This window comes from Epinephelus lanceolatus, chromosome 6 (assembly GCF_041903045.1).
Source record: "Epinephelus lanceolatus isolate andai-2023 chromosome 6, ASM4190304v1, whole genome shotgun sequence".
Taxonomy (NCBI): domain Eukaryota; kingdom Metazoa; phylum Chordata; class Actinopteri; order Perciformes; family Serranidae; genus Epinephelus; species Epinephelus lanceolatus.
Genome location: NC_135739.1, coordinates 17,435,685 through 17,537,819, shown reverse-complemented (window position 1 = coordinate 17,537,819; position 102,135 = coordinate 17,435,685). Strand labels below are relative to the sequence as shown.

At 41.7% G+C, this 102,135-nt stretch overlaps 3 protein-coding genes and 2 long non-coding RNA genes across 12 annotated transcripts; all 5 read left to right on the top strand.

The window, feature by feature from the left end:
• Window positions 1–1,032: 1,032 nt before the first annotated feature.
• ap3d1 (adaptor related protein complex 3 subunit delta 1) lies at window positions 1,033–31,284 on the top strand. 8 transcript variants are annotated; one of them, XM_078168735.1, is made up of 35 exons: window positions 1,033–1,356; window positions 4,320–4,415; window positions 5,286–5,366; window positions 5,716–5,796; window positions 5,918–6,025; window positions 6,194–6,323; window positions 7,231–7,370; window positions 8,650–8,723; window positions 8,848–8,897; window positions 9,071–9,120; window positions 9,501–9,549; window positions 11,764–11,909; window positions 13,237–13,385; window positions 13,490–13,720; window positions 14,252–14,483; window positions 14,643–14,788; window positions 15,818–15,959; window positions 16,210–16,281; window positions 16,457–16,532; window positions 16,732–16,931; window positions 18,817–18,890; window positions 19,258–19,281; window positions 20,666–20,834; window positions 21,078–21,221; window positions 21,653–21,706; window positions 23,955–24,068; window positions 24,281–24,436; window positions 24,847–24,894; window positions 25,517–25,537; window positions 25,890–26,079; window positions 26,297–26,385; window positions 27,454–27,539; window positions 27,935–28,056; window positions 28,262–28,341; window positions 28,470–31,284. In XM_078168735.1, the coding sequence occupies exons 1-35, from the start codon at window positions 1,261–1,263 to the stop codon at window positions 28,563–28,565; spliced, it is 3,816 nt and encodes a 1,271-aa protein (XP_078024861.1). In that variant the 5' UTR covers window positions 1,033–1,260; the 3' UTR covers window positions 28,566–31,284. The 8 variants fall into 8 exon arrangements, with proteins under 8 accessions (XP_078024861.1, XP_033477175.2, XP_078024863.1 ...); XM_033621284.2 differs by lacking the exon at window positions 19,258–19,281; XM_078168737.1 differs by lacking the exon at window positions 21,653–21,706.
• A 2,139-nt stretch (window positions 31,285–33,423) lies between these two features.
• On the top strand, window positions 33,424–50,839 carry LOC117254161 (ubiquitin-conjugating enzyme E2 R1). Its single transcript, XM_033622206.2, has 5 exons — window positions 33,424–33,868; window positions 43,321–43,407; window positions 45,613–45,710; window positions 47,642–47,776; window positions 47,911–50,839. Exons 1-5 carry the CDS (start codon window positions 33,686–33,688, stop codon window positions 48,131–48,133), a joined length of 726 nt encoding a protein of 241 aa, XP_033478097.2. The 5' UTR covers window positions 33,424–33,685; the 3' UTR covers window positions 48,134–50,839.
• A 2,129-nt stretch (window positions 50,840–52,968) lies between these two features.
• LOC144463741 (uncharacterized) lies at window positions 52,969–54,246 on the top strand. Its single transcript, XR_013491758.1, has 3 exons — window positions 52,969–53,009; window positions 53,175–53,235; window positions 53,353–54,246. It is a non-coding gene; the product is annotated as an uncharacterized LOC144463741 (long non-coding RNA).
• Window positions 54,247–61,750: 7,504 nt separating this feature from the next.
• LOC117254130 (C2 calcium-dependent domain-containing protein 4C) lies at window positions 61,751–76,560 on the top strand. The gene is made up of 2 exons (XM_033622158.2): window positions 61,751–67,692; window positions 68,687–76,560. The coding sequence occupies exon 2, from the start codon at window positions 68,744–68,746 to the stop codon at window positions 69,986–69,988; it is 1,245 nt and encodes a 414-aa protein (XP_033478049.1). The 5' UTR covers window positions 61,751–67,692; window positions 68,687–68,743; the 3' UTR covers window positions 69,989–76,560.
• Window positions 76,561–81,119: 4,559 nt separating this feature from the next.
• LOC144463740 (uncharacterized) lies at window positions 81,120–82,952 on the top strand. The gene is made up of 2 exons (XR_013491757.1): window positions 81,120–81,387; window positions 81,859–82,952. It is a non-coding gene; the product is annotated as an uncharacterized LOC144463740 (long non-coding RNA).
• The last annotated feature ends 19,183 nt before the right edge of the window (window positions 82,953–102,135 follow it).

Here is a 102,135-nt window from a genome sequence, read left to right as displayed (position 1 = left end):
TTTCTACCACATGAACTCTTACTTTCATACCATATGTATATTGAATGATTACATTTTTAGCACTTCTAACCGGAACTTAGGCGGAGGGTAGTTTGAGATGAAATTTCAATAATTCTCTTGGGAAAATGGAGCCATGCCCTTAATTTTTTCGCTTGGAATATTTTGTGCAACCCGTACATCTGTCGGCTTTTTAAAAAGCCTAAAAAAAACATCACAAAGGCCTCTTGTCTGTGTGTATGACGTTGTGGGAGTGGTAAAGTACTATTTGTGAGTCCTTTATGTTAAGTATTTTTTTTTTGTTTTTTATTATCTGGTCCTGATCCAGTTAATCCAGTCTGAAATGTAAAGCCATTAATTAAGTCACTTAAAACTGTTTTACAACTGAGGTCCACCTACTTTTTTATAGCCTTGTTTGCAAATATTTGCATTTACAGTTTTTGTCTAAAATAATAACTGCTGTGGAGTTAAACACCTTGCACTCTCGTCTCCTCCCCCTGTAGTGTCTGCTTTCAGTACCTTGCGTAATAAATGGAATAAATGTACAGATTGAAAACTGCCCTTAAAAGCTATTGAGATCTCATGTAGCTGCCGCCTATTTTGACATTTTCCTGTCACATGCATACAACAGGTGTTTTTAGTGCTATGTAAATTGGTAAAGCATTTCTATCACTTAGTTGAGACTTGAATAAAAATCTCAGCATGGCTTTGTTTCTATGTTATTTCTTGGTTTGTAAAAGTTGCTTTTAATTCATTTGATGTGTTTGATATCAACTTAAGTGTATGAAACAGCCCATTGCTCTTACATGGTCCACTTACTGTAGGCATGTTAAGGGGCTCAGTAGCATAAGTTAATATTATGTGGAATTATTGCAGAAATATTCATACTAATAGTGTCTTTTGTAATTTAATAGGTTATTTGTAAGTGTATTGTCATAAAACTGCTTCTCTAAATGGGTGGACTGGACCTTTAAATCCGCCGATTCCCATATGAGAGTCTCGCATAATACTCAAGTCAGCTGACTCAAGACGCCATTTTGTCAGCCATTTCCTACACTGATCCATTGCCAGCGTCTCTGCACAGCACAGGACGCCCCGTCTGGCCTCAGCTTCATCTGCCCGGGCTTGGTAAACAGCAGCGGACCCTGCACGCACGGTACCCGGGTGGATGAGAGACTGTCTAGAGGGTCGGTCGGCACCCACTAGACCCCTGGAAGCTGCTTGGCCCCCGCAGGATAAAAGCGGTACAAGTCACAGGCAGACATGGCTTTGAAGATTGTCAAAGGGAGCATCGATCGGATGTTCGATAAAAATCTTCAGGATTTAGTACGTGGCATTAGGAATCACAAGGAAGATGAGGTAAAACCCCTCCCGACGAGCAAACGCTGTCACCTGGAACATTTTCACCCTCTCATTCATTAATGTTTTCAACTCACTGCCGTAACCGTTATCGTTGACCAGCTAGAGCTAGCTAACGTTAATTGCTAACGCTAGGTAAATTAACGTTAGCGTCCGCTCAGTCATTTCAACCGCTAGCTAACAGTCACTTAACACAGCCGGGTTTAAACGGCTGTTGCTAATTTAACATATGCTAAATAACAGGTTAGTGAATGGTTGTTGGTGCTAACTTTTTTTTAGCAGCGTTACATGTTAGGTTTTAAGCAATAAGGCTACACGAAGAGTTGTTAGTGACAGCTAGCTAACCTAGCTAACTGTCAGTCAGAGGAAGCAGCTCCGTAGATTATCACAATTCACCGGGAGATTACTCTTCGGCATAACGTACATCAAACCATTGAGTGCGGCTAATGTGACCAGTCTAACCATTTGGCAACTGCTGCTAACTTTATTAGTCATTGGTCTTTAGTGACTGAATCATTTGGGGAGAAGTATCAAGAGGTCTTTAGTGTGTTAATTAAGTTTAGGACACCAGAGTCACTCGACTGTTGAATGGATTATGTGATGCTTTGATTATATGGAGTGTAGAAGAGGCCTAACTTGTTTGTCTTGTTTACATTGAGTTTAAAAATGCACATATGAGCATTTTGGCTCTTGATAGAGAATTAAATCTCATATAAACTCGTAGATTGTGTGGAATAAGAATGCCAGCAGCTCCTTTTGAGCACCCCAACAGTGATTGAAGGTGATGTCATCCCTGTCACATCTCCGTGGGTGATGACAGGCTCATCACAACCTGAGTGGGAGCAGGGTGGGATGGATGGGCCATTAGGGGGCACTGTTTGGGGCAGCCACGTTTCCATCTCTCACACCAGCCTGCTCCTCATACAAGCTCTGTGTGTTGCTGTGTATAACCTTGCTGTGAAAGTGCTATGTCAGGTAGTAGGAGGGGGTGGATGTAAGGCAGGATCCCTGCACAGAGCTGCGGTGCTGTGCACACCTGTCTCAAGCTGTAGGACAGGTGTGAAATGTAGAGGCAGCGTGTCTAACCTGAGGGCAGCTTTAGGATTTCATTGCTTTCTCAACGTGGCAGATTTGTCTTGCTTCCCATCTCAGTTAAAAATCCAATTTTCAACCATCAGACTGGCTTTACACACATTTTGCTTGCATATTATGTCACCTGTATTTATATCTCAATATTTTAAAAAAAAAGTCAAGCACTTAGATAAGCTCTATTGTGCCAGGCTATCAACGCCTGATCTCTTGATTCAGTGTATGGGCTGCCGAGGTGTTCACCGGTTGTAACCCAACCTGGGCAGCCTAGATAAGGTGGTGGTTGCCCAGTCAACAGTGGACAGTTTGCTGAAATATTAATACACTGAGTATGTGTGTGCACGCCTGAGTGTGTGTTGACTTTTTCCTGGCCAGCCCACAGTTTGTTTTTCACGTGTGCTGAGTCTTTGCACGGTTCATTCATTCACTCTCCCTCCCACGCCTTTGGAACAGTAAGCATATTGTATAAAAAGTATTGTGAGGATGTCCTAAGTGAGATTCTGTGAGATTACCACTAAGAATTTTAGGCCTGTGTGTAATTTGCGTCGGCTCTAGTTAGCTCCAGCTGTCATTTTTTCGCTTGGAAACCACAGGCCTCTCAGTTTACCTCCAGCTCAGTCTGCATTGTTGGCTGAAAGATAGTCTTTGTTGGCCCTTTGTCAACTATTTCAGTTATTTCTATGGGTTCTGAATTGGTCATTTAAGACGAGTGTGATGCAGAAGCACCGTGTGTGTCTGGTGATCTCGTTTTGAGTCCCTCCCTGCCTGCCCTCCAGCCCTGCTAGCCACAGTTTCTCCAGAAGCTGCAGCAGAGCTCAGTCCCCCCCCCCCCCCCCCCCCCCCCCCCCCGCCTGTCACTGTGCTGTCTCATGACTGCACACACATGACCAGCACGCACTTGCACTCTCCAGCGCTATATGTGTGTGTGTGTGTGTGTGTGTGTGTTTATTTTGTAAGGTTGCTTCTCTCAACAATGGTTGACTGATTGCTAGGGGTCTAACTGAGCTTGACCCCAGTGCTGAATGAAATGTACCTTCTGCTCTCTATTTTAGGAAACCTAGTGTATTACAGCAGGAGTCAGAAGAACAGCTATTTTTCATTCATTCATTCAGGCGTGAGGCTTTGGCAAACACTCATTTGTTAAAATGCTTTAGAGGATGGGAGAGCTGTTGAGTCGCCTGTTACCTTTACACTTGCATAAAATAACCTGTGTTTAGCAGCCGTGTAATTGGAGTTATACAATTAAATCTTTTGCTCATGGCTAAAATGTTTTGCTGTGTAAGCATGGGCAGTATGTTCCCAGACCTGAGCTCCTGTGTAGTGTGTTTGAGCATGTTTCTAGCTATCAGGCCATAAGCGATGAAAATATCACAGTGCCTTTTAATGTGTCAGGCTGGTAGAGAAGGAAATGATGTTGGTCTACAAGCCAAACCACATGCCATGTTTCAGCTAAGACCTGAAACTCAAAATTATGGTTGTGGAGCTGTGGGGCATACTCTGACACAATCCATGAATTTTTATAACTCAAGACTTGGCATAACTTTGAACGTAATGTCATTTCCTCATGACATGAGTTTGACTTTACAACATAAAGCCCAGAGTCAAAGAATTTTGGCTGATGCCAGAAGCATATTATTAAACTTTATAAAGTCAAGGATAAAGTTCAGGACTTGCCTGACTTGATTTGACTTAGGACTCGCAAAACAATCATCCAGCTCCACCTCTGCTGGCTGGTGTCTCGGATAGCAGCAACACACAGACCAGGGTTTTTTCAGCTTGTTCCTGGTGCTTGGTAGCAGCCTCCCAATCCGGATATCACTCCACCTAATCTGATCTGGTGTCTGTTGTTTGTCCTCTCCTTTGTCTGCCTTCAGGCCAAGTACATCTCCACATGCATCGACGAGATCAAACAGGAGCTCAAGCAGGACAACATCGCCGTCAAAGCTAATGCCGTGTGCAAGCTCACCTACGTAAGATCTCTCAGCACCCTTTTCAGAATCATTAACTCTGTTAGTCTTTCACTTCTAGGTGATACACAGGCACTGATACACATAATGAATGGCACCATCGTTGCTCTCTACCCTTTGTATCTTTGGAAAGATGCACACAGACCATGTGGCTGCTTAGGGCACAGCTCATTAAATACAATACAGTGTCTCCCTATTCTTATAGCACTATCAGGGAAATCAATTCAATATTTAACATCCAAAATAACACAGAAGATTTGATCATAAGCAATTTATAAGTATCTGTTTTGTAATATGACTCTAAAGCAGGTAAAAAATACACTGAATTTGGTCCAGTTTCATATTCTGCAAGTGTGACCTGTTGTGTTGATGTGCGCACAACGGAAAATTCTGTCTGTTTATGATAACTGCACCAAGCAAACCCCACATGGCCTTGGTTCTTTGTATATTATCTTTTCTATTGAAACAGCATCGTGTTGAATCAAAGCCGATTGTTGTGGCTCAAGGCTTCATCAGTGGCAAATAGGAGTGACCAATTAGAAACCACGTAATACATTTTTATAAAAGTGCTGCAAGACTGCATGTACAAATTTTGTTTTGTAGCTGAAGATCAGTGATTACGCAGCCTAATAGCCAGCAACTGGCACTTATTAAGAACGGTGCACAAATTCTGTTAAAATGAAAGCACCGGTTCTATTTATAGCCGAGGCCCACATTTAGGTTTAGATGGCTTTTTGCAATTGGCGTCTGTGCCCACTTTGAGAGCTTTCAGCCCAAATCATTTAGCCTCTCTGTGCACCACAGAGACAGCTTAGAGCCCCACTCCTCCGTTTTATCACCCACAGGCCTCTCTGTCTCTTTTCTGTGTTACAGCTTCAGATGCTGGGCTATGATGTCAGCTGGGCTGCTTTCAACATCGTTGAAGTCATGAGCTCCTCCAAGTTCACATACAAGGTACGACTGGTATATAATCGGACGTGTTGGAAATGCAGAACCAAGTCACTTTCTGGATTAATGGTCATGACGTTGATATCACTGTGGTGTACGCCCAGGTGTGGATTTGTCAGGAAATTATTCTTGAGTCACAAACTGTCCTTTGCTGTTGCATTCAAGTTAATTTCTCCACATAGATACTCACCCAAAAATAGTACAAGGAATAGTCACACAATGTACGGTGCAGGTAAATCTCCATGGAACTGCTGCAGGTTGATGAGTGTTTGTAATAATAGCATTGCACTGGAATATACAGTGTGTAGTTACACAATTAAAATGCAGCACAGGATGTAATTCTTTCTTCCCACAGAGGATTGGCTACCTGGCGGCCTCACAGTGCTTTCACGAGAGCACCGATGTCATCATGCTGACAACCAATCAGATCCGAAAGGTCAGTGTTGTTCTTCTTCTGCGCGCTCCGTGAATATCTTTTGACTGAAATTTCTCCCTCGGCCAACCTTTCTCTGTCTTGTGGATTATTCATTTCTATTTTTCCTTCTTTTCTCTCCCAGGATCTCAGCAGTCCCAACCAGTATGACACAGGTGTTGCCCTCACTGGCCTCTCTTGTTTTGTGACCCCTGACCTGGCTCGGGACTTAGCCAATGACATCATGACACTGGTGAGTCATGGAGAGTATGTCAAGGGGTTTTTATCTTGTGGCTCCAGTTTATTTTCCTCCACCTGTGTCTTTATTTACCTCAGAACTTAAAAAGAGGTAAAAAGAGTTGTTCTTGTTCTCTAGTTTAATCACAGCTGCCTATCCTGTCTTTATTTCCCCCCTCCCCAGATGTCCCACACTAAACCCTACATCCGAAAGAAGGCAGTGTTGATCATGTACAAGGTGTTTCTGAAGTACCCAGAGTCCCTGCGACCCGCTTTCCCCAGGCTCAAGGAGAAACTGGAGGACCCAGACCCAGGTATCAGGAGAGACACCGCATTCAGACTGTTACGCAGGAAGCTTGTGCTTTGTCACCTGAACCCTATGAAATATTCAGCAGCTTAGAATATGAGATTAAGGAAGGCTCATTTTGCGATACTGCCAGCCTGTCTGGGAATATTCTCCCAGGACTATTTCTGTTGCACAGACAAAAACATCTCACGGGGCATTTATCTGACTTTATGGCATGGGACAGGGTCTGCGTCTGTCAGACTTATTTACTGTGCATTAGTGAGACATTATTTACTGGGCGGGAGATTCTGAAAGTGCTGTGTTGCAAAGATTAGTTTCAACTGTTGTCAAAAGGATATTTAAATGCAATGTGAGGTGAAAAGAAATTTGCATTCTCTTTTACTCCTTAAAATGTTCACTGCTGATGACGGCACAACAAATGGCTGCGCAAATAGCAGATACACGGTCTATCTCTCCCTTCTTCTTCTGCTAAGTGTGTGATACACTCCACTAGTGGTTTTCTGACAGTGCTTGCATTTAGCTTGTTTTTGTGCCCACATGACCAGCATGGCATCTTTATATATGCCAGCTATTTCTCATCTGCATTCCTCCAGGATTTGAATCGTTTGTCTCTGCAATTGGAAGCGCAGGGTTGATTAGGGGACACCGGGGACGACTGTAACAACTTTAGTTTTGATGTCATCCTCAAAAATCTCTTTAACTCTTTGGATACATTTTTATTTAGGTAACTTGTATCTGTGTGCTTCTTGTAAATAGCCATCAGTTGTTTTTACAAGCAATGTTGGAGTCACAATATTGATTGAAACACTCCTGCACTTCAGCACAGCTGCTGGAAAAAACATTTGTGGAAACACTGCTATGGCCTTCAGTTCTTATTACTTTTTGTTTTCTGATCATCTTTGTTCCTTTTTTAGGTGTCCAGTCTGCAGCAGTAAATGTTATCTGTGAGCTGGCTCGAAGAAATCCGAAGAACTACCTGTCTCTGGCCCCGCTCTTCTTCAAACTCATGACCTCGTCGACCAATAACTGGGTTCTCATTAAGATCATCAAGTTGGTGAGTCAACGGGATACAGACAACTTGCCTTTGAGAGTTGGTGTAAGAAAAAAAGAAAATACTTGTGGTTGTATGTTACTGTCCTGCTCTTAATACTATGGGAAACAGCAAATTACTATAACCTGTGCACCACAAAGCCACGGTTTTGTTTGACTCTCACAGTATTGCACCAATCACACAGGGATAAATCCATCATAAAAGAGGAATTGATACTAGTTGCTCCACTAGCATTTGCCTCCATTGGCAAATATAGTGAAGTCACATGACAGGTTGCATTGCTTAGCAAGTTGTATTCATGTGAACAGAATCACCACTCATTTTATTTTCACCTCTCTTCTCTAAGATTAGTTACAAGTCTGATACAAGTAAATAAGAGCACCTTTTCACAGCATTAGACCTTGAATTCTTTAGTGTTTATGAAATTATTGTTTTTGAAGGTTTTGATATCACCCTACAGCTTCTCACTAGTGATATTGTAGTAGTGCTGTTCAAGTCCGAGTATTAAGATTTTGTACACTACATATGTTGTAGCATCAAAATGCTGTTTTCCCAAGCCCTTCTGAAAATGTTTTCCCACGTGACCTAAGGTTTCTGCATGATGACATTGCTACATATAAACCCCCAAACCTGCCTAATGTTGTCCCCTCATGACCGAGCCCAGCCTTCTTTGAGAACTGTGTAATATCGACCTTCCATATTAGCTGTATTCCTCAAACCCCCTGACCAGCATGGAAGCTAAGCAATATACTGCTGTGGACACCATGTTTGTTCAGATCCGAAAGAAGTCTGGTGGCTTTGGAGAGGCAGGTATCTGACAATTAACAGCAAGGTAAAGCAGTGAAAATATTATAAATATAGAGTACACTTAAACTGATATTGATTTTTTTTTTTTTTTTTTAAAGTGGGCCTTCTTTCAGGTGGCCAAAATTTGTTTTACTGCCGCCCCCGTCCACAGCAGTATATTGCTTAACTTTTATGGCGGTCTCCCTGCCTGCTTTCCAAACTGGGGGCGTGCCGACCGCCATCGACTGTAGGGAATACACTGACTATGGATAAGTACCTTATACAACCCCACTTCAAAAAATCCAAACTATCCCTTTCAGTTTTTATCATTATAATTATTATCAGCACTACAACCTGAGTCACTGCTTATAGCTCACAGCTGAGTGGGCGTTTCCATTTGAAACTCAACTCAACTCAAATGGACTCAACCTTCAACGAAAGCGGTAATTCTGATGCAAGACATAATCTGCTGTGGCACTCTTTGTGTTTGCTTTAGTTCGGTGCGCTCACACCGCTGGAGCCACGGTTGGGGAAGAAGCTGATCGAACCTCTGACCAATTTAATTCACAGGTGAGATGAAGTCCCTCAACAATAACCTACTTTTACAGATGGTTAACGCAGTTTGATCTGAGAGGTATATCAATAATAATCTGCTCTCTGTCTCTGTTTCTCTACCTGTCCTCCTCTCTCGCAGTACCTCTGCCATGTCTCTGCTGTATGAATGTGTCAACACTGTGATTGCAGGTCAGTTCTGGTATTCAGTGTGTGCGGTGTAGTGTCTAATTGAGTTTAATGTGTGTTTTCGTTCTATTTTAGTTTCTTTTTATAGGAGCTAAATCCACATCCTAAAGCCTTTTTTTATTCCTCTCACAAAAGTTCACATTCAGCTCTAATTGCTTTTTTGTCCCACATTGCAGTGTTGATTTCCTTGTCCTCTGGGATGCCTAACCACAGTGCTAGTATCCAGGTAAGCCTCTAAGGTCCATTCTTCCATCTGCACTTTCATTCGGTTAAATATCAATCATAACCCTTTCCACCCCAGTTGAACCACAATGCATGCTTCTGCCTGGTCACAAATCTGTCTGTTTAAACATGTAAGGTAGAGACACGGTAATGATAAGACTCATAAAGCTTTTTTTCTTGCTCTCAGTTGTTGTGACTCTCAGTAAGGCATGAACAAATCATTTTGCATCACCCAATATAAGCTCAATTTTTCCCCAGTTTTGTTTGTTTCATTCCTGTTTTGTTTAGTGTGCCCGTATGACAAGACTGAAACTGGTGTGGAAAGGTTTCGTGATGTTAATGGCTCCTTTTCTCTTGCTCTCTCTGTCTCTTTCTCTCTTTCAGCTCTGTGTGCAGAAACTGCGAATCCTGATAGAAGACTCGGACCAGAACTGTGAGCCCTCTGTCAATGCCTGCAGTGTGTCATTTTCTCATTGTCTGCGTGTTTCTGACTATGGAACAGTCCACCCTCTTAGACGACAACAACGTAGTCCCCCTGACTCTGGATAACTCGAACATCATCACAGCCCCTTTCTCAATTAGGGGGGCCTGTTGAGAATACCATTTCACTTAAGTCACCGCCGCTTCAACACACAAACCCTGTGTTTGACTCAAAAAGTAAACAATTTGTTGCCAGTTTGCGATTCTCAAACATTGGGCGTGGCTCTATAAATACACTCCCTTGCACGCGGGAGCTGCGAATACGTCATCCAGCCATTCGAGTTATCTGGACACCCATACATAGATAGTTTTGTGTGTGGAGTAGACTTAGACCTCTGATGTTAATAGAGCAGACTGTGAACCTGTGGTTTTAGGTTTTGTTTATCCTTTCACCGCACCTCTTGTTAGAAAGATAAAGTAACAGCTATGAGGCTGTTACGCTTCCCCCACAAAATAGCCATTTATATATCAGTTACTCAACATGTGTTGACTTGAATATGTGAAGAAAAGTTTGTTTTTCCTATATTGCTCCTCTGTAAACGAAGAATCCAAAAAAGGCGAACATTCTTGATGAATTGAAGTAAATGGGGACCAAACTCTCACAGAAGCCGTGCAGTATAATCCAAGTCTCATTTAATCTGTTGTATGCTTAGTACTTCCCCAACACATGTATTCTTCGCTAAAACATTACGACTTATGATAAAACATGTCAGTACAAACAGTCTTATGCTTAGCCAAGGGGCGTGCCTGTGCACACCCATGTGTTTGGAATCACAACACTGCAGAGCTCATATGCACGCCCGTGCTCAGGTACGCTCGGGGCTACTGCTCATTGGCGTTAGTGTTTTATATTGTAACGCTTTAGAGTTTATGAACTGATATTTTGATATTGTTTTGTTGTTAAACACTGTCCCCGTTTTACTTAATTTTTTGGATTCTTCGTTCACTGTGAAGGCATGCGAGAATTTTTTTTTTTCATGAATTCAATGTTACATGGGGTAAGACGTTGATATACAGCTGGTCATTTTGCAGATGAAGTGTTCTTGAAGAAAGAGGCCAATTTGGAAGTCCATTACTGTTTAAGCAAGCAAAATATATAATGCATATTAGTTTTATTGTCAGATTGAAAATCAGTTGATAAACCTGCGGTATCATTCTTAATAAGTTAGATGTACTGCAGTCTACTAAAAGGTAAAGATCTGTAGTCTCTAAGTCTCTATAGGTTAAGTGTGTGTTAATGCAAACACCAGATGCAGTGCATTTATTCCACTTTTGCTATGAATAACCACAGGAACAGATCAACTGAAGGCAGCAGTTTAGTAAACAAATTTTTTTGCTTTAACATCTCACATTGTAAATATTGTTTGCAACTTTCTCACTGAGAGAAAGTTCTACTGAACTGCTGCTGTCACTTTCCCATTGCTGAGGAACATTCAGTGTCATTGTCTCCTGCATCTGCACTGAGGCCACGTCTCCGGTCATTTCTGCTGTGTATTCACCGCAGTGACCAGGCTCACCTAAAGCCCCAAGGTCACTACCGCACGCACACACTTATCGATCCAAGAACCTGAGAGGCATTTGTCTCTGCCAAATCAAATGATCGACAGAAAGCCGTGATTCAGCAGATTTCTGAATCGTTAATAATCAGTTTGGTGAGTACGAAAAGCTGCCGGGGGATACGACGGAGGATAAAGCAAAACAAAACTACTGTGTCCAGTATGTGTGTTGTGTCGTGTGTTTGTGTGTCCTTTCCATTGGTCTGTATGTCTTGTGTTCCTTTCCTTTATATTTAGTTTGTATCACTTCATATGTGTTTTATAGATTATTTTAGGGAAGATGAAATTTGTCAGATTTTATTTACATGAAAATATTTTCTAGCTGCAGCCAGCTAGGCCTTATAGCATGACTAGAGACTGACTAGTTTTTGCACAACCAGGTTTTATACTTGTTGTGTAACTGCATCACAGTCAAGGAAGGATAGTCAGGTGTGTAGATGATAGGAACTTGAATGAGAAAATACTATAACAACATACGTCATTGTTATTGTAGAGAATAACATCAGCTGATAAAAGTAAATACACAATTGCTTGCCAGGGTGCAGAGAGCTAAGGGTGCAGGACAGGTACATCTGTTTTTAAACCCACTGAGGTCATGTTTGTTTTTGTAGTGAAGTACCTGGGCCTGCTGGCCATGTCAAAGATCCTGAAGACCCACCCCAAGTCAGTGCAGTCTCATAAGGACCTCATCCTCCAGTGTCTGGACGACAAGGACGAGTCCATCCGCCTGAGAGCTCTGGACCTGCTCTATGGCATGGTATGAGGCAATGGCATTTGTTTTACACATCAATTTATTTATTGTATTTTTTTGTGTTAATATCTTTGAGTCTGCTGGTGGTGTAACTACATACCAGCGGTAGGGATGCCACAGAGAAGAATTTTTTTCCACCAATGCATTAACGTGTGAAACTGAAGAGATAGATGATGCTCAGAATACACCAGTCAGCCAGAATCTCAAAAACACTGTCAGGTGACGTGAACAACATAGATCATTTCATTAGATTGAAATGTTCTGCTGGGAAACTTTTGGTCCGGGCATTCATGTGGATGCCACTTGAAGTCCACCACCCACCCAAACACTATTGCAGACCAAGTACAACCCCTGATGGCAACAGCTCCATGCCACACTGCGTAAACTGTACAGGAGCTCAAGGTGTCAACCTGCCCTCCAGATTCCCCAGATCCCAATCTGATCTAGTATCTGTAGGATGTGTTAGTACCACACCACACAACCAGGACACCCCTCAGAGTTCCTGTGTCCATGCCTCGACATGTCAGAGCCAAGTTCGATCCAAGGAGGCCCCGTGGATCAGAGGTACCTCTGGGATACCGACTCTTGCCACAAATGCTCGATCAGATTGGGGTCTGGTTTGTCCTGTGTGCTTTGTCCTGCTCAGGGGCCAATGCCATCAGGTAGTGCTGCTGCCATGAGGTGGGGTATTTGGTCTGCAATAGTGTGGGTGGGTGGTACATGTCAAGAAGCATCCACATGAATTCCAGGACAGGAAGTTTCCCAGCAGAACATTGCATTTTAACAAGATGATTAATGTTATTCACTTGATCTGTCAGTGGTTGTAATGTTTTGGCTGAACACTATGTAGAGCATTTACTTTGATCTTCAACGGTAGATCTTAAGATCTTGCACCTTGGAACAAAACTAAACAGTAACAGTCAGTGTGGCTGTAGCAGCACCTGCTTTTCCTTTAAATAAACTTGCTAAAGGTTTTTTTTTTTTGTTTGTTTGTTTTTTCGCTCAGCTCGGCGACAGCTCTCTTCTCCTCTTAATCCTTCTTTTCACTCACAGGGTGTGCTCTGTCCCTGAGGATGACTGCTTCTTTCTCTGTCATCCTCTAAGTCTCCTCAATGTTCGTGTCGTTGTCACCCTGGTAGCACAGGGCCATAAATGTTGCCTTGTGCATAAGGTTATATATAGGGTGATATATAGTCACTGTACAAGATCTTCAACTGTGCCCCCTGACTTTAAAGCTGTGTTGAGGACATTCTGTCTCTCTCTGCCTCAGTTGAAGAAACAACCTTTTAAAGGTGTACATTCATGTGTATAAATTTGATGGCTGCTTTCCCAGGTTTCCAAAAAGAACTTGATGGAGATTGTAAAGAAACTGATGCTGCATGTGGACAAAGCAGAAGGAACCACCTACAGAGATGAACTCCTCACCAAGATCATCGACATCTGCAGCCAGAGCAACTACCAGTACATTACCAACTTTGAATGGTCAGTTATTTACTTACTTATCTCACTCTGTCTTTTGTTAACTTTGTTTGATGTTATTTCCACTCTGTGACATGATTTTTCACTTCCTCAAATCTACCTGACAGGTACATCAGCATCCTGGTGGAGCTGACCCGGCTAGAGGGCACACGGCACGGCCACCTCATTGCCTCTCAGATGCTGGATGTGGCTATCCGGGTCAAAGCCATCCGGGCCTTTGCTGTTGCCCAGATGGCCACTCTGCTGGACAACGCCCACCTGTTGACAGGCAACGTGCAGCGAAAGGGCATCTGCGAAGTGTTGTATGCCGCAGCCTGGATCTGTGGTGAATTCTCAGAGTACGTTGATTCAGCTCATTCTTAAACCCACTGGTGTAAGATGACATCAGTGTTATTTTTGTTAACGAAAACTATGACTAAACATGTTCGTCAACAGCCCTTTTTTTCTCATGACTACCGTGCCTAATGTATTATAATGATAGGGAAGAATGCCATGACCCAGTTGCCCGTAACAGAAAATTCGGGGGGAGATGACTGACAGCTCGGTTCAGATAGTGTGCTTCCCACCTCTGTTTCCTTCCTCCTTTATCATCCAAGTACAAGCGAGCCTTACCTGACTGACAGTTGACACAATCTTTCATTTTTGTTACACACACTGCAGGGCTGATATGCGTCCCTAAATTTGGACTCAGTGACACTTGTTATTGTTAATATCTTCTTACTTGTCAAAAGTAACAAACAACTTCCATTTCAAATGGCATATGAGTAATGGGCTTCCAATTTGTAATAATGTGTCTTGAATAACATGGTGGTTTCAGATGTGTGTTATTTCAGTTGATAAACTTCCACCTCCTTTCCCTCTATTCTTAGACACCTGGAGAATCCGATGCAGACGCTAGAGGCCATGCTGCGGCCTAAGGTTGCCACCCTACCGGGCCACATCCAGGCAGTGTACGTACAGAACGCAGCCAAGCTGTTTGCCACGGTGCTGAAGAGCCAGGAGGGGAACACAGACGGCACAGCAGCACAGGAAACCAGCCAGCTGATGATCGACAGGCTGCCTCTCTTTGTCCAGAGCGCCAACCTGGAGGTGCAGGAGAGGGTAAGAGAGAGATATGTGTTAATGTCACAACAGAGATCATTACTTTTTAACATTTTGACCTTTGGCATCATATATCTCACAAAGTCACCCACTACGTACAAATCTAGTAAATGACTCAGCTAATCTCCCTGTCGACCTCACCTTCTGTCCCGTCCGCAGGCGTCTTGCATCCTGCAGCTGGTCAAGTACATCCAGAAGCTGCAACAGAAAGAGGTAGAAGTAGCAGAGGAAGTCATTGCTTTGTTCGCTGGAGAACTCAACCCTGTAGCCCCCAAGGCACAGAAGAAAGTGCCTGTTCCTGAAGGGTGAGTTGACTCAGTACATCACAGACACACTCGCGTTAAAACCATCATTAGAGGGGACCTGTAATGACCTATATTTTGGCTCAAAACTGACGTCAGATTGTGACAGATTTCTTTATATGGTCATACAGAAAACAAGATCAAGGAAGTCTCAAATTAATGGTTCATCATACATGATGAAGACCGAGAGTCGATACACATCAGACTTTTAGATTGCCTATACTTGAAGAATAGATATATGAAATTATTTCACCTGTTCTGTTTTTTTGTTTTGTTTTGTTTTGTTTTCATGGTTGTCGGCGTTAATTTGAGACTTATTGTATCTTTTTTTATTTCATACTTTTACCTGCCTCAGCAAAGAGCACCTGTTTGACCCGCCATCAGAGCCAAGCAGTGCCTTCTTCTTCCCTTGTAACACTCTACTACAAGTGTTCATATTGCGTACACTGCAACATGTAGCTACAGGTTAACATCAGGGTAATCTTGGTTACTGAGGTTGTTCAATTTTCCTCGATTTCAGATCATATTCCCACTGGAACATGTCCGGTTTTGTAGATTTTGGTTTAGAAGCTTTCATTGGTGATTTTTCACAGTAGAAACCACTATCCTCCAATACAGTCTTACCTGGCTGCAGTGACATGTATTGAGGGTGCAGATGCGGGACACCTTGAAATGACCAGTCAGAGCAGAACGGGTGTTTACGGGAGGGGAGAATAAAGAGACAGGCATTAAAACGGAGCATTTCAGACAGAGGATGACAGAGCAGAGACTGTATGAAAGAAATGAAGTGTTTTTTGACCATTAAAGCATGTACACATGCTCTAGCAGAAACCCAAATACATATATGAGCCTGAAAATGCGCACAGTAGGTCCCCTTTAAAATGACATTATTACAGAGTTTGACTGTATTTCTAATCTTGTTGAGTAAAACCCATAAATCCTGTTTGTATCATTGTGGTTCACCACAGAGATTATCTGAAACTAGCATGTGTCTGTGAGGCCAGTGAAGTGTAACTGAGTTTGTTTGTGCAGTCTGGACTTGGATGCCTGGATCAACGAGCCTCCATCTGAGAGCGAGTCTGAGGATGAGCAGCCCAAGGCTATTTTTGCCAAGGAGGAGCCCAAACACTCCCGCCCCCGTCACACAGAGGTGGACGAGAAGGAGCTGGCGAGGGTGAGCTGGTCAATGCAGCATTGTTAAATTGAGCATGCAACATTGTTTTATGAATAGTATAAATATACAGACATGAAGGTGCTTTTCAGTCGAGACATAATCATGCAGTGCTTACCTTCAAAACAATATTGACTTTCTCTGAGTTCTCCTGTGAATCTGTCTTCCCATGTGGTTCCCCTATCATGCTAAACTGAGGTAGGCAGTGCCCTCATTGATTAATTCATGTTACTGTGTTTTCCTTGTCTCCCAGAGGAGAGAAGCCAGAAAGCAGGAGCAAGCCAACAACCCGTTCTACATCAAGGCCTCTCCATCCTCTCAGAAGGTGTGTTTACCCACTCATCACCAGGCTGTCTTTTTCACTGCACATGTGTCTGTCAAATCTGGTCTGTTGTATAAGTAACAATTACAGGATACTGAATAGATATAGTCAGACTTGTGCATAAAATGTATACAGTAACAAACAGCGTGTGTTTTAAATGAGTGTCTCCTCTGTGTAGGTGTACCAGGAGGCCCCTGGAGTGGAGCACATCCCAGTCGTACAGATTGACCTCAGTGTGCCTCTCAAAGTCCCAGGTAGCACACTTTACCTCACTCTCACAGCTTTCAAAACTTTATAAAAATCAAAATGCTTACTTTACTGACGTCGTACTATGTCGTGCTGCAATATAATTAGATACCATCATGGTTCATGTTCAAAATAATAATGACATTTTTCTTGCTTCTCTCCTGTTGTTATGAGGTATAATACATGATGCGTTCTTCTGTCCCGCAGGTCTGCCTATGTCTGACCAGTACGTGAAACTTGAGGAGGAGCGTCGGCAGAAAGAGAGAGCAGAGAAGAAGAAGAAAGAGAAGAAGAAGAGGAAAGAAAAGCGCAGCGGACGAGGGAAGAAACACGATTCAGGCCCGGAAAGTGAGGAGGACATCACGCCTGCGCACATGGTCGACATTGTTACCGAGGAGATGCCAGAGGTACACTGGAGCTGTGTTAACATCACAAAGAGTTTTGAATTGACAGGTGTCATCATCAGTAATAATATACATTTGATATCAGTGATTCTGCACATCACACAACATTGATAATTTGCATGAGACTCTAATTTAATGTAGAAAAATAAAAGGTATATACGTTTTCCTCTCTAAATTATAATGCTGTTAACACATTACTCTGACCTTATTATTGTTCAAAACATTAATGCCAACTGACAAACTATGATTGTGGACTAGAGGTCGACCAATTGATTGGTTCGGGGGATTTGGCGCTGGCACAAAAGTCTATGGCTGAATCCAAATGTCCGCATTTCACTACAATTCATCCAGTCCACAAGGGGCCTTAAGCGGGCTTTCTGCAGACTCCCAGAGAGTCCGCTTGGGGTGCAGACTTCAGCAGACTTCGCTGATTTAATAACCCACAATTCATTGCAATACAGACGTGACATTGTGGGTTTTTCAACTGCCAAAAAAAAGACTTCTGAATGTGTAAAACAGTAATTGATAGTTAGGTCTATTAAAATGCTACTTGAATTGCGTGGGCCAGAAATAATATTCAACCACATCATGAAACAGAAATATGTATAAGTATAGGCTGTAGAGGGACTGAGAATGCATTTTATTATTGCGGCTAAAAAATTGGCCTAAAAACAACAAAAGAGGGTCTGTAATATAAGTAATGCCCAATTTACTGAGATCCTGTCCTAATTTACAAACATCAATGTTTTTGAACACTATAAGCTGTTATATAGAGATGTATTAATACATTTTTGTTCAGGCACAAAAAAGGTTATACATGGCATTTATGTCTTGTTATCTGCAGGGACACATGAGTAGGCACTATTCATCAGCTCATATGACATATATGTGAATATGACAGCAGCAACAGTTGACCGTTTCCACGGCAATGAGTAAAACGGTCTCGAGTGCTGTCTATCAGCCGCTTGCAGTCTCTGCCCTGGCAGAGTGATGACAGTTAACGTCACACTACATACTACAGAAGTCCACAAGGGCTCAGTCCGCAAATCCAGAGGGTGGACATTTGGATTCAGCCTCTGAGTCTGTGAGTGAATGTAGTACCTTCCTGTTTCAAATTAAAAGCCCTTCAGTATTTCATACACAGTCCAGCCATATACTATGTTTTGACCTTTCTTGTTTTAATTTTTAATGAATCACGGACAAAGTATCTTGAAAACACCAAATCACTTCTCTTTAAATGATCTTGCTTAAAATTGCATTTGAGATTTTTCAGCCCTGTCAAATATCAGTTACTAAATACTCTAAAGTAACTGAATGTAACAGAAATATTGCTTATCTCTGATCATAGTTTTGCACGGAGACTCCATACTCAAAGGTAAGGTAATGTGATTGCGTGCCTGAGAATCTCAGGTTGAGTTTGAGGGAAAACAGTGGCAATAAGAATTAAAATCATCCCCCTAGATTTTTCACAGTTAGTTTAAATTCCAAATTTCTACATTAGATACTTCAAGTTAGATGTTCATGTCCATGTTTCTATATTTATTTTTCTACCATGAGTTAGAAACTGGACAACTGTAGAGCTGAACGTCTAATAAAGCCAAAGATTGTTCATTTCTGAAACTGTTTCATGGGGGTGATATCATCTGATTCATCTGCTTTTTCCTGCTTCAAACTATCGTTACTATATCGGCCTTTAGATCCCACTATTGGACAATCTCTAACATGGACATGTATCTCAGTCAGAATTTAGTGCTTTAATCACTTGCGTGGTTTATTGGGTTCTCAGCTCTGAAGCTGGAAGCCAATATCTCTGATCTTTTCACATATGCTGTGTTGTAGATAGAAGATTATCTAGAGAGAGTAACAAGCTCTGTTTTGTCGATTTCAGAATGCCTTACCCAGTGATGATGATGACAAAGATCCCAATGACCCCCATAAAGCCCTGGACATCGACCTGGACAAGTGAGTCCACACTATGTTCCTGTACACTGATCTGACCCTTGTGTAAATGTCACACCTGATATAAGCACATAACGTCTAAGCTGCTGAGAGCCATCATTTACACATCTGTCTGAGCCAATCAACCACTCGTTAAAAGTGTGATTTTCAGTCCGAATCTAGAGCAGAGAATTGCTGAAGTTGAATCTTGTGTGACTTTTTAACTTGATATTTTCTCAGCCTGATTATTTCCTGACCTTCCCGGCCGTAGCGTCACAGCAGCTGTGACGCGGCCCTTTCCCTCCTCTCACTCCTTCTCATGGCGGTCTGCTTTCTGCTTCCTCTTTTTCTATGCCTACACACACCCACACCTGCCTCTTTGTGCGGGCAGCTTGGTGGAGATGGCTGGGCGTAGGTGAGTAGCACTCCAGCCGCAGGACCTGGGCTCCAAATGTACATGGACTGCCTCTCTGTCTCTTTCTCTCTCTCTCTCTCTAAGTAGCTGTCTTGCTCCTCAAACTAACATAGCTGTCCTTTCTCTGCTCATCTGGAGTTTGCAGTATCTGCTCCCTCTTTCTGCTCTTCTCTCCCAGTATTTTCAGCATCTACTGGTCATCATAGCCTTTGACTTAGTATAATAGCCAGTATCCCTCTCCTCTTTACCCTGCTTCTTTTTTAAAGCTTTTATAAGCTTGACAACATCAGCAGCACATCACTCTATTCTATGATTTCTCTGTCCTTCAGAGAAGAAAAATTCTCCTAAAAGAAATATATCATTGATTAACGTCAAATTGTTTCACAGAAATATAATCTTTAACCGGCTGCTGCTGATGTTCTCAGGACTCAATCTCTCCCCACCTGTCCTCCTGGAATAAGCTCCTAAAAGCACTTTGGCGCTTGTTTTTCTTGGAAAAGTCCATCAGCGTCAGTATGCTTTTAGGAAAAGTATCCCAGGGGTTAGGTACAATAATTCTTTTGCTCACATTGCCCAGATCTTCCCTAAGTTCGGCAGACCTGCCATGCCTCCAAATTCTCACCAGCTGTTTTTTAAGTGCATACTCCTTGCCTGGCCTTGGTGGAAATAACAAGCACATCTGCTCTTAGACCAATGCTGTGATATGATTTATAGTAGATGATGTACAATTATTTTAATAGTATGAGGTTGAACTCGTGTTTAAAACTAAGAAATGGAGAAGATTATAGATTGTGCAGGAGTTATTGCAAACATCTGGAGGTAACTGTCTGCATATATTTCTGTTATGGCTTTCTTTTACTGAAAATTTTCTCCAGTATAAAAAATGAGGAATAAAACAAAAGATTTATAGAAAGATCAAACAAAAATAATACTGAATTCATCTTGAAGAAAGCACAAGCATTGTTTCTATTATGTGCTTTTATATAGAACAACCAGCAGGGGGCTGCAGTGCATGTGTTTATTGCTTTAAAGGCTCAGGCTCGGGGAAATAAGCTTGACAGCTCTTATCAGTTCAACATGGAGGAATTTATTGGTGTAGTTTTTAGCTGTCTGGGAAGTTCCAGTGCTTCTAGCTCTGCCAGAGGAATGGCTTAATGCAATGCTTTGAATGAGACCTGGCTGCTGCACAGAGCAGAACATGTGCCTGAGTACCGTGAAGTTGTGCACCACACAGCCCTTGTTCACCTTTTTTAACAGATCAATACTTACTACAAGAAAATAAGTTTTCAGATGATGGCACTAACTCCAGGTGGACCGTAATCACCTCATAAATCCTCATCTAAACAATGTCAATATGTGTATCCGTGCTTTGTTGTTTCTCCAGGCCACTCGCTGACAGTGAGAAGCTGCCTGTCAGGTCACACCGTGCAGCAGAGGCTCTCAAAAGCCCGGCTGAGGACGGAGACGTGGAGAGTGCCGCTTCACAGGAGCCCAAGAAGAAGAGCAGCAAAGAAAAGCGTGAAAAGAAGAAGGATAAAGACAGGGATAGGAAGGTGAGGGTAAAATGTCAACAGGATTTTGCTCTTTGTTTTTTTCTCCTGGAAACCACACTCGCCTCATTCTGTCTAGGTCATGAAGCTGCTCCTTAAAACCAGTAAATCAGAATTATGGAGCGGTTTGAGCGAGAGGGGGAAACAACAAGGAGCTGTCAGCCATCATGACGAGATGAGTCAGAGGTTGTGGTCCTCAACCTTGTTGTGACACACAGCTGAATTTATTCTCCTGTTTTTTCGCAGAAGAGCAAAGAAGAGAAGAAGAAGAAGAAACACAAACATGAAGACAAAGGGGAGGATCTTCTTGGGGAGCAGGCGGACGAGCCTGTGGTCCAATCAGAAGAAATTAATGAGGTGGCTGCACCTCCCGCCTCCACCACTGCTGAGGTATGTCCTTACAGAGGGGTTGAATGAGGCTGTTTCCTACCTAGCAACAGTTTATATCTGAGATCTGATTTGACCCAGAAGTCACATTAAATTTGATAATCTCATCTAAAATTAATTGGCTTAAGAATATTAATACATGTAGTCCACAGTTTCTGCTAAAAGGTTACATGCATACAGATATCTTTGATCATTCTCATTGACTCAACACTTCCATCGCTTCTTCCCAGCCCGTCTTTCAATCAGCTTTAGTGATCAAGTATCCGTTTCCTCGTAGCTGACTGCACAGGCTGTTGCCAAATACTTGATTTATTCATGAAATAGAACAGTGTAATCTCTGTATCCATTTCCATGAATAGTAGAAAGATACATAACCTGTTTGGCCCTCACCCCTCTCACCTCCTCGCACTCCTCTCCCTCCCTCCCTCTTCTAGGTTTCGGATCTGGATTTCTGGCTCTCAAACGCTCCAGTGCCCTCTAACACCCAGGTTGAGTCGTCCCCTCTCCCTCCTTCTCTCTCCTCCTCTCCTCTCATCTCTCCAGTTTATACATTCCTCTTTCATATCTCCATGTTTTATGGATCTGCCTCATATTTTTGGTTTTTGCCATGTGTTCTCCCTCTTGGTTTGGATTGGTTGTTTTTTTTCTCACCTCACCCACACCTCACCTTTTTGACACGACTTCCTCTCTTTCACAGGTCACATAACACTTTCTCCTCTCATCCTCTTTTTTCCAGCATGTGTATATGTGTGCCCGTGTACACAGTGTGTGCGTATTTGTCTCACAATGCCAGTGGTTCTCTTCCTCAGCTTTTTGTTTTGCTCGCTGGGTGTCGTGTCGGTCTTGAGATCAAAGTGGATGTCGTTATTGTTGTGTCGGTGGTGGTGGTGATGGTATAAAGTGAGCGGAGGTTGTCTGAGGCTCCCTGGAATGTGGCCTGGAGTCAGTTTTTATGTGTTCCTGTCGCCACCGCATCACCACATGTGTCCTCTGACTGCTTCCTCCATGATCACATGTGGGGTCGTGCCCGTCTTTGTTTGTGTTTGACCTTTTGAGTGTCACTATTGCACACAGAGAGACAGAAAACATCATAGATTCCTAGAAGCAGGATAGAGTTAATGCTATAATGTGGAATTTTTTGGTCACTATGGAGCAACAGTTTTATGAGCGAGTCTTGCACATGCATGCACACACCAAGATGCAATCACCAGTCCTGCTGCAGATTTTAAGCAAATCAACATTTCACTGCGGTAATGTGTGCAGTAATGTAGCAACATGCCAATAAAGGCAGTGAAGAAGAAGACCAGTATCTAGTAAACATTGATGTAAACTATTTAGGGTTTAAGATATTTTTGAAATCTGCTTTGCAGGTGTTTTATGAGGAAGGAAATGCATTCACCACATTTGTTAAAGCTCAAGGATTCACACTATATTTTTTGGTGAGGAAAGCTGAACGTAAACACAACAGGGCACCTTAAACTTGCTCTCACCTAATGATTCACAAAAGTAAAATAACACCATTATTTAAAGGTATATTATGCAGGAAATGTTGTTTCCTATTTGTGAGCACAACATTCAAATTTGGACGCTCCTCCCTACACTGCTTGTACGTACACTGCAACCTACAATTGTAGGAACGTTACATTTGTTGTAATGGAAAAGCTGATGCTTAAGCAAGCTAACTAAGCTAACTGCTCACACATGTCCAACATAAAACAGGCCAACTACGCATCACTCTTCATCCCCATCCTCTACTTCAGTGCTCTTCAGTGAAAGTGAAAGCCAATCCAAGATTCAGTCTCACTGTGAAACAAGCTTTGTTAGCTTAGCATTTCACCTCGCTATATTTATATATAATGAGACTGTGTCCACAATTTATTTCTCTCGAGTGCTGTTTTTGGCTGTGGGTACACGCCCACAAGTGTCCCGACCACAGCAAAATAAGAGGAAAATACAGGCAGTGCAGGGTGGCTGCAGATAAATACACCGCCACACACTTACAGTGGGTCATAAGTGAAGATTGAGAGGGATTACTACCAAAACAGTATATACAGTTTTGGGGTTTGCCTGCATAGTGTACCTTTTACCCGCCTAATATAATGGTAGGGGAAACACTGCTATTCCTAAAACCAGGCCTGTCCATTTTAACTTTGGTTTTGAGGAATTCTTTGTTAATCATATGAGCTGTCAGTCCCAAAGTGAAAGCTCTTCTGACCTAGATACACTGCCCTTTAAGGACATGCCTCGACATGTCTACGTGCAAGACTTGTTTTTGTATTGGCTGTCACACTAGCAGAACAGATCGCAGATTTTGACCCACAGGGGCCTTCCTATAGCATACACGTAGGCTGTCACTGGGATCCTGTAAGTCCTTTATCTGTAGCTGAGTAGCTCGTGTGGCTTATTAGTGCCGTCCTCTCAACAGCCCAAAACAAAGCCACTGCATGTGCACAGATATCCACAACATCCTTATTGGTTTCACAGACAGGCACATTTTGGCTCAGTTTATTAGACTGGTTGGTGGTCTTGCATGTGATGCACTTGGTTTAGAAAATCAGGTTTGTGGTATCACAGAGCTTGTAGGTTGCAGCTGGTCATGAATGACTTTTTTTTTATGAATGAGTGAACTCACTAACTCAACTTACCTCTATCAACACAGAAGTGGCAAACACTACTGTATTCATCACATACTTCTAATGCCTTTGTGTGTTTTTGTGGTGGTGTGTGTCTAAACAGGAAGCAGCAACAGTAGCAGCAGCAGCAGAAGCAGCCCCCGTGCCTGAGGCGGCCCCTGGCACAGCACCAGACTCCGAGCCCGATGAGCCCAAAGACACCGAGATGGAGGAGACGGTGAGTCACCGTCGATGATGCGATAATTGCAAAGTAAAAAGTTTGCCTGCAGAGATTGCAGTTCACAATGACCTGACGGGACGCAGCACATTGGCAGCTCTTATTCTCACACGTTCACGCAAATGATGTGCCACAGACCTGCCAGTTCGTATGTGCTCTCTGGAGGAATAGAATTTCTAATAAATTGTCTCCATCTTGTTCTCAATGAGTAGAAGTCCTCCAAACACAAGAAGAAGAAGCAGAAAAAGGAGAAGGAAGAGAAGGAGAAGAAAAAGAAGAAGAAGCACCATCACCACCATCACCACAGCGAAGGAGGGGGAGAGGAGTCGGTGCAGAACGGCACTGTGGAGGAGGAAGAGCCTCTGCCGGTCAGTGTTAGTCATCAGTGTTTAACAGCCTGACCTCAACCAGAAGTGTGAATGAAAACATTCAGCTCAGCAGGTTTTTTTATTTTATGCTTTAAGGGGGGGGGGGGACAAGTCACAAGTAACTGACTTTAAAGCTACAAATAACTTGATGCGTGCAAATTTATCATCATTCTGATCTGTGGCTCTCAGCTGCACTGTTTAAACCCTCTGACCGCTACACACACACAGACACACACACACACAGACACACAGACACACACACACACACACACACACACACACACACACACACACACACACACTGCCTTGGTTGTTATGCATCGACCAGGTAAAACCAGCTCCTGTTGCCTAGTTAGCATACAGAGTGACAGAGAGCATCTGATCTGACCTGAGCTCTTCTCTCCTTTCAGCCCATGTCCAATTACTGCCTGCTGGCGGAGAACTCCTACATCAAGATGGTGAGTGATGGAGGGATTCTGCTGAAAGAAAGAGGGACCTTTACCACTGGGCTTGGATTTTTTTTCTTTCACTCATTATCCTTACAAGATTTGTCCAGTATTTGGCCTCATTTCAGCCATAATAACGTTTAATTTAATCATTTTATTTGTGGTATCTAAAGCCTTCTCTGACAAGGCATCATGTGAATCGTGTTGACATTTTTGGCTCACTGTATAATGAAGAGGGGTGATGAAAAGATTTGCACAACATGTGGGTTTGCTTGCCAGAATTCACCTCACACTTTTTTCTGCACGCTGAAAAGAAAAAAAAACATGTTTAATCATCTGACCACATGTGATGTTTACCCTTAATCGACTCCATCGTTGTGCAGCTCTGCATATCTCTGTGAGATTAATAAGTAAAATGTTATTTCCAATCATGAGATCCAGGTTGTGGAAAATCCTGAATTTTCTGCTCAAAAATTAGCAGATTCTAACCTTCCTCTTTAAGGACAAATGTGGAAACAGTCATTCTAATGTTCCCATTTAGGCTGTTGATATTAACGTTATCTAAGACAACAGTGGCAGTGAAAAAGCAAACAATGTATGCAGATCCTCTCCTTTTCTCTCCCTCTCTTTTAAGATGATGGAAGATGCTGATGAGGTACTGGTTACATTCTGTCAGTGACAGAATATTAAATCTCTTCTAGATGTGTTTCACTCTGTTCTTGTTGCACTTCACGGACCGGCCTCGGAGGCAGACTCCGTTAACATTTCTGAGAATGATTCTGTCCTTGTGGTTTTCTCCTTGTGCTCAGACTTGGTTTCTTGGAAACAGTGTTGTGTGCTTTGGTGTTGGGTTTATGAATCAGATCTGCTGTGTTTACTGTATGTCTTCTTTAAATAATCATCGCTCAGTGAAATACAAGGAGGGAGGTTTAGACAGCTTGAGTCTGAACAGTCATTCTCAGTGCAAATGCATTTATTTATTTCATTTTATTTTCCTCCCACAAAAGGTGAACGACATCCAGGGAAACCTGCAGGATGGCAGCCAGGTGGTGGTGTCTGTTATATTTGAAAACAAGTGCGACAGCTTCCTCAAGTCCATGGAGTTCAACGTGCTGGACTCTCTCAACTCCAAGCTGCAGAGGCCAGAGGGGTCAGGTCCACATGACGGCCTCACCGTTCCCTTTCAACTTCCACCTGGTTAGTGATTAACTGCAAAATGCATGTGTTCAATAGAGAAATCAATCTCCCTGAACAATACACATGCACAACAATGGATTTTTGTAGTGTGTATAGAGTCATTGCGTTCACTGTAGTGTTCTAAAATGGTGTTTACCAACATTGTAATGACCCTCAGTCTATTTCAAATCTCACTTTGGGAGGTTTTGTTAAATCTAAGTACTCTGTTGTGCTTCAGGGGTGTCCAATGAAGCCCGATTTGTCTTCACCGTACAAAGCATCGTAATGCCACAGAAACTGAAGGGAACCCTCACCTTCATAGTAAAGGTCGGTAGGAAAACACACACACACATACACACACATGAAAATCAGAATCAGAAATACTGTATTGATCCCAGAGGGGAAATCGTGATTTGTTAGTCGCTTCTTTGGCAAAAACATCCCCTCACCAAAACAAACAGTTTGTTTTAGTGTCATATTTTAAACCAGTCACAGCTTCCATAACGTGATGTTAAACTGTTTCATGTCCATTTTTAAATATTCTCATATTCCCCAATTTTTCAGTATTTTATTTTGCTGCAGCCGTCCCCAACATGTCAAACATAAATTAGAAAGGCTTGATATTGCAGAATTAGATTGGTTATACCCCTTTTTCCACTGAAATTAGCATGTAAATGCAGGTTTTTTTGAATGCAGGAAAACTTGCTAAAAATAAGCGATAGGCTCCTTTCCCATTGTTAGTGGTAGTTTTTTCTGTTGTGTCACATTTGGCACCACAAACATGCCAGGAAAAAGGGTTAGTAAACAGTGGAAAGCAGCATGGAGCTCAGTGAAAATAATACTGTTGTTACTTCTATATCTGTTACTTATTCGGTCTCTCTCTCAAACTGTGCCAACTAATTTTGAACTATATGTGAGCACTACTTGCACAGCGATAGCTGGTATTATGTGGCGGCATGTCATTGCATTGTGCTGGCAACGAGGCAGAAAATGATATGTCGTATTTCTATCACTGCTAATCAAAGCCAATCAGAGCCGGAGCTGATAAACACCCGTGACTACTGCAGAGTCTTCCAATTGTAACCTTTCCTATTAAATACAAACCCAGATATTGATGTGTTTGTTTTTTTTTGTCCAGTGGGGTAAGGGGCTTTCAGAATGTTCCTTTGCTGATTCCACTCCTGTCAAAAACATTTTGGGAGCAGCAGGGTAACATAGCAGCACAGAAGCTGTGTACTTCAATGATGCAAGGAATCCTAAACCAGCTCCAGGTTTCATTTTGGTAACTCACCCTTCACCCAGATCTCTGTGCAGGTCTACTGGCCAAAAGAGACACGTTCAAGTGCCATGTTACTTTGTTATTGATTATCTGTATTTCTTGTTGTGCTCCCGCAGAATGAAGACTCCTCTACTCATGAAAAACTGGACTTCAAACTGCACTTTACCTGCACCTCCTACCTAATCACTACTCCTTGCTACAGGTTGGTGGATCATGTTTTACACCACATTACAACCCACGTTACAAAGTTGGAAAACCACATACTGACAATTTTTTTACATTCTCTGGGTGCTTCTTAGTCATTAAAATAAAGATAAAGGTGAAAGAGTTGTGCTAAATGATGGTGCTGGGGAAAAAACTTGTTTAATGGTTCATCCTCTGGGTGGCAGGAATAGGTTCAGTAAGTTTCATGTCAATATTTTGTGTGTAAAATTGGTGGCACTAGAGAAACTTGCCTTATTATCATCTGGGGATGATGAATATCCGCAGTGAAAGTAATAAAAGTTTGGTTGTAAGTTTCTGAGTTGTCGTAGCTCCTTGTCATGTTTTCGTCGAGGAGAAACTGAAAACTGAGTTTCTTTTGTTTTGTTTGGCCAGTGATGCGTTTGCAAAGCTGCTTGAGTCAGGCGACCTGAAGTGCAGCTCTGTCAGACTGGAGGGAGTCAACATGCCCTTCCACCACCTACTGGCCAGGATCTGCTTCCACCACCATTTCTCTGGTACATATACACAACAGGCCGTTTGATATTTGTCTCGAACGACAGAGTTTTGTCTTAAAATGTCATGGTACCAGATGGGTAGGGTGCTCCACACAGTTTGTCAGGAATGTATGACATCAACGGGAAGTATTTCAAAGCTTAGTATGTTTCGGTCATGGTGGACTGAGTATTTATGACACTTGTGTTCTTTTTGTCGTTGGATTAGTTGTGGAGAGGATCGACTCCTGTGCCTCCATGTACAGCAGGTCTATCCAGGGTCACCACGTCTGTCTGCTGGTCAAAACTGTGAGTGCACCAATGAAACTTCTCCCTCATCTTTTTTAATCACCAATTATTATCATTATGTTTCCGAAAAGTGGACTTTCAGATTGTGAGCTTGATTGTCTCTCTCTGTCCTTCCCTCCTTCTCCCAGTCCGGCGAGACAGTGTCCATTGACGCTAAATGTGACGAGCCGACGCTGCTTGGGAATGTGCTGGATGAGATCAAGCAGACCTTCTCTCAGTGCTGATTGTGTCCAACAGCCCCAGGATGCCCCCCCCCATGCCACCCCTCCTCCCTCGCTGAAACACAACATAATCATGTTACGAAACACTGCGGCTGGCACCACCAGTATCGCCCTATTTATTAGTCCTCAGATTTGCAACATTTCTATCCCCTTCCCTTCTTCTTCTTCTTCTTCTTCTTCTTCTTCGGTGATTGTCGCTCCGCACTCTGAGCTCTGTGGTCACTCCCCGACACTTGATGTTGTTTTACAGACTCACTGTGTACATGCGTCGTCTTCTCTGCAACGCACTTTTCATCTTTACTTCCTGGTTTTCCAACCCCCCCCCCCCCCCCCCCCCCCCCAACAGCCACTATGATTCTGTACTGAGCTCCTGTTTCTGGATGTCCTGCATCCTCTGCTCTTTCCTGTGTACCTCTCTCCGCCATCCACTCTGTCGGCAATTCAGTTTGTGACTGTCATGTAATGTAATGTTGACAACTGGACTTTTGCTGTTGATGGTTGAATTGTGATTTTACTGTTTTGAAGGTTTTGTCTTCGGTTTTTTTTTTTTTTTTTTGTTGTTGTTTTGTCTCTGTCTTTTTTTTTTTTTTTTTTTTTTTTGTCTGAAACCCGTCTGCGCCTTCGTCTCGCCCTCCTTCTCTCTGCCCACTAAACATCAGTGTGCGTGCTGCTCGGCTTTTCTAGGCCTGGAAAAAAACTATGTGACTGACTCTTTCTCAGACTGGTCCAAGCTGGAAACAAATAGGGACTCTTAACCTGCTCACCCACCACTGACCTGGTGCCTGGAGAACACCAGACGCCGACCACCTGCAGCTTCAGTAGTGCAGAGATGAAACCACAGCTACATACAAGGCATGGGGGGTTTAGACTTGCCCTACTTGCCTTTTGGCTCAGAGCAAATCTGCCAGTGTTAATTCAACACAATCCTTGTGTGGCACTACGGGTGATTTGTACAGTAGATCAGTGGTTTTGCTCTGTGCCTTAGCGGCGCAGTCTGACCTACTCCGGCGCTCCATGAGTCTCGTTGAGCCCCACCTCCCTCCCCAGTTCATCTGCTCCCTCATCAACTGTGCTAAACTGCAGTTTGATTCCCCAAGAACTTCCAACATATCATTTCCTCCACGAATCAATTAATTTGAAGGCAGGAGTGTATAAAAATGAAATGAAACTCCAGGGTGGAAGTGTACAGTGTAATGTGAGGGTCAGGCCGGTGCCACCTTTATCAGCCTCCTCTTAAACTCACATAGTTTGTAAAGATGTTATATTACTGTAATGCTCAGAAGGATAAAGTTATATGGTGCTGAGGGCCCTCGTTTGTGTCACCATGTGGTCAAATTAGTGACAGAATAATGAGGTGTAAAGAGAGCTGCTCATGTTACATCACTATCCTGGGTAGGTCAAATATGGCTGGTTAAGGGACGACACTATCAACCTGGCTGTAGTTTAAAACCTTCAGGTTCTCTGTGAGCAGAGGCTGTGAAGTGGTCGGTGGTTTTAGGTTCCCTTTCAATCAGTATTAGGCAACGTGTACGGAAGCCTCCACTCTGCTGTTTTGTCTGTTTTCATGTGAAATCATGCGCCTGTGCCGCCGCGACGTTTGCATCACAGTAGCTGCACCCGGACCCCCAGTGTTTCTTTCCCCCTTCAGAAACTGCCTTGCCATTTTTTGTGCATTGACATATGATGATGAACATGGATGGCTGTTGTTTTTTTCTCAAAATGGCCGCCTCTTGGAGGTACTTGATGTTTTAGTTTGTGTCATTCATGTCTGAGGTCACTACCCGGTCCAGCACGACTTAACCTCATAGTAGCAGCAAGATAAAAACTGACTCGGTAGCGTCTCTGATCATATATATACCGGTAAGGCCCTCTTCACATCTGTCTGCTGTTGTAGATAATGACTATGATAATGATGTCTGTGACCTGGAGATCAGGTCAGCCATTCCACGAGATCTTCTGTGCAGTGGTAGAGTCTGAATACAGAAGTGATCGGCTGTATTTCAGGAATGTCAATAGAAAATAAGTATATGTATTCCCTGTTCCTGGAAACGACTGATGTAAGAAACTGAAAAAAAAAAAACCTCCCCTAATCATACATTGTCCTGATTCTGATCATTCTCCTGTGCATAATATTTGATTAAAATTTGTATATTGCATGATTAGGAATGTACACTTTTTATTTCCTTTTTATTTCTGTTCCATCGACACACTTAGACAAAGAAAAACTCATCATTCCATTTTGTCCTTTTTTTCTTTATAGTTTTTTTTATGAAGTTTACTTGACCATTCTCTGTTTTTGATGGTATTGTGTTTTTATCTATTCTAAGTTCAGACAATTAAAAAAAAAAAAAGGTTATCGTTGAATGTTTTAAATTATTAAACACGGGGAAGGAAGGGGGTTATATTCGGTGTCATGGCACTGAGGGCGTGGGGCTCCGAATAATAAGTAAAATAGGTCACATGAAGCAGTGTACTGAGAGACGACCCACTCTGTCTTAATTCTCTATCGGTTCAGTTGTAGTGAGTTATTTTACCAAGTTTGGCTTGTGACATTGAAATATACTCTCGTATGACTTTGACTTTTGGAAGGTCCTGTCTTTTTATTTCTCCATATTCCATTATCAAGCTGTACAATGTAAATGTTTTAAAGGGGACAACATAAATTATCTACATTCCCTTTAAAGAAAGTCCACCCAAATTAAAAATAAAGGCTGTAAGAATCTGCTGTAGTCATTTTTTGTGTTACAGTGAAACAATAAACACCCACATACGCCAAAATGTTTATATATTCTGTGTATGAGACAACAGATGGGTAGCAGAATAATGTGTGGAGGAGGTATGGTGTTTTTATATTTCTTTAAATGTATTTCTAACACATACAGACTGTTGTTGGCACTTACACACTGGATGTGTTGTTAACAAGATGTGTTGCTTTGAACTTCACATCCCAGAAAGCCTTGCGTGACAGTAGAAGTAACTGAGACCACTTTGCTGACTGACAGCGAGCAGCTGAGTTTAGTAAAGTTCAACTAACAAAGCCAGACGTTTTGGTTTGATAGTTTAATGTGTAAACAGCTTATCTGAACGTAAATGTCTTTGAGTTGACTCTCTTTTATACGTTTAAAAAACACGCCGAAGGAGGAGCCGTGCTACATTTCGTTAGCATCGCTGTCAAGCTAACCGGGGTAAGTTTCCCACATTCACTGTCAAAATAAAAGCCCCACCTGAAACGTTAAAGCTTCAACAGCAAGGTGGGACATTAACTTCTTAAAATGGGAACATCTACCAGCCACTGACGGTTAAATGTTCAAATTTCTCAGCAATTATCTTTGCTATATATTTATTATATTTATCAATACTACTTAATTACATCTGATTTAGCTTTAAGTATCATTGTTTAAGGAGTGATTTAGTTAGGGACTGTTCTTAACTTAATAGAGGAGGAGGTGATTTTGTTATATCATTATTATTATTATCACCATTAGTAGTAGTGGTATTTTGACTCTCTCTAAAGCTAAAAATATTTTACCTTGACCTTCCCTGAGTGACTGGCAGAAAATGCACGACCCTCCCTCCAACATAAATTAGTTATTGGATTATATAAAACTTACCCAGGTAGCCAAAATGACCTGGCCCTGAACTTGGCATGCCTGATGAAATTAGCCAGGCTGAGTCTGGTTGCCCAACTCAGCTGAGACTTGGCATGAATAACGCCCCAGAATCGGGCCAAATCAGCTTGCCCGATTCCAGCTGTAGGCACTGCCATCACTAGGCCGTTAACAGAAATGACTTGGCCCAGCATCGGTCCAAACTCAACATGCCGGATGAAATCAGCCGGGCTGCATCCGGTCGCTTCACTCGGCTGAGAGTTGGTATGAATGATGCCCCAGAATCATGCTGAATCAGCTGGCCCGATTATGGCCGCCATCACTGGGTGCCCTTTTGATGTTTAAAAGTTAAGGTTTAAGTTGAAAGTCTGAGTTGAAGACTCAGTTTTTCACTTATCCTGCATGCTGGTTATTTGTAGGTCAAATTTTAAATGAGACATAGAATAAAATGATTTTGATGACATATCACTATTTTAAGCTCAGATTTATTTTCTATTTTTTTTTCCTGATGGAAGCGTTCCTCGCACATGATGTGTCCAAGGATTTTCAGAAATGTGAAGATCCAGATAGATAGATAGATAGATAGATAGATAGATAGATAGATAAAATTGTCTATGACTTCTCTCAAAAATCAAAGGTACAGACAAACACACAACACAATACACCACTAAAGAAATTCAGTGTCACAATATATATGATTGTAACAGTGCTAATAGGCAGGTGGGAGCAATACATTGAATAAATAGCAAAGGAGAGCACAGATGGTGCAAATGGTGTAATATTGGTGATTTTCAAAGAAAACATGCTAGTATCGGAAGTATGTTTATCAGGTTTTCTTTCAAAATTGGCTGTAAAATAAATCAAAAATATAACCACTTAGCCATGAAGCCAAAATAAAAAAACACAAGTCCCTCCTCAGTGCTTGAAAAATAAATTGACATGCCTCCCTCTTTGTGCACCATCCTCTCCTCTCATAAGTAATGAACAGTCCCATAGAGCTAACACTAAATAGCCTGAAAACCAACGGAAAGTGATTTAATACATGCAAAATCGAGTAAGAGAAAAACACCTTTGTGATACGGGGGTATAAACAATAATAATAATGATAATAATTAATACACGGTAAAGTTGTTAAAGCTGTTAAATATGGAACAAAAACGTATTTTTAAAAAGGCTAAAATGAGGGCTTTATTTTGAAACCAGTAACCGGAAGTGGAGCCGACATCGTATGTGACTTTGACAGTTGGTTTAGATCGTCGTTAATAACTGGGGCTCCCCGGGATTGTTCACAACAACAGAGGAAGCCGCACCAGCTCTGACCAAATAAAGCCCCGTCGCGATTTTTAGATCCTGTTTTGGAGCCGTACTAACGGAAACCAGCGTTAACGCGTTCCTGTGCGGAGGGCTCCGGTCTCCCTCTCATAGCTATTGTTTGTACCGAGCTAGCTTTGTCCTTCTTTGCCGTCACAGCTGTGCTGGGTTGCTGAGATATATTTATACAACTCGTTGTGGAATATGGCTCAGCATGGACATCATGTAGCCAGTTCCCAAAAAGCACTAATGCTGGAGATGAAAAGTCTCCAAGACGAGCCGGTCGAGGGGTTCAAAATAACTTTGGTGGACGAGTCGGACATGTACAACTGGGAAGTGGCGATATTCGGACCCCCAAATACACACTACGAGGGTGGTTATTTTAAGGTAAGTAGCTAATGCTTAGCTAGCAGTCGACCTATTGTTCTTTAGCTGGTACATTTAGCCCACATTTATGTAGTTTACACATAAAGGAGAGCCTAACTGTTAACTCCAGCCTCATATTAACCGTCCTCACCAACAGCAGGTAACAGTTAATAAAGCTAACTTAGCTAATTGGCAGTTGTTCTCTCTTTAACGTTACTGTGATAAAACACTCTGCTTTCTTTGTTCAACTTTAAACTCCACTCACTCAGCATTGTTGCACTTTATTGTTGCCAGATTGTAAAGCAGGACACCTGTTTTTCTAAGGGTTATTTTGATTTAAAATACAGATTCACTGAGGTGCTTTATAGTGACAGGCAGCACATGATCATGTTTGGCAGAGTTACTTCTGTGTTCACATGAAACAAAAGGTTGTTAGCATAACCGCCCTGATCAGAGCCAAGCTCATAATCTCACTAACTCAGTCATTTCCCTATCACTACAAATCATCAGCCAGGGGTTGAGTAGGCTTTTTGTTTGTATATTCTAATGAACTAAATCCAAAATGCATGGTAGCCTTGCTCCATACAACCCTAACACTAAGTTAACCCATGCATGCATACATACATGTGTCATTTTCATTTGTTTTCTACCACACTTCCTCTCTTGAGAGTGAAGATGAGTTGGTTTCACAGATGTGTTTTCCTGTTTACGACTATCTCTGTTATTGACAAAGAGGGTTGGCAGCTCAAAAAGCATCAACTAACAGGATAACTGCTGAATTGCATTGGTAAAAAAGCACTTAAGTTATTTTTAGAGTTACAGGCATGTGCACTCTACATTCATTTTCATGTCTCCAAGGCTGCGACCTGTCAACTACTGTTTTTTGTACTTTTTTTTTTATCCAAAAAGTGCAGCTCAAAGTCACACACCTACATTGTAAACACAGACTAACATAGCATCTGTTGCCATAACAGAAAGTCCACTGTTATTCATCTCAAACCTAAATAAATGTGTGAAAACCAACTTTAAGATATTGCAAAACACTGAGGGGATTGTGGCTTACCCATGCCCCATGCTAAAATGGTTACTCGTCCTATAAAGCACTGTGATTTATTACTTTGTCTGGCAAAGTCAAATAAACCCCTGTTAATGCTGATTCAAACTTGCCCTACATCGTTGTTTTATTGGACATCAAATAAAAAATAATGAGCTTTTATGAAGGTGGCATAATGATCCCGTCTTTCTGGGGAGAAAAGACAAAAGTAATGTAGGTCAGGGCTTTAACAGAGGAAGAAATTTGTCTTTGAGTAGCAAACAAAAATAACAACATGCTCGAATTGTACATGGTCTCTTTACAAGGGCTTTTTGTTAAGGGTTTGTAATGTTAAGTCTCACATTAGCCATAGTTGTTTCCATATTTACAGCTAAACTCATGTATCAGTAAAGGCTCCCACTGTGTTTGGATTAACCAGCATGTTGTAGCTGCTCTCCTTGTAAACTATCAATTCAGCGATTAAGTGCCGTGTCCTTCCAGTTCTTGAGAGGCTTGTTAATTTCGCCTCAGGTCTTTTTCAACACAACCAGAGGGCCCTGGCCAGGCTACTGTAGACTGTTTTCAGTGTGTCCGTGTGGGTGCTGTGTACAGGATTCCTTTGTCGGGCCAGGAATGCACAGCCTGGCTGTGAAATCCACCGCATGGTTGTGACTCATTGTTCTCTGCTGGGTTTCCATCCAACCAGTTTGCCATATTCCAACAGAAAAGAAAAAAAAAATAAATCCACCCAGGTCTGATCCAGGTTACCCAAACAAACAGTCATGCCGCAGCTGCCTGTTCATCCGAAACAGGGCAGGTGATGACGTCATGCAAAACCTGGCTGAGTCAGGTATTTATTTCACATGGGTGTTGCTCCGACAGAGTCACACTATGACGAATTCATTATGACTGCAGGCACACACCGGACTGAGACATATTGAAGTGTCATTCAGACATTAGATAACTGCCCTGGATCCACAACACAAGCAAACACCTATCACAATAACTTGACCGTTGACCTGTTGGTCTCACAACAGGCCCTGATATGGACATTCATTCATTGGATCTGAGACATTTCCAAGATTAAAGTCCTTTTGTGTGCGCGCCTTCTGCTTTGTCATGTGAAGTATCCCTCCAGGCTTTGAGTGTCTGATGATTACTGGCAGAGGGCCAGACAGTTCCATTGCCAGCGGTGGTCCTTGGACATGTATGAAGCAGATTAGCTGGGTTGCTCTCACTTAAAGTAGACTTTAAGGAGTGTTTGGACAGTGACTCACCACATGTGTTGTTGTTGAAAACTGTGGAATGGGGTCATCTTTAACAACTGTCTAATAATCATGACCAAAACAAGTCATTTTTTATCTCGTTTGGTTGTCTAGTAGACCCCTAGTACATGTTTGATTCCCTCTCTCAGCTGTTTCTTGGTTCTCTTCTGACATCTCTGCCTTCTCTTCTAGTACTTTCTTGACCTAGGGGAAGTTTCACAAAATCAAGAAGTGAGACTTTGGTGTTTATATGAAATAGTACAGTCATACTTGTACTAATGTCACTCCACAACCATTACAGCTGACTTGCAAGTATTCAATATGTCATCAGGAAAAAATGACTCCCTTGTTACAGTGATCATTTGCTTTTTTTAGATGTCGTTTTTGGATCTGGATTTGGATCCCCAATCAGGAACAAGTGCAGTTTCACAGTTTGTGAGTGCTTGCACTGTTGTCTGATACTGGCAATATGGAGGTAAACTTGACAATGTAGTAATTCATGGGACTTGTCTGCATATCGTGACCTAAGCCATAACTGATCTCTGTTCAAGTGAACTTCCTCATAAACAAGCCAAAAGTATTTACTATACTTTTCAAGGGGCCTGGACTCTGTATGGCCCCTAATGGGCTCAACTAGGCTTTACCTTACATGGCATAAAGTAGAGCATATCTGAAGTTCTGGTTTATGTTTTGTGAAGTACTAGTTCCTTCACCACCTACGTGAATACAAAAAAAATCCCAAATTATTGACTTTTGTTGGAGCTAGTTAGATAATTCAGCTTTTTGTTATATTTGAACTCTCAGTTCTTTGTATTTCTCTATATATTTTTATTTGAATATATTGTGTTGCTGTCGCCTCCTGTTTGGTGAAATATAACACAACCTACCACATTTACTGTGCTTCCGTGCTCTCCATGTTGATCCGCTTATTGGGTTAATAAAACAACAAGGGCAACCATAAAGACGTGTGCAGGTTCATAAACTGCACCTGGGAACTACAACATTGCTGTTACTGGTACGCACCAGTCTGCCAGCTCACATTTGGCAGATTTGACCCCTTCCTGCTCCATTTTGTGTCATGCACCAGGACAGCAGAAAAAAGGCACTGTGCTTTATATCCACAACTATAAGGTCACAGTCACGGTGATGAACAACAGAAACTGTGTGTGTGTGTGTAGTGACAGAGCTGCACTGCTGTGAGAGAGCCTGGGATCTGTGAAATTGGACGGGTGACCGTGATTGAAGTGCTGCTGTGTCAGCACCTGGCAGCCTTAATTGTCATTTTTATTGTGTGTAATTATGACGTACATGGGGTCTCTGCGACTCGAAATATACTCAGAGACAGAACATCTTTCATATCTGAGTCATGTGGTGTTTTCAAGTGGCTTACTAAACACTGACAGACCGCATCTTCACAGCAAACATGAAAAAGAGGGGTGTTGCCCTTTGGTTTGGCCCAGGCCTGTCTGTCTTTTTCAACTTCAGACAATCAGTCGACAGACACTCAGCTCTGTTGCGCAGCTGACTCTGTGCCTTCCTTCCTTCCTCCTCAGCTGCGTGCAACATGATTCGCACCAGCTCCATGTTAGCCTCGCAGTTAGCAGAGGAGGGAACAGGCAAGAGGACCCAAGCCGGCTGCAGAGGTCTCGGCTGGGCCGAGCCTGGCTGAGCTGCCGGAGTCATGTTTCCCCCTCTGGCTGTGTCGCAGAGAAACGAGAGCAGGGCAGAGGAAAGAAGAGGGAATACAGAAACTGCCAGATCAAGAACAGGCAGAGCCCTTCCTTGCAATGGTGCCCCTTTTGAAAGGAGAGCCTGCTGTGAATAGAGGTGAGCGTGAGGCCCCAGCAGACAGTTATAACCGTCCCCTGAAGGCCTGGCCATGTGTTCTTGTTCTCTTCCTGTATGGATCGGCAGTGAAACATGGCTGAACAGGCTGTTTGTTTGATATTTCTACATGTTGCAACCACCAGAGAATCAGTCTGTAACATAACTTCAGCTTTTGATCCTTCTCCTTCTGCTCCACGTTCTCCTCCTGGGTTTAGCTAATGAGGCAGAGGCCTACTGGGTATGAACATGATAATCTCTGGGACCTCTACATGTATGTTAGGGTATGGAATTTGCTCTACACAAGGACCTTTTCCTCGTCATTCACTGTGAGTGTGTGTATGTGAGGATAAGGTCTGTAGAGAAGGTAAAGAGGTGCTCCGGGAGAACAGAATGATTTGTTCTGTTCAGGGTCTTTGCATTGACCTGGTTTACTTCGCCTTGCTGTCATTTTCCACAGGGTGGGCGCGTTCACTCTCATTCCTGTTCTCTCTTCAAGGCAGCTTTTTTAGCTCACAATCCAAGAAAGATTTTTCACAGAACGAGGACATTGATCTTGCATTCTCTGTAACGAGCCTTTCAGGAGTCCTTTTTTTGCGTGCTTGGCAGGAAATTGGCTGCACTTCAAATGAGCTGTTCGGGGTCACTCACCTTTTGACCGTGGATGCTGTTAATTCTGTGCCCAATCCTATTATGAGGCATGACATGCAAGTCAGCTGTAGCATGTTCAGGAAGTGTACTGAGGCTAGCACTTTCTGATGGGCAGAGATCCTCTCTGAGCTGCTGTATCTGAAGCAAAAAGTCCTTCCCAGTAGTGGAGGCACAGTGACAGAGAAAATAGTGGGTGTAAAGGCTAATATGTGTGTGTATAATAGGTAAGTCAATATGAGGATGATCCCTGGAAACTCAAAAGAGAAACCTGATATTGGCTTTCTAAGACTACACTGCATCGTCTGCTCTTTTCTTCCTCCGATTCATGTTTCTTCTCCTCTGTGCTCGGTGCTGATGAGATAGCAGAGGAGCCGCTGCAGAGCAAATGAGCCAACCAAGCAGCCCGTCTGTGTTTAGGCCAGCTCCGTCACACTTCTCTGCCCCGTCCATCCATCTTCTCCACCCTCCGTCCATCAAACCAGGGTTTGGTGTCACCTGGGTGGACAGGTCAAGTGTTTCATTCCCTTCCCCTGCTGCCAGAGTGACCTGCTATCTTCTGGTCAGTGAAGTCTAAAGACACAGATACACCAAACTGACACCAAGAACTAGTGCAGTGCCTCATGTCGCCTGTGTTTCAGCCAAAAAAGATGCGCCTGAACACACGGTAAAGACTACAGCCAACTAGCAGGTATGTTCTGCATCTGCGAGGAAATAACTCAACATAGTCACAGGCGGCGGTAGTCTGGAAGGAAGTTGAAGGACTGATAAGACTGATTCAAGACACTAGTTAGCCAGTTAGCACATTAATAACACAAGCAGAGGTTGAAAGAACAAAACATATTTACTGTGCCCTGGCAAACAACACAACTGCTAAGAAAACATATCTTACCTCATATTGTCTAAACGATTAAACGTCCGCCCCCTTGCTAGTCGGCACCAGAAATATTAGTCGGTGTTTAATTCATGTACAAGGCGTCCTAACTGTCATGCAGCCGACCGCCACTAGTGGGTGCTACAGAGCCGTCAGACAGCAGTCCCCGTCCCGTGGTAATGCTCAAGTAGACTGGAGTTTGAAAACCGCATGGTGGGAAACTGGAGAAATGTCCTCTCACAAAACCAGCGCGGTTTGGCAGTACTTTAATCTAGAAAATGAATTCAGCAGCAATCGATCTTTTTTGAGATGTTATATTATTTGTTAGCTTTAAGTGAATGTTGTCAGATAATGTGCAGGGTTTACATTCATACTGCACGGTGCAAATTCCAGCTGAAATTTATTTATAATTCACATGTTGTTTTATTAACTTTGAAGAGAATTGCTCTCATTTATGTTGGATAATCTGCAAGGTTCAACATGTCCCTTTTTTAGACTAGTTGACTAGTCTTAATTATAATTTTGGTTTAGTCGACAGGGAAATTAGTCACCAGGAACATCCCTAGTTGCAATATCGTATTGTCACACAGTGCCAAGTTGCAATATTGTAAATATATAAATTATTGATATCACAAAAGCAAATTAAAGATTAGGTAGCCAACTAGAATAATATAATGAATTGCTTTTTCAGTCCACTAGATACATTTTGCTGCAAATAAATGGCTGAAGTGAGTTGAACAGACTGAAAACTTTATTAGATAAAACAGATGCTGACAAAGTTTTTCTCTGGGGACACAATTTACAGTTAAAAAAAGTGATTTAAAAAGTTGGAATAATATTGTATGGTGACTAAAGTATCGTGATAATATCGTATTGTGGATCCTCTGGTGATTTCTACCCCTAATAACAAGTTTGTTTTGATCTCACTCCCTCTTGACTTCAGCTGTTTCCTTCCTTTCCTCACTTCCTTTTCTCTTCTTGTGCACTGAGCTGAACTGATAGTCGGAGTGACTTCATTCACCAACGGGCTCCGCCGTCTCTAATGTAGATTCAACACGCTGACATGCCAGAAAAAAAAGCCAACAAGGGCTGGCAAGACATGACACTAAAACTAGGACGACAGACATTCACCGGTGGCCCTACAGTGACCGAATGTTGCTTGTTGTGTCAGGACCTAACACCACATTACTGGTAGTTTTGGGGTCTTCAGTACGGCCTGTAGCACCCCGTGCCTGAAAGGACTATCCCATTGCCTGGATGGAGCTTCAGGACCCATTGCTCTGCAGTTCCGATGGTTTTAAATGTAGTTGGTGCTGCTCCAACCACACGCAACATTTATTTTTCCCTCCTTCAGTTGTCTGCTGACTTTGTCAGTCTTATTTTTTGATATTATAGAGCTCCAAATGGGGACTAAATGCATTGTGTATGATACAGTTTGTGACATAATATCACCAGGAATATGGTTTTAAAGCCTCCTGTAAGCTGCATTGTGAAATCATGCTCTTGCCTTCTCAAAGGGATCAATGCTTATTCTTAATGCATAACCCCACCTTCCTGCTTTACTTGTGGCTTACGTTCAGACTCACAGGATTGTGATGAATGAAGCCATTTAACGGGAAGAGTTGATGCTTTGGTCTCAAAGCAAAAGGCTACAAAGTAGGATCAGTTTTTACTCAAACATATACATGGGCATAAAGATCCTATGTGTTGTGTAGTTGGTACCAATTCTCTGGTGTCACCACAGAGTTTGGTTGCTCTGGTTTGCTGTCTGGTGTTGGACAAAGTGTTTTTTTTGTTTCCAAGATATCCTAAAAAGTGAAATTATGAGACTGGTTAGAAAGACAGTTCTTTGCCAAAGGATTTTGATTCTGGTGGTGTGTTTTGGGGATATAAAAAAAACCCATAACAACGCCGGAAAACTAAAGACGTACGGGGCCCTCAGGAGTCAAGCTGCTCAAGAGCTTTCCATTCACACACTGTTTTTTGTTGGAAAATCAAACCTGGAAAACCAACAAAGATGAACCACTTTACCCACTGGGAGTGTTGGCACAGCGTTACCTTCAGCCGAATGCCCTCTACTTCTCTTTTACACCATCTCTTTTACACCATTTTGAAGTGGACCAAATGTTTTCTAAAAGTAATACCGAATGACAGCTGTCCACATGGAGATTTCCCAAATGTACAAGATAGTCTTTGCCTCCTTCTCAGCCAGTGGACAGATACAATCTTGACGCTGATATTGTTTTAGGAGACAAACCCAGCTCTCACTGTTGTTCCCCCGGCCCTCCTCTTCCTCCCTCGTCCTGGCTGGCTGCTACGTGTTGCACTGCTGCCAGCCTGTAATGTGTACAATGTTGGCCTGAACCCTGCACTCTGAAGGGCCGCCAGCTTTCTGGCAGGGTCAGTCAGACCCGGGGAATTTTTTTTTTTTTTTTCCTACGGGCGGCATTCTCACAGGACTGTGTCAGTGTTTCCTCTCCACTCTGGTTTACATGGTGAGAGCAGGTTTATTCTGCAAATCGGGGTTGCGTCAGGCACCAAATACAAGAAATGTTGCTCTTGTGTGGACAGTCGGGACACACTGACACACGTATGTGCCTGCTACATCCAGCTCGGTTTAAATACTGCATTGCACGCAAGGAAGGATAAGACCTTAATGTTAAGCACAAGTATTAAATAGAGCACAACCCCTTTTATATTCCAAGTGAAATCCCCCCCATCCTCCCCCCACTCCCATGCAGCCGATCCCCCTGCCTCCCACTCGACGGTTCACTGTGGTGACGACCAGCTGACCATGCCGAATCAGCAAATGTGAACAAGTGTGTGTATGTATATGACAGGGGAGGGGGATCAGCAGAAGGTTTCATGCTGTGAGTGACGTGCGTGTGTGTAATCAGTGTAGTCGGTGTGTGTGTGTGTCCCCTCTTTTCCCATCCATGGCACGCCTTATGGAACGGGAGGAGGGGATCTCCACACAGTAGCATTTATACAGTGGGTGTGGTTTTTAGTGTGAGGACATATAATAGCAGAACACGGGTGTGAGTAGTGGATTGTCTTGGGTTGCAGCAGTGACAGCTGGAGAGGACAAACCCCCACAATGTCTTTATACCAGCAGCTCCCCCCCCTCGCCCATCGGTGTGTCTTTAAGCTCCACACACTCAGCAGCTGAATGCACTGCGAGCCTCCCTCCCTCCCTCCTGCCTCCACACCATATTACATTACACTGTCATTAGCTCCTCCATGCTCAGCCACCTCAGTAGGGTTTGCCATGACTCCACAGCTACTATTTTTAGGTTTCTTTCAATCACTATTGACGCTGATCAGCATGATTGTGGAGCTCTTCATTCAGCAGCTGCTTGTTGACACCAGTGCTGCAAACAGAGGTCTTTGTGGGGAAAAACGTTGAGAATGAGGCACTCTCTCTCTCCCCAGCAGCTGTCCATGTGTGTGTGTGTGTGTGCATGTGTGTGCATGTGCGTGTGCGCGTGTAGCTTCTGCGGCATTGTACAGACTTGCATTCTGGATTCAGTTACGCCTGGGAGGCTGTGTCCAAAGGCACAGTATTTTTTACAGAAAGTATGTGTAGGTTTTCTTTAAGCAAGCGACACCACGAATGTGCTATAAGTGGCCTTACTACTAAAGGAATCGCCCTTTACTTTCCATGTACACTGGAGACAGTAGGGCTCTTTTGACCTAAGTAGTGTAAATTGCTCTTCCAAACAGCAGTAGTTTTGAGGGGAGTAGTCATGACTTGTCTGTTGGCAAGAGAAAAGTGTGGATAAACTGCCTGCCTCTCACGTTGCTAATATGTGTCTTCTCTCACCCTCAGGCTCGGATCAAGTTCCCCGTCGACTACCCATACTCTCCACCTGCTTTCCGATTCCTCACCAAAATGTGGCACCCCAACATTTATGAGGTAACTCTAACCAGTATAAATCCGTTGACAAAACAGTTCAGGAGCTGATTATACCATGACTGGGGCTGGGTGTCATTTTTGATACCAACACCCATGCCTTGATTTTAATACAGGTTCCTGAGTAATACTATTTTCCTAACCAATTTTATAAACTCCATTTTGACAAAAAGGAAATTACATTACACATTAGGGTACAAATCTTCACTTTTATTTTTCAGCTCCTTGGCATGTGTACACACATAAAGTCGTATCACAACATAAAAAATATAAATGTATTTATTACAGTGTGGTTTAACTAAAGTTGTCTGTTTCAGCTGTTTAGTTTTATTCTTCAGCACCTTGGCATTTTTCCACTCAAAGTAGTTTTACAATATAATAACTAGAAAATGTATTTCCTGCTGAAAATGGGTGTGGATGTTGGATGTTGAAATTAGTTCAAAATCATGGCTGAAAAAGCAGAAATATTAGTAATAGAAGAAGTAGCTCTAGTTGTAGTAGTAACAGTAGTAATTACGGTGGTAGTAGTAGTCAAAGTAGTAGCAGCAGTAGTTGTAGAAGTAGAAGTGGTACTAATAGTAGTAGTAGTTGTGGTAGTAGTAGTACTATAGAAATAATAGTAGTCAAAGTAGTAGCAGCAGCAGCAGTAGTAGTAGAAGTAGTAGTCAAATTAGTAGTAGTACTAGCAGCAGCAGTAGTTAGTTGTCGTAGCAGTGGCAGTAGGTCATACCTTACAAAGCATACAAATTTGAACAGAGGCACAAACACCATTAAAGAGCTTAACATTTTGACATTTGAATGGTTTCTGTAGCTGAAAGTGTGTAGAAGTAGTTACCAATCAAAAAATGTAATAGTAGTAGTAGCAGCAGCAGTAGCAGCAGGAGTAGCAACAGCGTAGAAGTGGTAGAAGCAGTACTACTAGGAGGAGGAGGAGGAGGAGAATTAGCAGTAGTTGTAGTCATAACAGTAGTTGTAGTAGTCAAAGTAGCAGTAGCAGTAGTATTAGTAGTAGTGGTAATTGCAGTATTAGCACTAGTTGTTGTTGTAGTAGTAGTAGTAGGTCATACTTTAAAAAGTAGAAAAATTTGAATAGAGGCACAAACGTCCTTAAAGAGCTGAAAGTTTTGACATTTGAATGCTTTCTGTCACTGAAAGTGTGTAGAAGTAACAACTAATCACAAAATGTACAGGAGAAGTCGTAGTGATAGTAGCAGTAGTTGTGGTAGTAGTAGTAGTACTATAGAAATAATAGTAGTTGTAGTCAAAGTAGTAGCAGCAGCAGTAGTAGTAGTCGAATTAGTAGTAGTAGTAGTAGTACTAGTAGTAGTACTAGTAGTAGCAGTGACAGTAGGTCATACCTTACAAAGCATACAAAGTAGACAAATTTGAATGAGGCACAAACACCCTTAAAGAGCTTAATATTTTGACATTTGAATGGTTTCTGTAGCTGAAAGTGTGTAGAAGTAACAACTAATCAAAAAATGTAGTAGTAGTAGTAGTAGTAGTAGTAGTAGTAGTAGCAGCAGCAGCAGCAGCAGCAGGAGGAGTAGCAGGAGTAGCAGCAGGAGGAGTAGCAGGAGTAGCAGCAGTGTAAAAGTGGTAGAAGCAGTACTACTACTACTAGGAGGAGGAGGAGAATTAGCAGTAGTTGTAGTAGTAACAGTAGTTGTAGTAGTCAAAGTAGCAGTAGTATTGGTAGTAGTGGTAATTGCAGTATTAGCACTAGTTGTTGAAGTAGTAATAGTAGGTCATACTTTAAAAAGTAGAAAAATTTGAATAGAGGCACAAACGTCCTTAAAGAGCTGAAAGTTTGAATGGTTTCTGTCGCTGAAAGTGTGTAGAAGAATTAACTAATCAAAAAATGTACAGGAGAAGTCGTAGTGATAGTAGTAGTAGCAGCAGGAGTAGAAGTGGTAGAAGCACTAATTAATGCTAATTCCACGACTACTAGTAGTCGTGGAATTAGCAGTAGTATTATTAACAATAGTCGTAGAGGTGGTAGTAGTAGTAGCTGTAATTGTAGTTATATAAGGTATATACATGACAAATGACACTAGATCCTGGTAAAATTAAATTTTAGGAGACTTTATAAATGCTTTTTTAAGACAAATTGTAGAAGAGTATGCAGCCCTACTATTTTAAACTTTAAATTGTGTCTGAGTGGTAATAACTATTATCTGAACATGTTGTTGTATTCTCGTGTCCTAGAACGGGGATGTATGCATTTCTATCCTGCACCCACCAGTGGACGACCCACAGAGCGGAGAGTTGCCTTCAGAGAGGTGGAACCCCACACAGAACGTCAGGTACACAACATAATGTTCTCTGTTCAGGTTATTTCTTAAGAAAACAGCACACAAAAACTAATAAGCATGGTTACTGTTTGTCCAGTGGCTCACAGCTGCTTCCTAAACTATAATTATTTGAATCATCTGTCAAACAGCCTCCCCCAAGCCAGTCATTAATCTTTTGTCAAATCAAGTAGTTATTATTTTCTCCGTTGACACTGTCCACTGTTCAGATATATTTGTGGTTGGGAGTCTGTTATTTCCAGAAGATTTGCACCATAATGTGAAGTCACATAACGACCATCCTCCTACTGTCCACATTTCCACCATTGTCTCATTGTGCACCAATCAATAAGGGCTAAAAGGCCTAACATAACATGCAGGTGGTCATGCAGCGTTACAAGACTGACCGCCAGCAAAGTTTTAAGATCGATTTCCTAACTACATAGCAGTATTTAGATTGATGTATTTTTCCAGCCTTTTAGGCAACCTTAGTTTCCTTCTTTCTGGTCATTGTAAAATATCTTCCTCCAGATTATGGCTGTCTAAAAATACCTGATAAACCTGCCAGTCACACACAAAATTCCCAAATTTCCCCCCCTTTTTGTTACGTGTTTCATATTACACACACTAACTATCCACAGTAAGGGGCCCTCTGTCGCCCCTGACCTGATGATCAGAAAACAAAATCAGTCCCACATTGTGTCTCAAGGAAAAAGGAGAGCCAGTGAGAGATCCCTAGTACAGAAGTTGATTCACCTGAGTCAAAGTAAAGTATAAATGATGTATAACACCATTGTCTGTCAGCATCTCTAATGAGCAGCTCTCGGAGCTAAATTTAACAGATGACAGCAGAGACAAATGGATGTTCTGGGCACTGTCCAATGTAACATTTTCCCCCTGCCAGCCCCCCGAGCCAGTTGAGAGATTTACAGGCCCCAGAAAAGGGATTTTTTTCTCGTTATTTTGATTTATTACTATACATAATATGCACAAAACACATGTTCTTTTTAGATTTGGTTGTTTTCCTTTAGTTAGCGATACGATATATGATATTGATATGTAAAACTGACAAATCACAGTTGCTGTTTTCCATGTTTTTATTCATTATAAACATATTTTGTGTTTATTTTAAACAGAAAACGGTTGTTTTATTACACCTAGATGTTTTTTTTTTTTTTTTTTTTGGGGCACAACTGCTCTTCGTCAGACTTTTTAGTCTGCTCGTCGCTGTTCCTGCTTGCTCTGTACCAGCCTGCAGTGAGCTAGGAGCACATCCCATAATGATTTTTCACCTTCCCCTCATGTATTTCATCCAAACTCTAGGGTGTGGATACCTGAGCCCATGGGTTCGGATAACAAATTAGAAATTTTGCTCCGGTTTGGTTCAGGTACGGCCACTTGACATGCTGCTGTGTTCTGCTATGGCCTGTTCAAGTGCTGGAATTTGTTATTTACGTGACAACACCTGAATGCAACACAGGCCAATAGTCACATTTCAGGCAGGAGGCGGTGAATATTCAGACTGAACTAATGAAAATGGAGGACACTAGACAAAACTTGCCATCAGGAAAGTTGAAAACTGCCGAAAACCATGCTGGGAAATCAGGTAACAAACTGCATCGGGCTCGGGTCGGTTTGGACTTGAAATCAGAAAGTCTGTCAGGGTCAGGCCGGGCTTGGCTATAACTGTCTCAGATTCAGGTTGGGTTCAGTCAGGAAAATGAAGCCCGAGCTGACCCCTATTCCATCCCCCGTTTGTACATGTGTCCTTTTTTTCTGTCTTTCGTTCCATCTCTGTACACGTCCTTGTCCTGCACCCTCAGTGTCTTCGGTCTCGTCTTACCTCCATCTTCCCTTCCCCACCCTGTGTTCCTCTCCTTCCTGTCCTCCTCCCGTATTGCTTTCTTGGATTTTAATCTCTCTCCACTCTCTGACGTCTCTCTCAGGACCATCCTGCTCAGCGTGATCTCTTTGCTGAACGAGCCCAACACTTTCTCCCCGGCCAACGTGGACGCATCCGTCATGTACCGCAAGTGGAGGGACAGCAAGGGCAAGGACAGAGAATACATCGAGATCATCAGGTACCCAGCGGGGAAAAAAAACAGCACTCTTCACACTTTTAATGGGAGCTTGTCAGTGAAGCAGGTACACAGTGTACCAGCATTGATGCTCTGCATGGACTCATCATTCTCTCCTCTGTCTTTACGCCTCACAGGAAGCAGGTGCTGGCTACCAAAGCTGACGCAGAGCGGGACGGCGTCAAGGTTCCCGTCACGTTGGACGAGTACTGCGTCCGCACCCAAGTCCCGCCCACAGACGACGGCTCCAACCTCTTATACGACGACTACTACGACGACGAGGAACTGGAGGAGGACGACGAGGACGACAACGAGGACTGTTGCTATGATGACGACGACTCAGGCACCGAGGACTCCTGACCTCCCCCCCCCCCCCCCCCCCCCCCCCCCATGATGTCACATCCCCTTCGTCCCTGCCCTCACCCTCCCCTCATACACACACACTCGTCCCTCTCTTGTCATGGACTAAACTTTAATTCCCCGCCCCCTCTTTGTCCTGAATCGACCCCTCGTCATTTTCACTTAGCGCAGGCCTCCCTGTCCACCTTCTGTCACATGTGCAGTCACAGTATGCACACTAAAACCTGATGCATCGAAGAAAAGAAAGCTACAGAGTTGTTTTTTTGTTTGTTTCTTACATGTTTATTTTTTTTCCATTTGTTGTCTGAGTAGAGGTTACACACGATGCATACACAGCAGCACAACTCACAGTAATAGTACTTCCTCATCTGCTTCTGTTTGTCTGCGCTGATAATGAAATTTCCACAACAGCGTTTGAGAGCTCTGAGACCTGTTCCTTCCTCTGGCTTTCAGTGGAACAAAGCCTGACTGCTGGCCAACTTTCTTGAAGAAACTTTGGCGGAGGAACGGTCACGCCTTTTCTCGACATCATCAGCAGGGTGGAATGTAACGTCACAGGTCAGATCAGATCAGATTAACACAAGCAGGGAGCATTTACAGAGGAAGCAAATTTAGGAAAATTGGCTGTGTTTTGAGAAGCCGAGTCACTTCCGTCTCTGAGCCATGTGTGTGACCTCCGGTTAGCAGGCGCCATGCTTCACCTCTGACCTTTTTTTGAGCCCCAGGGCTTGTGCTGCTCCAAACAGGGAAGTTATCCATTTCCAAATGAAGCTGTTCACACTCCCTTGTGCCTTCCCTCACTCCCTGATATCACAGACCGGAATGACTTGTGGGACAGACCTTGTACACAGCGGGTCAAAGCAGCCTGACAAACAAAGGTGGCAGAGGGAGATATTCAAGCTCACAAGGTCTCAGGTGGGGATACCGTGCAAACAGCGCCCTCCTGATGGAACAAACTTATTTATAGCAGGAGTGTGAGTGAGAGAGGTGTACGATCCAACAGCTGAACTACAGACTGGAATGTAGAGCAGAATCCCACAACCGTCGTCCCGACTGCCACGCAGCCTTCATCATACGAGCACTTGCTACTAGTGGCCTGGATGCATTAAGAAACAGCTAGCTGAGCCTGCTGCTGCTCATGAAATCCAATGTACTGTATTAAAAAAACCTATGCAGTCAGTGCTTGTACCTACTTAATATGCAGTGCTTTAAACGTGGCAGTGAAGCTGAGCCTTTCAACAGTCTGACCCCAAACTCCAGCTTGAGTTTTACAACACGTGAGGGCTTTGGACTAACTGTGTCCTTCGGTTAGAGATGGACATGTGTTGTATCGTCTCCGTTTGCAGTGGGTTTGTTATTCCAACTCAAGAGTAGCACACCAGCTTTCATCAGAGCTCGCCCCCTAGTGGTCGTGGCTGTGTGTACAGGCATTTTCTGTCCCCCCCACTTCTCTGAAATGCTCGACTGTGCCGCCGCCATCTTGACTCACCTGAATCAATGAACCCTGTTACCTCAGAGGAGATCATGTAGCAGTGTGAGTGATTCAGAAGAATGAAAATGGCCTGATGAATATGCCTGTCAGAGGCCCCCTGCGGTTCCTCCTAACTGCCAGGAGAGCTCTGTCGCACCCTCAAGACACGTTAAACCGCCATCCAACAGTATTTACGATGAAACCCTCAACATCGCTGTACTCACTTTTTCCGTTGTGTGTGTGAATATTTCGCCGATCGTTTCTAAGATGTGCTGAGAAATGTGGAGAAGAAGCAGAAATGGGAAGGAATGGGGATGGGGTTGATCTTTGAGCATGAACAGGAGAATGTGGTTCTTCACTAGCATGCTGTTATGATGTGTTTGTGGTTTTAGGTCTGCTATAAGGGTCGGGGTTGTGTCCAGGGGCAAAGCTCCTCTACTTAATTTTATCTAAAACTGTTGCATTGTGAATGGGCTGAGGGTTGTCCGTTTATTTTTTGTTTTTTTGGGAGGGGGCCTTCTTTTACTGTTATGATGTAATCTTTTATTTCCAAATTGTGGTGTGAGCTGCAATGTTTTCTATCTGATTATGTATTAAATGCTACGAATTTTGACCTGATTGTTAAAAACCCGGGATTGTTAATGGAAGAACAACTAAATGTACCAACTTGTTATACACAAACATGACATGAGAAAAGTGACGCAGAACCAAATTGACACCACACAGTGATTATCCAAGCCTCGTATCAAGCCCTGAATGCTCAGAAATTAGTCACCAACACTTAATAATTAACTGACGTCTGTCCCACAGCCTATAAATGACCCTTCTCCCCTCTGTTCTGATGTTTCGAGGTGAATGGGATTTCATTTTTGTCAAACTACTGTTATTTTTATCGTCTTCTCCTCCCCAGTTCCCTGAGCTCTGATTGGTGGCAGCATCACTGAGGGATAAAAACCCAGCAGTTAATTACAGAAAACCACAAGAACCTCAGGAAAAACAACAAATACCAACAAACAAACAAACAAACAAACAAACAAACTTTTTTCCAGCTTAGTGAACCTGACCCCGGGGACTCTCACTTTTTGGCTTCAAAAGGACTGTTTACAATCTCTACCTTGATATGCACATGTGGATATTTGACGATCACTTGATGTTTTTTTTTTCTTGTTTATATTTTCTTTTTTTCTTATGGTTTGTAAATCTATTTAAAATCTGAAATAAAGATCTTTATTAGATATTGAGTGATTATTTTTTTATTTTATCGAGGTGTGGGATAAATGGTCAAGAGTTTATAGAGTCTCATTGTCCCTTTTCTGTGTTTTCTTATAGACACTGAAATGGCGTGAGTGAAATTAACTTGGGACTAACTCGGAGAGGTAAGACTTGTTTTTTAAACCTTTTAGTGAGGCTGTAGAGTGAGGAAAGTGCGTGATGAGAAGTGTACACAGTAGTCACCCTGCTGGACTCAGAGGGTGGTGGAGACTTTTAAAGGATTTCCTGATGCTTTCCGTGTTTTAATCTATTACAAGAGGGAATTTAGGAAATCACTTCTCTAAGTGGTTGACATGGTTTCTTTTTTCTTGTCTTCTCTTTGCTCCAGAAAATGTAAAGTCTTGGAAGACATGGTAAGCAGCAGTTCTGTATGTTCTGTGAGCTTCTGTTCATTACTGCTTCAGTATTTAATGTGGAGCTGCTTTGTGTGCTGCTTTCATGTGTTTCTGTGTGACTGTTGGATGTTCAGGTGTTGCTCTAGACATAAAGGCTTTCCTCTGTGCTGTAGGCACAAGTTTTCACTCAGTGTCATAAAATGGTCGTACATTATGGGAATTTGTGAATTTTTGATCATATGATGTACAGAGTGCAAGATTATCGTACATCTGGCAACACTGCATGAAATAAATTATTTTTTTCTTTGCCTGTAATACACGAAGAGTTAAAGAAGTCTTTTGTCTGAAATTGGGGAGATGGTAAATGGATTATCTCAACAGCATTTAAACATTAATAACTAAAGTTCAGTAGATACTCAAAGCAGTGGTTCCCAACCTTTTCCTTAAGGGACCCCTTTTCTATTATTGAGTAAATTGACAACCCCTGACTAAGTGACATATTTAATTGATATTTTATCGGAGATTTTAAGGGGGGGCTATCTCAACTGACACTGGGCTAGAGGAGGGGTACACCCTATCTATCACAGGGTATCACAGGGCTGACACAGAGACAGACAACCATTCACGCTCACGTTCACACCTACGGGGAATTTAGAGTCACCAATTAACCTGCATGTCTTTGGACTGTGGGAGGAAGCAGGAGTACCTGGAGAAAGCAGATTTTGTTTTACAGAAGGGCTCCCTCCCCCTGGGTTTGAATCAGGAACCTTCTTGCTGTGAGGCGACGATGCTAACCACTGCACCACCGTGCCTTAAACTGTATAACCAACCCAAATAGTTAACACAGTAACTGCAGGAAGTTTGGATGAATTTTTGTAGATTACTTCCTGTGGATTTTGAATCAGAGATGAGGTTTCCTGATATTATAAGGAACTTTCAATATGATTCTCAGTCTATATTATGTTTTTTTTTTTTTTTTAAACAATCGTACATACTTAGTACGCTCCTTTTTTCACAAAATCACTGTCTCCTTCTCCTTGACGATTGGCCATTTTCTAATGCAGGACGAGGCTGTTTAACAGAAAGTGAAGGCTTTGTGACTTTAGCTTGTGTTCAGGACTTCGCTGTGTCCTTATCCTGTGACAGGTTTTTTTTTTTAGTTTATCTCCTAAATGATCTTAACTTTAAAAACAACAATCTCATATAGTTTTCTTCACAGAATTATATCAAATGGTAGGACACAGACTCGCTGTGCATCTTTTAAAAAAAGTTTTCCAACATCCCTTAAAATCAAGAAGGCCTCACAACCCCCACGTGAAGCTTTAGGGAGTCCTTATGGGGGTTTGGACCCCTAGATTGGGAACCAGTGACTTGAAGTGATTGTTTAACGCCCATAAATGCAGCTGCTTCTACTTTAAATAGTATAAAATGTAGAAATACTTGATTCCCTTTTCATTCAGGTTGTTTCATCTTCTTTCTTCTTGCATGTCACAATTTCCGCAGTTTTTATGTGGAGAAATTTATGAGAAGCAAGTCGCAGGAAACAGACTTAAATCTAAAAAACGTAAAAATTGCTGTTGACACTAAAAGTACAAACCGCCCTCTGTCTGACATATTTCCTGTGCCTGTGCAACTTTACCAGACACAGAAAGGAGTGTTTTGTTTCACTTTGAGATTACGTGTTCGTAGATCTTATTGGGCAATGCAGCCATTTTCAAAAAAAGTAATAAAGGTTCCTGTCACCGTCTCCTCTTACAGATGCTCTCAGGACTGATTGTGATCCTGCAAGAAAACTGAGGTAAGGCTTTGTTCTTGCCTGAGTACCTGCACAAACACCAGAGTACAATAACTTTGTCTTAGTGGAGACAAATGAGCTCATATGAACTGTTTTTCCTCAGCTATAATTTTTTGAGTGTGAGAACAGCTGTTTGTACATATTCATATTGTGACCTCATGCCTCTAGGGGGCAGCAGCTGCTTGTTCGATGACACATTTGAGCCTTTTGTCTGCAGCCTCAGTGACCAGTAAGATATCAGATTTAAGAGTCTAAACATTCTCACACATAACTGTATGTTTATAGCTAAAGTTTTTTTTTATGTATAGCAGTTTGATAAAAGTGTGTGTTTGTCTTGTTTTGTCAGCTCAAACTGTGATGCTTCAATCAAAGCCTCAAGCTGGAGCCTGCAGTGTTTACCTGCCTTTGTTCTCCAGTAGGTGGCGCTGCCATTCCCTTAAATACACAGAGAGTGAGTAAAGGGGCCATGTATTTCACCCTCTCATCTCAAAGTGCCAAAGTGTCCTCTGGTTATTTCCACTTCTCCAGTCACCCACTGTGACGCTGTAAGTTGACTGCCTGTATAACCCACATGCTGTGACCTTATATTCTGCTCCTACACATGATTTTAATGTTTATTATCTTGGCTTTCTTCCTGTTGAAGTTGAGCCCACCTATGGCTGCAGCCTAATCTAGAAAATGAAAGTCATCAATCCTCCATCAAGGGAGTTACACCTAGAAATGTGCATTACACAGGTGTGTGCTTGTGTCTTAGGCCAGCTGTGTGCACCCTTTTACCAACTCTGTCTTGAGCTCCCAGGTCATCCAATCCGTCTCCCTCCACACTGGTATTCCGACTCCATCAAATTTGTTTCCCGTGACGACAGGCCTGACATTTTGCCCTGTATGTGTCCGATCTAAATGCCAGTTCGGCAGACCAGAATAAGGAAGCCTGTGAAATGATCCTGGCATTTGCAGCGCTGCTTCCCTCTGTGGTCTCGTTCATACTTTGCTCAGTGAAAAGGATAACACTGTTTCAACTGCGGGGTGTAAACCTGGATCACAGCCAGATGTTACAACCCCACAGCCCTCTCTCTCGGTGGGTTCACACCGTGACCTCGTCCCCCTGCTCCAGCTGGCAGTTTGGCAGCAGATCTCCAGGCTTCTGCCGACTCAGAGCCCTCGGTGACCTGCGGAGAGCTGGACATCCCGAGGTACGGGCGAACTGGGTGAACTGTAACAGACCGGAGAGGTGAGGAAATGTGAGATGAGAGGAGGAGAGGAGTTAGTGATGGAAGGGTGGGGGAGGAGGAGAGTGGGGGTTGATCCATGTGTCAGGATATGAGGTGTCTCCAAGGCAACAGAAGTTGTGTGGAAGTGGGTTGGCAGGAAGAAGAAAGATGGATGGCAACAATAGAGACAGTGGGGTAAAAACGGACCCTATGACGCGTCGACCATAATGAGTGACCGTGTGTTACAGTAAGAGTCACAAACACACACACACACTGTAAAGCGGAACAAGTGGTCAAAATCTGGAGGCGCAGCAGACCTCCTGCAGAGCTCAGTCTGACAGCCTCGTTTCTACGTACTTGCCTCAATTCATACTTCCTGTCCTTCCAGGAAGCCATTTCACAGGATACCCAGCAGTCGGCCTGTATTAGTTAGATTAGCTCCACCTCCACAAGCTGCAATGTTAAAGTGATGCATCAGTTATTACTTCACTGAAAGTACAAAGGTATAAAGTTAAAAAGGTAAAAATAACCTACTCATTATGAAGAACGGCCCATTTCACAATTACATATAGTATATTATTGGATTATGTATTTTTATTTGGCAGCTTTTATGTCCATTAATGTGTTCATCACTTAAATGTAGCAGCGGGTAGAGATGGAGCTAGTTTTAATTATAATGAAATATACACATCGAGTTTTACATATTGCTGTGTGGCTTGTGAATTTCTCCTTGAAGACCAATGAAGCTTATTGACATAATAATATCATAATTTATCAATTAATTAAATTTTGTGATGTTATTCCGGGTCTGTTAAGTAACTAGGAACTAAAGCTTATTGATAAATGTACTGGAGTAAAAGTATAAAGTAGCAGAAAATAGCCAGACTCCGTTGACGTAAACAGTAATTTTACCTCGCTAACTTGATCTGTTAGTTTGTTTTGCCCTGTTTCCACCAAACACTTTCAGTATGGTACCTTTGGAACCAACAGTAACCCTTCAGACATGGTACCTAGACCCTAGCGTTTCCACTGCAAACAGTACCCTTAAATGTGGGCGGGGTTGTTGTCACTCACTGCTCCGTCCAGCACTCACTGTATTTCCTCATTATGAGTGACACAGATGGGAGTCTGCACCTCGTTCATCGTCCACAGAACGAGACTGCACGCCGACATTTTCAGAACAAAATAAAACAGGCTGCAGTGAGAGTCTCTCCTCATGGGATATTTACAAATAGCAGGTTTGTGCATTTAGTCCTTCTCAGGCAAGCTCAGGGGTTTAGTGTTGCCGGAGCCCACAGGAACGACAGTCTCAGCTTTTTAAGAAGATTTTCAACACGAGGTTTAAAAGAAAGACTGCCATCAAGCCAAATACCGAGATATTTAAAACTGGAGACAACTTCTAACTTCTTTCCCTGAGCAGAAATAATGTCAACAGTGTTCTCAGGTTTTTTACTAGCATTTGAAAAATGCGTTACCTTAGTTTTATCAACATTCAAAACGAGCTTTAGTTGCGAAGGCTGAATCTGAATAAGGCTTTAGAGGCTCCAACTAAAGCATAGGCTTTAGTTGAAAGAGGCTGTTGATAGAGGAGCTGAGCTGTTGCCAGAATCTGCAGGCGGAGGCAGCAGTGGTGAAGGTCTCTGGCAGATGATGTAGATGGAGGTTGGGCCAAGCTGTCTGTCAGAATCTAAAGGGGGAGGAAGCTGCTGCATGTTCCTGACAATGGCTGTAGATGGAGGCTGCAGAGGCTATAGATGGAGGAACTGAGCTGTGTTCCAGAATCTGCAGGTGGAGGTGGCAGTTGCAGGTTCCTGTCAGTGGCTGTAGATGCAGGCTGCACAGGCTGCAGATGGAGGAACTGAGCTGTCTGCCAGAATCTGCAGGTTGGGGCGGTGGCTGCAGGTTAATGGCAGAGGCTTTAGTTGGACGTTTGACCAAGCTGACTGTCAGAATCTGCAGGTGGTGGTGGGCACTGCAGGTCCCTGACAGTGGCTGTAGATGGAGGAACTGAGCTGTCTGCTGGAATCTGCAGGTGGAGGTAGTGGCTGCATGCTGCTGACAGAGGCTGTAGATGGAGGAGCTGAGCTGTCTGCTGGAATCTGCAGGTGGAGGTAATGGCTGCATGCTGCTGACAGAGGCTGTAGATGGAGGAGCTGAGCTGTCTACTAAAATCTGCAGGTTGCTGGCAAAGGCTGTTGTTGCAGGTCTGGCCACAGCTGCCTGCAAGAACCTGCAGGTGGAGGTGGGAGCGGTGAAGGTTGCTGGCAGAGGCTGTAGATGGAGTTTTGGCCAAGCTGTCTGCCAGAAACTGCAGGTGAAGGCGGCAGCTGCAGGGTTCTGGCAGGGGCTGTAGATGGAGTTTTGGCCAAGCTGTATGTCAGAATCTGCAGGTGGAGGCAGCAGCTGCAGGTTGCTGACAGATGGTGAGCCAAGGATGCTGGTAAACGTGTGGTCCGGGTCCATCTGAAGGTAACAACAAATACAGCCATCAGAGTACAGCTCCACATCATGTTAACAACTTCAGGTTGGCTCCAATTTGTTATGAGTGTGCACTGACTACACATTTTCCTTTTATCTGCATGTTAGACAATAGACTAGATTAGGTCAGAATACAGTGTCTTGCAGTGTCTCCCAGCAGACTGGACGTATCCGAGCCAGATGATGAGTCACTGGAGGAGCTCCATGGGATTGGAGTGACGCTGTCCCAATTGTAGCCCTGGGCCATCTGACGGAAAAAAAGAATCCAATCGTGAGACCACAAATTTATCACATCACATTTTGAAGTGGCCCATTAGCACACAGTCAGCACTGCTACAAAATGGGGTGTACAGAGTACAATTAAATGTAACATTTCTGACTGCATGTTAATGCCAAACTCTACAGTCACAATCTACTTTTGAAAACTAATTCAGATTGAAGCCTTTCTTTTCGTCACAAAAATTGTGTTATTCCTAAACCCCGGTTGTCCTTCTAAGAGTCTGGAAGCTTTCTGACAGCATACTTATAGTCATGGATGGATTACTGAATGGACCCAGTGGGCACAGGCCCAGGGACCCAGAGTGTCAGGGGGCCCTCTGGCCTTCACCTGCAAAATGTCACTCAAATAAACACGTACTGACCAGAAAGAGACTTAAATGACCACAAATGCTAAGGAACTGCAAAGAGACAAAAACACTACAAAATAGACAACTACAAACAGACACAAAAAAGACACAAATTGACCTCAAAGAGACACAAAATTACCTCAGAGAGACACAAAATTACCTCAGAAAGACAATAAATAACCTCAGAGAGAGACAAAATTACCTCAAAGAGACACAAAACTACCTGAAAGAGACATAAAATTACCTCAGAGAGACACAAAATTACCTCAAAGAGACACAAAATGACCTTAAAAAAACACAAAATTACCTCAGAGAGACAATAAATAACCTTAGAGAGAGACAAAATTACCTCAAAGAGACACAAAATGACCTGAAAGAGACATAAAATAACCTCAAAGAGACACAAAACTACCTCAAAAAGACATAAAATGACCTCAGAGAGACACAAAATGACCTCAAAGAGACACAAAATTACCTCAGAGAGACACAAAATTACCTCAGAGAGACATAAAACTACCTCAAAGAGACATAAAATTACCTCAAAGAGACATAAAATGACCTCAGAGAGACACAAAATGACCTCAGAGAGACACAAAATTACCTCAAAGAGACACAAAATGACCTCAAAGAGACACAAAACTACCTCAAAGAGACATAAAATTACCTCAGAGAAACACAAAATGACCTCAGAGAGACACAAAATTACCTCAGAGAGACAATAAATAATCTCAAAGAGACACAAAATTACCTCAGAGCGACATAAAACTACCTCAGAGAGACATAAAACAACCTCAGAGACAATAAATAATCTCAAAGAGACACAAAATTACCTCAGAGAGACATAAAACTACCTCAAAGAGACATAAAACAACCTCAGAGACAATAAATAACCTCAAAGAGACATAAAACTACCTCAAAGAGACATAAAATTACCTCAGAGAGACATAAAACTACCTCAAAGAGACATAAAATTACCTCAGAGAGACAATAAATAACCTCAAAGAGACACAAAATTACCTCAAAGAGACATAAAACTACCTCAAAGAGACACAAAATGACCTTAAAGAGACACAAAATTACCTCACAGAGACACAAAATAACCTCAAAGAGACACAAAATTACCTCAAAGAGACATAAAATTACCTCAGAGACAATAAATAACCTCAAAGAGACATAAAACTACCTCAAAGAGACATAAAATTACCTCAGAGAGACATAAAACTACCTCAAAAAGACATAAAATTACCTCAGAGAGACAATAAATAACCTCAAAGAGACATAAAATTACCTCAGAGACACAAAATGACCTGAAAGAGACAATAAATAACCTCAAAGAGACATAAAACTACCTCAAAGAGACATGACTAAAACAATAACAAATAACCCTTAAAAGACACAAAATTTCTTTTAAGCTGCCCTAAATTATGTCAGAAAGACAAAACATGACCTCAAAGAGATACAAAATGGCCTAAAAAACAAACAAATCAGCTAAAAATATCACAAAATGATCTCAAAGAGAAAAGTACCTCACCGAGACACAACATGACTTAAAAAGACTAGATATGACCTCAAAGAGACACAAGATGACCTCAGAGACACACAAGGTGACCTCAGAGAGACACAAGGTGACCTCAGAGCGACACAAACAACAAAAAAGAGGCAAAACCAGCACAACCTCTCTGTGTCCTGACCCTGTGTACCTGAGAGCTGGTGCGGCCTTTTGCATATCTGTGCCCAGGGGCCCATTGTGTCATAGTCTGCCCATGCATACAGTAGACATAGCTGTCTTTTACAGGGGGACATTTTTGCCAGATATTCAACAACATGCCAATTTTACGCTCTCTTGCTGAATGAGAAAAAGCCAGCACCTTATCATTGTTCTTTCTAGAAAAATCTCCATGATACACAGCTCTCTGTTGCTCTCAGTATGATGACATAATATTTAAATGACGTTTTGTGTAAAATACACATAAATGAAAAACATCCTTAATATCGAGAAAATTATGTGCATATTCAAATAATAAGGCTTCAATTCTTGTGTCACTGCTTGAAGCACTGCTGGCCTATATCACCAAGAAGTTAAAAAATATTTATATTAGTTTATGCTGGGCTGTTTGTCGGACAGATAAAACAGACAGTTAGTAAACCAAAGACAGTAGCGTTGGATTAACTTACTCAAACTTGGTAACAGTCAAACGTCAGTCCAATGTGATTCATTTACACTACAATAGTACTGATGTGGGCAAAATATTGCGATATTGGTCATACTTTGCCTACATCAGTACATTTTGTAAAGTCTCAATGGTAAAACACACAGAAAACAACATGGGCTTTAAAAAAGTGTCAAAATCTCTCATCTACCTTGAATGAGTCCGTTTGTCAGTGACAGCAGGTCTTAAGATGAAGTCCAGAGGCAAAAGGTCTCAGTTTGTGGTTTGGTTTTCAGAAAAATCGTCGTGTGCAAGTTGAGATGCTGCTTCTCTCTCCAATGCAAAGTTTGTTTTGATTGAAATGATTAAATGTGTGAAATGATGCACTTAGAGACAACATAGCAACCATGGAGCCATCAGGTCCATAACAACACGTCTGACCTTCGAGTTGCGATTACGTCCACACCGGACTGTCCTCTACTGCAGGAACAATAGGCCTACCATCTGTTAGTGTGTGGCGATTTATTAAACCAGCCTACATGATATGACTGCATTACAATATAAATTGTGTTTGCTTAATATTTCTTTTTTTATTTTCATTTTATTCATATTTATTTTTGTGTGTGTGTGTTTTGTTTTCCGCTCTTCTCTGCATTCACGTGGACAGTTTTTTTTTCCAAGCAGCAGCCTTACTGAGAATCGGTTAACTCACCTGGCTTTTGGTTCTTCTCGATGTGGATGTCACCATGTGAATTAATTAAGGTGTATTTATTAAACGTTTTCGAGTCAGCTCGAGGCTGTCACCGCCTGAAGCTCATATCACACTGGTTATGTGGTATATAGGCACTGTTAGAAAACATGGTAGCTACCAATGGGATAAATACAACTGAGTGAAAATAGCAATCTCGCAAAAATCATTATAAAATAAAATTATTAGTTTTGGGTTTCTCTGGGCGCTCCCTCACTCTTTCAGCACTGTTCAATAAAGGCGCACTGCGCTTTTACGCACGACTAGTGACACTGTGGAGGAGATCAGAGAGCCATGAATGAGACCTCGCCACTTTGTCGTGGCCGGTTGACATCACAAGAGAGGAGAGGCTGTACCAGCTGAGCCACCACCTGACTCTGGTCCAGAGTCTGACCCAGAGAGGAATCTTGAAGGGTGGACATCAGACGAACAATGCGCAGAATTTTTCGGCGTTTCTGAGATGAATGTGTGAAACGCAACTTTCAGCGTCAGCATATTATTGCCGTTTGCTGTGAATGAAACTCTGACCAGCTGCGCTGTGATGCAGCGCCGTAATCACCAATTTAACATTAGGAGGACGATTGTAAATCACCAGTAACCCCCTCAGGTTAAATTTTTAGAAGCTTAACAGCTAAACTGACCATCTTACAACAATTTGAAGGAAAATCTGAGAGCAGGGGTTTACAGAACGCTTCCATTGGTACCATCCACAACTTTTCACAGTGGAAACGTGAAAGTGTGAAAGTGTAGGCTTAACTGATCAAGTTAGCAGTAGACCAGCAGCTCATGTGTTCAGAGGGGCAAAATTACTGTTTTTGTTGATGGAGTCAGGGCTTTATGGGGAGCACTTTAACTTCTGTTCCCTGGTGGAACATGAATTTAACGTAACACAGGGCGAGTGCTTGATATACAAATGGTCATTTGGGGATAAAGTGTTCCTTTAAATACAGTACTTCAGTTTATCAAAACTGTGGTATTGCTAATTTTACTCAAGCAAAAGCTGTAAATACTTCTTCCCCCACTGGTAGTTACACCTGTCTGTCCATGAAGAGAACGAGCGAGTTCAGCCACACTAAAACACGTCTGTGTTATTCACTGAGGAACTGCACTTCTGCACTTTTGGGTTGGTAATGGGCTCAGTGCTCCTCACATTTTCAGGCTGACAGAGATGCAGGGTCCGGCCTCTTAATGAGAGCAGAACAGACACATTAACCTTTTCTCAGCCTGTCCTCGTCTCAGACGCTGAAGATTCACAGACGCTTGTGTACCGATCTCATTATTTCGTAAAGGGAGCTGTTAACAGTGTGCGCACGGAGTACTATGGCATTCAATTATTCCTCAGCAGATATTCTTTCCATTTTAATAAACTTACATATATGTTTCCATTTATTGTGTTTTAATAAGATGGTCTTTTGTTCTTCTTTTAAAAAAACACTTCTGGTTCTGTTGTATTAAAACATTGATTAATTTATCACTTTATTTTTCATTATGACAGTTTTCATAATCTATTAAATGATTAAGACATTTTTCAAAACTCAAACATCTCATACCAACCTAATTTCCGTAAACATCAGTGTGTTTTTTCCTGTTTCAGGCTGTTGTCAGCACTAAACAAACAATTTAATGATTGCACTTTGAGCTCTGGAAAAGCTGGGATGTGCCTTTTTCAGTATTTTCCACTAAATCATCAGCTGCATTATTTAGTGAACAGATCATGTCAGTTATCAGTGTGTCTTGAGTTAGGCTGAATGACATATAGAATGTTTTTTAGCAGTGAATCGTTTTAAAACATGTTTTTCTTGACAGCTGTGACAAGTGGAGTGTCTATAGGGTGTTGAGTGAGCGCTGCCCGGCTTCAGATGACAGACAGCGGCGGGTGAGGGTTCAAATGTGCCTCTGCAATCTATATGGTAAGTGGTTCATTTCACAGGTTGGTTACATCAGACAGTGACCCCTGGGACGACCTCAGCAGGCAAGACGTGTAATTATCTACACTCATAACTGGAATAGCTGACATGGCTTACATGCCACAATGACGCTGTCCCGATGCGTGTCCTCGTCGCTGTAGGATGAACCGCAATGTCCGGGTTCCCTTTTATCACCTGGTGAGGAATGTGATGTTGCAGGTTTAGCCTCCTGTCCGGAGCCGGATTTCAGTGTGTGAATATTTGCATGTGTAAACAGACGTGTCGGTAAATGTTAAATGTATGTGCAGCTTTGTCGGATTGTTTTTGTATGTCAAGATAAATGTCATACAGATGTAATTTATTACTGTTAGATATACATTATGTGTCTGAGAGCATGTATTGGTTCATCTTTCTGTGAGTGAGCTATCACGACATCAAGTCTCTTAAGTTTACTGTCAACAGTTTATATTTCACATGACAGATGTTTGCATTTTCTTTTCTCAGCTGTTTGAATCCCCACATTAACAAGGTGACGAAACATAGGATACAACCATTCCTAAATGACAAAGATGCTGAGAAATCAATTCATGCCTTCATTTCAACTGCTGTAACGCACTTTTTACTGGCCTACAAAAAACACCACTGAGAGTTTTCAGCTCATTCAAAACTTTGCAGCTCGGCTATTAACCAAAATCAAGAGGAGAGCACATCAGGCCAGTTTTAGCTGCTCTGCACTGACTTCCTGTTACATTTAGAATTGATTTTAAGCTCCTCCTCCTCGTATACAAAGCCCTACATGGGCTGGGACCAAGCTACATTGCTAACTCCCTTGTTAACTCTTTGTCTCCAAGAGCACCGCGATCATCTGCTGCTGGTTTATGCTGGGATGCAGCATTTTTCAGTTACGATATGGAAGGATTGTTTAGTTATGTTGCCAAACTGATCAAACCACACCCACACAGTCCTTATAAAGCAGATTAGCTGAGTTTTACAGGTGTGTTATCGGCATGACTCAATGGACAGCAATGTCTGCCGGCGGCTTTGTCCTCCACTTTGGTTCATACTGAAATATGTCGACTATTTCCAAGAGATTACTCTCAGCTTTTAGAGGTGTTTCTGCTTAAAGGATTGAGATACATGTCATGACAACTATTTTGATGGCTTTTGTTTCAACATTTAGGGCAAATATTCCCCTCTGCATAGATTTTGAGAACCCTAATAAGCCTTCCTTTTTTGTCTGGCGTCATTATCGGCTCAGAATTTCACTTTGGTTTATTACCAAGTATCTAACCATTTTACCTGCTCATAGATAAAAACTTAAGTCTCAGAGGGGTTGAACACATTACCTACTAAATAAATGACACAAAAACATTTCAGCAATCATGAAAAGTTGAGCAATATTTAAATTGTTGATCAAAAAATGGATCACTACAGTGTTTCTAATATTTTGCCCACCTCAGAGGGGTGTTAAAATCTCATTTTTCAAACTGTTGGCCATCCAAATCTGATCAGAATCTGGTTTCTTATTTCAGTGTGAACGCAGTCTGAGATCAGGTGACATGAAGGGACAACTGATCTTGGATCTGTATCGCAGTGAGATCAGTGAGATCACCTGCTGTCTAAAGGTCTGACTCTGTTCTGCTGTCATGAAGCTGGTTTAACATGAGGACACCATGTTAGCATGCTTATATTAGCGTTTAGCTTAAAGCATCATTGCGCCTAGGTTTATTTATTTATTTATTTTTACCTTTATTTAACCAGGAATAGTCCCACTGAGATTCAAAATCTCTGCAACAGCAAAAAGTTAAAACCAACAGTATCAAAAATCCAGACACAAGAAACGAGCAACAGACTTAAGCAGCCAATTTGTGACAAACAATTGAATTAACAGCATTAAGTAAGCAGACTGTGCATTCAATGGTCAAAAGGTCCTTAATCCTGTTTTAAAATCTCCTGTGCTCATAATAGAGTCTAGCTTGAGGTAACTCTGTAACTGAAACTGAGATGAGGGAGCTAAAACTTTAAAAGCACTTTAACCAAAGACAGCAGCTTCAGGGAATGACACACATAAGTTGTCCACGAGACCGAAGGTTGCTGCTACTGACAGTTTTAAGAGTCAATAAAGTAAATAATTAAGAAGGCAGTTCATGTAATAGGGCCTTATAAATAAAAGTGTACCAGTGTGTTATTCTGCCATTGTATAGAGAAGACACACCAACGCTCTCATACAAACTGCAGTGATGTATGCAGAATCCTGAATCTGTGACAAATTGCAGCACAGCGTGGTGCACTGAATCATTTATTTTCAGGCAAGATGGATTTGCATGCGTATATAAAATGTCACCATAATCACCTGCTGACAAAAGCATCATTTGAACCAGTTTTCCTTGCACCAGAGGAGAAACAGGGTTTGTTTGTTTTTTTAACAGAAACCCAACTTCAGCCTGAGTTTTTAGTGATGTTAAAAGACTGATCATCTTCTTGGAAAAATCCCAGATATTTGTAAGTTGTGACTTGTTCAATCACCTCATTATTTAAAATAACATGATTTACGTCATCAGCTGTCATCTTCACACTTGAAAAGCACATCATGTCGGTTTTGTTGGGATTTAGTACAACTTCTTATTCACAAAGAATCCTTTGAGCAACAATAAAAAGCAGACTGCAGCTCCTTAATCACACTCACTAAAGATAAGAGAGAACTATACGTAAAAGTATTGTCAGCATAAAAATGAAATTTTGTATTGCCGACACTGCAACACAAAATGTTGATATAAATTGTTGATATTATAAAGACAATAATATGACAATCAAGTTGCTGAAGGAGTCAGAATAGAAGCGAAAAAATTAAAAGTGATTTATTTACAAATGTAACACAAGGTTCTTCAAATGTGGGGGAGGAATGGACAAGAAAAGTGGTTGTGCCAAATAAAAGAAACCAATATAACAAAACTAGGCCTCAACTAATCTCTACCCCTTAAAACAAAACACAAAAACCTAGCTTTCTTATGTAAAAAAAAGAGAACAAATACAAGTGAGGCAACAACCAGTAAACCTAGTGTTTCTGAACACAAAATAAATACGTGATAGAAATGTATAGGGCACCCACTCACCTATTGTCTTCAGCCTCCCACCACATACCTTTAATTGCTCACAACTTTATCAAACTGAGCAGCAGCAGGCCAGGCAGTCTAAGAGCAGAGAATAAAATGGGACCCAATATGGAGCCTTGCGGGACACCAGAGTCTTAGTATGGCAGTAGCTTAGTCTTGTTTTTCCTAACTTTAGACTGTTGTTTGTGTAGTTGTGAATAATAAATGTTATAGTGAACTACTAAAGATCTGGTACTGAAATGCTTTCCTAGTGGGGTAAATAAAACACTTATTCAGTATGAACATAGGTATAATTTATAGCTTATAGTAGCTTTCTTCTTGTAAAATGCGGCTTCAGAGGCCTTTTACAGCTCCTTTCTTTCACTTTAGTTTGGTGTGGTGATGTCAGGATTAAGACACATGAGTGGAAATACACAGAAACGCATACGTAATGACAGTGAGTAGTCAACTGAGAAATATTGTTATAATTGCATTTGTTCTTCTGAAGACATCGCAGGCTGTTTGTCGTCTGTTTTGTAAATTTTAAACAAAAAAAGGCAAACATTCGGAGGTGTTTGTTATTTATAGGATATTGTTCAATGGTTTTCCTGGTCTGGCCCACCTGCGATCATACTGGACTGTATGTGGCCCATAAACTAAAATGAGTTTTACACCCCTGAACTAGACACTCATTTTTGAGTTCTCTGTGATCTCAAGAAAACAAGTCGGTTTTTTTGTGATAAATTGTCTCGAGATATCTGCCTTTTGTTTTCATGAGAATCAACATAATTAATGAGTTATCACAAGAAAATGAGCTTTGTCATCTTGAGATCACGAAATTCATGGTCTCAATTGCAAGCCAAGCTGTTCTTGGCTTCCACACATTTGTTAATAATCATGGTTTGGTATTTTGAGAGGTCCGAGAGTCCTCTGGCTTTACTGTGGGAGTGTATGATGCAGGAGATAATGTCAAAAACCTTGTAGGTGTTTCCCATGGAAAACAGTCTGGACCGAGGGTTACACAACATCGTTTGGCCTCCTCGAAGGTGGCATGATCACACTGATTCTGTACTCTTTATATGGGTTGACACTGGATGCTCTGTATATTACTGAGTAAATGTAATGTAACTTAACGTTTTTGGTCTATATAAGCTTTAGCAAGAGGTGTTATAAAAAACAGTATATATTCTAGTAAGGACAACTGAGGCTCGTTGATTTTTTTTTCTTTTATTCATGGAAGTGAACACTGACTTGAAGTTAAAGTTTTCCACATCACTGAGGCTTTAATAAAGGCTGAAATTCATTTATATCTGTGCCTGGGTGAGGCAGAAACAGTCTGAGCTGACACCTCTCCCAGGCAGGGCTGTTCACATTAACTGTTTTTATCAGCTGTTTGTAAAGCCTCTGTCCTCGCTGTCACCAGATATTGACTCTCCCAGCTGAAATCAGTACATTTCTAAATCCTTCCTGTCAAGTCAATGCAGCGCCGCTATTGGCTCCAAGCAACCGATCTGTGATAAGGCAGCAGCGGCTGTGCACCTCTCAGTCCGCGGGTTTTATATGGCAGTTGACTCCAAACCAAGCAAACTGGACAAATAAAGTGCTTTTTTGTCCTGCAGATCAATGAAGTCAGTGGGGCCCTTGCTATTTTAGACAGACAAATGTATTTGTTGCCATAGCAAAGTTTCCAGGGAAACCGATCAGTCGGATGAAACTCTAAGACAGACAGGAAAAAAAGAGGAGCTGTATATCGAATTAAAGCGCACAGGTGCTCCATGCAGCATTGTCTGCTCAGCTGCTTGCGCGTTTCCAGGTCAGATAGTCTTATTATATATAATGATGATTTACTGACACACAAAAGCTCTGTGCTGCCGGTGCAAGTGGGGGAAAAAACAAATTTGCCTCTTTTTGATGAGGCTGGAGCTGAGGAACAAAGTGTCACGTCTGTTCTTGGCATTAAAGGTGTCCTTGGTTGAAAGCTTGATTTCAAAGAGAGAGTGGCATGTTGGGCTGAACGACTGACGCAACAGAGTGAAATCAATTAAAATAACTTTTGTTTTTATCCCAGGGGAAGGAAAACAACATGAATAAAGCAGAGTGGCTGTGATGTTTGTTTCCTTATACCCAATTTCAGTGACAAAGTACTTGCAGAACAAATGTTTCCATAACACACCATGATCTGGAGAAGTGTTGGTTATGAACATGAAACCCACCTGTCAGCTTCCTCTGTCTCTGATATGTAACCAGTGTGTGTTCTAGTTGGTTCTGCTGGGAAACACGGAAACGCACAGTTTGATCTTATTGGTCAGCTGCAGCCTTGTGCCGTCTATAAAACGCACGGCAAGCGCTCCGGAGCTGAGACCGTCTGAGGGCGCAGAGCAGCGCCGCAGAGCGCACAGGCTTACCCGGGGAGAAACACCTGTTATTGACGGAGCAAGTGGACAAAGACGAGTGGGTCCCCTGTCTGTGTTGCTGTGAGTATATTAATTAAATATTTCTGCAGACAGGAGCAGTGTATTAGCTCACAGACTTTATGGAGACACGGATGTTTTGGGAAACGGAGCGGTGCGCAATTGGAGGAAGCTTTGCACCTGTTGAACTGAAATCCGTCTGTAACTTTTACTGAATGTTTTTCTTCAACTTTTTTGCTGGAAACTCTTGAATTCATATGATCTAAAGATGCAGAAAGATAATCTGCTGTTGCCGAGTTAAAGTTAGAAACATTAATATTATTAAATTTGACTAAATCGACTATAAATAATTTTTCTGACCTCTTTTTACCTGAATTTTTCTCTCTCTTTTAATTTTATTTTATTTTGCGCAATAGGAAGCCAGAATTAAATCTGAATTTTCGTAGTTTAAAGAATAAAATGCACCCAAACGAAGGGGGTGCGCACATATTTTATGTTACTGCAATGCTGATAAAGAACTTTAAATGTAGTCCTCTAAAATATCAAGATAAAAAAAATAGTAAAGTGCCCTCTTTGTTGTTGTTCATCTATTCTGACTCTTACATCACCAATTAATGCAGCCACTCTGCCAAAAAAATAATAATTATGTTGTGAATATTAGAGTTGAATTTTGGTTGATTTTCATAATTTTCTGTTCTGAGACTTCACATTTCTGCCTGCTGAGACATGTTGGCTCTTAGTTTCCCTCTCCTAAAACGTAATAAGCTGAGTAAATGAACAGCAGTCGGTCAGAGAAAGCCTCTCTGTAGCTCTAGTGTCTTTGTGAGAGCTTTTACTCTCCAGCATGTGTAATCGATAGCTCCTGAAGTTCAGCTCAGATTCAGTGTGCTGCAATATTTCCTATTTATTTAGTCTTAATCCTTTAAACGCTTGAGGTTTCATCACAGTCAGTATCATCAGAGCAACACCTTGGGGTTATTTTTATCCCTCTGCTTGCTGTGGAGTCAGCATCCTCTGATTATTTGCATCTCCCCTCTCTGTGTGTTATTAATTGCAGACACACCTGACTGAGTTGACTCCTTGCAGCCCACACATCCCACTGTCCTGTGGGACCATGTGGGTTCTGGATAAGATCCGCGGATCGGTGGAGACTGGTGTGTTGCGGCAGGGGGAAAACGGAGACAAGAAAGGCGTCGCCTACAGCAACGTCCTCACCCCAGACAAGATCCCAGACTTCTTCATTCCTCCAAAGCTGGTCAGCGGCCCCCCAGAACCTGAGGTTACTATTGTGAAACCCAAAGAAGGACTGCAACCCTCAACTTCAGAGCAAACTATTGGCAGTGGGAAGAAGATCAGCAGCCCGAGAAGTCCACGCCTGGTCGCCAAGATCGCAGGAGACACCAAGAACTTGCTGAGAGCTGCAAACCGTCATATCATACAGATAGAGAGTGCTGATGATGTTGGAGACACCAATGCAGACCCCCAGTCGCAGACAGCGATGTCCCTGCCTTATGTGCCCAAGACTCAAACGCCTTATGGCTTTGCAACCCTGAAGGAAAGCCCACACACTCGGCGTAAAGAGTCCCTGTTCCACTGCGAGCTCACCAGTCCCATCACCTCCCCAAACACCCAGAGAAGGACCCAGGGGAGAAGCAGTGAAGCAGGGAACCACTTGAACCCAGCTGACTTCAACACTTCTCACATGAATCCGTATCGGTACTTCAGCGGAGGAGAAAGTGATACCTGCTCCTCGGCTGAGTCCTCTCCCTTCAGCTCTCCGCTGCTCTCCCGCTCTGCCTCCCTGCTCAAGATCTTCACCCATGAGACGCAAGCCAAAGTCGTTAAAGCCAAGCGGACGTTTGCTCGCCACAGCTCCCTCTCCACTGACGAGTGCAGCTCAGCTGAGCCCAGCCCCAACATCCAGCGACGGCTCCATGTCCCCTCCTGCCACGGAGCCGGAGGATCAGACCACGGGCTCCATCGGGAGCAAACCCTGAACCTGCACAAAGGCGGATCAGTGAGGATCAGCGCCAACTATGACTCCAGCACATCCCGCCTGCTCATTCGCGTCCTGGCGGCGGAGAGTCTTTACGACAAGCACGTTGACATCAAGAGCATCAACTGCTGCGTGTCCATCTACCTGAACCCGGGCAAGCTGCAGAAGCAGAGGAGCAACATCATCAAGAACAGCCGCAACCCGGTCTTCAACGAGGACTTCTTCTTTGACTCGATAAGCTCGGTTCAGGTGAAGAACATGTCTGTGAAGTTCAAGGTGGTGAACAAAGGCACCAGCCTCAAGAGGGACAACCTGCTGGGGGAGCGAGAGGTGCCGCTGACGAAACTGCTCTCAGGGGTTTAAAGCCACGGGACCTGGCGGTCAAACGAGGCAAAAAACAAGAACACTGATTAAAACTTAAATTAGATGTTTGCACTGGTTTCTATTCAAATTGCTGTTTTTGTTCCACTAAATGAAAACAGTGAACGTTACGATGAAGGGCGAGGAGCAGGGAGGGTTTCCAGTAATTGAAATATATTCCTGGAAGGAAAGAAAGGCTTTTTTTTCTGTGATCTGAAAATACTGCAAAGCTCTGAAAATGAACCTCTTGATGTATGTGGACGGATGAAGGATTTACTGTAGTCAAGGCTCGCCTGGATCCTTCATTCCCAATAATGAATGCTCATTAAACCAAGCCGGTCTCGACAGCAACAGATGAATTTGACAGATGAAAGGTGTTTTTTTTTTCCTGGACGTATCTCCCCCGCCAACTTCCTCAGCCAGGTCTAGTTCAAAGGTTGGACGACACCTGTGCATCAGCCCGTCTCGCTGTCCTTGCCTGCACTGTGTTGGTCATGTGTGGCATGGTTTTATTATTGTAATGTGACATAAATCCACGGCAGCAGAGGAAGCGAGTGTACATCAGCCGCGCCATGTGTGCAGCACAAAGATGCCTTTGTGAATCGGAGCTTTGAAGTGGCACTACATCCTGATGTGCAAATGACCCTTTGATCCCAGTTGCCATGGCCCGCCTCCTACTGGGGAAGACGAGGGACAAACAGAGCAGCTACAATAGTCGCATTAAGATGCACATGATAGAAATAGAAATTATAACACTATGATTGGCATAATCTGATCTGATTCTGTATTAATAGAAAGCAGAACTCCAGTTACATTTATGTGTTGCCAAAACCTCTAAGTTTTGTCTGTAAATTAGTAAAATTAAAGTAACATTAAGATTAAAGGTGCCCTGTGGAGTTTTATTTTAAACAATCGAACATTGTCTTCACATTCAAGCCCCGTGAACGTGTACAGATGTTTTAAAAACAGATATTTTCCTCTCTGTTGTAAAAAAAACAACGTTCGTCCACATTATCTTTGAACTTAGATATTAGAAAACAAGTTTTAGTAACCTAAAACTCTGTTGACGTGCGGATAAGAACCCAAAACGTAGAGGAAAATATCAGTTTTCAAAGACATCTGTATACATGTGTTTTACTAAAATGCTTTGTGTGAATCCCCCAGGACTAACAAATGTGTGAAATGCACTTCCTTCCCCATAAAACCCATTTTAAATATTTAAAACCTTGCATTGTTTACATCCAAGCTTGTTTGATATCATTCCTTTATGTCGACTGCATTTGACGGTGCATTACGACATTTGTTTGTCGATTAGCAAATCCGTGTGAAACCAGCGGCAGGATGTGAAGTGCAGAGTAGCTCTCTCACAATGCTCCACAGCACTACTCCTGGTCAAAAACTCCACAGGGCACTTTAAAGTTTATGTTTCTTTTCAGAAATTGTAAAAATCTGCCTGTGTAGTAAGAATGTTTGAACCTGTTTGTCATGCAAGTCAATTTTTTTAATTAATCGTTATAATTCATGTAAAGTAAAAGTAAAAGATTGCTTCTGTGCAACATTCAGACAGGTTGAAATATTCCTCCTGCACTCACATATTTTTTAATGTATTATTTAAAAAGAAAAGGTTTTAAAACTCAGCTACAGACAGAAATCCATGCAGTGCTGGATACCTGGTTTTTAATGTCTTTAGTAGCAAACACTTCTATCTTTAATTGCATGAAACCCACCTCACTGAGTCGATGAATGTGCTAAAAGAAGGATATGTGTGCAGGATATATATATATATATATATATATATATATATATATAAAACTTCCTATATTTGATATATTCTTAATTTCTCTTTGGTTGATGAAATCTCTCGAGCCTTATGAAGGACCTGCGTGGACGTCATGCATGCCTCATCCAGTGTGGGCACCTTGATTAAATCTTGTGCAACTAGGCAACCAGCTCTTGCCACATCTTCACTCTGCATTCAGACCTGCTGGCAACACCTCTGTGTTATTCTGCATGGATTCTCAACACCAAAAACAGCCAAGACGATGAGTTGAGGAGTTTTTCCTTCAGTCACACATGTCAAATTTCTCTCTTTTTTACAAAGTAGCAGCATTTTACAGAACTGCTTTTTGGTTCATTTTGATAGCAGTGGGACGAGAGGCAAGGTGACTCAGAGTCACACTTTTTACTGTGTAAATTAGACATGTTCGTCACGTTAACACAATTAGACAGTCGTCGATTTATGCAACCAGGCTGTTGCCTTAGTCACAGTTTCGGCAGTGGACAAATACAGTACTTGTGTGCATGCAAATGTATTAAATGTCTCACGTGAGAAGAAAAAGAGCACTCGTGCCACAGTGCAGAGAACCAGTTGCATGGCATGAATATGTCACTGACACACTGGTGTTTGCGTGACATGCTCAAAGTTTTATGAAACCCCAAAGCCTTATGATGTACTGTATGAGAGTGTGTGTGTGTGTGAGAGAGGCAGAGAGTGTGTGTTTTTTTTGATTAGCATGAGATTTCGTCCAAAGTTGTTGATTTTCTATGTACAACATGTAGTATTTTGTAAAATGCTTTTAAATGGTTTGAATCACATGTTGGATTTGTACTGTAAAGATATGTACTAGTTTCTACAAGCAAAATGCCAATTATGCACCAATGAGTGAGACGTGCTGATGAGAGGCATTTTAATTATGTTTCTAATGAAGCCCGGGAGGAAGACATGTTTTTAAAAAAGAAATGAGGCAAACAAGGAAAACAATATCATGTGTTTAGACGTGAACAGCAGCTCTCACCTCTCTCTGCGGAGGAGAGAAGAGAACACAGAGACATCAGAGTGATACAAATTACCGAGGTGTCTGTCTGAGACACTGCCCCAAAGCTTCACTTTAATTCTGAGAGGATTACTCTCGCCTGGTGTTTGTAGCTCAATCCTGGCACTGTTCTTGATATACGCTCTCTATATATACAGTGACACTGCTGGTTGGCTTCGTTATGGTGTGAAAGTCAGTGATCTGTTGTAATCTCTGTTGCAAACATTCGGTGCCTGCTCGTAGAGTTATTGTATTTTTTACTCAGACTTCCTGAACTGTACTCAACCCTGTTGTTACTGAACCTTTCCTGAAGTTCCTTCTAGCATGACTAACATACTTTAGTAGTGTCGGTAATGAATTTCAGTGGACTCATATTGTGCAGTGGTGAGTCGCCTTGTGCTCTGATTCTAGATGAGGATTTGCTACCGACAGGAATGTTTATAATGATACACCTGAAATGTGGGTGCTGAGTTCTGCAAATTGTCCAACAAATTCCTGTTTTTTGTTACTAATTGCTTTGACTGTTTTCATGTGGCTTATCATTTAATGAACGCAGGGAGAAAAAATAATACACAGTTATCTGAGTAGTCATGGCCAGGCTTTGTCACAGATTCATATTCTGCAAATGTGGAAGAGTTGGGCCAGTAAACATATCTGAGAGCTTAATAGGAGGTGTTAACATTTTTAGAGGTTTCAACTTTTTAAAAAGTTTATCTTTGACTTTCCATCTTTCCCTCAAGCTCAGAAAAATCTGTAATATATTTGATAAAAAAAAAAAAAAAACATTTTGGGCTCAGAGTAATATTTCACTTCCTGTCTCTGAATATTTTCAGAAAAGGTAGGAAGTGAAGATAAAAATTAGGTTTTATATTTTACATTTTACAACACAGCAAGCACAAAGTTGCATCATTTTTGAACAGGGAATTCATGATAAATTGGTTTGTGCCCTTTCTATTGCTGTAGTAGATTTTGAGTTTAGCTGAAGGATTATCGCACATCCACAGAAATATATCGGACAATGTATAGATTAGCACTGTGGTTCCCAACTGGTGGGTCAACATCCAAAAGTGGGTTACGGGTCCTTTCTAAATGTGACTTACAAACATGTCAAGTCTGTAAAAAACACTTTATTTTGAAGTACAATGAATTTCCCAGCACAGAGCTTTTATTCTGAAGTGCTGTTTCCTGCTGTAGAGTGAGTGACTAATGATGGACAGCTGATTGACAGAGACAGAAAACTAGCTTGATGACATGGCCAAGCGCAAGTGTGACACAATACATGAACCGTGTGGAACTTGAATCAATGACTGAGAAGAAATCTGGTGGCTGGAGCATCTGGAAAGCACTGGATTAGCATATACATTGCAAAGCATAGACTGTGTAATGAAGATGGGCGACTTGACAGCTGCCCAAAAGTGAAGGCAAAAAATCTTGATCGCACCCTGAAGGCTGGCTGCAGTATAGGTTATAAAAGAAAAGATCAGACTACACATCAAATCAAGTTTTTCCGCGCAATGTTTTTTTCTGATAGCCTAAGTTTGATTTAATTAGCTATTTAATGCTATAAAAAGGTGGTTTGATGTCAAAGTTGACAGCTATGTGTGCCAACCGGTGTGCTTGTGAACTGGATACTACAGATATGGTGACTGCGCAGACTCTGGCTCCAAATTACATCAACAGTACAAGATGGCAGCAGCCGTTTTGGGGATATTTTGGCTTCGTTTTTGTACAGTGGGAGGAAGTGAAGGGTCGTCATCCATCTGTTAAACATACTATAGTTAGAAGTGCTAAAAAGCTCACTTGAAAAAATAGTCCTATTTTTTCCCCAGCTGTAGTTTGTTTAACTATCTGACAAGACAAAACATCCAAATAGTAAAAAAAATTCACATTTGAGGTAGTGACAAAAAAATTAAACACTCCTGTCCATTTAACTAGTCAGTAACTTTGCTAGCAAGCTAATGGTCAAAATTGTAGAATGGGTTAAAAACAAAGAGCTAGCCTAACTCTGGTTCTCATAATTGGTGGGGAAAATGTTGCCAGTAGAAAGATGTTGTTACCACCTAATTCATGTAAAAGCGTTCATCCTCTGAACAGGGGGCATTTCTTTTCTACTTTTATCTGTCTAAGATATAGGCTATAGGCTCAATTTCCTGCTACCGTTAGCATGTTAGCCTGTTATTTTAGCATCAGTCTCAAAGTGCAGCTGAGGCTGATTGGACTGTGTTTGCCGAATTGTTTGACATTTTTGAAAAAGGCTTCTTTTTTGCATTCTTGCCAAGAGTTAGATGATATAAGATAGATACCATATCTGAGCTAGGGCCAGGAGGCAGTTAGCGTTAGCTCAGTGTCAAGATAGCAAACGGGGACAGTGCTAGCTTAGCTTATTTAGAAGTGAGTAAAAATAATACGCCTACCAGCACCTCTGAAGTTGTCTTATTTAAGAAATACTTCACCCACAAAACAACCATTTTGTATATCAATTACTCACCCTGTGTTAGGCTTGTAAGAGAAATCTTGTTTTTTTAGCATTCCCCAACGATGAACGAAGAATCCAAAATCGGAGATACATATTGATGAATTGAAGTAAAAGGGGTCCCCACAGTAAACTATAACAAAATATCTATTTACAAACTCTCACACAACTCGTGCCTCATAATCCAAGTCCCTTTTATCCAGTTGCATGCTCAATACTTCCCAAACACGAGCATTTTCACTAAAACCTTACCATTTAAAACACTTCCGCAGTAACAGTCTCAGGCACAGGAGTAGTGCGCCTGGGCTTGTGCGCCCATTTGTACTAGTTTTGCCTGTTGGTGAGGCAAGTAAAATGTCAGCTGATAATCTTTTATTTTTTTTTGGCCATTTTGCCTTTAATGGACAGGACAGGTAAGCATGAAGGGGGGAGAGAGGGGGGATGACATGCAGCAAAGGGCCACAGGCTGGATTTGAGCCTAGGCCGCTGTGGCAACAGCCTTGTACATGGGGCGCCTGCTCTACCACTAAGACACCGACGCCCCATATCAGCTGATAATCTAAGTAATTAGAATTCACCCCCCTGGGGACAAGGAATGTTTGTGCCAAATTTTATTACAATTTATCCAATCCATATTTCACTCTGGATCAAAGTGTTTAACCAACAAACAAACGTCACCTTAACCAGGGTCGCGCTGATCATGTGGTTAAAAACAAGGTTGGTTATTTTAAATGTTGACATTTGTTTGATCCACAGTGGAATTACCAGATTTACGTTCCCATTATCCAGCCTGCTGGTGGAAATCAGTCCTCGTATCCCTGCGCTCCATAGCTGTTTAATTAAATAAGGTCCGGAGAGGCTTGACTGATAACATTTGAAATGAGAATTGAGTGAAGTGTAGGTGCCGGTGTGTGTGAGATACTGAGAGTGGCGGTCAGTTGGATGTTATATGTAAGTGACAGTCTCATTTAATGCTCTCAGTTTTTTATATATATATATATATATATACTGTGCATATGCTGAAGTGTCCCTCAAGTCTTCCTGTCTTGACAGGTTCTCTTGTGAAACTGAAACTGAAAAGCGGCCGTCCATTACTTGACAGTGAAATCTTTATTTCTCTCCAGACGTAGATAATGATAGAAGCTGGTTTCAATGTTTGGTTGCTGTGCTTGTTGTGCGTCCAGCCTGTGCGGGTGTTTTTTTCACTGTGATGCTACAACCACTGACAGCTGTTACTTACTGTGTTAATGGGTGTGAAATACTTTAATTAAAGGAAAAGTTCCACAGCATCTCTGCTTATGTCATTATTGGTTTACACTTCATCACTGCACTTATTTTAGATGAGGTGACAATGTTTGTGTTAATAAAGAAGAACCAGCATGTTCGCTAGTGTTTTACACAGACTGATGTCTGTCTTTGAAAACATCTCAGATAAATCAAAGAAACATGTTAATTTAAGGGCTACAGAAATTCTCCTACTTCTTGTGTTACATAGACCATATACAGAGCCAATGCAATAACTATGAACTATAATCCAATCTAAGATAAATCCTGCATGGAATTTGAAGTCATTGATAAATAGTTATTTTATTCATTATGATAAGTTCATTTTTGTATTGAAGGGGAAAAAACAACAGTTTTATCTTTTATTGTCCCAAATGGTAAATGTGCATTCAGCACATTCAGCACATTCCCAGTCTTAGCATCACATTATGTGGTGGTGGGTACAAAAAGTGTTAAAATGACATGCTGGCAAAATGAAAACAATGTAGATGCAAAGTTAATGAGGATCTTTTATCGTGGTGGACAGAGGGTTGGTGGTCAAACAAACATGGACTTTCATCAGGAGGGCCTTGTTCAAGTCTCGTGTGAAACCAAAAGTCAAAGTCGTTATGTGACTTTACAGACTAGGCAAAGTACATACGTGTATGTAGTTATTTTAACAGAAAGCACAATCTTTTCCTGAACTTAACCAAACATTTTCTTGTTCTCCAAACCTAGTGTCTCTTTTCTTTAACCCAACCAAACTGTGACTCTCACAAAAGAAAACTGCAATCATTTATAATAGACTTTGCATTGGCATTGTTTTCGTGTTGCCACAACCCGGTCTCACTCCAAAGTTGCTGATGAAAAAAGCTGTCCTTTAACGCAGCATGATAGCGGCCAAGTGCCATTATAGTTTAACAGTGCTTGGCAGCATCAGGGGGAAACACGGTGGGGCAAAAAAGAAAGCTAAGATGGCGAATATCTGAGTAGGGCAGGTGGGAGAGGTGGATGAGTCCAACAAACACCAACCTTCACCTGGGAGAGCAGCGTTTGTGTCCTGAGATTATACAGCCAAACCCTGTTCTTTTTTCCTAAACCTAACCACGTGTTTTGTTGCCTAAACCCAACCACGTGTGATAGTTGTTGGAGGAAGAAAAATCTCAATTCACGTTGTTGTACTGACGTAGTGCGTTTATTTTGGAAGAGACTGTATATAAACGTTAAATTTCCTGTGAAAACATAAGTGTATTTTGAAAGAAGACAATGCATGTAACAGGCAGAACTTGGCATGGTGTCCCAGAACGTCAACAACCAACGTACCCAGGGTACCTTTCACGTCGTATGTGGTCGTGGAAAGTCCATGACCAAATGTCAAAATGTGATGAAGTCAGAGTGAGAACGTGTTGGTTGCCAGCATGTAATTTTAACACGTTTTGCGCCCACTCCAACATAATGCGTTGCTAAAAGGTTGTGTTCATTTCATGTATTTCTGTGAGACTGTTGTGCACAAACAGGAGAAAAAAAAACCACTATCACTAACATGCACTACCAGTTTAAACAATAAATGATAGCAATGATTAAAAACTAATTAAAACAGGTTGGAAAAAAATAATTAGACTCAAACAAACAGGGATCTCTTGCTGGTAATAACAGAGCAAATTAAGTTATTTTATTGCACTTTTTAAAAGATAATGTTAAGATCAATTCCAACCAGAGATTTAATACCACCACTGTAAAGGAAACTCTTTTATAAAGGCGTTACTGGCAGTTCTGTTTGCCTTTTGCCAGACTCTGAGCAATTAAAACTGTCTTATTGCTGCTCACCTGTAATGACATGCACCTTTATCAGCTAATTCAATTAGTCGCATATTAGGTTTGCATACCAAGACCAAATATTATAACAGACTCAGTTTATGATTTATAAGATAGTGTCAAGAATTTCTTGTTGATATATGTTGTCAAAGAAAAACAGCCTGGGATTATTTGTTTTTTAAAGACTGCATCTTTATTTGTTAGTTTTGGAATTCTCATCAATACATGTTAGGTAGTCTACTGAAAAATGTAAAGTGCAGGTTGGCATCTCAGTGTTTTAACTGAAGTAACTACAGAGACATTTTATCTGCACATCATGAATAAGAGAGAAGTCTGTGCTAATGACTGAGAGGATGGATACATCGCTGCTCCCCTCAAGGCTCTCCTCTGACTTTGAGTCCCAATGTTTCCAGTCAGGATAGCATCACCTCATCTCTGCTCTGCCTCTGTCCTCTCTGTCTTTCTAATTACTTGATTCACCACAGTAATGTGACACTCTCACTCCCTTAGACCAACCCCAAATCTTGTTAATGACATCTTCCCACCTAAAATCCCATACCCAACAGAGTTTGCAGGCCTCCTGTCCTTCTGACCCGCGGCTCTTCCTCGTAGCATTACCAGCAAACACAAACAGAGATATTAAGCATCTCATCTCTGCCATGCTGTCTGCAATTAGCCGGGTAAAAGTACTGCACCATCACCATTAGCCTCAGGGAGGAGTCCGTCTCAGAGCTGCCTGTTTGGAGAGGAAGTGCGTGGGAGGCGGGAGGAGACAGGAGGCAGGAGCTGTTACACACCAGGGAAACACCAGCAATAACCGGTGCCAGTGTCACATTTTCTATGCCTCATGTGCTCATTTGGCCTTTTTAAGACCAAAACTTTAAAGCTGCACAGTTCCGTCTGTGAAAGTGGCTGCTTGTGTTAATGACCAGAGATTTATCACCCAAATCTGCAGTTCCCCTCAGCACTGTGTTGAGTTTTAGCAAGTAGGTGGTGAATATTGTGGAGCTTTTTGCAGCTAGAGAGACAGATATTTTTCTTTGAAGTTGGTGAAGACCAAAACAGAATTATAGGGAGAATGAATATGACCGCAGACGCGACTTGAAATAAACACTAATGCACAACTTGTTTCATTTCAACCACTTCCACGTCGGCCTACAGGAAAACGTCATCCCTGGATCTATGTTGACCATCTTCTCCATCTTAGCTTAGCGTTATAGCAGGCTAACATTTGCTAATTAGCACTAAACACATACAAGTTAGGTTGACGGGTATGGATTGGGACTTGTACTGGTGACCCTGCAATTCCCAATCCAAGTGCCTATACGGTGATATATTGCTGCCCCATGGGAATGTCACTGGTGATGCGGGCATTTAGTGATAAACTAAAATGTTGGGAAATATTTTTTTTCACAGTTTATCCTGAATGTGTGTTACCCATTTCATGGCAATCCATTTAATTGATGGCCAGACATTTTAGTCAACACCAGAAATGTCAACCTCAAGGTGGTGCTAGAGGAAAAGTCAGAGGATCACCAAAGTTGGCCGAATTCATCCTTTCGGGACTAGGATTGTTATTTTAAATATCAAGGGTGTTCATCTACTACAGTTGTTGAGATATTTTAGCCTGCACACCACCTGAGCCAGGATTACTTTTATGCGGAAAGAGAAAACTTACAGCCAATCATTTGCGTCGATATGCGTCACATGACGCATAGAGATACGCAATGCCTGCTGGGAAGCGGGAACAGGGATAAAATCGTGATATTTACAGATGCATCAAAATCAGAAGATGGCAAAGTTGGAGTTGGAGCTGCATTTGTAATTCCTAGTCTCAAGGTCTGTAAAAGAGAAAGACTGAATAATGATCTTGCTGTTTATACTGCAGAGTTAGTAGCTATCCTCATTGCTCTATCCTGGGTTGAGGGTAACAGGCCTAGGCATGGGGTGCTAATTGCTTCAGATTCTGCATCCGCACTGATGAGTATTCAAAACAATACATCTGAATCTAGACAGGACATAGTCTTAGATATTGTACAGATGATTAATAGGCTATTAAACTCTGATATAAATCTCCTATGGGTGCCTGCTCACTTAGGAGTCAGAGGTAATGAGCAAGCTGCTAAGAATGCTAAGAAAGCATGTGAATCTCCTGAGGTTACCATGGATATAAGCTTTAGTAAGGCTGAAATTAAGACCATTGTCAAGGCCAGGTCTAGGAGGATATGGCAAAGTGACTGGAATAATGCTATCACTGGGAGGAAGTACTGTAGTGTTCAAAGGTATGTTGGTGATGCAAGACCAACAACCAGATCAACTCAAGAGGAAGACATTATCTCTAGGATGAGATTTGGGCATACTGGTTTAGGCAGTACTTTACTTATTTTAAAGAAACATGCTGATGGTAAATGTAGTGTATGTAATACTGCTGAGACTGTAGAGCACGTTATTGAGTACTGTTCCAAATTTGTCCAGGAGAGACAACAACTCATTCAGGAGCTGGAGTTAGAAAGTGTGCCTTTAAACATCCTCCAGAAAAATTCAGGGGAGGTTTGCTTCAGGTTGTTGTTCTATTTCTTGAGTAGAACTGGTCTGATCAGACGAATTTAGTTTGGTTTTTTTTGTTTTTGTTTTTTTGTGTTGTGAATATAAATTTATCCAGACCTACACTCCATTTCGGTAGGTGGCGGTAATGCTTCCACACGTTGTTTGCCAACCGCCAAAAAACTAGAAGAAGAAGAAGAAGAAGGGAAGCGGGAACAGAAACGGAACGTAGTCGAGCGTAGCTAAGCTAATGCGTCACACAGCTAACAGTCGGTACTGGATGAAACACAGCAAAAACTTGGCAGAGGGGATTTTTTTTAGCAACCTATCATTCGGAAGAGGAAATAGCAGCATGAAGACATTATAACCGCGTTGTGAGAATAGATAAAATATCCAGTCTTCCTTCTCAACATTTTCTGCATTATAACTTTGTGAACTGTTGTCAGGTGTATCCAGCTAGGAGACTTTTTCCAGCTAAGCTGATCTACTAACCGGTAAGAGTTATAATTTGTTGTTTACAACTGACACTGTGTTACATGCTGGTAGCTGACTGCAGTGTGTGTTGCCACACCAATCACCGGCCACTTTATTAGGTACACCTGTTCAACTGCTTGTTAAGCAATAGCTAATCAGCCAATCACGTCGCAGCAACTAAATGCATTTAACTGTTAGGCATGAAGACATGGTCAAGACACAAACTGAGCATCACAATGTGGAAGAAAGGTGATTTAAGTTACTTTGAAGTGGTATGGTTATTGCCACTCCTGTCAAGAACAGGAAACTGAGGCTACAATTCACACGGGCTCACCAAAATTTAGGGAATTTCTTAAAATTTGGCACAAACGTCCACTTGGACTCAATGACGCATTGATTAGAAGATCAAGATCATTGTGACCTCACAAACCATGTTTTTGGCCATACCTCAAGAATTCATGCTACACTAATTATGTCAAAATTTTACACAGCTGTCTCGTCTCGTCTCATCTCGTCGTCCTCCGCTTATCCGGGTCCAGGTCGCAGGGACAGCAGCCTCAGCAAAGAAGCCCAGACGGTTCTCTCCCCAGCCACCTCCGTCAGCTCTTCCGAGGGAACCCCGAGACGTTCCCAGGCCAGCCGGGCGATGTATTCCCTCCAGCGTGTCCTGGGGCGGCCCCGAGGTCTCCTCTCGGTTGGACATGCCCGAAATACCTCCCAAGGGAGGCATCCGGGAGGCATCCTTACCAGATGCCTGCACCACCTCAACTGGCTCCTCTCGATGTGAAGGAGCAGCGGCTCTACTCCGAGTCCCTCCCGGATGTCCGAGCTCCTCACCCTATCTCTAAGGCTGACCCCAGCCACCCTGCGGAGGAAAGTCATTGCAGCCGCTTGTACTCGCGATCTTGTTCTTTCAGTCACTACCCAAAGCTTGTGACCATAGGTGAGGGTTGGAGCGTAGATCGACCGGTAAATCGAGAGCTTCGCTTTCTGGCTAAGCTCCCTTTTCACCACAACGGACCGGTTAAGCATCCGCATCACTGCTGACGCCGCCCCAATCCGCCTGTCAATCTCCCGCTCCATCCTACCCTCAGTCGTGAACAAGATCCTGAGATACTTAAACTCCTCCACCTGAGGCAGGACCTCATTATGTCAAAATTTTACACATATGTGTAATAGGAAAAAATTAGGAGTGATGACATCTTATATGAAAAAAGAAACTTCACTGCAAAGCCATAATGTTCTGCAAAAATTCTTTTCTGGCCATTATTAAACACTGTAACTCAGGAACAGAGGTTGAGACGTTTGGTCAGGTACTGAATTGGTGACACTAATCTTAGGTGTCAACCTTGAAACTGTGCTGACTGTATAGATATAATGTGCTGCCAGGTTGAAGACAGATGTGAAACATTCATGTCTTAGAAGATGGGACTTCTTTGCAGTAACATCCATATTTGAAGCATTGTCAGCTGTCTATAATTTTGTGCTCTATCCTGTTAGTCTGCCAAAGAAACACTTAATACCTTTTTATTGAATTTATTTTTTGTACTATAAGAGTCTGGACGGAAATAAATGTAAACTGCGACTTGACTGGTTGATGGAGGCATACAACTGCAAGGCATTGGCAATAATTCTAGTTTACCCGTGAGAAAGCTTCTCTAAAGCAGTCATATAACTTTGTATTTATAGAAGAAATTTCTCTGGTTCGGGTCTCAGCTGCCAGTATGGGCCGGGTTTGGATTTGGGTTTTGTGCCTGTGCAGAATCAAACGGCTGTCTGGCATAGACATCCCTAGAGCCCAGCTGCTAGTCTGGCAAATAATAAATTATTACTGCTTTAAATCTGAGCCTAACATTTTTTAAACAGTCCACTTTAGTAAAACTCAACAGGCTGGAAAGTTGGCAGCACGTCCTCGTGACCACAGGTCTCATCATGTGAGACAGACAGGTGCTGGAAACCCTACACCCACTGATGAATACATTAAGCTTTTTGAATTTTTAGTGCTCAAATGAGGTGACTATTTTCATCTCCTCCTCCACCACCACCACCTCATTCAACAATCGAGTTACCTCAAACAACTTTTCCTGCTTTGACTGAACATTTCCACTATTCATTATTCAGGATTCCACACAAGCAACAGACTCATACAGATTCTCATCTTCTCTCCTCATTCCTCTTCCTCGTCCCCAATTCATCATGCACACAAAAACACTATTAGGTTTCCTGTGCCAGCTGCACACGCGATGATGCCGCTGCCTACAACCGTGGTTGTAGGCAGCGGCAAGAAAATGTTTTCCAATATCCTTCATCTGCCATTGTTCATTTCCATCCTCTGCCGGATGTCTCTCCCAGCTTGTAAATTGATTTATAATGCTGTCTCCTCCTGAGTGGGGTGGAGGATGGAGGGAAACACAGTGGAGGATCAGGGTCTGGGAGAATGGGTGCACGTTCTGGGTGTGATGTTGCAGCAGCAATGAAAACCTATACTCTGTAGGGCAAATTTGATTGGGGCAATTTCCATCGCCGGCTTCCTTGACTTGAGGGAGAAAAGGTTTAGGGCTGTTATTGGCTTTGATATTACTATGGCAACCACAGAGCAGAGTGTTCGCTGAGTGAAGGAATGAGACGAGTGTATGTGTTCATGTGTGTGTTTGTGTGCAATGCGGTTGAGCATTCTTAATTGCAATCCTGTATAATCGTAGCACGCTGTGTTTTACCTTTCAAAGTTAACCCTCAAACAAAAAATAAAATCTATTTCAGTCTTTAATCAGTGGCCCTCACAATGTTGCAATGTGTGTGTCTAATCACACTCTGGTGCTGTACACTAAACACCTGAAACTAATGCAGTAGTGTCACATTGTAAAGGAGCACTCCCTTGTAGACATACGAGCAGTAATAGACCTGTTGCACTGCGGGCATTTTGTCTTGTCACAAACACACACAAGTCTGATTAATAACACTAATAATGGCTGTGTTTTACAGGCTCATAAATAGAATAAAGCCGTCAGTATGTCATTAGTTACACCTGCTCTTTTTCTACTATTATGGTCAAAATGTCCATTGTTAGAAACATCTAGCACTTCTACTGGTGTGATTATTACTATTTCATGCCTTACCATAGATTAGAATAGAATATTTTTATTATCACTGCGAGATTCAGCCTGCAACTTGATGATGCCACAAATGAAAAATTTTCTGTTTACAAAATAGTGTGCTATACTTTAACCTTTTACAGTGAATGCTGGATAAATGAGCTCTTATTGTAGTGATTACAAATGGTGTATATATAAATTATTTATACCTTTTTCCTACTTACTAATAGGGGTATAACAATACTTTAGTCTGGATTGATATTTTGCTTTAACGATCAACAATCCAATATTATTAATACAAAGTGAAGACATAGATTATTGGCATATTTAAGATACCATAAAACTTCAGTTAATAGCCTGGGCTATTATTTGCTAAATCATTGAAATCAATGGGCCTGTATTTGGGACGGGTTTCTCTGTGGGACAGACTTTAATTCCTCTCACACAAAACTTATGCTCTGCAAAGATCAGGAAATACAATCAAATTGTTTATTTAAACTAGTATGAATATTAGTTGTATATAAATTAGGCCTCAGATAATGTATCAATTATGAATCATTCGTCTGATCTAGCTCCAACAGACAGCGTATCAGAGAAAGAGAGTTACGATACTCAAGGACAACGACACTAGCATACTGACACAGCACCACTTTATCCTGTTAAAACAGTACTCACAACTTGGATTCATTTGGAGGACCCTTACGGATTAAAGGAATATGAATAATTTACAGGGTAATCGAGGAATGGACACATAATTTGAGGCAGCCAACAGCTTGGTTTTATACATCTGAAGAACTTCTATTAAAAAAACGAACTGCTTGGCAATGGCTACCAGACCAAGTTTTTGGCTGAGATATTTAATTGGGACTAGGCTTTTAATTGAAGTTTTACAGGTATGCCTTTATTTTGAAATTCCCATGTCACATCTGGGTCACCATATTTGTCCAAGCACACCTTCTTCTCCTTGATTTATACACCTATTACTAAGAGGCCGTTTACACGTACACGGTGATTTTGATAAACGGAGACATCTTCCTTCATTTGTGCCCTTCGTTTACATGCAAACGGAGATTTCGCCTCTGAAAACGAGTCTTTCTAAAAACTCCGGCCAGAGTGGAGATTTTGGAAAACTGAGATAAACGCAGATAAACGGAGTTATAGGCAGCCCACGTCACAGTATGCGCCAGAACTTGCGCCTGTGTAAAAAGTGCGACCTATGTTGCTATGGTGACAATGGATACATGGAAGGCTTGAGCTTCTCGTTACACTGCCACCTACAGGTTTGGCATGCTCTTGTGTATATATACACGGGTAAGTGTAAACGAAGATCTTTTTGAAAACGGAGACGGTGAAATGTCCGTTTATGAAAATAGCCGGCAACGTGTAAACGGCCTCTAAGTGTCTCACTGTGCTTTGCAACCTGATGCCTTCAGATGTTTTGGCAAGATTTGACTGAGTTGTTTCTGTAATAGACTATAGAATATTGAAGTTGCTCATATTAGTCTGTCTGTCTTTGTTTTCTCTCTGGTTAGTTTATTATTGAGAGGACTGTATTAGATTGGTTTTGGGGTTTCTGTGGGTTACTGTGTGTTTCCCCCTCCTGTTTTTCTTTGCTGCTATCCCTCATTTGCTCATCTACACACCTGCCCTGCATCAGCCTCATAAGTCCCTTCCAGTCAGCACCTTGTCCTCCTTTCTGATCACCTAATTCCCCACACATGAGCTTCTCTGCCTTTTTCTCCTCCTGCACTTCACCCCCTCATCAGATGAGTTGCATTTAAGTACTGGCTTTCAGTTCAGTCTTTGTTGTATCCTTGGTTTTGTTATGTGATCATCAGCTTTGCTTTTTCTTTCTCAAACCTTGAGTAACCTTGAGTTCCTGTTGCCTGCAGTGTCCTGTGTTTTGGTCCACCTGCTCAGCACCACATGACCCTAAGTAACAATATAAAAAACATGACCACAAGTAAAAGCCTCTACACTCAAGATACTGAAAGAGTCAAAAATAAAATCAGTGGGTCTGGATGAATTGTAAAGTACTACCACCCTCTCCAGTGAGTCACAAAATATTTTATCTTTGGGTTCATGAGATGATTAATGAGATAGAAAAGAGGAAATGAACACTGTTCTGCTTCACAAATCTGCACTCATCTTTTGGAAATGCTTTTAATAATTTTACTTTACTTTGGGCCTCAGACAGTTATTTAGATAAGAACGTGAGAAGTTTACAGAGGAAATGGCTTTCATAGAGCTCTGAAAGTTGACATAAGGTGAAGTCCAAAAGGCTGGAAACCAATGGTTTAATCTTTAACAAAGTATTGCATTTGATAGGCTTGTGTTGTTTCAACTAAAATCATCTACAACATTACTAGTAGATACAGCTGACAGAGAAAAGTGATGGAGTAACCTGTAAAATATTTCCCTCTGAAACGTAGTGGACTCAAGTAAAGTACAAGTACCTAGAAATTGTACTCATATACAGTAACTGAGTAAATGACTTTCCATCACTGACCCTGACTGGTAGGTATTGGAGCAGGTGTTTTAATGTATGCGTTAAATTTGGCAGGTTGACAGCTGCTTATACACCACCTTCATCACCTTTATATGAACCCCACAAGATAAATGTCAGTTTGACTCTGTGGTGGGTCTGCAGCATAAAGCTTGTTTGTTTCAAAGTGCCATATGTGCACAGGTGTTCCCGGTGTTCCTGTCAGTCCTTCTCTTGAAATGACCCTTCGCTAAACAGTGATTGACCAATTATAGCTTAGCAACAGTAACTAGACACGTCAGGTCAGTCGAGCTTTGGTGACTATACCAGGCTTATGAGAAAGTGTAGAACCAGCACATGTGCTGCAAATTCTGTAGCAGAGTTTAGGGTAATGGTTAGGGTAAGGGTTAAGTGAGAGTTACGGATGAGGGCTCTGTCTTGTTCTTAAGGAACACTATTCAGACATTAGGTTCGTTCGAGATGAGCCAGGCCTGCGCAGATTCGATCACCAGCGATCGGCGCACAATGCATGCCGGTTAGTTTTGTGTCCGACTTCATCCCGACTTGCTCTGACGTATTACAAAAGTGGACGGCGATAAAGCCACGAGAGCGAGGCGGCCGCAGTTTTTGGAGCCAGGCGCTGCAGTTGCTCTCCACCGACTGCACCGCCTGGCTCTCAACTGATCTAACAGCTGATTGGTTCAGATGCTGACTCAACAATATGACATTTTAGATAAACTACTCATTTGTGTTGAATTTTAGAGATTAAAATTGTATTTGTCTGATCTGAAGGTTTATTCTGTGAACAGAAAACATGTTGTGTGACTGATGGTGAAAACAAACTGATATATGGGTCTGATCACTTTTTTAATGAACTGACATCATTCCAGACAGGATGTTAGTGTGTCTGTGACTTCCTGCCAGACTGAAGGCTGCTGGAAACGGTTGGGAAACTGTCTGACTTCACCGCAGCTTTTTGTCACCGCCCCCCGCTGCGGCCGCCTGCTCTCGTCTACTTTTCAGGCGAGGCGCAGTTCATCTCGAACAAGCCTATTTTGATATGTCAAAGCAGAAGAAGCACAGGTGTATATTTAGTAAAGTTGATAATGTCCAGTGTCTGTACTCTATGTATAATTTTGTGTCACAGTATATAACACAATACAGTAATTGTCCTGTAAACTCAAATAAGAAATGGTTTAATGATTTAAAAAAACATACCATACTTTTACTCACATTTAATTATTTTCATGTTTTATGAAGAACTTCAAAACTACAAAGCCGTAAAACTAATATTATTTTCTTTTAAAATAGAAGCATAGTTCAGACCAAAGATTCATGACGAGACGAGTGGAAACAGGCAACTACTTGTGATGTGTCGTTCTACAACATTCCAAAAAAACCTGCCGGTTCACACCAATGCAACTAGATGAGTTGGTGTATCATCTCTATGCAACAACTCTCTGTACTTCTGTTCTGATTTCCAGCTTTTCAGGCTTATTTTGTGGCTGAATATAATTTGAGGCTTCTTAAAATATGAATAAGGATAGTGATAGTGAGATACTGGCTACGGCTGCATTTGTAGTGGTGATAAAACGGCAAAAAACATAAACAAAACGAGCATCAGATGGACCGAATTCATAATCAATACGCCCCAATAATATGAATAACCTGTGCCAATGAGTGTGTTTGTGGTTGGGGCATAAGCACATACAGTACAGCGAGCAGCAGCAGTGATCCACTGTCTGAAACCAGTACACTATGAGGACGGAAACAGAGGGCTCAGCGGGGATGGCATCTGCCGCAGCAAGGGAACACACCATCTACGTTCATTTTGACTTGACCAGCAGACTTCACTACAATCTGATTGGCTGTTGAAACAGGTGACAAGCTTTATGTTCTAAAACCAGCCGCTGGGTTGCAGGTGACACCATCATCCGGCTTGAGTCGAGTTCAGACCAGCCAGTTCACAGTGCCGCAACTTTTCTGTGTAATGTTCTAAAACGGTTTTGTCTCAAGGCGAATCTCTGGTCTTAACTGGGCTTTAGAACAATTACTTCAAGTGTAACTGGTTTCTGTATTTACAGCTTCACTCTCCTCCTTTATGTCTGCACAGATCTCGTCACCTTTAGAGGCTGCTGGATTCACAAGATCACACGAGAATCCATCTGTCATGCGATAATCACAAAGTCACAAAACCACAGTGAGTCCAGCCTTCATTTGCTACATAGCTTGCCCCAAATGCAAATTTATTTTTCCCAGCATGGTAAAGGCCTGACCCACTGTACTCTGCCTTAACCCTAACCCAGTGGTTCCCAACTGGTCCAGCCACAGGATCCAGATATCTCCTCACTCATTAGATCAAGGTCCACACAGTTTAATACATTAAGCGTCATACTTGCGTTTGGCCATGTCATCAAGCTAGTTTGCTGTCTCTCTGGAGTAGCTGTCTGTTAATCCCTCACTCTACAACAGGAAATTGCTTTTCAAAATAAAAGCTCTTAGCTGGAAATCCACTGCATTTAAAAAAAAGTGTGATTTTTTACAAACTTGACACGTTTGCGAGTCACTTGCAGTCCATCAGTATGGACCTGCGACCCACCAGTTGGGAACCGCTGCCCTCACCAGTCTCACTTCTCATGCCTAAACCTAACCAACCCAAACAACGAAGACAACAAATGCTAGCCAATCAAAGGGAGAGTAGGGCAGGTCATGCCTCTGCCATCCTCTGAAAAGAAGATTTGAGCCCAAAATTGCTTCTGTGGCAGAAACGGTATTGCCAAATGTCTAGCAGTGGACACCTTTCTACCATTGCATGATATCTACTGTCATACTGCCCAACCCTGCCATCATTATTTTTATTTAATACATCTGTTCTTTTCCTACATTCGTGTCATGCCGTAAAAAAGGTCTTTTTGTGAAGTAGAAATATGTTTGCAAACTGTCTCTCCTTATCCTCAAAGTACTTAAAATTTGTTTTGGTGATTGGAAGTTTTGCTAGTAAGCATCCACTTAAGGTTACTGTACATAAGAAAGTCTGAAAAGTCATATTGCTTCCTGGAAAAATGCCTATGTTCTCCAAAACTACTAATAATTTCAAGGCTCGACAGGCACAGTAGCTAGGCTTAGATAAGGGTCAGTTACAATCATGTGTTAATTCAGTGCTTTATCACCACAGTCCGTCATGTGAGAGCAACTCTGAGTTAAAAACAGTCTGTGGGGTAAACACGGATAAATGAGAGGCATGTATTACAAAGGAGGGTAACCCATTAGGTGCATTTATGCTGTATTTATCACCTGGCAGCCAGCACCACTAATGCCACACCTTTGTTGGCCTGACCGCCAATGACCCTGTCAGCGTCAGCTCCCGGCGGCCCTAACCTGTGAGAAGGCCGACTCCTCAGTCACCAGCACCGCAGCTCAACTGTCGCAATCACAAGAAACCCTTCAGTTCTTAAGTCTGTTAGGGCTGAAAACTGGAGCCAACAGGGTTGTCAAACCCGTGTGTCAGTGTTACCATAGCAACCCTGCGGACATTTGGGGGAAATGATGGTACACTGGAGGGGGATCATCAGAAGGAACATCAGGTGGTCAGTGTTGCAGAAAAGACATTTTCTAAGTGTTTGGAGTCAGCTGAAGCGCACAAGGAGTCTAGGGTCTAATTAGCTGCTACAGGTGATACAAAAACAGCAGATGATTCTGTATCACTTTATATGTAAATTTAAGCATGTTATCATATCTATAATCTGTCTGGAATTATATTTACTTGTTTCTACTGATCCATTTTTTTGAAGAATTGACCAATGAATCATTTGATCTGTAAAATGATGGCAAACTGTACAAAAAAAGTCCATCATAAGGTTCCAAAACCCACTGTGACTTTTGAAAATGTGTGTTTTTGTCAGACCAATTGTCAAAACCCAAAGATATTTAGTTTACTTTCAGGGAAGAGCAGTGTTAGGGGGGTTTCTTCTAAGATGTATTTCACTACAGATTACTGAATAAATGTCCTTAAATGTAATTTCTAATATATTCATCAAACTCAGTAACGTCTTCTAAATACTTTGGATTATTTTTGGAATACTTGAGAGTTGTCGTGCTGAGCTCTTTTGTGTGGGTATTATATGTCCGTGTCAAAAACAGATTCCCGATCTCCTCACCACGTCATGGTTTTGTGATAGGTGCACTGCATATATACATATAAAAAAATCTGTTTATGGGAAATATGAGCCTCATATGAATTTTTCACTGCATTCTAATAGCAAGAGAGCGTTGCTTTCTGTCCACACTGAATCCAATAAATATGCACCTCTGTTACATCATAAACAGACTGTGTAATCCACCTACCAGCTGTGTGCTCGACTGGAGACAAAACCTATTTTAAAGATGGGAGAGTGCTTGCTATCTTTTTACGCTTGTACTTTTTAATCAGTTTAATATTGTGATGTTTAATGGAAATGGCATACAATATAGCCAGGTAAGGTAAGCTTTAATGTCCCTTGTTGAGAGTCTGAGACAATAGACCGAGCTTTAGAGGTGACCCTCTCTTCATACAGATATTGTAGGTTATTAAAAGTAACACCAGTGATCTTACAGCACAACATGACCACTTTGTTCAACTTGTACTTGTTTTTAAGGCTCAGATTACCAAACCAATGATGTTAAAAGAAAGAACGGACTAAATAAAAGCAGAAGAGAACAATTTTACAATTGTCCTATTTAGATCGAAACTCCTTATCTTGCTTAAAAAGAACAGGCTTCGGTTTGCCTTCTTACAGATGCTGTCAGTGTTCAGCTCATGACCATTCCAATAGAAAACAGTGCTATCAAACCAATTTAATTGCTGATACTGGCTTATGCCGCATTTAGTTTGGACACTGTATTGGAGTGAATAAAACCAAAACAAATAAAGTGATCCCCACAAGTAATCTTTTTTTAATTCAGAATACAAATTTTAATAGTAACTGCAAAGGAATACAGTTATTCATATATTTTAAGTACATAATGTTGTTAAGCGTAGTTGTACTCCGAGGCTGGACTCCAATGAGTTTTTAAATACCAGTTGATTTTCTGTTCACTGTTCACTTCATTAAGCGACAGCTTGTTGCAGCTTTAAATTAATTAGTTAATATCAAAATAACATATTTACCAGTCAAATATTTTGGCATCTACTCTCATGAAGGAGCTGATGGAACGACTAAAAAGCTCATGAGAGAAGATTATTGGTGTCATTATTCATGTTGTGATGTCTCATATAAGGTCGTCATTATAGAAGGTATTACTGTTGAAATATTGACTGAAAAGGATTTAGATTATGCTATACTGAAACAAAACAATCAATATTCATTGTGGTTTTCCCACCTTTGTATTCGCCATAACATCGCTGATGGAGGAGATGCAGTGAAGGAAAATATTGTATGCATTTGTCTTCCCTGATTTGACACCGATAAATAAAGGACAGGAAAAAAGCCCACTTCTATTGATTTTTTATTATGGAAATAGAATTGCTTCGACTTCCTTTTCCCAGAGGAAAAACAATGAACTGGATGAAAGGAAATGAAAGCAGTTTCATTAAGTAGTCATCAACACCCTGTAGACAAGGCGAGGGCTATTTTCCTCCCCAATCTCTCGTCATATTAGGGCGATATTGAGGGAAGTACTGTACTGTTTGTTCTCTCACAGAGCGGCAAATTATTCATCCCTTCCAACAGAGTGACAACATCCTGACGTGGTGTCCTTATCAACAACTGCACATAACACAGTTTCATCCTTGTGTCTCTCTTTAAACCTCTGTCTCTCCTTGTCACAACTTCACAGGTAAAAAAGTCAACTGGAGACGATTGAGCTCTTTGAGAAGAATGTCAGTGTCAGAAATACACTTTATAAGATGAATGAACAATGGAGTTGTAGACCTTTAAGTCTACAGCCACATTCAGAAAAGACTGACATAATATGTATTTAATAATACTGGAGAATAGAGCTGCAACAATATGTCAATTAGTTGTCAACTATTTAATTAATCGCCACCTAATTTGATCATCAAGTAATTTTTTTAAGAAAAAGTCAAAATTCTTTAATTCTAGCTTTTTAAATGTGATCTTTTGAAACTGTTTTTTAACATCTCTATGACAGTGAACTGGGTATCTTTGGGTTGTGGATAAAACAAGACATCTGAGGATGTCATCTTGGAGTTTGGAAAACTGATCAACATGTTTTTACCATCTTCTGACATTTTATAGACCAAACAAATAACTTATTAATCAAGAATATATCAACATTAATCGACAATGAAAATAGTCGCTAGTTGCAGCCCTTCTTGAGAAAAAAAAAAAAAAAAAATCAATTAATCCATCTTGCATTTGAGGTGAATCTAGCTAAAGGAATAGTCTGACATTTAGTCACTCTTATGCTGAGTTACATGGGAAGATTCATACAACTCACATGTCCACACTATAAATATGAAGCTACTGCTAGCTGCCTGTTAGCTTAGCTTAGCTGGAAGACTGAAAACAGTTGGAAACCACTAGCCTGACTCTCTCCGGTGGTAACAAAATCTGCGTACCATCACCTCAAAAGCTCACCAGTTAACATGTTATAACTTGTTTATTTAATAGCCTATTTTAAATGGAAAACATTAAATCCTGTTTTGATGTGCTGCATTGTTTCCTGCTGTCCCTACTGGTTCCCTGGCAACCTCACAGTGATGACAAGACTGTGAAATAATCTGGCACATGACCTCCTGTAGACCCACAGCATGCCGTTCTCCTCGTCGACTAGTCGATTATTTGGTTGGTATGCTCTCGTCCGACCAAATTCTCACTGGTCGAATAATCGCTGTGTTACTTTCATAACGAGAAAAGCAGAGATATTGGATGAAGCGAGATACCCCACCGTAGGCTTATCCAGTGTTAAGAAAATGGTTACTCTTCCTGTCTCCTAAGTGGGCGTGGTTAGCTCTCCCTCCAATCAGAGCCTGTTCTCCCTCAACTGTTGGTAAGATGTGTGGCTTGTGGAAAACGAACCCAATATTTAATTCAGTGACTATAAGGCGAAAGAATTGACCATAAATTGTGATCACGTTCATTTTCCTCATTGACGACAATACATTCAGAGCTGCTGTAAGTCTCCTACGGGGGCGTGGCGCTGACGTCCCTGAATCAGGAAGTGAGCTGAGTGGGGTATCTCGCTTCATCCAATATCTCTGAGAAAAGTGCTACAGCTTTCCCGGATTAATCCATTATTTCCTGTGGCGGGGGGACAGGCTAAATTACCTGTCAAAATGGGGGTGTTTTCAAAACACCTCCGTTGTTGACACAAAGTTGAACTCGCCCACCCTAACGCTCAGCGTCGTGGTGACGCAGACCTCCTGTCTGTTTCTGTAAGCTGAAACCATTTTCCTCAGTGGAAACTAAGCTTGTATTTACATGTATTTCACAGATAAAAAACAATAAATTGTGAAGACAGTAAAGCCTCCACTAAAATAGCATTTTAAGTCGTGTGTGTGATTTATCCTTCAGGGATTTATATTTTGGGATTCATCCTGGCTTGATATGAGCAGAGGAAATCTCCGCTCGTCACAAGGCTAATGTATACCAGGTAAAATGCTTTAGGCTGGCGCTAATAATGTTAGCATGTTGTATTTGCTTGTAAAACGTGTTTAGTATAAGATAATTGTTTTGTCGGTGAATGTTGTGAGTTGTAATGGAGCCAAATTTTGTACCATTACCTTTGTTACATGTTGCTGTTGTCCCTGGTTTTATATGAGAAGAGGAAACGATCGCTAGACGCTAGGCTAATCTACACAATGTAAAGTGCCATAGACTTGTGCTAATAACGTTAGCATGTTGTATTGGTGGGGAAATGTGTCCAGATAAAGACAAGTGTTTGTCTGTCAGTTCTGCGATTTATAGTGAAGCTGATTTGCGTACTTGTGTTTGAAATTGTCTCCATTAAGCCATGTTTCATGTGTGTTTTGAATCAACTATATAAATAAAGTTTGAATTGAACTAAACTTTACAGCACTTAACAGAGTCCTCCACCGCCAACTAGTGTTTTGGAGGTGTAACTGCAGAGGGACACAGACACAACACCGCAGAAGTAAAAGTAACGTACAGATCAACTCATCAATTAGTTGAAGATTATGTGCGACTTTAGTCAACCAAGATTTTCTTTGGTTGTCTACAGCCCTAATAAATAGTGAGCTTTAGAGGTGCTGGTAGATGAATTTTGTCACCTTCAGATAAATATCAGATGTTTCCTCTCTTTTACAGTCTTCATGCAAAGTTAAGTTGAGCTAACCAGATGCTGGAGGTAGCGTCATAGGGCTGGGCGATATAAAGACTATGTACGATATATCGATATATTTTCAAGCAAGATATAGCCTAGATTTAGACAATGCTGTTTATATTGACAGATGGTCAAGTTGCGCCACTCTCAGTCACAAGTTCTCCAGCGACACTAAGAGAGACACAGAGCTGCTGTTTAATCGGGCTGTTAAATTAGTCCACAGTGCAATATCAGTTACACGTGCTGAGCTATAAACCAATAAATAACCGCAGTAGCACACGTGCAGTTCAGCGCTGTGCTGCATGTGTGGGAGACAGAGCTGCTTGATCGTGTCAGGTGAGCGTTTGCTTGCTAGTTTGTGTGTGAGGTGGATCATAGCACATCACTGTTCTTGTAGACAGATGTGTGACTGGGACAGCGCCTGGATGCAGCTGGCAGATGTGTTAATATAAAACTGCAGCGACAGCACAGATGTTTCATATACAAGACATATATAACACGGACAGAGTGTTTCTCACTCCTTCCCTCATGCAGCCTCTCTTTTGATGATATGCACATAAATAAGATTATAGGCTAGAAAAATACAAATATTTAAATCATTTTTCAACACTACATAAATTTGAAAGGCCATGGGAAAACGACTTCACTGCCCCCCAGTTTTTTGTTTGTGTCAAACTACAGTGGATTTAGACCTACATGATCCTTTTATACTCATGTTATAGTTTTGTGTCCTGTGCTGCAAACCTTTAAAGTTCCTGTTGCTCCAGTGCTGTGCGCAAAAGTTAACCTACAGCCCTGCTTTTTATTTTATATAATATTTCATTTACATGTTGTACAGCTGTATATTTTCAAACAGGGAAAAATCCCTGTCTTTGCATTTTATTTTGAACCCAGTCTGTTTTTATTAAAGTGCTTGTGACGTGTCAAATGTGGCTTTGACTTGCAACTGAACAAAATCCCGAGCTATAAGTTTTAGGCCATATCGCCCAGCCTTATGTCACACTTACCTTATAAACATGAGAGTAGTATCAATCTTCTCGTCTAACTCATGGCAAAAAAAGTGAATGAGCATATTCTCAAAATGATTTATGATGATTTATTCCGACATATCAAAATGTAACAACCACTCAAATTTTGGATCATCTGTACACCAGCATATTTCAGCTGTATGTCCTGATGTTTCACAGAAAACGGACAGTCTTGACTCATCAAAGTGTGTACAAATCAAAAGAAATTGGGACTCACTTCCCACTCTTCCATACCACAGATCACACAGTCTGTTTTCCTCATGAATATTTTCCAATCTGCCACCTTCAAACACTAGAATATCAGTTTTCAACTCAGCAACTGAAGATGTTCGGCTTTAAGATAAGTGAGCTGTTACATGATCCAGGGCTGCACGATAGATTTGTGTATCACTGGAACTTCATACAGAGAAAGCTGGAGTTGAAGAGATTAATAAAGACTACGGGGTGATGAAAGAGAGGGATAGTGTGTGTAGAGATGAATGAACACTGAATTCCTGTGATAGCGAGCTCATTGATCTGACAAGAACATGTTTTTGAGCAACATACAGCTGCACGTCCTGAGACTGAGCATGAATGCAGACATTATGGTGAACTGCACTGCGCGGCCTGAGTAAACACCCAGGGAAGTTAGGCAGCTAAGGAGCTTTAGTGCTCTTTCATGAACAAACCTTTACGGTGTGTTTACTATCCAGAATGCACTTAAAGATCCGACTTTCACCAGACGGCCTCAATTTCCTGTTCGGCAGAAGTCATGCCTCAGTGAGCATTGTTTATTGTCCAGATTAATCAGTCCTGATAAGAGGGGGAGAAAAAAAAAGTGCGTGTCTGTTACGGATTAGACCTCATACCTTGAGGTTGCCATGGTGACTGGCAGGCAGCAGACACCTGTGAATTAACATTAGTGCTGCAGCACCAGGATCTTAATTAGAGACGCAGGGAGAGAGCAGGACGGCTGTGTGTTATCCCGGCCCTTTATCAACACACGGTTCCATGAAATCAAAGAGAATTAGCTTTTCAAATGAACAGGTGTCATATAGAGGGAGGGAGGGAGGGAGGGGCGGAGAGAATGAGTATATTACACAAACTCTGCTTGAATTTAGCCCGGTCCTCGGGACATTTTATGCAGACTGAGGAGTGAAGAGCCTCACCTGGCTGCCTCCCAAGCAGCGTTTTTTTTTTAATGCCTGCCCACATCTGCTTTATTCATGTTTCTGGTGAAAACAGATGACGCCAATGGCAGCATTAGCATCTCTGAGCAGTCACAGCTACTTCGGAAGATTTTTAATTTGATGTTGTTGACTCACCGGTGCCACACTGACTTCCACAGAAAGTGGCGTCAGCTATTCATGTTTTTTGGAATTAATAGTGGTGATCAAGATTTTTAAAGTCATGGCAAGGCCCCAGTGATTTTGAGAAATCCTGAAAAAAGTCTGAAAAAAATGTATTAATTTTACTATTCTTCTATGTTCGAAATGACAGTAAATTATAATAAGGTAAACTGATGAATATGTATTTTTATTAGCCTGAAAATAGTCAAATATAATGGCACTTTGAGTCCAAATAATACAAAAGCTGCCTATTAAAAAGAATCACATTTGTCATTTTAAATAGGTGAAATAAAAAACTGCAGTTCAGATCCACAAATTCCCTGATGTGGACATGACCTCTGTGTCCTCATTGGTAGCCACAGCCCTGCAGATAGGGCTTAAACATAATCCAAACTCTCATCATATCATCACAAAAAGCTAGAAAATACTGTATTATTTTCATGTCAGAATGTCAATAACATTTGGACAAATACAAATATGACTTCAAAATGGCATTCATTGTCTGCAGTTTCTTTAATTTATAGACCCAGCTTGGTCGTTTTAACCTTTGTATCCTAATATCATTTGACTTTGTTTTTCTCACTTTTGCACTCCACGATGCTGCTGCACTTCGTCCATCTCGGTCCATCTATTGCCTCTCAACCTGTGATTAAAAAAAAATCTATACACATTATACACACCTGAGTGAAGCCCTTGGAGCTACAGCGTATGAATGATGGAACATATATTCAACATGGCTGCTCTACTTTTCCACGGAGGTTAGTTTACACTACATATACTCTGTAGATGAAATGAAAATATCCTATGCTTTTAAAACTAATACTATTATGTGCCACCTGTTGTTCAGCATCAAAATGATTTAGTTTAGTGAACCAGCAATGAGCCTTGATGAGAGTAAGCTTAGTAAAAATTAAATATAAGTTCTTTTTAACAAGTAACCTTAAGAATCAGTGTTTTTCAGCCTGGTCTGGTTGAAAGTGTAAGTTCTGTTTCACAGCTGTCAACTGTGATGTTGGTCTAGCCTACCGACACACCTTAAAGTACACTTCTACATCACTGTAACAAGGTGAGAAGGTAAAGGTATGCCATGCAGGAGTGTTGGTTACTCTTTGAAAACACACTTGCCAGCGGAAGTTAAAGTAAAATCAACCCCAGATTCATTCTTGCTTGGCGTTCTACCTCGCTATATTTGCTTTTTTTACAACCCGTTCTCATTCCCAGGTCATCAAAAACCTTAAGCGTATCTATGTAACGCACAGCTGAAACATATAAGATGTGGTTAATGCTGTGAAATTGTCACGGTTAGGTTTGGGCAACAAAACTGCTTGGTGGGTTTAGAAAAAAGATCATTCATTATTCGTAACTGCTTATCCTGCTAAGGGTCATCGCGGGGGGCTGGAGTCTATCCCAGCTGACGTTGGACGAGAGGCGGGGTACACCCTGGACAGGCCACCGGACTATCACAAGGGTGACACATAGAGACGGACAACCATTCACACTCACATTCACACCTATGGGGAATTTAGTGTCACCAATTAACCTGCATGTCTTTGGACTGTGGGAGGAAGCCCGAGTACCCGGAGAAAACACACGCTGACATGGGGAGAACATGCAAACTCAGCACAGAAGGGCTCTGGGTGGCTGGTGGATTTGAACCTTGAACCTTCTTGCTGTGAGACAACAGTGCTAACCACTGCACCACTGTGCCGCCCTAAAAAAAGATTGTGTTTTGGTTTAAAAGAAGTACATTTGTTACGTTACATAATGTGATGTAAATGTCACATGACTGACATCAGTGCCTGACAACATGAATTGTGTTATTCATTCATTCATTTTCCGTAACTGCTTATCCTGTAAGGGGTCATGGGGGACTTTGAAATGCATTATGTTATGTTAAAAATAACATTAAATTTTGGCTTCAAACAAGATGTAGATATGTAAGTGATGTAACGTTGCGTTAAGACAACACTGACTTTTGGATTCATGTGGGACACAAACTGTGGTCTCCTGGCTGAAAGTCTGGTTTTGTTTGACCCATCCACCTCCCTTCCCTCCTGCCCTATGTGGACTTTCTCACTCTTAATATGACGTTAGATGCTCTCAGCGTCAAGTACTGCCACTGATGGGTTTACATCTACGTTAGCTGAAAGCTTGGTGCATCTCATAAAGAAGCGAAAGGGTACATTTGTTGTTAGTATCACACGTTGAGGTACAGGACAATGTGGCAGTGTTTGACACCCTAGCAATGAGAACAGGCTTATTTTTCAGCAGTGTGTTTCTTGGATGCCTGCTGTTTATGGTCTGGCACCAAGTCGCTAACTTTTGATAAAGCCTTGACTTCAACTGAGCGCTGTGGGGGTACACACCATAAATGTCCAGAACACAGAAAATGAGAAAGTACAGGCAGTGGGCAGAGTCTCTGCAGATAAATACACCGCCACACACCTCTAGTGGGTCCTAAGTGATGATTGAGAGGGATTACTGGTGTATGAGTCTTTGTGTCTTTTAGGAAAATCCTGCGCAGTATATCTTACTATCGTATTTGAACAAATAATTGCCAAGTTTTCTATACTCTGGTACAATTGCTGTGAAACTAATGTGGCCTTCAAGGTGGATTTTAATTGGTTTTTAATAATTGATGTTTGTTATTTGGATAGAAAAGACAACATTCCAGTATGGGTTCTGACTATCTTATTAAAATGATGTGTTGTCTCACCTGGAGCTGGTCTTGACTCGTCTCATTAAAACAATTGGATTTCTGATGCTTTAATAATGCCTTTATTTCATTGTCACTCAGCCTGTTAAATGGGAGGTTGTTAAACCCTGAAAATGTCTTTATATCCGTCTCATTCAGGTCAAACAGTTTCCTCCCTGCTGACAAGTTATTTAGTGCCATTTTTTAAATTTTTCTTTCACAGTTTCACTCGTGATTCATGCCATGGATTGCTGATTTATTAATTTACCTCACAGTCCTACTGATCCATTTATTGATTCCAGGGCTTCACAAAGTTATTGTCTTCAACACTTTAATGCTGTAAAAGCTCTGAATTGCTCAGAGTACCTGGAGAGAGTGCTGTGACTGGCACCTGTGTATTTAGTGAACCAACATAGATACGTTCTTTGTGCCATCCTACCCTGGTAAATTATTCATACTGTTAACATTTAATGATCTGATGATCTCGGCCCAAAGGAGATTTGCCATGACATGACCTAACATCGTCTGATTCAGTGTTAGTCGTGAGGTCCATAATGATAACAGGTGAGTGGGTGTTAGCGGTCACAGTGAAGCTATGGCCTTAAACTCAGAGATTCTGACTTCCTCTACCTTCTGTCAAAAACAAGAGGTTTGAGACGAGAGAATGAGACAAACTGTTGGATTTATACACGAGCAAACGATTAATCATCTTATATTTTTCCAGTTATTGCTTTACTTATTAATTACTAGTGTTGTGTATCAGGAAATGTCAGATTGGTGGCCCTTATTCTGCCTGTCACCTCTTTTAATGAGCGAGTTGAAAGAGGGTTTTTAAATTGACACGAAGGCTCCTGCTGAGGAGGTTTTCATGGAAACTCTGGAGGGTGCTTATTGAGACAGTTTTATGCTCCAGACAAAGTAGAAATTGCTGTTTTTTGCAAACTGTGTGAAGATACACAGCATCTTTTTAAATCTTTAAATCTTTTCTAAGATTGAAGAATTTTATTTTTGATTTGTGATGCATGTGATGCTTAACTTCTAAATAATAGCTGATGGAAAAATGGAGAGATGGGCTTTTTGAAAGTGTACATGTGGAATTTTTAAAAATCTTAAGTGCTTTTGTAGAACTCATGCATGCTAATGGTTTTTAATTGAGTGTATTATGTGAAGTGGATGTTTCACACGACTAAATGGTCTCTCTGAAGGTTTGTTTGGTGTAAAATACCTGGTTTTGGGGGCACAGTCCCGGCAGGAAAAGCATATATGTCGCTGTAAAACCAACCTCTTTTGTGGCAATGTGCCAACAGGTTCCTACAAAACATCCACATTTGGAGCTTAAACAGCTGTTCGAAAACGCAACGACTCGCTAAAACATAACTGGTTTTGCAGTTTGTTCACCTTGAACAGTGGTCAACAGCTTGCCAGGCGTCTTGCCTAGATGACACGCTATCCACCGCCCCCTCCATCTCCCAATTACAAAGCCTGTTTATACGTTACGTCACTTTAGAAATGCTGATATGATAAATATGAAACATGCAAATGTAACATACTCCTCGTTTGTGTAAACTTACAGTGCTAACATTTTCTTTTAGTGACTGGGCGGGCTAAATAGCTCTTTAATTTGCGCACAAACCCCCCCCCCCCCAGTAATTTTGTTCTTTTTTTGAGTTTATCTAAATGTCTGCACTCTGATGTACCTCTAAACACAAATTTTACAGGACTGTATGTAGACGGACATTCTCTTTATCTCATAGATTAGTTTAGTTTAGTTTGATTTTGAGATTTAAAGTGAACAGTCACAAGAAAACTTCCTTAATTTAAAAAGACAAACACAATGTGCAGGCATCCATTGCAACG

Bases quoted from the DNA above. Each gene is read 5' to 3' on its own strand.
- LOC117254161 (XM_033622206.2), top strand. From the start codon at position 33,686: ATGGCTCAGCATGGACATCATGTAGCCAGTTCCCAAAAAGCACTAATG. The intron at 33,869-43,320 runs GTAAGTAGCTAA...TCTCACCCTCAG, and splicing joins ACGAGGGTGGTTATTTTAAG to GCTCGGATCAAGTTCCCCGT. The intron at 43,408-45,612 runs GTAACTCTAACC...CTCGTGTCCTAG, and splicing joins GGCACCCCAACATTTATGAG to AACGGGGATGTATGCATTTC.
- ap3d1 (XM_078168735.1), top strand. From the start codon at position 1,261: ATGGCTTTGAAGATTGTCAAAGGGAGCATCGATCGGATGTTCGATAAA. The intron at 8,724-8,847 runs GTGAGATGAAGT...CCTCTCTCGCAG, and splicing joins CTGACCAATTTAATTCACAG to TACCTCTGCCATGTCTCTGC. The intron at 24,437-24,846 runs GTCAGTGTTAGT...CTCTCCTTTCAG, and splicing joins AGGAGGAAGAGCCTCTGCCG to CCCATGTCCAATTACTGCCT.
- LOC117254130 (XM_033622158.2), top strand. From the start codon at position 68,744: ATGTGGGTTCTGGATAAGATCCGCGGATCGGTGGAGACTGGTGTGTTG.